At 41.3% G+C, this 114,478-nt stretch overlaps 1 protein-coding gene across 1 annotated transcript; it reads left to right on the forward strand.

Annotated features, from left to right (window-relative positions):
* The first annotated feature begins 9,319 nt into the window (after positions 1-9,319).
* On the forward strand, positions 9,320-73,860 carry igdcc3 (immunoglobulin superfamily, DCC subclass, member 3). Its single transcript, XM_034103409.1, has 14 exons — positions 9,320-9,548; positions 15,575-15,880; positions 42,161-42,305; positions 42,422-42,552; positions 42,763-42,900; positions 50,808-50,966; positions 54,840-55,005; positions 63,887-64,134; positions 65,301-65,465; positions 65,714-65,902; positions 66,229-66,333; positions 66,477-66,612; positions 66,754-66,964; positions 67,924-73,860. The coding sequence occupies exons 1-14, from the start codon at positions 9,482-9,484 to the stop codon at positions 68,047-68,049; spliced, it is 2,292 nt and encodes a 763-aa protein (XP_033959300.1). The 5' UTR covers positions 9,320-9,481; the 3' UTR covers positions 68,050-73,860.
* The last annotated feature ends 40,618 nt before the right edge of the window (positions 73,861-114,478 follow it).

The raw sequence follows: 114,478 nt of genomic DNA on the forward strand, positions 1-114,478 counted from the left end.
CAGCATTTCTTTCTTCTGTTTTTAACTGTCGTGAGCGTTGCATTGGCGCGAGTCTAGCAGCAGTCAGCAGCAGAGTGGATGACGTAGAATGCATTCTATGATTTGACAGCCCAATGACTTTGCAAATAACACCCATTTTGAAGTTTACTTTTAATTTATTTTTCACTGTCCCGAAATAGTCCCAGACAAAATAGATTTGTGTCCCAGTAGGAATTTTTATGGGCATCGGGACATCGTTAATTGCGAGCCCTGCTCCCCATTTTATTTTGAGTTGTGCATTGTTATTTGTGCTTGAGAAACATTCCACTTGAACTTTATATTTTAATGAACTTAGTAGTAAATATTGTCCTATATTTCTTTCCGATTTCACAGCTGCCTGGGCCTAGCAGCAAGAACCTCCACCTGTGCCTGCACCCAGGTCAAGATCTACCGTGGCTCAAGGGCCACCTCGGTACAAAGGCCTCCACCACAGCCATCACGATCAACCCAGCCAGCAAAGAAGTCTCGCCGAGTACACCTCCCTCCCGCCGACACAGCCACCAGCAGCCCATGCACCAGGGCTCTCGACTAACTTTTTTCCCCATCCTCCCGGAACCGTCCCGAAATACAATATAAGCCGTCCCGAAATTAATGTGGACCGTCCCGAATTTAAAATGTTAGTTTTTCTACATTATCATGAGTTAAAATCATTCAAAGTGACCTTTAACATCATACAAATCATTAGATGATAATTCATCAACCTTTTTATTTGAGCAAATCATTCAATCACATAAACAAAGGCCAAATATATTTAAACAAACACACAAATGAGAAAATTACTCATCCAATTAGCAAAAAAAATCAACACTGTGTCCTGAAGACAGAACCCAGAGTAACCACTAACCAGGATGACAGTCTGTAACACAGTCAGGAGACCTTTACAAACCGCCCCCTCGCACACAGACGGGAGAGAGATCTCGCCTGGATTGGAAAGCTCAAAAATACATCATAGACGCATGTTGTAGTCTTATTGCATATTAGAAACGGAGTTGGTGAAACTAAAACTGCGATATAATGTGGATGTAGCAATAATACATATGACTTATATTTTTTAAATGTCTCCAGTACCGATAAAAAGTCAGATAACGTCGGAGCTTAACGTTACCACTGTCTTTAATAATTCCGGCCCGTTTAACACCGGGGCTCGGTACCCATCCCTACATGGGGAGAGGCAGCATATTGCTAAGGACTAAATACGATGGAGGAGGGTTCTCTTCTCAGCCTTATCACCCATAGGGGATGAAGAGGAGTAAGTCAATAAAGAGGCCGGCGCTCCAGGGTCTGGTTCTGCTGTGCGTTTTTGTGATGTAACGGTAAAACATTTCAGAATTCCTCCACGGGATTGTACATCACTCAACCCGCGAACAGAACATAGCTAGACCCGCAAATTTGCGGGCACAGCCAGCTGTAGCTACATGTGTGTATTTCGAGGGTTTCTGAATGTTTTGTGCGTGTGTGTTTATCATGGTGTTTATGTTGACAAGGAGGTTTAATAACTGTGCTACACAAAACGTGCAGTCGGTTTCATTTTCATCGCTGTTTGTAGTAGAGCCAGCAGGGTATTTTTATTTTAACTCGTCCCAAAATTATTTTGTATCCTCCCCGACACTATTTTTCTACGACGGGACGTCCTTATGCTCGAGCCCTGCCATGCACCATCACCCCCATCTACACAGCAGCCAGACCCACTGTCTTGGAAGACAGACAAAGACCCTGTCTTTACATTTATAATGAATAGTTGGTTGAGAAAGTTCTGATATTGTCAGGGTTCGTACGGTCATTAAAAACCTGGAAAAGTCATGGAATGCAATATGCAGCTCTGCACAGCGGACTTGTAGCACTAGCATCAGTGGAGGTGGAGCATCAGAACCTGGAGAATACAACAACAACAAGGATCCATTTGATGATAGGTAAATATTACAGTAAGAGTGTACTTTCATTGTGTGGGTGTAACATAGTTAAATAGAGAGAGGGGAGAAACATTCCACTTGAACTTTATATTTTAATGAACTTAGTAATTATTGTCCTATATGTCTTTCCGATTTCACAGCTGCCTGCGCCTAGCAGCAAGAACCTCCATCTGTGCCTACACCCAGGTCAAGATCTACCGTGGCTCAAGGGCCTTCACCACAGCCATCACCACCAAGGACCAGAGGACCAGCATCACTACAGCAGCCTCCACCTCCATCTGTGCCTGCCACAAGATTAAGATACACCTCGGTACAAAGGCCTCCACCACAGCACAAAGGCCTCCACCACAGCTATCACGATCAACCCAGCCAGCAAAGAAGTCTCGCCTAGCACACTTCCCTCCCTCCGACACAGCCACCAGCAGCACATGCACCATCACCTACACAGCAGCCAGACCCACTGTCTTGGAAGACAGGCAAAGACCATGGCACTGCTCCCCCTGTCTTTACATTTATAATGAATATTGGTTGAGAAAGTTCTGATATTGTCAGGATTCGTACGGTCATTAAAAACCTGGAAAAGTCATGGAATGCAATATTTCCCCCAATGTTTTGGAAAAGTCATGGAAATATAAATAAAGTTGCATCAAATATAATTTATGTTATCTAATCGCCGAAATAGTAATACTATAATGATAATAAATACTGTATCGTATAATGAAACGTAAAATGGCAACTGTGGCAGTATTTCGCTGGTGAGAGGTGTTTACAATCACGCCCTCTAGTCTACAGGAGCTACTATTTGATATAAAGATGCCAGGGAAGTGCAGTTTCAACAATGTATGGCTTCTAAAGAATAAGTACCAATTGTGGTTATCAAAAGACAAGACGTACCCAAGACGTACTAAATGCAAACTCTGTTGTAACATATTCGATATTTAGAATATGGGCGAGGCAGCGCATGCTAGCCACACGAAAGAGTCATTTAAAATCATTGGTGAAAAAGTGTATGAACCCTGTATTGTAAATATTGAGATTTTACAGTTTATTATGTTATCATAAATAGTTGGGTGAAAAAAATAAGTTGTAATGCTCAATTTGTATTTGTACACATTACATGAACCTCAGTATGGAATATGAAGTCATGAATCAGTCCTGATGTAACTTTTCTGTGGTGAAAGTAGAGTGATAGAACTATTTTACTCCAAATTCTAATTTACACATTTTCATTATAGACATGAACAACACATTTATATAGGCCTATAGTGTAATTCATATATTTCACTACTTTTGTGAACCAAAAACGTTGGTAAACCAAATCTGAAACACAAAAAGAAATGGATGACATGATTACATCTGTGTTTTCACAAGTTTTTAAGTTTCCAAAAATCTGATTTCTAAGCTAAGTATCTCATAAGACAGTGCTCTAAAGTGAGTGACATTGCATTTCTAGCAAGACCAGAGACTGAACATTTTGATAGGTTACACCCGGTTACACCATGCCATGTTATAAGAAGTATATTTAAAAGGTGATTTAAGGAGACAAATACCCTTCACTTCAGTAAAATAAGGTACGGCGATTTTATTTTAAAAGACAATGAAGGCAGGTTATATTGATTGATATATTTATTATATTGAAAGCCAAATTAATACATAGTCCCCTGAAGCTGGAATAATGTACAATTTCCAGCCTCACAATGTCAGGAACTTTTCATCTACAGATTGCTTTGGTCTGGTTTTGCTCTTCACTGATTGGTTACTGAGACTTTGAACTCAAACGGACCTCCCAGTTTATAAAACGGACCTCCCCGTTTATAAAACGGACCTCCCCGTTTATTCGCGCGTAGTTTCGCGCGCGAATTGTGGCGCAAAGGGCGTTCCATAGAACTCTGCTCTGTGCACACGGAGTGCACCGACTCTGTGCACACGGAGTGCACAGACAGGGAGCTGTTAACGTCGGTCTGTACAACGGACTTGTGCCAAAACTACGCCAACCGGCTGCGGAGGGAGACTCCCACCCCCTTCACTGGAGAACTGCGCTAAAACAGCTGATCACAACGTTCACACTCTGTGGTCACGAAGTACTCCACTAGCCGCCGCCGCCCCCCCCCCCCCTCTGTCGACTTTCCTGAAGTACTCCCCCGTTGATAGAAATCAACACGTAATGAATTAAGACCCCACGGTTTGATGATTGATAGGTGTGTGGCAGAGGCGGCGCTAGGGGGTGGCTACTTGGGCTCAAGCCCCGGATGTTTTCTGAAAAGCCCCGGATGTTTCACTTAAAAAAAATATTGATTTTTTTTTTTTTTTTTTTTTTAATTGATTTTTTTAAATGTCTCGGGAGTAATGTGCAGTACCGGAGTCCACCAGAGAGGCAGCCGCTGCGGGACATTAGCCTGCGTACTGCGTAGCCTTCCCTGTCCTGTCCTGAAGAAGAAGTGATCCTTCCTAGTGCCTGACGAGTTTTAAGCTAATAGCCTATAAAGTTATGGATATTAGAAAGTTATTTTCATCGAAGCAGGCGCCACAAGCTGCAGCAGCAGCAGCAGCAGCAGTATCAGCAGCTGACAACAATGTCATCACCAGCAGTGAAGAAATGGATGATGTTTCAGGTTTGTGAATCTAATGGTGATATCTGCACTCTGGCTGACTGAGTAAGAAGTGAAAAAGAGTGATGTACTGTAACGTTAATCTTATAGCTAGTAAACATGGAGTAACCAAGGCAAGGCAAGTTTATTTATATAGCACCTTTCAACACAAGGCAATTCAAGGTGCCTTACAAAAATGAAAGACATTCAGACAAAGGCATTTCAAAACAGTAAAAGATAATAAAAGAAACATTAAAAGAAAAAATACATGAATACAAAGTTACAGTGCAGTTTAAGATATGAATAGTTCACACAGAAGTTCCACTTTACTGATGAACACAACGGCTCAGTTTCAATTAAAAGCAGCGACAAAAAGATAAACCACACTAAGTCAATACCCTTATATATTAGTATGTATACAGAACATGACTACAAATTATTCTAAGATGTAACGTTAACCCTTCATACCTCAGTCTACTTTTAAGACACTAAAATAACGTATTCCAATTTTTATTTTGTTTTCTCGCGTGGAATTATACCGGCTCTCGTTTCAGTACACATAACAACGGAACCATAGCAACGGAACTGACAGGCAACGGAACTGACAGGCAACACTCTGAATCCGATTGGCTGTGACTGCATCCACTCAGAGTGCCCGATTCAGAAACGTGACTCTTACACTCTTTACGTCACAAACAAAACATCATGGTGGATGAGAATAGATCTATAAAACGATAAGCAATGCGCAGTGGATCGGAAGAGGACGGTGTGTCGGCGTTGTTCGATAGCAGTGCGGTATGCTCATGGAAACACACGCCAAACATGCTAAATCACATCAGAAGGCATCACCCAGATGTGCCAATCACCGGAGTCCGGCAAAAGACAACAGCAGTTCAACAGCTGATCCCCGCTGTTTTTAAGAAGCCAAGAGACATGAAAGCCGAGAGACCAAAATAAATAACGGAAGCTTTTGGCATATTTTTTCAACGACTTTGCGTTCTTGAAACACTTTCTTATTATTTATGATGTAATATTTTCAAGACATTCTCTTTAGTTTTACAGCTTGATGAAACCTTTTTGTTTGACATCAGCCATTATAGATACTATGGCCATCTGAGTGTGTGTGGTACTGTTTGTGGTTTGTTTTTAACTGTTTAATACAGTTAATTATTCAAAATGTCAGAGTTCCTTATTTTTAAACTGAAACGTGCACTACTGTTCAAAAGTAATTAACAACAAACCTGGAATTATGCATTTGGGACTTTTTTTTGCTTTTTCTTGTTGTACCGAACCGTACCGAACCGTGACCCCCAAACCGAGGTACGAACCGAACCGTGACTTCTGTGAACCGTTACACCCCTAGTCCCCGCTGTTCCAGGGAACTCACCAAGTGTCAGAAAACACAACCCTCTCTCTTTTCCTCCATACCCAAATCTCTAAAAACGGGGCTGCAACGGATCTGATACAGACTGATCTTGAATTATTTTCTACGTCACAGAAGTGGTGCTCCGCTTATTGGTCAATTATCCACCTATCAGGGGAATGTGGGGTTGGGCCACGGCCGGCCATTGCGCTGGAGACGCTGTAGTACATATGCCAGGCCTGTAAGTGGCGCTGTAGTCTGCCACAAAAGCAGCGAAGAAGACTTCCCGCACATGGTTGCCCTTCTGTTTATTCTCCGCTCTGGCTCTTTTTCTCCCTCCCCGAGGCAAGCGTTTGCTCCCGCTGCTGTAATTCAATGCAATCCCTCCCTCGCTGTAATTCTCTCCGGTAGTCCACCAGCAGATGACAAACACCCTCCTCTCCGGCTCTTCCAAGGAACGAGGGGACCGGGCGGCAGAGTTTCAGTTAGATTTTTATTTCGCCGGTCAACATGTCCGTTAAAGTTTAAATCTTCCGGACAAAATTAGAAAAGTCTTCTTTGTGATTTATTGAGCTTTAAAACAAATGAATAACGACTCTATATAATAATATAAGAATAAAACACGGAGGACGGAGATCTGTTTTTCTCCCCCTCTTCTCCCCGCTGCAGCCCAGCAGCTGATCTCAGAGCACGCGCCCCTCTCCTGCAGGGGGGCGTGGTGCAGCTCACAAAATCAGCCCCCTGCAAAAACAGCGCTGGAAAGAGCAAATAGAGCGAAATGAGGCATGGCTAAAATGCAGGATCTGTTTGGTATTTTGAAAGAAAAACTATTTATATACTTTATATAGGTATGGCCCTACAATATATTGTTCAAATATAGCATGATATGTCCCCTTTAAGGTATTATTAAGGTAGGGTTAATGTTGCTCTCAAAGTGCACCAGATTGATGCTTTTAACTTCAATATTTAAAAAAAATCTATCCCCCGGACCCCCCTAGAGGAGGCGACGACCCCCCTAAAGGATGTTTGGTCCACCCCCCACTTGTAAAAAAAAATAGCACTATACCCCTGCACCCCCCCCCCCCCCCCCCCCCCAACAACTCCTGGGCTAAGCCCCGGATCTCCTACAATCCTAAATCCGCCTCTGGTGTGTGGGTTGTCTTTCATTTTGACACGCAGAAAAACGTTATAATAAACATAGATACTGGTATGTTAAATGGATATATCCGCCTTCTTTAATTTATCTTTCAATTCCCACAACAATATACATAAAGAAATGGCATATTTTGGACATAGTTCGAATGGTGATTAATCATGATTAATTAATTTTTAAACTGTGAATAATCTGATTAAAAATGTTAATCGTTTGACAGCCCTAGTTTTTTTTTGCTTGATCCTTTTCACCTGCAATGCTTTGGTAACTGCATGCAAATTAGCGCATTTTAATTAAGCCTAGTTAAAGCCTAATTTGCATTTCAATGTGGCGATTGTGATGACGTTATTAGATACACATTTGACTGTATTCGCTTTAAGTGTCTCCCCTTAAGTACAGTACATTAGCCTGTATCCCCATGATAAATGGTCTTAAAGCTAAACCTTGAGCTATAATTTATCCATTAGCTAGTAGCCATACCATAGTTAACTATATTTGTTATTGTCTTTTAGCTAATTAGCTGTAAACTCGAGGCACTGGCAGTATAGTAATTTGTTCATCACCACTCACCTTCAAAATAAGCCAAGAAAAGCCGGCATAACATGGCACAGCAAAGTGGGAGGTGCTGCTATGTCTGTCTGTCTGAAGTGACTGCCGATGACTGTCCGCACCGCTGTGCAGGAGACGTGAGGAGGGAGGGTAGAGAGAGCATAGGAACTTCAAAGTCTAATCTCCCGACCTGATATTTTAATTTTGCATTCAATCAATATATTTTTGGAAAGGGAAACTGTGCGCAAACAGCAGTAGATATATATTCATTTCTAAAAATTAAAAAAAGGGGGGGGGGGAAGGGCACTTTCTCTGGAGGAAGAAAAAGGGCAGGGGCTCAAGCCCACTTTGATATATGTGTGCACGTGCCTGCTGTACTGGAAAGGCTACTGCATCATAGGTGACAGCGTACTGTAGATGTTTTTGTTGTTTTCTTTTTAAGAGATGAAGTACATGTTTGGTCCACTAGGGAGAGGTCGAGTACAAGTGAACAACCCGAGCTTTGTTATAATTAAGTGTTAGAGACTTCGTTTATTTCTCACGACACGTGCACTTACACCTAACCCCTAACCCCTTGCTTTTAAATAATTTCATTTTAAGATAATCTCATAATGATTTTGTTATTCTTCAATTCAGCGAAAAAAATTAAAAGACATCACATTTTCATCCAGTATGTTCTGGTGTTCTTAACGCTAAATAATGTAATCAAAACAATCAAGAGCGTATTAGTTGATCTTTAAAAACCTTTTTTTGCAACGTAATCACAGTAGCCTGCTCATTAATGATTTTATTTCTGTTGTTTACCTATTTAGTTTGTGGGAGTGTCAATTTGTGTTCTCTCTTGCATTATAAAACAATGGTTCACTAGAAAAGAGGACGTTGGATTATTATTACCGTGCATTACCTCATTTACTGGACTGCAATATCCAAACCGTTTTTGTGTTTTGTTGAGATTCGTCTTCCCACTAGTGGGAGATGAAGTACAGCTAAAACAACCGCTGCTTTGTTGTAACTGAGTGCTCGGGGTCCTCCTTGTTTATTTATCATGTCAACCTTAAAAATAAAACAAATTGACGTCACACAATTTCATAATGTTGTTTTTGTTGTGCTCACGAAATTCTGCCTGCGTTTTAGAAACACACTACTACAGTAGTAACCACGTGTTCAATGTGGACACAAGGTGCATGGTGTTTTTTTGTTATTTGTTGCATCAATTAGGCGACTTTGTTCATATGTATTCAACCAATGATAGAATAAATATGTTTTGTGCCATTCTCTTAATTCATCCGGATTATCGTAGAAACATAATCATTATCCTAATATTACATCATAGTTATTATGGTTATGACGAATATCCCAATGTATGAGTATTGGCCTTCTACTAGCCTATTCGTATTGTGTATTTACTATAAGTAGTAGGCTTGCTTTGCTTACTAGTAGAGAGGTGGTTGTTTTATTGACATGCAGAAATAATGCCGTTTTTGCAGGTTTCTCGTGCTTACAGCGAAACAGTCAGCAGTCGGCTCTTTTGTTTGGAGAGCAGATTCAGCGTGTGTATGTGTGTGTGTGAGAGAGAGAGGGAGAGAGAGAGAGAGGGGTAGAGAAAGAGAGAAAGAGAGAGAGAGAGAGAGAGAGGCAGTCTTTGGGATATAGCAGAGTGAGGAGGAGAGAGAGAGCGGGATGCTGACAGATTCCTGATAGATGGCTAAAATGGCGAAAGCGTGTTCGACCCCAGCGAGCCACCAGACAGTATAGCAGTGTATGTGACCGGAACATGTAGTGCTTGAAGCTGGATATCTCTGTGTTTTTTTTTACCCCCGTCTATTCACCTCACGTTGTCTTCTGCAAGTGCTGGAATATTTTTTCTTTAAGTGCTTAAATGGCATCCACAAGGCGCCGCTGCCTTGTTCCGTGCTTTTTGGGAATACTTCTAAATGCTTTAATTGGTAAGTTGCATTATCTTATTATACCGGTAGAGAGTTTAGTGGTGCAGAGTGGCTTTGCGGAGGTTAACCACTGTTAGTGAGCTTCTCTCCGGAGCCTGGTCCATGCTGCAGGCAGCGATAGTGTGCTGCTGACCAGTAACCCTGAACTTGGCCCCTTTCCGATGACCATTAGCATTTCGGCTGTAAATGCCAATGTGGAGACTGGTCCTGGAGCCATGTGCACTGCGGAATTTGTACCTGCAGGTTACTGAGTGACACGCTGATAATGTTTTTAAAGTTAAATTCCGTGTGCATTCTGCAGAACTTCACACGTTTTCGCAAGCTTATGGTATTGTTTCGGCATGTGACTACTTCTTGTGGGCAATATATTCAAATCTACATCGATAATGAGCATAACAATAACATAAGTATAGCCACTTGCAATGTAGTCAACATGTTTCCGTTGTGTTTCCATGTATATTTTTTGTGGAACATGATTAGAATAATGTTCAAGTGAAACTTGAAGCAGTGAGAAAGTCACATTTTCCCAGTAAAATATCAGTGAATTATGCAGAAAAATGCTTAGTTTTCTACTGTAGTTGTCCTCATGACTGCCCTTTCTATCAGGCGTCCCATAGCAGAGCTGCAGAAGGAGAGCCCCTTACCCAATGTTATTGTTAATCACATGGTCTCAATATTTGAAAGTCAGCACCGAGGGAGGGATGAGGGCTTAAATACTACTAAACGTATTTAAACCAGATGTTGCACTTTTGTATTTTGCTTATAGGCTTTTGAAATACAATGACAATTACCTCCATATCCGAAAAGTGATTTAAAAAAAAATCCTACTACTTAACTCTTCCATCTACATTTGGAAGGTGGCACACTTTCAAAAGTTCATGGAGTTTCTTTTTTGGGACTTGCAAAGTAGATGGAGTTTTTGACTGTAGAGCCGATTGCACACCAACCCCGTGGCAGAGTGAAATGACAGTGGTTATTGCTCTGAGGATAGATTAAAAGACTGTGGTTATTGCCTGCTGGGAGGAATATTTGTACAGATTAAATGTCAAGACTGTCCCTCTTCTTCTTTTAAAATTGTCTTTTTTGCACAGTTTCTCTCTATACAGTATGTGATGCCCCGTAATTCAAAGGCAGGAGAGAGTATTGAGTGTTTGCAAAGCATACCACACAGAGACCCTCAAAGGCCCTGACTGGAATCAAAGGCTAGGACACAGTGGTTCATAACATGTTCAGTCTGGGTCTGGGAACAAAAACTTCAGAAACACAGACTCTGTGATGGATGTATTTCCAAACTAGCCATCACATTAAATAAATGAAGGTCTTTTTAAGTCTGCCTCTGAGATTGGATCCAGTTAAGATAAAGGCACATTTTATGAGATTTTAAGAAGAGATGATAAGAAGCAATAAGAAGAAAAACTGCACTATATCTAATGGCCTGAACAACTCTGAGGCAGTAGATATTCAAAAGATTTGTTGATATGAAAATGATGGTTTATCAAAAAGGCATGAGTTTGCTTTGAAAGAATGGAGTGACTGCGTTAGCTTTGTCTTTCAAGCTTCAGTCAATATGACCGTATCAATGTTAAATTATAGCGTGAAAGAGAAAATACTGAGAGCTTTCATTTCACTTCACAACTTGTTATGTTCCTACCCTATCTACTGTCTGCTGTATAAACCAATTTCATTCAAAGCTACCAGAATGTAGTATATTACTGTTCTAGAAAGAGAGTTCAGGTGAATACTTCTGTGAGAAAAAAGAGTGTACAGTACCCTGAGAGATGATTTTGCAACAGCTGCCTACATCTTCTATCATGCCAACACATGGACTATTTCTCAGAATTGTTTTGCTGCACCAGTGTAACCTATATTACTGTCATTTCTCTGTGATCGTCACTGAGCTGCTGTTATTATAACAAGTGAATGGCTGACTACTTGGAACTACAAGCTTATGAGTGTTCATGAAGCTAAAAAAAGGATATTAATAAATAATGTATCAAGTATAAGCCTATACAAAGGAATACAAGTATTAATGCTTCATGCATTGTATTTTCTCTGCGAGTAGAATGAATATTGCTTTTTAGGCGGACACTGCTTCATAATGAAATCAAGATACTATATGTAGTATTGTATACAGTTGTGACCTGTATTGTTTTATTCATATACATATACTTGATCCTAATGCAAATATATGACTTTTGCTGTCATGCCGAAGGACACCTTTTAAGTCATGCTTATAGGTTTGTAAGTGTATTCCTGTTTAATACTCGTCACCACTCATGTGGAATATAGGAGACGGCGTGACGCACATCATTTTCTTCAAAGTGGAAATGCTGCCTCAGCTTACCATCTACATTTCAGTGAAATTAATGGAGGATAAACTCACAATCATTGTCTAGTTTGCAAAACATTATTCCCCATCTTAAACACACCTAACATAATGGAATCAGTCATAGCACATTAACCTGGATATTTAGAAATATGAGAGAGCTGCAACAGATGGATGCTTAGTTAGGTATTCTTAATATATACGATAATGTTGTGATATGTAGCATTATTACAAAACTAATACTGAATCTAAATCAATTCCAAAACGTATAGGGGAATCATATGATATTGCTGACAGTAAGCAGCCTGTGGTGTGTGTTGGGCTCACTGAGCTCTACCAGTGGTTTGTCTGCTAAGTACATCTCTCTGTCAGTGGCTGGTGTGAGACCCTAACTTTACTGTTGCAGCAGCAGTAAACCTTTGTGCCAGCCAGCCACACTTATCTGTCAATAGTAAGCCAGTGCATGAGCCACACTTAGCCAACACTTGTCTCTGGTCTCAACCGGTAATCCGACATGCTGGTGTCTCTTTCCTCTGCATTAGGATATGTGTGTGTGTGTCCCTCCCCTTATCTAACCATGACAATCCACGCATGTATGGATTCATGTCCGTGAACATGTGTTCCTTTGGAAAGCCGGTGTTCTTGCCACCAGTTTCCACAGCTGTGCTCTCCTCTCTGCACCCCCTCTGGATGCTCAGCATTTACAGATGACTTTAACATAAACCATACAAAGCGCTTCATCCCCTGTTTCTTGAGTCCTCTTATGTATCCTGACTCTCAATCTGTCAGATGATTCAAAACGTTTTTCACTTACCTTTGTCACATTGTTGTTTGTAACCTTCTACCCACCTGGAGCTCAGCAATGCATTAGCCAGTCACTCAGGCAGCATGCTTTATTTATTAGGAAAGCCGGAGCACAACAACTCTTACCTTGTTCTAGCTAATGGAAGAAACGGATTAATTGAAGTAACAAGGAAGAATAAACAACATCATTAAAGCTTTTTAATCAAATCACTGCCATTGCTACACCTGGACACTGCTGTTATCATCCAGTTAGTTGCTGAGAGTGAACACATTGAGTAATGTATTTCTTAGGGCTACCCTCTGCTAGTCTACTAACTATGATTTATTTCTTTGATCAGTCATGCCTTTTTCATACTGAATGATTTAAAGAAACTTATGAGCACATCTCTGGTAATCACAAGATGTAAAGTGGTGTTTTTGCACAATTCTTCGTGACAGATCTGTCCATGAAATTAAGTAAATGATGAGTCCTCAAATAAGTGTCCCCTAAGAAATTCTCAAGTTTAGCACAACCCTAATTTACAGCTTAGGAAGATAAAAGCCTCCAGTATATTTCAGTTGATCTGATGTTTGTTTTTTTCCTCCTCAAATTTGTCCAGAAGCATTTGGCACAGTATATAATGCTTACTTTATTTGAGAGCTATCCATATTTTGATCAAAACATGAAGTGTGACTGACTGGATGTGTGGCTGCAGAATCTTTTTTCTTTGCTGGCTGCTTTCCCGTGTGGAAACATGGGATCTTTGTTGGACCAAAGGAGATGGAGCACTGTGGCCAGCATCATGTTTTGGAGAGCTACAGGGCAGGGGGATCACTGCCTGCCAGCTAAGGGTTAAATATTTCTCCACCACCACCCCCTTGTTTTTCACAAGTGGTAGCACTGATGTCTCTCTGGTCCCATGGCCATTTACGTTCCGTGCTTGTTGAGTGAAAAAAAAAGACGTGGAGTCACATACAAAAAAAGGATACAGAGTAAAAGAGAGGAAGAGGAAATATTTCTTTGCATTATACTCCATATGTGATCTTCATGGAGAAGTGTGTCAATGAATTCCTTGTCTGCACCTAAGGGGAAATATTTCTCGCCTGGAATTTGAGGGATGAAGCCGGAGGTTCTCTGTTTTGACCCTTGTGCTTTGCCCCCCCTCCACTGCCCTCTCCTGGCCCCCTCCCACCAGATTCCAGGGCCCGGGGCAGAGACTGGTAGTGCTTAGTCCATCAGCAGCTGAAACATGATACCGAGAGAGCCCCTGTAAGCTCCTCTTCTATAGTACAGAGTCAGGTCAGGCTGTTTACATCCTTTATTTATTGTTCTCCCACTCCCCCCTCTTTGCCCTCAGAAACCGAAATTTAAAAAAATGGATCTCTTCATGTCATTATGACGTGGAACGCAAAGCCACAAATAGATTTAGTACTGTTAACATATCATATTGTGTTGAGTTAAATAAAAAGAACAGGTATAGCGGTGACAAAGTCCTTGCTGGCACGCATAAAGACATACGTGTGTGTGTGTGTGCGCGTGTGTGTGCGTGTCATTGTGGGTATTGTACAGTAATACACATGCTCATATGGTGCATTCGATCCTATGAATTCCCTTGTGACTGTAGCCTGGAGGTATATTTGCCAAGGCTTCTAATTAATTAGCTGTGTAACGAAGGTAACTTCGTTGCTGTGGACTGACGGCTTCGGGCCTTGTAATATTGCACGCGTGGGTTTGCACTTTATGAAACAACTTCCCTTTTGCTCAGAAATGTCACTCAGCACTTTAGTGAACAGTTTGCACTTTATTAGCGTGATTGCACAGTACAGTTTGGAATTGCATATTTGCACATTTTTACATAATTTATACTAATTATTGAGGTAGTATTTATTAAATGATTAAACCGTATTAATTGGAATGTCGTCTGGCAGATGCTGGTCGGGTCCTCGGCTCCACCTGAAAGATAGGGGGACTTAGCGAGAGCGCCGAAAGTGTTTATGCTGGTGTAAGAATGACAGCGGTTGAGATTAATCAGGGTGCGAATAATATGGTTGAGCGTGTATATGTCATGACGTTAAGTTGCATTAATTCCCGTCTTGTCTGTTACTGGTGATTGTGGTCACCTGGTGCCCTGCGTTGTCTCCTCCCCCCTCACCTGTGTCTTGTTAGTTTGATTAGTCTGTGTGTATTTAGGTTCTGTTTGCTTGTTGCTAGTGTGGGTGTGAGATCCTGGTGGCTGGTGACTGTGTTCAGGGGAGACAGTCATATTGAGGCTGTGTTTTATGTCCCACAGTGATGAATAAATGCCCACACCGGGTTATATTGGAACTCTCTCTCTCTGCCTCCTTGCTTGGTCGGGCCGCTCAATTGTCAGCGTCACAAGCTGTAAGGCCTTGTGTGATGCCATTAGTTATATGACATGAGACACATTCTTGTTTATATTGTGAGAGTTCATGTGAAATGTGTTACTTAGCAACTACCAGTTACAGTACCTCATGACCCTGGGTAGTGGTTAGTAGGTATGGAAAAGGAATTAATGGATGGGTAAACGCATCTTCAGTGTTGTGGTTCATGGTCGACATGTTAATCATTAAATCTTAGGCATCGTCAACTTATTAGCTTTTTCTGGAACTTCCATGGAGTTTAACCATGACCACTGGGTAAACCTAGGAAAACTATAAGTTGAAAAATACATTGAGTTGAAATTGTATTGTTGAAATACTTTACAAGATTAGGACTGAACCTTCAGGCGCAACTATACAGTAATGTGTGTGTGTGTGTGTGTGTGTGTGTGTGTGTGTGTGTGTGTGTGTGTGTGTGTGTGTGTGTGTGTGTGTGTGTGTGTGTGTGTGTGTGTGTGTGTGTGTGTGTGTGTGTGTGTGTGTGTGTGTGTGTGTGTGTGTGTGTGTCTCTCTTCAGGTGTGATGTGCGATGCAGAACTGTCCTTCAGACTGGAGCCCAGGGACATCATCGCGGGACAGGAGCAGCCCCTCATGCTGCACTGCCAGGTCGACGGCATCCCCCCAATAACAATACAGTGGAGGCACTACGGCCTGCTTTTAACTCAGGATCAGCATCACACCACCTTCATCAACGGCTCACTACTGATCGCTCACTTCCAGAAGACCAAATCTGATAAGTCGTCGGACGAGGGCGACTACGAGTGTGTGGCCGAGAATTATTTTGGGCTGGTGGTGAGCCGCAAGGCCCGTATTCAGGCAGCCAGTAAGTCTCCTCTTCTTTCTTATAGTGGTGCACAGTTATTTTGTTTTATTATTTTAGTTTGTATATGTTTTTTTGTTGCCAAGAATTAGATCAGTAGAGATTAATCTTGTCCAATGTTATTAATGTTTGTTCAATATGCAGCCGGTTTGCTTAATGAGAATCAGAATTGCTATTTTTACAGTTTTACAGCAAAAGTGGCATAGCAGGTAAAAAAAGGCATTCAATAATAAGCTAACTTATTAAATATAGATAAGAAAAACACACATTAGTAATAGAATAAAAAGAAAAGAGACGAATAAGTACACAGTCATGGCTAAAAACGAGTAGCAGCAGTTAAAAAAAAAAATATTACGCTGTTAGCTTAGCATTAAGAATGAAAACGGGGGAAAAGCTATCCCAGCTCTGTTAAAAAATGACTAAAACCACCTAGGGTTTCCACTGTCACGCTTATAGAAGTCACTTTACTTTTAAACCTCAATGTACAGTTTTGAAACTTAATTTTTTTAAACAAATTAGGTATTTTCATTCTGTCTTTTATTATCTTTAAATCTGATAGTATTAGCTTAAAAGTAGCAAATTGAGATACCACCTCAATGTTCTGTCTGGGCCTATTTGTTTTGTCATTATGTAAAGTCTCAAGTGACAGACTAATAAATCATGATTGATGCAGATATGACAAGCAGAATCTGCAACATTAGCTGCTTAATTAAGTTGTGATCTGTGTTCCCTACAAATGTAAACATTTGAATTGAAATATCGCAGAGTGATCATATTTCAGTCGAGACCCAGTCATTGGGTATCGCTGTGCTTCAAATGTACTTCATTTCCCTGAGTGAAGAGTCATTTGAATATTTTACTATCATTCTTTGAGTGTAATGATCTTTCTGATGCTCATCTACAGTGCTGATGGGAAATTCAAGCTTGTGAGTTTAGCATTAACAAGCCCTCACGCTGAGAGTCTCCAAGATGCTTTGTAGGAGTGCAATAAGCTCGAAGCTACACAGCTGCCCTCTCACTGGTGGAGGCATTGAGATAAATCTTCCCCAGTTTGACCACAAATCTCTTATATGAAGCCACTCTAGTTCAAATTAAATTGTCGATCTGACTCTCTGCGCTCCTCTCTTCTATTCTCTCTCGAACACACACAGTGCATTTCTCAACTTACTTAAAATCAAAGGCGTCTCTGATGTGCACATTCCTCTGAGGACACGCTGAGATGTTGCCGCAGCTCTTCTAGAGATACTGTACTGTTGCACTCTGCATTGAGTTAAGACTTTTTGAAAGGCTCCGTTATATATACACACTGTAAAACAGAGATGGACAAAGGCTCACAGAAGCCTGTTGATTCCCGAGCCATGTGTAGACAGCACACTGCTGTGCTGTTGTGGCCAATACAGCTTTTCCACTCAGCAGGATAGGGAGGTTAGCAGGGATGCTTTCGCTGGACGAAGGGAAAAGTCACTTCAGCTCAGTGGCTGTCGCTGTCAAACACATGCAACCTTTTAAGGCCTCCGTTGAAGGATTTTCTTCTCAAAGGTCAGATTGGAGCGGCTTTTTTCATCACATTTACTTTGTTTGGCATCAGGAATAATCTTCAGTATAAAAACCCCCTCGTTTTTATTTCAAACAATTCATTTTACATAGTTGTAAATAGCATGTTCATCACCTGAAAAGCATGCAGATAAACATAAAAATAATCTGATGATTTGTATTCAGCAGTGTATTATTTATGGCATCAAGATCTGGTAGAAATTGTTCAATAAACCATTTTGAGTGAGAAAGAGTTTGATTTCCAGATAAATCAACATGTGCTTTGAGATGCAATTTTAAGTGGGTGATCACTCAGAAATGGTTCTGTGTTTGTAAATAATTTAGCAAGTATACTCTAAGTTGGCTTATTAATGTGTCTCTCCAATAATGTGAAGATAGACGAATACTCCAGTGAGAATAGTGTAGTTAAAGCCTTGATAAAAGTGACAATCTATATCAATTAAAGAGTTGTGATGCAGTGGACCATGCAACACTATCCCTCATTAATCTGTTAAATTAGCATCAGCCATTTACATTACAGACATTACATTGCAACACCGTTGCAATGTAATGTCCAATTATGCTTCACAGATCTTTGAATGAAATATCAAGAAAACTCCTGCATTTTTAACTGAAGTATTCATACTGTATATATGAGCATTAAAAATGAAGGATTGTGGAAATGTAGTCTTCCATCACTCATCAGCTTCTGAAAAGCTGTGGATTGAATACTGATTTCATCTTGGTGAATGAACCTGACTTGGATCACACCTTGGACTTGGTGGATCACGTTCAAATGAATTCAGGGTAGAAATATTCTGTTTTGACGGGGCTTTACTCCCCCTGCAGATCTTTTCAGCGCTTCCTTTCGTCTTGTATTGATTGGGAAGGCACTGAAGGATTACTGAACCTCACATCCTGACCTCTGACCCCTGAACTTTGGTGTTGCATGGAGCAGTCTTTGAAGGCGAGGTGCGGAATGAGTAGAGGCTCTGCTATGATTACAGTCTGTCCCTCCTTAATGGAGTCCCACTCCTATCAAGGCAGTAAGAAGCCATCACTGGAAATAATCCTCCGAGACCCTTCAAAAGGACTCGCGAGATAAGAACTTCTGACTGTAAATTGTCCCCATGTTACCAATCATTACTCACTAATGCCTTCTGTATTTTAAGTTATTGCCCCAAAACCGTAATGTTAGTATATAACTGTGGATTTGAACTGGTTTTCAGTTGGTTTTGCAGTGTATGAAAATGCTCTAATTCTTTTAGAATTCATAATAACAAGGCTTTCATTGCACCATTAGTTTTGGTAGTTTACTCCCCACCTAGGGGCTGTTCATAAGCAGGCATAACGGCTTTTTTACCTGCAGTCATTCAGTTCAGGCGTCTTTGGAAAGCTCAATAGAGGATTTTTGTACCGAACATTCAGAATAATGATAATCATTCATCGCCCAGCTTCATTCCACTGCTCTGCCTCCAGGTACCTGCAGGCTCTTGTTTAGTATAGTGTTCCCCTTAAAGCCTCAATTTATCATACTTTTATGTTTTAGGTCTTTAATATAAGGTCTTAAAAGAGTTTAATGTTAGAGGTGAAGTATATTCTAAAGGGATTTGGACAATCACTGGTCTATTTCATACTATAGGTGCCCACCAGAGACATAAATAATTTAGTATAAAGAGTGTTCATTTATTCTATGAAGAGAAATGGCCCAAAACAAGTAAAAGCTCTCCTAACAAAGATCACTAAGTAGTGTTTGTTTTCTTTTTCTGTGTGTTTGTTAATGTTGATGCTCTCTTTTGTGTTTTTGAGGTAATTTGCTGTGTTATAGTCCCTCTTACAACAGAGCTCTGACTTGTACCACTGTGATGCAAAGGGTGGTGTGATTACTGCCGCCTCTTTATAGCCCTCCCAGTGGATAACGCTTCCATCTTACTCTCCACACAACCTCCCTCCATAAATTTCACTTTTTATTTGCTTGACAACCATTTGTGTGAGCTCACGGTCGGGGGCTGTTAGGACTGACTCCCCGTTGCCCCTTTAATTCGGCGGCCGGTCAGGGAAACTCTTTTTTTCCCTCCTAAATGTTATCTCTTTGATAGTCCGGTCCTCTCTCTCTTTCCTCAGTTTCTCTAGGACCTCCTCATTAGCTCACGTTCAGGAAGCTTTTCATCATTTGGTTGAATGACAAGCTTGGTACAGTGGGCCTGGCCACGGCTCCCGCCCCTCCCCCACAGCACACCCGCGTCACCAGGCAACACACCACAAAAGCCCCCCTGTTACAAAATAGCTTTTAGGATCAATTGAAATGACTTGCTTTTGTCTGTTTGTCTGGAATTAATTGTAAAGAGTTGAAGCTTTGTTAAACATTTATTAATTTTTTCCCCCATTCCCATTAATTTGTAGAGACTGCAATTGACCTCAGGGACCATTTGGAAAGCTTTGCAAACACAATATGAAGTGTGCTGAGATACAAAGGCGAAGTCAGTGCAAACATGAAGAAAGTAAAAAGCAAAAATAGTTAAATATGCAATCAATGCAAGCACAATGGGTATTATAAGTGTTAATTATTTGTATTTACTTCTTCAGACAGAGCCTTTGGCTGCTAGATGATAATTCCACCTTGTTTAATTCTGAAATGGTCATGGTTAATAATGGTAGACTCAGAATGAGACTTTAATAAAAAAGAAAAGAAGAACCCAGAGGGCTGTAAAGGATGAAATAGGAGAAGACGCAGGATGCCTGTAAAAGTGTCTCAGTTCATGCCCATGCCACTGTGAATGTAGGTCCTTTCAGGGGTGTAAATGTAAATAGCTGTGATGGTGACTGGCCAGAGTCCATTACAAAGTACACGTGAAGCTGTAGCAGAAGATGAGAAGTTGCAGCATGCAACATTTAAAATCTTCTTGGATGAGTTGCCACAAGCGGCTCCTCAGACTCAGACACCAGTTTGTGAATGTGAAGCTCCTAGTTTATGTGGGAGTATTTGCAAGTTTGCATCGTTTGTGTTTGGAGGGTAGAAAGTGGCTTTCCATCACCTTCCAAGCTTACTGTCCCCTCCCCTTCCATGGCCTCCTGCCTGGGTGAATGCTGTAGCGCTATCCCTACATCTCCTTGCAGCTCCCTTTGTCTGCCAAACCACGCCCTCGACCCCCTCCGCATGCTCTTCTCTGCTCGCTTGCCACGAAGCAAGTAATCTCTCTATCATATAGATTAGCTGACTAAATGCCATATATGCCTATTTTGACATTTGAACATTAAACCTGTTGAATCGGGGGGAAATCAAGATTTGCTCATGCATGCTACTGCCTTTCAATTACATTGTAGCAGTAATACCTTCATTTATCATATTTGTTGTGGAAAAATTATATGGTATTGCTATTTTGTGCCAAAAAGTATATATAGATTAGTCATTGTTCTTACCATTTGCAAGAAGTAGTGCACCTCTCATAGTGCACCTGTCATTGATATTCCTGTCTTGAGAACATCAGATGGCAGTAGGAGTGCATTAGGACATGGCCTATGCCTGCCCTGTTCCTCCCTTCAGGCAGGTGTGAGGACTGATGTTAAACCTGAGAGTTCCCTCCCGCTGTGTGGTCAGCACCCCTCCATCTGTCTGCCACTGTGTCACAAGGATTGAGGAAGAAAAAGCTTTTTTTTCGTTCTATCTTTTTTCTGTACTGATTAGGCAGGCTGAAGGGGTGAGAGCTCTGGCCTCTGCTGTGTAGAATCACTTGAAACAGATTTATTATTGTACACCCACGGTCTAAAAACTCAGATCTAATTGTCTGATTATGCAAGCTCTTTTTGAGTTGATTTAGAATTGGTGGCAATGAATAAGATATTTTATTTCCTGTTTCAGAATAGTGACCAACTCTTCAGAAGTGGTTACAACGTGGGTCCTTTTCCAATGCTCTGCATGGTTGTAATATGATGTAGGTGTGTATCTATTCTCCCATGCCTATAAAGATGTTATTTGTCCACTCTGGGTTGTTATTTTACAGAAAACAGTTGAAACCCTATTGCCAATTATATCTTCAAATGAAGCAGTGCAAAATCACCAAGAGACCCCATACTCTTCATGCCTTGTGTGGGGACAATTCATGAGGGGGGGGAAATGGTTTGATTTCCAAACCAATTCAGAACGTTTTTTTCAAGTTATTATGAATCAAATCTTGAACCACTTTTTACATGTTGTTGTTTTGTTTTTTTGTTGCTTATTTTGCATATATAGAAATAAAAAGGCCAGGCATCTAGAGCTGTAACAGTTAGTTCATCGATATAAAAATACCCCCTATTGTGTATCTATTAATTGTTGAAGTGACTATTTGTATGCAAATATTTCATAAAAGGCTCACCTTGAACTTGAACCTAGGATGGACATTTCTTACTATTTCCTTATATAGACTAAATGATTGATCGATTAATCTAATAAATTAGGCAGATTAATTGATATTGAAAATAAACCTTATTTTCAGTCCTACATGCAACCTGCTTTGTAGTATTACATTTATTTAATCACCTCTGTATCCAAGTGTCAGGAATGAACAGCTGATACAACAAAATCATGAGCTCAATTGTTGCTATTGTGCTTAAATCTTGACTGTGCTGACAGGACTCTCCCTGCAGAGCACAGACATGCATGGAGAGCTATAACAGTCTTCTGTTAGTGCAGAGCTGCCTTGTAATATGAGGGATGAGCTGCTGTGTGAAGCTGACCGGGCACCCATATACACTAAACATATCCTCCTGTGTAAATAACATCACTTGGCAAATAAAGACACTAAACCGGAGAAGGGATACTGTGGTGAGTGGGGAAACAGCTGGGAGATGGGAATATTGAACTGCTCAAAATAGCATTTTGCTCATTCCTCCAGGCGCACCGTCTTCATGTTGAACATGGCTTTAATCCTACTTGTGTCTTTCTTGGGGTGATGTAGTGTTTGTATAGCGCTTTAGAAAAGACAAAGAGATTTGTGCTTTTTATACAAGAATAACTCATCGGCACACAATACACACAATACACACAATACACACAATAGGCTATAGGTGACATAGACAGACACACATAGAATCACAGCCTTCAACATACTTTCATTGTGGAAAGGAAAGGACAGATATTTATGTGTAAACCAACTACCAATTATTTCTAAGATATATCAAACCCACAAAAACTAAATAAAGAAAACAGGAAAGAAAGTAGAGACAGCAACATAATGAGCAACATATTCAAAAGATCTTTGAATGCTAAAGCAAACCTTGACCAGCAGCTGCTCTCATCAGCTGTGTACACTGCAGCTGATCATCCAGATAATGCCCATTCAGATTATGCCTTTTTTATCGAATTGTAACAGAAGGCAATGTTGACTTAAAAAAAAGATTCCCTCAATGCTAACAAGCTAAGAAGTCAACATAGTAATCCTAATGAGTGGAACATGTGTTTTTTTGACAGTGTGATGAATTGAACAAACACATCTTGTATTTACCTGTTTGCTACACAAAGTTCTGCTTCAACTGTAATCAAGTGTTCGATGGACTTCAAGTTCAATGTTGGGATTGTTGTTTAAAGATTGTGTAGCGTCTGTGATGTGTTGATCTAACCGTATCTGTGCTCGTCAAAATGATGGGTCTGTGTGGGTCTCCGGATGTCTCTGGACCACCCTAGCTTTTTTCAAACCAACAAAGGAAAAGGGGGTACCTTGAATTCCTTCTGCCTTTTTTTTCAGGCTCATGGGAGGAATTCCTCAGTAATAGAGGTGAAAGGTGACAGAGAGAGCAGAGGCCGGGCTGAAGGTTGGACAGGTCGGTCCAGAGTCTGGCTTTCCCATCTGCACGTAGCAATTGTGCATTGACTCGTTTAAAGAGTTCGATTTTTTGACTGTTACAAGCACGTGTATATGATTAATCCGGTGGTTTGATGCCTGCATGCGTGTCTTGTCGTCACCTTAACCCATTGCAGTAGTGTGTTCTCTAGGGTCCTCTTCATTAAAACGTTTTTAGTTTGGTCCACACATAATGAAGATCGTATTTAAGGATTGTTCAGATTAAGGATATGGTGTAGGAAAAGGTTAGGCAACAGGTAATCACTTTCATCAACAAAGGGTATGTGTATTGAGTGTGTATGTTGGTGTTCCTATGATCCCAGGCTTCACTAGGGGCTTGGCTAGCTCTCCCTACTGCCCCGTCACCGCGCTTCACTACACTTAACGACGCCTTTATGGCCAGATTGGGCAGTTAAAAGCCTTTACAGGGTCTGCACCATCCACCAATAAAAAAAACTCAAAAACCCCCTCTTCCTGTCTTCTCCTTTGGCAGACATTTAGTTTAACATGTGTGAAAAACAGTCATAACAACAGAGAAAGATGGGAGGTGTGAGAAGAAGAGATAATAGTAAAGGGTTATATTTTGACGTTATCGCCCTTTCAGTTGTTCACACACACACACACACACACACACACACACACACACACACACACACACACACACACACACACACACACACACACACACACACACACACACACACACACACACACACACACACACACACACACACACACACACACACACACACACACACACACACACACACACACACACACACACACACACACAGGGGCCCAGAGTCCAGTTTCCCATTTTGTTTAAGCAGGGATCAGGAAATCTTTCTGCGTTGGCCAATAAGCAGAAGAGTCGGAGACAAAGGCCGGTCAGTGATGGGCAGGCAGTAGCTCTCCTTTGGGCCTCAGCCACCTCTCCCCTCTCCAGCCCGTGTTTGTGTGTGTTGGGGTACCTCTCGGAGCAGAGCAGCACCTATTGTTAGTTGTGAAATGCAGGGCAGTGGAGTGGCTGGGAACAGGCAGAGGCTGTGGAGATGTGCAGCCTCTGGTGGCTCTGCTTTGTGATGGTGGCCTGAGCATTTGTTCTCCAGACCGACTCAGCTAGCTGTGGATGAGGCCCCCTTTAGTCACTGCTGACTCTGGGTGGGTGTGTTTCCCCTTGCACCCGCCCATCCTCCTTCTTCTCCCTCTGTTTCAGCATTGACTCAGAAATAGAGGGATCAGAGGTCATGAGGGGCTGGACGACGAGAGGGGGGTTTATCTGGGAAACGGTGACCTTTTTGTGTGCACTAGGGCAGGATACCCCACCCCTTTTTTTATTCTCCACCCATTACACCTCCCCTCCTCCAACGCTCAGCCTCCTGCTCATTCCCCAGTGGGGACCCATCCCCCTGTCTGCTGGCCCTGGAGCAGTGGCATTGACCTTGGCTTTGGCAGTGAAACAAGGTGGCCCAAACCTGCCGCAGCATAACAAGCCTAACCCTGCCCTCCCAAACAAGCAACGCAGCACCCTGTAAGAACGAGAGCATAATAAGCACATTTCCCCTCACTCAGAATCCCAGAAAGGACATTTATTTGTCTCTGTCATGCGTTTTCTTTTTAACCACCAAGTCTTATCAGTCAGTCGCTGTGAATAAAAGTCAGTTGTATACAACAATGGAGTTCTTAACATCTATTGCTGTTGTTACTTTCATGTCGATGTTGGACTCGGCTTGAGGAAATGAGTGCGATTATTTTAATTGTTTCCTTGTACAATTATATTGATTATTAAGTTTTGTATTAAAGCTATTATTTGTCGAATGTCGTGTAGGAAGACTTATTTCTCACTTGAAGTGGACTCTAACTGGTGTTTGTGTGTGTATGAGAAATAATGAGGCAGAGCGAGTGTGATACTCTAAGAGATTGTGGGAGGAAATGATTGAATGGGTTTAGGATTTGTATTTGTGTGTGCATGCCTTGCAATCATCCTTGCAATCATATTCTGAAATAGGGGTTTTATGTTAAGACAGGAGCTCATTGGGACAACACTGAGAGTTCAACATAATCTTTCCCACTCTTTCTCCATCGTTGCTACACTGGGACAGAACACCTGAAGTGTTTGTGGTTCAATCCTGTCAGGCTGCAGTGTGTGTGGAGTTGTTCACCAGGGATGGAATTAATTCCACAGCAACCAATTATAAGTGGTTTCTGCTGGCATAGGATGAAAGATTCCCGCGATGACCAATTTGCTACTGACAACCTCTCTGCGCTGTCTATAGTTTTGTTAGCATGTGTGACTTCTGGGAATCTGATGCTCAAGAAGCTTATATTTCCGATAATTTTTACAACTTGTTATAACAGTACGTTTTTTAAATGTTTGCTATTTTTAAAAGAGAACATCTGAACAATCCCTTATTTCAGCTTATCAAGTAGTTTCATGTCAAAGTTAACTAGTTATCTTCAGGCTGTTTTAAAACAAGATTTTTAAAGATGCCATCGTGGTCTTTGAACACATGTTATCAGTTTTTTATAGAGCAAGAAGATAATTGATTAATCAGGAAGATAATCATCATTAAAACAACTGCAGCCTAAACACTCAATTTGAGTTGTATTAGATGCCGGAGTACATTTGCACAGCACTTTGGTCTGGAGGTTTTAAAGTGCTATATAAATAAAGTTGGATTGGATTGGAAATGTAATCATGATGTAGAAGTGTAGATGACTTTTCGGCTTTAATTGGAGTGATTAGAGTGGCACAGCAAGTAGGCCGCAGCAGAATAATCATGCAGGGGAAGATAAAAGTGGGGAGTAAAATAGATGGAGCATGTGTCGGTGGTCTCAAATGATCTCTGGGCCCCACGGGCTCTGGAGGCTGGACCTTGAACCAGGAAGGAACATTCCATTCTGATGCTGTGCCGTGACCTCCTGACCCCGGCAGCTTTGTTTCAAGGGCAGCTTTCGACAGGCAGCAGGATGCAAAGCAACAGCGGCGAGTTCGCTTAGCTTGAAGAAGCACGCCTCTGCCGTTAGAACATGCCGGAAAACTGCTCCCCTGACCCCATACTCGTAATTCCTCACTGTAACATGCACATTACCTACTCTTAACATCAAATACATGCACTGACGTGGACATGTGCACAATCTTTCTCAGGCGTATGGTCAGTGACTGTACATACCTGCTGCAAGTTAAACACAATAACTTATGTGCTGTGAGCATTCCTTCGACACATAGACATGACACTAAGGCTAATTCCCCCCCTCCGAATGCCCCATTGAAGCATTAATTTAATTAAATTCCCATCTCAAGTGATGTAGTAGTAATTTTGGCATCCATCGTAAGAGATGTTTCTTTCAGTAGCTGCTCAGAGGATGAGATGTGTTTATTTTAAAATCACATAAATAATCTGTATCATCTCTCCAACTGCAGTCTTTAATCATATTTATGAATGTATCTCAGTTTCTTTCCTTTGCAGAATTGGTTTCATGTCGTGTGTTAGTAAGTCGTAAGCCGGACCATTTCATTGCCTCAGCGTGAAAAGATGAAACATGATACTAGTAGTTTAATAGCCTCTCCATTTGCCAGCATAGGCATTATTTGTGAGTGGGAAGACAGTTTTAGAGGGTTAGCTGGCTGATGGCAGGCTGGAAGAGCCCAGTGATATGTGATTATGTCTGACAGCTTATGGTAGTGCTCCTGCCATCCAATGCGTAGAATAGCATTATAGTCAGAGAGCCACCAGCGCAGTTATTTGTTAACCTCTGTGTTTGAGGACATTATCTTACTTTCAAATCTAAAAGCAGAGCACACAAACATTGATATGTGAGTCAGGGACTTCTTCTAAATATCCCAGGTGTTGTCTTTCAGTCAGAGGAACTCTTATGTAACATATCACAATATTTTTGGGGGGAAATAATGGTTTGACGTAATTGGGAGAAGACATTAAAATCAAATAAGTGTTTTACAGATAATTATTGTGGACATTTATTTGATTATCGATTCGTGTAGAACATTTCCTTGTTCAATTTTTGGGGATATGCTATTATTATTTTCCTTTACATGACATGTAACTGGATATCTTTATGTTGGGGACTGTAAGTCCACAGAATATATATGTACAAAATGTACGTTTTGAGCTGTTAAAACCACAATTAGTCACTTAAAGTAATTTTATCACTAACTCATCATTCTGATTAAATAATAAGAATGGTGTTTGCAGTAGGTACAGAAGACAAAGCCTGTATTGTATTCTATTGTTCACAAGCCCTAGCCATGGGATTTCTTTTTTCATAGAAACAATTTCTCTCAATTTATGTAAATCCAGAGCTGTTCTTTGTTTACTCAAGTCCTGAAAATGGTATTTCATTATCTGATAGAACAGATATGCCATCGTAACAAATACAGTATCTGCACATTCTTTGTTTGCACACACACTGAAGGCAGAGGCAGAGACAAAGGGCTTTCATTTCTCACCCGCTGTCTCGTAACGCTAAGTGGTTATGACAGGGCTTGCACTTGCCTTTCCTCTTCTGCTCTTCTTGCTCTGTGGTTATTTTTCCTGCTGAATTGGTGTGAACTAGACTCCATGCTGTGGGCGTGGCAGAGGAGTCGCACATGTGGTCCAAAAAGAGCTTGGGGTTACTGACTGCATATTAACATGAATTCATCAGGATTAGCCAGTTTTGATGCAAGAGGGGGGGGGACTGGGATCAGCAAGGGGCAGTAATATCCCTGGTGACCGTAGTCAGCTGGCAGCCTGAATGGAGGGAAAGAGGGAGAGAAAAGATTGAAAAGACAATAACAGGCAGACTTAATTTCCAGCTGTCTCAACAAGAGGACAGACTGGTGACAATATCTTGACGTCACAATCCGAGGGGAAAGCAATTCTCCATACATTAATGGCTGATGCTCTCTTTGTCATTATCTTAAATGCTCTGTGCTCTTCTTTAAGGGCTTCTGTCATTGTAGCGGCACTGGAAATATTCAGATTTTATTCCACTGACTCTCTCTTTGCATTTAAAATGTGAGTCTACAGCACACACGATGTATTGCTCTGTTTACATGTTCATGAATGTGAGTCTAATCTGTCATGTGTGCAGTGGTTAGCAGAAGGCTGTCCCACCTATCTTGTTGATCATGATTGATATCACAGCCTCTCTCTTCCCAGTAATTGAGCTCATATTTACAGAATAGAGCATCTGGGCTTTTGATTCTTCCTGTCTTTACCCTCCATTTAGCCCAGTATGAGCTGAGGCCCAGACGTGTACTCAACAAGAGGGCGATGATTTAACAAACCAAACACTTTGTTATGTTTTTTCATGGTCCTTCTCATTCCTTCGTCATCAGTCCGCTTTCTCTGACTTTTTCACAGTGGGTAGCTCCTCCTTTACTATGTTTCAGTCTCATTGCCCCCCCACGAACAAATCTCTGTTTACCACACCCGGGATTGTGATTAATGGCCGCAATTCAGCCTGAAAAATTCCCTTGAGTGAGTGCCAGTTGGCTTACGCAGAGAAGAAACTCATTACTGCTGTCAGTTGAGCTGATGGAGCAGGGAGGGGTGTGAGTGATTGGACGTGTGTCTGTGTGTGTGCGTGCATGTGGGGGAGAGACAGAAACTCATTTTTGTGCATGTCAGTAAGCGCATGCATGTCTCTCCACCTTTGCCATGTATAAGCCATCATGCGTGAATAAGTGTGTGTACGTGTTTTAAGCTGAGTGTAAAAGTGACAGTGTGTCCCAGGGCTGGTTTCCAAGTACCAAGGGATACTTTCTCAGAAATGACTGAGACGCATATCAACAGCACAATGCACACAAGAACATAAACAAGGTTTAATAATAGGTTAATGGATAACCTGTGCGCACCATGCTGCTTTGTGACGACAGACTCCTTTGTTACAAATGTTTGAATCCCTTATTTGTGGAAAGCTAAATATGAATATTAATACTACTTATTAGCCCTATGGTAAAGCTAATTTGTGTATTTAATGAAAAGGTTTTAATTTTCAACACCATAATGCTACTGTTCTCTTAAGATTATGTGGCAGTGAAAATGTAAAGCAAGAATAAAAAAGAAAAGGCAGAAGAGAAGGCGCTGTAAAATGAGCATAGGCCTGCACAACATGGATAAGCAGAGAAGTGCGCAGCCCACAGAGAGATTGCTATCTACATTCATTGTCACCTCAGACGCTTACAAAATGAAGATTTGAGGACATGCAAATATACATGGCACATATGGGAATTAGCGCCCTATGTGAATCAGGCTTTTGCTTTGATAAATGGACCATGGCTATTAGATAAATCTAATTAAATTGGTTGATTCAATTCAATTTATTTTATAGAGCACAATATCGCAAATTACACATTTGCTTTACGGAGCTTTACAATCTATACGGTATACAAGGATCCTTTATTGTCATTCAGAAACACCCTCTGTCCTAAGGTCCTAAGACACCCTATTTAGAAAAACTCCCCAAAATATTTGAACAGGCAGATGAATTGAATAAACCCCAGAAAGAGCAAAAGAGGACGGATCTCTCTTCCAGGACTTATAGATATGCTGCAGTCACATGTGTTCAGAATAGACAATGTAAAATATTAACAGTATGGACAATTATGAGAAATTGTATTTAAAGGCCTCAACAGAGTAACAGGAAGAGGGCATGATAGTAAAAGACCCTGTAACCTGCTGACTGTTTTTTACCCTGGGGACGGACTGGAACCTTGTATTCTGAGAGCATGCAATATGGTTTAAGGAGATCAGAGAGTTTGCAGGAACATGCATATTTACAATTGTGTAAGTCCCTCAAAGCATTTTGAAGTCTGAAAAAGGAGCCAATAAAAGGAAGCTTAACAAACGGCCTGATAATAAAATGTAACAATAATCATGCCGAGTTGAAACAGTGGGCTAAGAAAGGAGCCCTGAGGTACTAAATAGTTCACATCAGATCATGTTGATGTAGGGATGAACACCCTGACTTCAAACTAATAAAAGGAAGGCTGGGGACAGTGAACACAACTGTTTTTATTCAGACCCTGAATCAAGTTGTGGTCTCTTAAGTAGAGGTTTAACCACATCTGATTTTAAGGAGAGGGGACATTGAAATTCGTAAGTGAGCCATCAACAGTTAAGAGGTTTCAAAAATAATGTCTACAAATGTGTACTTAAGGATTCTATCAAGGGCCAAATGACTCATTTACCAGACATCCATACTTTTCTGGTAAGCTGTTTGACACGTTATAATGGATTCAATAGGATATATTAATACATTATTTACATGTGCTGACTTGATCCTTTTGCTTAAGTGTTGTCGCAACACTTAATGGAAAAGTGTACTTGTCATTCTACATTAAGTCATATTTGGTAGTTTTAGTACCCGCAACAGCCTGTAGGTTTATCATTTCCAGTGTGAGCTATGTAATAGCAAAAAAAAGAGGGCAGAATTCAACACAGAATATACAAAAAACATAAATAAAAATAAATGACTGTACATTTGATCAGGATAGCATTTTTGGAAACCAACAGGGACACTGAGACACACATAAATGCCCTATGGGAACCACGCAGCTGAGGGGATCTCCCTCTTACAACTGCCAAAGGCTACTGTGAGTGTGTGAGCGTGTGTGTGTGTGTGTGTGGCATTAAAGGAAGAAGGGGTGACATTTACAGCCATTAGGGAACCCAGTCTTCAGGGTGCTGTGAGATGCAGTGGAGCGCATGGGCCGGTCCCGCCCTGCGTCTTTCAGATGTCCCATGGGAGTGCCAGATGTGGGGTCATCCATCTACCCCTGGTTCAGGCCAGCCCCCCTCAAAATCACTGTCAGATGCATAGTTAACATGGAAGGCTAAGCACTCAGAGAGGAACCAAATTACACATCGAGGAATATACATCTATGGAAATGTCCCTACACTTGTGTTCTTTCCACCAGCGATATATGATCAAGAAACAGCAGCATAAAGGAAAGTCTCTTCGGAAGAGATTCATTCTGGCCTCCTCAGACTGGCCTCCTCAGACTGGCCTGACTAGCCAACAGTTGTCCTCTAATGAGGTGGAAATAATGAGTGTTGGACTGAGGATAATTGTGATGCCAAATGTCCGTCCAGGTTGTTATTCAGAGCCACTGCTGTCAGTGGGCCTCGCTTATTTCTGGCTTCACAAAACAAGAGGCGGAGACGAGCCAAAGAAGAATTTAATGGCATTCCCATTTGAATATAAACGTTATCTTACCCCAGATGTCTCTTAACGCTTGAAAATATCTCAAACTCTCCAACACCATAGAGAAACAAGACAAGACAGGGATAAAGCAGTTGTATGGTTTCGCTTTTGTGCACAGGGCGTACAGTGAATGAGCTGAATAAAAGACAGCACATAATTCATGTGGATATGAGCTCATATATACTGGTTAGATGACGGGAGAGGCATCTCATTTGAATTCTAAAGCAGGCCGTTGCATGCTGAGGTATTGGCGATATTAATTAGATATATGGCCTCTGGGCAAGTAGAGAATGTCACTGTTAAGGAATAGCCTCTTCTCTGCAACAATCAAGTGTGAAAAAGAAAAGTGACAGAATATTCGTTAATGTCCATTACTCTCTGCAAGAAACGCAAGAAAATGTTTTTCTATTAAAGCCTGATGTCAAAAGTGACACGTAATAGGTGTGGTAAATGGCTTCTGTTGGCCAGCCTTACTGACGCTAATAATTGCTTAAGTGTTAGTGAGTGTGTAAAGAGTACATGTGTGAGTAAAGAAGTTGAATTATTCTACTACCAATTGATTTTGAGCACAGTACCTCAAGGAAAGCCTAATGCTATCTGAAATGCTCAAGATTTAAAAAGAAATGACTTAAAGATTTACTCTCCGCTCTGTAACAAGTTAAAGGAGAGAGGAAAGGTAAGACATGAGCAATCTACGGAGAGCCCAAATCCTGACCCACTTACAGGTTATCCTCGGGTATACTTTCAGCTTTCACTTCTCTCAGGCTTTATTTTAGTACTCTTTCTGAAAATTGGTTTTCTGCTCAAGAATTCAATGGATACCTACTGCTGTAACAGGCTGTACAAAGTGCTGTGTGTTACTTACTTCCTAGGAAACAAATGGTGCTAGCTCCCATGCCTCTATGAGCCACACGTGAACTAGCAATACTCATCAGAGATAAGTCAAGGTGTTATAATCGTACAGACCAGCATATTTTTAAACCCTGTCAAGACAAAAACAATGCAGGCTGAAGCTAGAGGAGCAAAGTCTGAAAAAGGTTAATGGGACTTCACCTCTCAGGAGGCATCGCACATGCAGTCTCCTCAGTCGGGTGCTAATTTGGCAGAGGGACAAACTAAAGGGGAGGGAGGGGCAGCAAGTTAAGAGGAGATACAATTATTTGTATTACAGGCCGATGGGAGAGTATGCTCTGTGTGAGTCCTCAGACACTCTTTACCTCTCATTTCTTCTAGTGGGGGGGATGTTATACTAGAGCAGAAGGAGAATTGTGTCCCTAGTTCAGGGCACAGAAATGGAATACGATTAGGCTGCATGTTGTTTTAAGCGAAGCATTTCTGCTTTACATTTAGGTGATAGCTAGGAAGTAAATAAAGTGAAAAGTATGACTTTTGAAACAGATCAATCATCTTCCACATGCCTGAGTCAGGTCTCTCTTCTGCATCCACCTTTTAGGTAATCAGGGGGTTTAACAGTGTTGATGATGCAGCACAGTATAACATAGAAGACAAGATATACTTTTATTGATCCCAGTTTTGGAAATTATTTTGTCACAGCAGCATGTAGACAAGCATTGCACATTAATACAAATACAATCCAAAATAAACATAAACAGCAAATATATATATATATATAAACAGTAAACTATAAACAAATAAACAAAAACAGTACATGTGTACATATCAACGGTGAAAGTTGTATACCTAAAGTATCTCTATTGAATATACAATATGAATACAGATTATCATATAGAATTGTACGCACAGTATACTGAGACTGAACGTACTGGGCCCATGTTTGAGACGTGTGTGTTATAGAGTAAACTAGGTAGTGTGATGTGCTGTGTGGAAAACACACTATCAGAGAGGTATTTGGAGAACTGAAAGGATGCCCTTTTGAGCCCTGTCTCTCATTGTCATGAGGAAATGTTTGAAGTTGTTTAATGAGTACACAGTTTTACGCCCAGTTAGTTACTTTAAATATTACAAAAGGCCCGCTCTTTTTGTTCTCACACATCAGACCCTTCCTTTGTTGTTTGTGAGTCCCTGCATGCACATACACATATTAACTTTTATTAAATTAAAGAAAGGAAACAATATCAACAAGGTTCACAGAAAAAATGTGTGGTGTAAATCAAATGCTTCTTTTCATGGCAGTGGTTTGACTGTTATTTTAACCCTTTATTCTCTGTTGTCCTCCCCCAGCTCGTTCACTCTCTCACTTGTCTCTAATCTTACCCAAGTCCAGACTCGAATCATTTAAATAATCCCTTAATTTCCAGCATCTGTTGTGCTTTAATGGGTCTTTCTTTAATTAGGGCCTGCATGCTGAAGTGAGTGGAGGAGGCTTAGAGTGGAAATGTGGGGCTACAGGGGCAGAGCAGGGGTGCAGGGGCTGGGGGTGATGGAGTGGGAGGAGCAGAGGCCGGAGGGACAATAGGGTGGGGGGTGGAGAGTGGAGGGGGCTCAAGGTGACGCAGGAGTAAGGGGTGTGACAGAGGCACATGCAGGGCACTAGTGGGGCCCAGGCTTTGTCCCTGGGGTGTAGGGTTTAGGAGCGGCAGAGGGAAAACCAACGAGGCAGTGAGCAATGTGTCTTCCAATCATATTCTCTCTGTGTGACAGAAAAGCTTTTATCTTCTTACCTTAATTACTGTTCTACTTAACGCTGACCCAGAGCAAGTGACTTTACACTCATGTTTACACTGTTTAAATATTCAGTTTCAGTGTTTGTTCAGCATCATCAATCTTGGCAAGCAGTAAAACAAAGCATGACAGTATTGAATATAGACAAACCTATAATGCTAATTTGAACCACCAAAGGATTTACAGTAGCAATATTATATAACACAAGGCTGCTATATGTTATTAATAATGATAATAATTTAAATAATGATCAGATGAAACGGGATATAATACACACAATTGATTTTCTGTGTGAAAGAGCTAAAACCCCTCATAATGTTGCAAAAACCAGATTAAGGCTACAATTCATGACTATGTTCATCATCCATGCATCTTATTGAGTAGTTGTTTGTTCCATAAAGTAGTAAAAACGCTTAAAACCCCCGTCACCGTTTCTCAAAATGGCTGAGATCAAAAAGCAATTCAAACCCCAAAGATATTTAGTTGACTATCTAAGAAAGTCTATCAAAGCTGGAATGATTTAGGAGAATAATTTGTAAAATAGTTGCTGAATATTAATGGTTAACTGTCTAATTGGTCCAGGTCTCATTTAAAACAATATAGTTTGAAAAAACATTTAATTGTTTCTGAGCTTTGGAATTTCATCATCAGCAGATTGAGTTTGCTCGGTTATCATTGAGCTGTAATTGTTTAAACGTTCATGTGTGTCTTCACAAAGGTAGTATTAATTACAGGAGTGTCATGTTAGATCGCCCTATATGCAGAGGTCTCTATTTTTCGGGTCACTGTGCATATCATTGCCTCTCATTAACTTTTATTAAACAGAGAAGAAATGTCAAGCATTATTGTGAGTGGTAACTATTGTAGCATCGCTGCTCCCTCAACCTTCGACAGGGAGTCTTAATAGCAGCCATCAATCTTACTATATTTAACTTATTGGACACAGGCTGTGTAGTATTGATCAACACAACAGACTAAGGACAATCACACCACGGGGAAGCTAATGCAAACAACCCTGCAACACAAGCAGAAAAGGCAATTCAGTCCCAGTCAAAACAATTTTGTTATGTGAGAGGGGAAGAAAGAAAATCTGCCATGTTCAGACGTTTGTTGATATATAACCAAATATGAGCCAAAGTCAAGTTAAAGAAAGGTAAGAAAATCTGTGGACAGGCTACAGCGTTCTTTGGTTTACATGTATCTGATCCATGTTTTGAAATGCACAACACGTTGGTGTTTGATTGCATTATACGCTGCGCTTCCGATTCTTTTTTACATTTGGTATGAGCACACCAGTTAGTATTAATACGGTATTTGTAAAACCATAAAGGTGATAATTAAATTGTTGCTTGTTTGTTTGTATTCATACTAGTGGTGTGACTCTGGGGATTGTGGTCAGACGTGCATCACTCTTGTCCAGACTATTGGATGATTACAATTACATTTGGAACAGACATCAATGTTTTCCAACAGACTTATCACTTTGTTGATTCCCTTTCCTCTAATGTCACCTTGAGTTTGTCATTTTGAGTAAATTGTCTTAATTGCTTTTGGTTGCCATGAATTTTGGTATAAACATTCATGGTCCAATCAATATGATCACCTGACATTTCATCTGGCTCCTTTTGTCACGATCTGTCTGTGTTGTGTTTTTGTCTTGTCTAGATCTGTCTTTGGTTTCCTGTCTGTAGAGGCTTCTCAATTCTTAAATTTCTCCTCCTCGACTTCCCTCCTCGACTCCTATCCTCAAGACTTAGTCCCGCCCACAGGAGATGCGAGCGGAGGACTGAGGAGGGGAACCGAGGAGAGAGGAGGGGAAGCAGCAGGCGGTTAGAGAAATGAGAACTCCTCTCCTCTGAGCGGTCATTTTAAAGAGACGTCCATTAATGATGACAGGAGGCACAGCAGCCCTCTGTCTGATGGACAGATGTGTTCATGACGACTTATATATTTACTTTGAATTCAAAAATGTGGTATAATGAGACAATAACAGGCTACAGATGCGGGGACACACACACACAAATATATTTATATAGATATATACAATTTAAAGTATGAGAGCACTCTCATAATAACGTAACACAATCAGAGACTGGATATATCCCCCCCTCTCTCTGGTCGCTGAAATGGGGAATTGAAATTACGGGCCAAAAGTTGTATTTACAAGTATTAAAAGTAAGCAGAGGACACCAAACCAACTGAGACCCATCTGTCCGCCGCATCTGCACTGTACCACACACACACCTACACACTGTACCACACACACCTACACACTGTACCACACACACCTACACACTGTACCACACACACCTACACACTGTACAACACACACCTACACACTGTACCACACACACCTACAGCTCCTAAAGCATAATCAGGCTACAGCCGTTGTGTATTTTATTATGTGAAGCACTAAATGGTCTTAGAAAAATATCGACTCTTTGTTTGTATATATCTACTAAACTACAGCAAATAAAGAGAGTAGGCCTGTTATACTGAGTGATATTTATTTTACACACTGCTCTGCTTTCTGCATGGACCTCACAGCTGTTCTCACTGTAAATATCGCGTTGCGATGAGAGCAGTTTCTAAAATAATATCCAGGGGTTGCATGCAGAGCTGTCATTGGCTGAGATAAGTCCGGCCGTGCGTCACGCCTCCACCGTTCCCGGAAATGCATCCGCGGAGGAGCCGTGGAGGAACCATCAGTGTATCCTCGGTTAAAGCTCCTCCAGAGAGGCTCCTCGACGCTCGATCCTCAGTGTGCATTTAGAGAAATGAGATGTCCTTCAAAATGGCGCGCTGAAATTCATTTCGGGGTCACTACCGGAGGACCGAGGAGTCGAGGAGGGGACATTTGAGTATTGAGAAGCCTCTTGTGTGTTCCCTCCTACCTGATGTCCTGATTGTGTTCACCTTGTGCCCCTGTGTTTTCTCCTCCCTCCTCATCTGTGTCTTGTTTCTTTGATTAGTCCTGTGTGCATTTAGGTTCGTTTTTTCCTGTTAGTCTTTGTGAGATCCTTGTTTGTCTTTGACTGTGTTCACAGGGAAGAGTTTGTTACTATTTAACCTTGAAATAAAGGTATTTTCTGTGAAATCTGCATTTGGGTCCTGCTTCGCTCTACCCTGACACCTTTAAACTTACTTTTTGCTTTTTGTAATAGAAGATTGCAAAAACCAAAGTGAATAGTTAATTGTTAAGTTGCATACAAATAGACCGCCCATGCCTAATACATGTAATTGCAAAGTTTGCACTCAATTACGTGCCATATAGTGCTTAACATGCATACTGGCATGGTCCTGACATATAAGACATATTAAGGGTATATTTGAGTGTGACCAATGTCCAATAAGTCTGGTTTTTCATGGGCATCCTTACTTCTGCCAGTAGAGCGTGAACGGCAGAAATGCAGCTTATCTGATGCTTTTGCTCATGCAGGTACTGACAGGAAGGTGTTGATGAGTCAAATTAATGTGTGCCAGAGACAGCCCACACACGTGCAGCCCTTCCTTTCGTAGGTGATAAGCATCACGCAACGCGAACAAGCAGATTGATCACAGCAGTGCCCAGGCTTTAGGGAGGGTGGGGGAGGGGGGCCTATTGGGGCAGGGAGCCAATAAAATATCACATCTGCATTAAAATGCCATCTCTAGGGTCCCAGCACAGGGCCTGCTATTTCAGGGATGCCTATTTAAAGGCTGCTGAAGTGTGGGCTCTCCATGCTGGAATAGCACCGTACACCAACTCCATCATTTATGGGCCTCATCTCTATTTTACTGGTTTACCGAAGTGGGGGTGGGGTGGGTACGGCAGTCATCACCACTGCTTGAACAACATGCGCCTAATGATGTCACAGGCCTGAGAGGGCTAGTGGGGGTGGGGCGAGGTGTGCGATGAAGAATCGAGAAAACGGTTGAAAATGTGAGGATGGAAGGGGGCGGGGGGCTGGAGGCAAGCGAAGGTGTGAGGGAGGGAAATGACATTTCCAACATGGGAGCTCACTGAAGCCTTGCACCGTAGCTGCAGGTTTGAATGGTGCCGTAGGATGCATGTCCTTCTCTTGGCGTCATTACCTCCGTCATATCAATGAATCATCCCCAGGAAACAAATGGAAGTGTTTCATCAGATTGGTTGATTCGGACATTGCTGCAGGAGTCGTCACAGGAAACCGCACAGTTTGGGCTTTTAATCACGTTCTTAATTATTCTCTGGTGTGCGTGTGTTTAACTGAGCAATAAGAAGATGGATCATTACTTTTGGGCTATTAGGCAAAACATAATGCAGCAAGAGGACATTCACATAATCACCATTTAATCTACATTTCTTCATTAGATAAATCTGAGTTGCTTGGATTGGAAAAGAAAAAAAAATCAACCATCCTAAATATTTAGCACGGTGAAATTGAAGGATTGGGACATTAATCAACATTGACTGCCTTTTAAGCTCCTCATTGGCTCTCGAACCCAATACTCAGCGCTTGGATTTGTATTTCATCCTTCATATGGCTTTGTGCCTTTTCATGATGTGACATTTTGACCTAAATGTTACTAAAACGCATCTTAGCCTGATGATGTTTCCTTCTGGAACTGTTGGTCTTTAATTGAAACAAACGTGCAGGTGTGCTTCTCCCTTGATGGCTATTATTAGATGACCAGAGTTTTGACAAACCCTATTTACTGCTCAGCTATCTGTCAAAATCACCACGCTTCACATGTTGTGTCCGTGACCTTTACTCGTATTACTCCCTCACTCATTATTCTTTTCGTGGTTTTCACAGAGACATGTTGAAGGAGCAATTGCGCACTTGTATGTATGGATTTCTTTTTAGTATTCTCTCCATTATTGCAATAATTAGACCTTCTCAATTGACGCCAGCTGCGTCGCGCTGGTAGTGGACAGTCTTTAATCATGTGTCTGTCAACACTTAGCAAAGGAAGAGCGAAAAACAGTAAAGGAGCTTGTCCGTTAGCGCTAGTGTGTCGGGGTGAGTGAGAGTTCCTCGTGTGTGTCTATCTTCTCCTGCAGCAGAAGGGGGATCGATATGGTTGTTTGTTTCTGTTGAAGCAGCTCTTTGCATATGTTTATATGTCTGTACTGTAGCTGCGCATTATGACTTTAGATTGACTCTGCAACCTCTCCAACAATAAAAAGCCACATGCACAATGTAGATTAGGAACCGCTGTTTTCCTCTGCATCTAGCGCAGATGGTTAACAAGTCTCTCTGCTTCTGTACGTGTTTATCTGAGTATGTAACCCTATTGTGATTTCTCAGATTGTGTCTGATCTACGAGTGTGTCGATAGGCGCAGGGGTGTGGGCCTCTTAGAGAAGCCATGTTTTATGCATGAAGGCCAAGGGTGGGGCCCGTTAGGGGGGTTTAGTCGGTGGACACACAGCAGCCAGATCAGCGGACACCATGACTACTTGGCAGAGATTCACAAGAAAGCTCCCATAGGCGCTGTTCCTCCTTTTTAACTGCTTTGTTCCTAAGCATTCACGTGCAATTGTGTTTCTTTCTCCATATCCCCAGTGTTCCCAGTACACATGGAAAGTAAAAACAGCAGCATGTTTGTATCTCAATTTAAGACTGAATTCCAAGACAGCAAGCGTCTTTGATCAGATCTGTCACTCACTATTATTTTTTGAAGGGTTCCTAGCTGTTTTACTGCTCCTGACCTTTCTGCAGCGACAGTGCCTTCAGGGCTTTGATTCGATGCCTGACTCTGCCAGTCTCTACCCCCGGCTCCGTGTCACGACAAGCCGATACAGAAAGTGTTTCTGATTGCTTTTGTCAGCGAGTCACGAATAGAAGTGAGAACCCATGAAAATATTCTTACGGGGAAATAGACTGTCTTGTGAGATATACAATCATTTGTTTGAAATTATGTTCAGTGTTTTACACATTAAGTGAAATGATTAAAATGCCTAGAGCTTGCAGTTCGCTGTGGTTAAAGAAAACTATTATTATCTAAAGTACATCTCAAAAGCTGCATATGTGCTATAATACTCATTTGGTGATAAAATCTGGTAAATGTTCTCTGTGACTTTTATGCTGTCTAAACTTCACAGTGAGGTTAGCCTAAAATGCTTTATGGCTAGAAGGTTGTGGGTCCCAGGTGGAATAATTCAGTTGGGCCCCTGAGATAGGCACTTAAGCTGAATTACCCCAGTAAGATATACAGCTGTTTAAGTGTGGCCTCGTAGAACAGGGGCCAAAGGAAAAATATGAGCCCCTGTCAGGCTGAGTAACAGTCAGATTTTTTGGGGCGTAAATTATCTTGAGCCAGTGGAAACAAGTGGACGTGCTATCTCTTCTCTCAAAGAGATCTTGTAGCATAGGAAGTGAAGCTGTCACTGCTGGAAAGATACAAAATTATAATGGTTAAATGTTTATATCAAAGCGCCATACATCCAATCAGAGATATAAGGTCAAGTCGTGTTGGAGAATGCCCCACTTCTTATTAGGCTCCTAAATGGAATAATCGAAGTGCTAGACCGCTGTTGCAGACACATGGGTCTAAAGTACTGCCACTCTTTCTAAAGTATCTGTCTGTGGTCCATTAAAACATTTGTTGGTGGTTTGGTTTTATTTCCAATCAGACATTTATTGTGCTTTCTCTTTGTTATCCCCTTTCCAAATACGAATGATAAGTAAGAAGGGATTGAAATCCATTACCAGTATATAATTGTCTGCTGTGAAAAATAAAGACAAGTGGGAACAGAAATATAAATAAGTGAAAAGACAAACAGCCAACAAGCAGCTGTCAGTCAGTCAGAAATAAACTTGTTCTGCAAGTAATGAATTGATGCCGGCTACATGTTAGGAAGAGCATGAGGCTATGAAATAATAAGAGTCTGTCCCTCTTGTTATGCTAACAGTGTTCAGACAAGTCCTCCTGTGTCCTAGTTAATTATGGTTGACGTTTAAATGAGTACACTTGTGTTGAAGAAGGAGGGAGAACTGTGGAAGAAGAGGGCCTCTCTCTAATTGAGTTTGTTGCTGGCTCCACCTTCAATGTTGCTTTTGTTCTGCCGCAAGTAGAAATGTGAAGTGCAGCTGAGTGAGGCCCTCTGTCGGGATATCGATACTGGTTATGCTACATAGCAATGTGTGTGTGTGTGTTTGTTGTCTTTGTTTGTGTTAGTATGCATCTTTAAAAACATGCCAGGTCTACATGCTGAATGTCAACATATGGCAGGAAATCCATACTCCCCGTATCTTACATCTTACATTTATATCGGCATGTATGTAGACATCACCTTGAGCACCTGATGACTCAGATAGAGTTGTACATCAGATGCTCCTATAGCTGGAACATGTTTCTTCTTAAAGGCTCAGAATAACTGTTGCATCACAAATCACTAATTAAATATTCTTTTTGAAAGAAGAAGCTATATTTTTGCATATAGAGAAAATAATCTCTTTTAGTTGTCTTCTGTCGCAAGTTACTTCTGTGTCACCAAATAACTTGCTTGGATTAAAAAAAAAATTACAATGCGATTACTCTCAACCTCCGTGCAAGGGAACAATATTTGCGGATTTAACAAAAACATTTAACATTTTTCTCTATAAAAAGGAAAGAAGAGAATGGCTTCAAAAGAATACTTACTTTACAGCTGGCACTATTTATCCTTCTCATCTTCACCACACTATATAGTCATTTATCTGTTTAGTACTTTGACGAGTAAAGCTAGCAGTATGCACTTTATGTCAAGCGCTGTTAAAAGTTGATGTTGTGTACCTAATTACAGCATTCCTACACTTGTATACTTTTTCAGCTAGTCAGTATTCTGTGAATCATTATCTCTTATCTTGAGCCTGTGAATGTACTTAGTCATTGCCACTTCACACAGCTTGTGAAGCTCTTTTACTTTACCCTTGCAGATATATAGACACGATTGTAAAGGGCAACATTAATGTGTGAAGAAAATACTCTATATATAATATTTTCTTGGTCTATAAAATTTGCAGCGTGTGAAGCTGTGTGTTCTTGCAGAAATAGTGCTTCCCTGTAAGCTGCCAGGCTTGCTGTTGTGATGTTTACGAATTAATATCCCGCTCTCCCTCTCTCTACAGCCATGGCAGACTTCCATGAACAACCGGAGTCAGTTCACGCTGAGGAGGCCGGCGTGGCAAGATTCCAGTGCCAGATCCACGGTCTGCCAGAGCCGCTCATCAGCTGGGAGAAAGACAGCCGTCCGGTGAACACCAAGGACGAGAGGTTGGAGCAGACCACATCACAGCCTGATACTTAGAGATTTTAGATGGCAGCATGTTATCGTCCATTTACCAGGTCTCACCGTATTTGTCTCCTCCTGCCTCTGTTTTCTCTCGTAGGTACACCCTCTTGCCGACAGGTGTTCTGCAGATCACAGGTGTGCGTGACGAGGACAGCGGAAAGTTCTGCTGTGTGGCTCATAACAGTGCAGGAGTGAAACACAGCACCGAGGCACTTCTCACTGTATCAGGTCGGTGCATTTGAATCTTATATTTCACATCTACACACCATGAGCATGCTATCTACCCAGCATATCCCTAGATTTTTCCAAACCTATTGTTCTCCTGCCTCATTCAGGAGATATCGAGCTAATGCACTCTAGAGAAATCCAATTAAAGGATGCCATCCATCATGCTTGGTCCCATCTTATCTCCCCCTCTCCCCCTGTGTTTTTCTCCAGGCTCTCAGTCATCTGTTTACAAAGAGCCTATGATAGTGGTCGGTCCAGAAAACCTCACCCTCACTGTTCACCAAACCGCCATCTTGGAGTGTGTTGCCACCGGATACCCCCGACCCATCGTGTCTTGGAGCAGACTTGGTGAGGAAAAAATCCAGATCAGATCAAAGAAACGACCCCACAAGATGCACATATGGATTTTGAATGTTTTATTCTGTGCAAGTGTGTTTGTGTTTCTGAGGATTCATGTGTCACTGAGCCCTGTATGCGTTTGTGCTTGGGAAATCTGAGAGTGTTGTGTGGGTTGTATGTGCTTGGTGTCCTTGTGTGTTTGTAGTTCTCTGCAGCACAGCTTTGATCCGTCCTGCATTGTGTAATGTACATGAGCGCACAGAATACATTTGATACAATGGAGCATCCATTGCGGTACATAGATGAGGCAATGGGATTCAACATTAGGCCTTGGGGCTAGTGCTGCGTACCGGTACGCCGAACCGGTACTGGACTTGTAAAAAGTTTCGGTTCAAGTCCGGTTAAAACCGGAACGTCGGGAACCGGTACTTGGACTCGCAGAAAAACTAGCACTTACGTATATGCTGGTGTCTGTGGTTATTTAAACATTCCTGATAAACGTTATTCAGCGTCAATAAATGAGTGCTAATCCCAGTGTGCTCAGTGTACAACATCACATGTCATTTCACCTTCGATTCACGGTTTGAAAACGTAGAATTTCGCCACATGCTAATGCTAACCGGAAGTGAAGAATTTTCAGAATAAAAGTACTAAGTTAATAGTGTGAACTTCCAGTTTTTTCAGAATAAAACTGATTTAAATTAAATAGTGTATTTAATTCAAAATTACGCCATATCAACATTGATTTTAATTTCTAACAGTATGTATGTACATCACTATGTATGTAGTATGTACTGTATAATGTCACATGTAGAGTTGTAGAAAATACATGGTGCACAGACAGTACAGTACACTCTGACTGTACAGTCACTACAGTGTAGCCTATACTGTATAGTAGGTGTGTAACAGTGTAATGCGTATAGTCTACTCTACACTCTACCTTTCAGCAAAGCTTTAGGGATGTAGGCTCAGTCAGCTCAGGGACTGTTTGGTTACTTTAGTTTGGTAAATGAAATAAATGTTTGAACTTTGTAGTCGTTCACTGTAGTTGCTGTCATAAGTCATTTGTAGACTAAGTGGCACATTTGTACTTTGTAGAGAAATGTAGACACAAGTTGGAAGGGAACACAATAAACCTGATGAGTTTGAATTTGAGTTGATAATTAGCTCACAATAAGTTCACTTTAGTTACTCACACAACTTGACACAAGCCATGGGTTCAGGTCCGGACTTATAAGTCCGGACCTGAACCTGAACCTGAACCTCTGGACTTGAGTCCGGACCTGAACCTGAATGTGAGTCCAGGTACGCAGCACTACTTGGGGCTAAACATTATGTTCGTCTTTGTGTTGATAAATGCATGATTCATCTCCTCATGAAGTTGAACCTCCTTCGAAGCACCGACGAGCATCTGAGTAATTGCTATGAGGTGCTGAAGCATATACCATCAGTGTTGGGCAAGTTACTTCCAAAATGTAATTTATTACATATGACTTATTACTGTCTTTTGAAAGTAATAAGTTACATTACAATATTACTGTCTCTGAAATGTAATGAGTTACACTACTTTAGTTACTTTTTAGTTACTTTCACCAAAATAACCGCAAAAGAATGGCTAGGTATTTTAAATGCTAAAATGTAGTTTAGTGCAGCTCATTATACCTCCAGTGAAGGGCAATGTGGTATAGCATAACAACTGTGTAGGCCATTAAGGCTACTAACAACTTGTATAACACGGCTTAGTTGAATACTGGATGCTGATTGTAAATTCTTAACATGTGACACGTTGTTAATACAGTACAGACCACTGTCAAGGACTATAATGAAGGTTGCTAAGGAGGATCAAGAAAGAGAAAGGAAAAGAGGTTAAAAGACGGAGCGCTGGACGTCAGATAAATCACCAGAAGAAGGCAGAGAGGAAGTGAATAATAACAGGACACGGAATGGGCTCTGTAGTGTGTTTAGTATATGGCCGTGTACAGGCCCGGGTCCAGAACAAAATGACTTGGGGTGCCTCTGAGGTTACAGGGGGCGCAGCAGTAGTAGGTTTACATGAGCAATAGTGGCCGGCAACAGCAATGAAAAATAGCATTGATGGTCCCCAATGAACAGATTATGGCATTTGTTATGTTTTGAAACCAAGTGAGAACATTTCAAGTAAGTTAAAAGTGCAATCCTGAAATATCTCATATAGTCCAAAGTGGACTATGGAAAATCACAAAAGCTTCAAAACTGTACTGATAAAACAAATGAGAATATATTGTTAATCAAGGCAAATATGATTTTAACCAGCTCATGGTTTGAAATGGCAAACATTGAAAAGCAAAAGTATTATTTAAACCATGTACTACATCATCACCTTGGTCCCATCATTTTCATTTCATTTCCAACCTTTATTTATCCAGATTGGTCCCATTGAGATCATAGATCTCTTTTTCAAGGGAGACCTGCAGCATATAGGTTCCACATGAAACATAAAACAATAAAGGACATTATACATTATATTTACAGGATACATAGTTATAGACATTTACAAGTGCCCATTGTATCAGCAAGCATTTCATTTAGCCTAGCTTTAAAAACATGCAGAGGAATGAGATTGCTCAGTTTCAATTCTTGCTGAAGATTGTTCCAAGCAAGTGGAGCTGCGCACATAAAAGCTGTCTTACCTAAGACAGTCCTTGCTCTTGGCACATCTAACAAGACTACATCATGTGATCTCAGACAATAGCTGCTTGCAACTCTGTGTGTGATCAGAGAGCAGATATAATACGGGAGTTTACCCAACAAAGCTTTATAGATAAACGTGTACCAATGACTGAGCCTCCGTACAGAGAGTGATGGTAAACCTGCCTTGGTATACAGTGTACAGTGATGTGTAAGCGCTTTACAATTTGTGACAAATCTCAGAGCACTGTGATACGCAGCATCCAATTTGCTCAGGTAATTGGCAGGTGCATTCATATACAACAAATCACCATAGTCCAGCACAGGTAAAAAGGTCACAGTGACTAGCCTTTTCCTGGCCTCAAGCGAGAAACAGGACTTGTTTCTGAAAAAGAAACCTAGCCTAACCCTCAGTTTTTTAAGCAGGTTATTGACATGAAGTTTAAAAGAGAGACAATCATCAAGCCAGATACCAAGGTATTTGTAACAGGCAACAACTTCAAGTTTTGTTCCTTGCGTAGTTACAATATCTAAAACAGGCTCTGGTGTCTTTTTTTCTTTTGAAAAGAGCATTACCTTGGTTTTATCCACATTTTAAAAGAAGCTTTAATTCAGAGAGCTGAGTCTGAATAGTGTTAAAAACAGCCTGTAATTTGAGCCTCTTTAATGGAGGGACCTGCACAATACATTACAGTATCATCCGCATAAAAATGTAAAGTAGCTTCATCCACATTATCACCTAAACTGTTGATATATATGGAGAATAAAAGTGGTCCTAAAACAGAACCTTGTGGTACACCATTAGAAATGTTTAACCATTCAGAAGACAGTCCATCAAAATGAACACATTGGGACCTTTCAGAGAGGTAGTTCACAAACCACCCCACTGCAAGGCTGGATATGCCAATACTGAGTAGCCTCTGCTTTAAGATGCGATGATCAACGGTGTCAAACGCTTTGGAAAGGTCAATAAACAGAGCTGCACAACTCTGCTTATTATCTAAAATACTAGTAATGTCATTTACCACTTTCATTGTCGCAGTGATGGTGCTGTGTTTCCTTCTGAAGCCTGACTGATGATTAGACAGGATATCATTTATACATAAAAACTCCTTTACTTGTTCACTCACAAGTCGTTCGAGCACCTTAGCCAGAACTGACAATTTAGAGATTGGCCTATAGTTATTTAAAATAGTTGCCTCCCCTCCTTTCAGTAACGGCAAGACATAAGCAGACTTCCATACTTTTGGAATTGTATTTGTGCTGAGGGAGAGGTTAAAAAGAGAAGTAAGAGGTGGAGCAATAAAATCTGCAGCTATCTTTAAAAAGAAAGGTTCTAAGTTGTCCGGGCCAGCCGGTTTCCTAGGATCTAACTTGGATAATGCTTCATGAACAATACCAATAGTTAAAGGAGTAAAACTGAAAGGGTTTTCCAGACCACATTGTTCAGAGTCAAGGATTGGAGTGTTCACAGGAGCCACACAGCCAAACAGAGAGCCACAAGACACAAAATGCTTATTAAAGCAATTTAGCATAGTAGCCCTGTCCGATATAGAGCCAGATGCTGTGGTAAGGCACGGAGGTAGCTCATTTGGGATATCCCCAGTGGAAATCGATTTTATGGCTTTCCAAAATGTCCTAGGATTATTCAGGTTTTCTGTGGTAACTGACAAATAGTACTTTGATTTAGCACTTTTTATTTGAGATGTGAAGCTATTTCTTAGCTGCCTAAAACGTAGCCATTCTACCTCTGAGCCTGATTTCCTAGCCTTAGCCCAAGCATTATTTCTCTCATGAAGTAGACTGGACAGCTTAGCAGAAAACCAGGGATTGTTTCGTCCCTTCACTCTAAATTTACGCAGAGGTGCATGTCTATCTATCATTTTCATAAAACCAAGATAAAAACAAGACCATGCAGTTTCTACATTAGCACACAAATTGATTCTACCCCAATCAAAATCAAACAGATCATGTAAAAAACCCTGCTCCACAAAGTGTTTTTTGTCTCTCTTTGTGATGACACGTGGTTTAACCTTTTGGACCTTCGTGTCCCTAATTGAGGCAGTGGTTACTCACATCATTAGCAAATACTCCCACAGATGAGTATTTATGTGGAACATTTGTTAAAATTAGATAAATTAAAGAAGATTTATTTGGGGACTTAATATTTGGGCGAGTAGGACTGTCTATAATCTGGGTAAAATTCAAAGAGGTACAGGTTTTTAAAATCCTCTGACACAGAAGTTAACCAGTCCCAATTAAAATCACCAAGCAGCACTATTTCCTTGTAGGAAAGTTGTGATAACATCATCATTATCATATACTCTGGGAAGAGAATATGTACTGTGCTTGAAAACTGGATCACATCATCATGTGAGGTTGACTTTGTGACCTGGAGAACATTTCAGCTGCAACATTAGCTTGTTGATAAGCTTGGGATATGAGATCTTTTTGTAGCCATTCGTGGTGAAGGCATCTGTGCTACTGCTATTGTATGCATTATGTTTGACCCAACATTTCTACAGGCATGGCAGAATATGGCACTATTTTCACATGAATATTCTAGCCCTTGTCTATTTGTATACCACGAGCTGCAAAATGACCGCCTAACCCCACTGTACAGGCGGGTACTTGTTTAGATATACCTGAGCGGGCTCTGTTTTGCCGTGGTATCCTGGCACCTGCGGGCCGCAGAGGGGCGGCGTAGTTTCGGGCGACAAAGACTGCTGCTTCGGGGCGAGTCAGGCGGGAGTAAGCTAGTGTCCACAACGGAGGCTCACGTGATGTCCCCATCTGACCTGTTGCTACGGTCTGCAGTAGATGCAGTGTTGCTGGCGTTTAGTGATGGTTGCTTTAACCATTTTCGTATAAATGATTATCCACAGATGTGTGTCACTGCTGTGGAAGCACTTTGGAAATGATGCACGCGCAGCGGAGCAGGTCACGCGCACCTGACACAATTTGTTGTTTGTATTTTTCGCTCCGTTCTCTTTTTTGAATAGAGGGTGCACAACATTCAACTGCCCCGACGATCCCGACGTGAAGCCTAAAGGGTAAACACACCAGGTTTACTAAACTACCCGCACAATTTGTCTGGTGTCGGAATGTCTCGCTATGTTAGTACATTCTTAAAAAACAAAACACCATTTAATGTCGGGTTAAAATGTGTTGTAACTGCATTACTGAGCATTGTAACGGGTAATATATTACCCACATTTCATTAGTAATGCGTTACATTACTTTGTTACAGCAAAAAGTAATATATTACTGTAACTCCGTTAATTTTGTAACGCGTTACACCCAACACTGTATACCATTAGTTTCCCCCTCCCACATTTTGTCTTTACTATCACTCAAGGTTTGTCGTGACCATTTTTCCAATCAGGTATCTATTTTCTTTACCTATTATGCAATCTGATTTGCTGCTCTAAATGTAAATTGCAGCCCCTCCCAAGCATTTGGGCATAATCAGATTGAGGGTATTGGTTTACACAATGTCACTAGAATGAAATGCTAACACGATGGGATTTGTATGAATTAGATTATGGCAGGGAGGCTGGGACAAGGTGCATAATGAATCTGATAGTTTCACATCAGTCACTCTTAAGGCCAGAGTTTGTTTGCTGCTATTCATTCAACAGCACCACAGCCCACTAGCTTGTGCTCTTTCTCTTCTGACACTAAGTTAATTAGTGCCTTACAGAGAGAAACTGATTGAGGGGGCAAGAGAGAGAGAAAGAAATATAGTAGAAAAAGGTAAGAAAAGAACAAGACGGCTTTTGATGAGACAAAAGCTCTCTGGACTGAGAAGTTAGTGAAAAAATGAAATAATAGCAATTAAACAAATCGTAGTGACAGACGCAGAGCAAAACGGCTCGGCAGGGAAGCTAGAGTGATTTATTGCATTTCAATAATTTGTCATGATTAATTACTAATATTGTTCTCTACATAATCCATCATCACCAGATTACATCTTCATTGGATTACGTTTAATAGATTTGTGTGGATTGTTCACTTCACCTGAAAAGCTGTGAGAGGGACTGTGTGTTTTCTGTGATGCTTTGCAATGTAGGGCCAGTAAATATATCTGATATCTGATTAAAGAGCATGCCACAACTCATATCTTCACATTAGCTGATTTTAATTGCATCATTATTTTCACTGAATTTGTCCAAATTGTCTGTTTTATTGTTGATCTTGTTATTGTTAATCCCTTTATAATCCCTTCATAATCTATATTGTTTTCTATGTTTTGTAATAAACACATGAGTGTTATTTAAAGGAAGACTTAATCACACAGCATAAACTAGAACTGGCTATGCTTTAATCATTTTCATTAAAGGTATAAAAGCGCTGTTTTGTGACCATATGGTTTTTATGGAGTCCAAAATGGTGGCCATCTCCCTGCCTTCCTGACTGGCCATTTAACATGTCAAATCTGGACCATACAGGTTTACAGGCTGCAGATGGAAGTCATAAATAGGATCAGTATGCCCCCTTGGCCCCATAGCTAATATCAGAGGCAGACTAGTGTCATTGTTGGGGTAGAGACTGCAGATAGAAGCACTGGAAAGTGTGAGTTTATCATGTAAGTACAGCAGGAGGAGGCAGCTATGGATTAGGGAGATAGGAGATTAGACGCTGCAGTTAGAGTTCCTGGCCCCCCCGGTGGCGGCTGGAACATCTCCTGCGTAACTGTTTAAAAGCAAAAGTACTTTGTTAGACAAAGGAATAAAGAAAATAAAGTTTCAGCCCAAGTGGGAAAGCTTTTATTACCTGAACACCTACTAAAAAAGCTGCACTAACAATAACAAATGAACAAACAGATGATGAATGTCCTCCGTAGGATGTCACCCTGACAACAAGTTACCTTTAAGACAACTAATTAAAGCATGGACGCCGCTCACACAGCACACAGGAACTCAGTGAGCATCCTTTCTTTATTAAATTTGAGTCTGTTGTATTTTCTGCTTTGTCAAATGACCTTACAATTCTAAGGATGACACACTGGGCTTTAATAGCTGCATCCTTGACCGATAACAGAACGACCATTGCCTCTTTCTGACTTGTAAACGTTGTTTTATTCTTTCTTGCTGGGGATTCAAGCCCACTTTGACACATTTACTTCAATGTAACATGAAAACATACTGTAGATGTGCACACCTGGTCCTTTTCTTCTGCTGCCCTACATACAGTTATTATTTTCCCATCCTTCTCAATTCGTCTCTCTCTCTTTCTTCCCCGGGTAGACGGCCGTCCCATCGGTGTGGAGGGCATCCAGGTACTCGGCACAGGGAACCTGATGATCTCAGATGTGGGTGTGCAGCACTCAGGGGTCTACGTATGTGCTGCTAACAAACCGGGGACCCGCGTTCGCAGGACTGCTCAGGGACGTCTGGTGGTGCAAGGTGAGTTCAGGATTATAGGAAAGTGCTATTTTTCAAAATGTTGTGTAGGAGTCGTGGAGAGAAACACAGAAATACTGCTGGATTCAGGTGATTAGGTAAAGCTTGTGGATTCTGTGGGTGGACCCCTGTGTGCAGGCACTCGGACTGCCATGGGATAACTTCACCGCCTTCCCATCCTCAACACAAAGCATTTCTAACATTGCTTAGCTAGGTAGTAGCTGCTTCGAATAGTGAGATGGGTTAAATGCAAAGGCTATATATCACTTTATGCTTTGGTGTGTATATGTGTGATGATTAAAAGTGTATTTAAATGTCATTTTACCTGACATGTACATGATTCAAATCAGTAAGGTGGATATAATTAATAATGAAAGAAAAACCTACAACATCAAATGAAGCAGTCATTTTTGTAAAACCAACCTTTAAGTACTACTGATATTCTGTACAAACTGTGAAGTCCACTGAGACAAATGTAACATTTGTGATATTGGGCTATTGATTGATTGATTGATTTAAGTCACTAAAATGTTGTTTAAAAAAGCTTTTACCAATGTTGCCCCTTCCACACGGACAAGAAACCATGAGCAGTTTAGTACATTGGAGGCACATGTAATTGCATCTTTTATGGCAAAAACCTTTTTCGAGATTGGGTGAACCGGTGTGTTTTGTGTCCAAAGGGATACTTGTGATCAGAGATAAAAAAGCGTCTGTTAGGAGAAGGTTTATAGACCAAGTTGGCGTGAATTCAAGAAGCATGCTCGAAACAATAATCTAAGCAATTCTTTACACTTATATTTCACAGATAAATCATGTCAATGGTTTGCAGGCATGATTTACTGTGTCTTTGTGTCAAGTATTCTCACTTCACAATCTTTTACCACAGCGTGTTAATCAAGTTCTGCCACAACTTGACACATTCAACTAAAGGACTGTATTTCTCCTGCTTATTTAGTGTGGTAGTTATCAGTCTTTTCCCATAGGGAAAAAAGCAATTTGCGCGTATTGAATTGCAGGTTTTGATTTTTATAACTCCTTTGAGTTTAGTCTCTCAGTCCAACAATATACACAGTATCATCAATACAATGTAACAAGCAGTCTTACTCATATACATTTGCTTTAGGCTATTTTTATTATATGTACAGCACTTTAAATAAATAAAACTTGATTTGATTTGATTTAGAAAGTGCAAACGTCAATCCTATAGTTGTACTCTTGCTTTGCAAAGCCCTGTAGTAACCTGATAAACTCTGTATAAGAGGTGGATGTGTGTAGTAGGGTTACGATCAGATTGTTACCATGCAACAAGGCCAACTTTGTGAGGTCTAATTGTATAGCCACTCTCAATTTCACAACAAAGCACAACTCGAACGAAGGTATATCCAGTCCAGTAAACCTTCAGTATATGAATGTAGGATATTTTTATAACAACACTTTTTTAACAAAACTATAAAATATGTTGTCAATAAATTGTCATTTGTATAAATTATATGTATAGTTAATTTGTTCTACTGTACCATGCAAAACCGGTATTGTCATTTAAGCCTCCGAAGATGCTTTTTATTATTCTACTTTTCTTCTGCTTTATTATTCTCTCTGTGCATTCATCTTCAAACGAGTGACGTAAACTGTACCAGGAAAGTGTTTGATGATAGGCCAGAGAGATGCATGGCTTGACCAATGGGATTAGCCCAGGTGTGGGTGGCCCCCCCGGTGCATTAATTGTCACCAAGCAGGAACATACAGCATCTGCCTCACACTCACATATTGATCAGATGGACCAGGCTTTGATTACTGCCCATGGCAGTATTGATCCTGGTCAATATTTCATTTTATCTGCCTGTCAAGTCAGAGACAAGTGTCACCCCAGTAGGAACAAAGCCATGGATGGTAATCATGTGTCAATGTCTTAGAGTTTGTTATGGATTTGTGGAAAAAACGATGTACTGTTACCTAAAATCAGTGTAGGAGATGCTTATTTCATTATAGGAAAATATAAAGCTTTAGAAACTAAAGGTTGTTGAAGAATTATTATTTTGAAGTACAAATAGTCTAGTGTCTACTTGACACCTCTGTGAATATGAGAGGTTTTAAATGGCTTTCAGTTCAGAAAGAAAGCATAGCGGCCAGTAACTCCAACCAAATGAATGCAGACGAGAGTACTGCTCATTTATGTTCATTTTAAGGTTTTCCTTTGGGATACAAAAATAAATCCAAGCAAAACGAAGACTGGGGAAGGAGTCACAGTGTCACAGTGTCACAGCCCAAAAGGAAGAAAAAGAGTGAGATGTATGGAAGGTGCTGTGATCCAACCAACAGGTGCAGATTATTACTTTCATCGAGGTCCCTTTGACCTTCACCCTTCAAGACGGTCCTGAACGTACACGCTGAGTGAGAGAGGAAGAGAGAACGAATACAGGAAAGAGGACAAGATGAATATATATAAGAACCCTCACACTGTCAGCAGCCATCATGCAAGTGCCTGAGGGCCCCTTAGCTTTTCTAATGGGAAAATCGAAATGCTTACATTGAAAAAGTGTCAGAGAAATGTTTTTCTTTATGGACGGGAACAACAAGGAGGACAAAAGAGCCGGGACAAAAGTCAAACATATTAAAATTGAAGGGAAATAAAGACATTAAACAAAGATATTTGAGTGGCTGGAAATGTTGCTGTTGATGTTACCTGTAAAGCTTTACCTTGAAAAGAACAAAGCTCACAATACATTGATTTTTGCCTAAGACTTATATGTGACATTCTGCCATAGACCTTTGTTTTTGCACAAAATATATTTTTAGTGACATCCCATATACACAGCAGCTACTGTATAGCTCACATGTGCACCAAAAAGGTATTAGTCCGATGCGAAAAATAGTCCCTAATAAATTGCACTACATACTTCTGTTAAAGAAGCTAACTCAAAAGATGACCTGTGTATGTGTGACTTGTTTTTAAGATGTAACGCTGGAGGAATGGGCTTGAAACTAATAAACACTTAAGCTTTGCTCTTTATGAACAACTGTTGCCATTTGAGATTCATGCAGGGGTTTTCTTAGCATTAAAAGTCACTTAACATAATTGAAAATAGTTTTATTGTTAAAGGTGACATTTTACAATTTGCTCTTACCAGGTAATGATGATTTAAATGATCTGTTTTTTATCATCCAATATGATAGTCCTAGTGTTCAAGCTTTCTACCCTCTAGTGATTACTCCGGGATATTATAATTACCATAACATTTTTCTTATTTAATATGGGCATAAATAATTCAGGTTATCAAATCACTGATAATGTCTGGGACAATAACGAGTGCAGAGGAGAGACTCTGTCTGTCAGCACCCAACCAGTAATTAAACTGCAGCGGATAAAACCGTTATTACTGATTCAAAGAAAGAACCTTCTCTGCTACCAGAATCCTTTCATATGAATAAGTTATTACCACTAATTGACCATAGCTGGAAGCCTGTAGCATAGGATGAGAGAGGAAATGATGAAACTATGAACTGTAGCACATTATTTTCATGAAAATGTGTTGCTCTCTTTTAATTCCCTGTATCTTTATTGATCTGGTGTCTCATATAATCCTGCTAATTGACCCTGTGTTATAGATTGTAACGGTATTTATATCATACTACAGTATAATGCAGTACGGTGCTTCTTTATTGTAATTGACAGCTGCCTGCCTTCAGGGTGGGCTGTCCTATTTCTCCTCTCATTCTCGCTTTGTCTTGCCTTTTCTCTTCTTATTAATCATATTGTTTTTTCTTGCTTTGTTTTCTTCTTCTGACACTTGATATAACGTTTGGAACCTGCTAAAATCAACCTCTTTCTTTCTCTGGCACTGATTAATCTGTCTCCCTTTCTCCTTCCTCTTTCAGCTCCGGCAAAGTTTGTTCAAGCACCCCAGTCCATTGCTCGGCCCGTCGGCACCACCGCTATCTTCACCTGCCAGGCACAGGGCGAGCCGGAGCCCCAGCTCACCTGGCTGAAGAACGGGCAGATCCTGGAGCCCGGGGGCCACGTCAAACTCAGGAACAACAACAGGTGAGGACAAACATGTTCCCTGTATTCTTACATATATATAATCATATAGGAATTCCTTCAGAATGTTCTGGGTTCAGAAAACCAGATCTTCTGCTTCCCTCAGCCTCTATGCACCCCCCTTCCGTTTAACCACCATGGGGTCTAGAGCCTTCAGCTGCTCTGCACCCCGCCTCTGGAACTCCCTCCCACCTGACATCCGCAACACTGACTCTCTCCCCATTTTCAAATCACGCCTCAAAACATATCTCTTCACACTCGCATATCCACCCTGATCGTTATCCATCACACATCCTCTGTTTTATTTATTTGATTTGTTATATACTGCATTGTCTTGTTTATGTTTCTTATGCTGGTGTTAGGTATTGTGTATCTTGTTTTTATGTGTTTGTACGGCGACCTTGAGAGGCGCCTATATAAAATAAATGAATTATTATTATTATTATTATTATTATTAAAACAATAACCAAACAAAACTAGAGCTCTGCCTAACATTTACATTTGGTGAAACTTCTCTTTTTCGGCTTGTATTGACATTTTTTTTAAATAAGAGAGGTCTGCTTAGCAAAGTTCTATGGCATCATGTTTTTTAAGACTTTTGCAGTGCTAACATCTGATATACCAATGCATTCTTCATATTTATATTCTACATTCTATTTAAAACAGAATGGATAATTCCTATTAGAAGATAGGTTGGTACCACTTTTAAAAAGTCACCCATATTAAGACTCTTTAAGTCGTATTGATGGGAAATACAAATGGTGATCCAGCCTTATTAACCTCTTTATTAAGGGTGACTTAGGACTCGACATTATAAATGGCCCGCTGGCCCAGAAGCACTATTTAGACACCCCGGGCCAGCATAACGTACTTTCCACTTGCCCGCTCGGGCCACTAAAAATATTGCTTTCAAAAATGTTTCCTGTGGTATTTTGACTAGCAATTTAGTTAAATTGTTTCGTTTATCAACGCTACAACATAGCGTTCCGTGAGTCGGTTGTCGTTGTTGGGGGAAAAGCAAACAGCTGTTTGCTGCGGAGCACAGCGCGAGCAGGCTCCCGTGAGCGGGAGCGCGCTCCTTCACTACAGACTATCGCGCCACCTAACCATTCGACAAAAATGTTTTTAATACCAGCGGTAGCCGGGCAAAAAACAATCTTAAAATAAAAGAAAGTCACCGGAGGAGTTAAAGGAGAGTGAAAGTTTCAGCCAGCTTGATCAATGGTTCTAGTGGTGCAGTGCCGCGTCCTAAAACCCTTTTATAATCTATCGATTAGATTTATAATTCGAAAATTATAAAAGTAGGGTAGACATGTGGAGATTATCCGGCTGAACAAAACGTGCATTTATCAAACAGGTTTGTTTTCCACAGACCTTATTTCCAGCTATTTTCCAAAACCCTGTGGAGAAATCCCATTGCTTTTTGTCGAGGGAAGCAGCTTACTTCATGGTTTTAGGACGAGTCACTGCACCTCTCAATATGATGGCAATATAAACAAGGTCTTCTGTCGGCTCTGTACATCAATGCCGACCTATGCTGACAAGTAAGTGAAGAGTAGACAATACAAATAATAATACAGCAGACATTTTTTAACAATGGCCACAATATCATTATTTTAATAAACCAAATATGAACAATTGAGGGAAATGAGGAAGAACTGATGATTCAAATGTTGTAGTACAAGTAGTAATACATTACTACTACTCCATAAATTAGGCTTCTATTGCAACAAATGTGTTAATTTTCTTCATTATTAGTCGATTTTTTTGTTGTTGGACGAATGCTCCGGGCCAGTGGTTACAATGGTGGGGCCAGTGATAATACAATTCCACACCCCTTGCGTCTTGTTCTTCAACAAGAGGCTCAGGACTCCCTAACAACTTCGTCCTTTGTCTTGCAAAACAAACTAAAGTTTGCACTTATTAGAAAGTGGTTCAGTTATTATTATTATTATTATTATTATTATTTGAATCTGAAAATAGAGCAATGATATAATCCACCACATAATACGAGCTGTCATTAACACATCGCCGATCTCCTCTCAACCGTGACGACAAACTTGGACCGAGCTCGCAGAAGTAACATGGGTGTCAGTATTAATCACTGCTGCCTTGATCTGATCATTGGCATCATCACATTTTCAATTTATCTGCGTAACTGTTGCCTCTATCACGGCAGCTGCTGGAATACACGCTTGCCAAGAAATGAGCCTCAATTTATTTGTGCCTTTGTATGCGAGCAGCGTATTGACTGGATGTTGGAGGCTTTCCCATGGCAGTCCCCAGGAATGTCGTTAGGAGGAGGACCCCGAGACAGGCTCTGCTAGTTATCATTCCCAGTGCCACACACTGTAAAACCTGCATTTAGTGGGTTACAGTACTGTAGGTGGACAGAGATCTATCTTAGAGATAATAGAGGAGCAGTTACACATTGGATCTACTGTTCAGCAGTTGTAGATGCTGCATGTGAGTTTTACAGAGTGATAGCTGATAAGATGTCATGATCAATAGTTTTCCTTCACATGGTTTCAAGCACTTGAGTGTCCAGCCTGTTGCTAGTACTTCTGGGTGTGTGTGGTTTTAAACTGTGACACTCCATCCATTAAAGTAAATTCTGCATTTATGCATTCCTGAATGTGGAAAGTTACATTTCTCCAGTTGACCCTTGCAGCCAACCATCCGTGCATTTTGTTATTATTCATAAAAGAGAGATGTGAAGTGAATATATTGAAGTTGCACCCAAAAAAATCATTACTTGCACTCCGTAGCAGTGAGTGAAGGGAGCGGACACCTCCATCGCTCACACACACTGCTCCACTCCCACTTGCCTCCACCAGTCCATATTAGTCAGAGAGATTGAACGAGGGACTAACAAAGGAGGAAAGAAAAGAGGGGAAGAAATAAATGAAAGGCCGGAATCAGACATAAAAAAAGAGGAGAAAAAATGAACTGGGGGTCAGATGAGAAATGATGAGTCGGCAGGAAGAACAAATTAGAAGAGAGGGAGAAAGATACAGCGGGTTCAGAGAATCACAGCGTTTTCCACTTGCCACCATTAGTGTATGCTTTAGACCTGCTATAATGTGCATGTCATGCATCACAGACTCTGCTCTGTGATTGGTTAAGTAGGCAGGTCTCAGCTTGAGATCTACCATTAGCTAATTATCTCATAAACTCAGCAAGCTGACCAGGAAAAGCAGTCAGCCATATGGAGAGCAGGGCAGCGTGATGTGCATCTTTTTGTATTGTGTAGCTGAGCTGTGAGGAGAACAGAAAGAACACATATCAGTCTGAGTCGTTGTCATTATGTCGTAATCATTTGTTCATAGTTTAATGTGAATATCAGTCCTATCCAGAGTGTTAACCCTGAAATTATAGGGTTATTATTTTGTTTTTGATAATGTTACTATTTCCTGGATTGCGTTCATTCGCAACTAAAAATTATTCTAATCATTGATTAATTGCCGATTTATTTTATTATGAATAAACTTACAAAAAAATTATATTTTTAGAGTTTGGGAAATTTTGACTTGAACATCACAATGTCCCAAACTCTAACCCCAAACAAAAATACTCTTTGTTTATTATTAATAGATTAAAGTAAATCCCAGCAAAGATTCACATTTGCAAACCAGTAGGCTACAGGTGTCATTTTTACTGTTTTGAATACAAAAAGAATATGAAATGTTTTCAATAAATTGGATCTAAATAGAGTAACTGATTTATGGGTTAGGGTTAAAAATGTGATATGTTACCAGTGAAATAATGTTCACACCTAGCGTGGCCTGGGAACAGTTACCAGAATTGTTAAATATAAGCGTTTCCTCTCCCAGAATATAATTTAGTGGAATAGCGTTCCATGGTTAACATTTCATGTGCAGTACACACATTAGAGGAGAAAGGGGTCCAACAACCAACCCCCATGATTAAATCAAATCAAGTCAAGTCAAATTTATTTTTTATACTATTTATTTATCATTGGAGCCGACATGCTCTCCCTGCGAGCTATAACCATCCGCTCAAGTTAAGCTGTTTATGAAATTAAAAAAAATAACTTAAAGCCAAAAAAGCTATGTGGTGTGTTTTTAGTGCAGTGGAGGTCCTGAAAGGAGGGAAATGATGTGGCAAAGGGCACAATTTACCTCGTGAACCAAGGCAAAACAGCAGTAATGATATGCAAATTGTATTCAACAGCTCTGGGCAGCACAACAATTCTGTTCTTATCTATAGATAGATATACATACTCTATCGGATACGGGAAGCTTGCATATAGTGAGTGCAGTGTACCTAGCAGAAATATTTTAATTAGTGTGTGTGTGCACAAACACACAAAAGCACATACACACACATACTGTACACTAAGGTTTCTCCCCTAAGCCATCTCTCATGACGCTGACCTTCAAAAGCAAATCGGACAAGGGAAGGAAGGGGAATCGATTGTACATTTCATTCATACACATGCATGCACACACATTAATCAAAAAGCAAGTGAGCCCTGTATGTGCACACATAGCCCCGTGGTGCATGCCATCATTCGTTTTCTGCACACGCATAATCAAACATGAAAATTCACCAACGTGTTGCACTATCCAGATTCGTCCGCACGCACTCTTTACACACTTTACACAAACAAGGAAGACACAGCGACGTGAAAGGCTCCATAAGATGCGATGATGTCAGAGAAAAGCCGATAAGCTGCTTCTGTAAACAGAACATTATTGGGCCTTGTTCGCCAGGCTCCTGAGAAACATCCTATTGTAGCTATGATGTACTATATAAGGACTTGCCCCACTATAAAGCCACTAAAGCTAACACTTGTTATAATCCAACACGTACAAGCTGTGATCTCACATCAGACAGTGAAATAATCGTTAGGTTGAAATCCAATCTGTGTTTTTTTAAAGTGATACTGTACTGTTGACGAACATTTAGTTCTCTCTTGTGGTGAATGAAGATTTAAAGGAAAGATCCCATAAACATTTGATCAGTTTACTCTCTTTCTGTAAATAATTTAGAATACATATATCCTTTTTGACACTGGTGTAGAGAGAGTTTAAGTTGTATAGTAAGGGAAAGAACATGCTTCAAGTGTGTGTGAGCATCGTGGTGTGTTTTATAATTAATGGCCAACATCTGAAGGAAAAGGCTGCACACAAACCTGGACATTTCGTTGCAGAATCCTTTCAAAGGGCTTTATTTTTTCCCTTTTTCTTCTCTTTCTTTCACCCAGACTTGCCTTTCTTGTTTGCGGCCCCTCTCTGTGCCCCACATCCCCCTTTCCTGCCCCCATTACAGAGAGCTGGGGCCTGGGCATTGGCCTTGAACTCTGACCCAGCCTGTAATCAGTCATATCCCTGGGCCCTTCCCTCCTCTCAGGCCAGAGACAGCTCATCGTTCCTCCCCTCCCCCTTTCCCACCTCTTCCTCCTGTTCTCCCTTTGTCCCCATAGTTTTCTCCCCCTCTCCCTCTTGCTAAATCAACAATGGCCACGCTGGCTTTTGATGGGGTGCTGCTCAGAGACAACGGTGAGTAAACACAGCCGAACAACAGGCCCAAGGCCCCTCTGTCAGCCACTCCCCTGGCCCACGGCCTTATCCATCAATCTGTGAAGTGACCTTGAACTGATGAGTAAATGATGGTGTCAACCTGTCAGGATAGGACAGCTTGGCTCTGGAGATCATGTAAGACAAGCAAAGAGCCCAAATTCAGGCCATCTACCGCCCAGACCTCTTCTTCTGTCTCACTCAGACTTCCCATCCTTCTTTTTTTTTCTCACGCCTTGTAGGGATCTTTGGTGGCCTTGCTGTGTTGTTGAATATTAATGTATTGTACAATTTGGGGCAAAACTATTTATTTAAAAGCTCTTTATTTAAAATCATTATAAGAGAGATTTAAAAAGTCCCTTGAACCTTGTGTGGTATTGTCCTCTCCTTGACTGAGGATGTTTGAAAGAGAAACTGTTTTTATCTTATTATATTATATATTATTATTATTACCTATAGAAGAAAACAGTTGTCCAGACAAAGAACTTAACTTATAAGAATATGTAAAGGTTTTTCTTTTACCTTAATCAACAAAATTGCAATGCAGCCTAAAACAAATTATTCTAAACATCGGGCATCCAACAGGTCTGTCAGGTTTGACGCTATTCTCCTTTGCCAAGTTGTTTCTAGAGTCTCTAAACAAAACAAAGTATTGGTTCACCCCCAAATATGATGCAAAGGTGAAACCAAAACACAGAATCTTTCTTATCTTAGTAAAACATTAAATGAAGTCTTAGCCAACAAAAAACACTATTGATCCCACATTTTATATGGGATATGTGAACAATCTAATTTATAAAAGTTAAAATATACAGTATATCTCCAAATTACTTCTCTGTCTCTTACTCATAAACTTATTTTCGGATACTCCAAATGTTGAAACCACTAAAGCTTTTATCGTTTTGGAATTTGGAAATGAAGTTTGGACATCAGGTGTGGTATTTCATAAGCTAAACGTCAGCAGGATCAGACTGCGCATATTTGGCAATCCATGTATACATGTGTCTGTGTGTTCTTGCATGTGAGTGAGCACACATGCCGGCCGCTACTGAACTTTCTGAAGCGCAATGTCTTGTGAAATGTCCCTGCATTCCCCCGGCCAGGCCCGGTGGCATCGGGGCAGTGTGTCCCCGGGGCCTCTTTGCGGCGTTTGGTCAGGGCTGCCTGTCTGCAAACACTCCATCCATCGCTGATATGAAAGGCTGTCAGAAATGTGATGGTTGAGTAGTGAGCTGAGGCTGGCGACTGCTGCTACCTCAGGGGTCAGAGGTGAGATTGGCTCAGAGTGGGTGAAACACAGAGGGCCTCTCTGACCTGATAATTGTCCAGATTGAATCCACCTGGCAGAGCGGGGAGAATAATAACTCTTCCACCTCTCAGCGTATTCTGACCCAGATTAGAGACGTACAGTAATTGTATCCCAGCCAGCACATCAATTTTGAAAAGCAAATGGAACGATTCTCTTCTCCATCCTGCCTGCTGACCCGGCACAGCACCCCCTCGTCCTTACAAATCCATCCTGACATACCACGCTGAGGCTGGTTGGACTTCAGCGCCGTGTGTCGATAGCTGAAATGCCAATTTCTTCATGTCCAATTTCACAGGTCCACAAGGTGGTCGGTCACAGTCCCCATGCACCGCACACGGCTGATATGTAGTTCTTTCAATAAATGCCATGCTTTCCCTCATGGGGATCAACCTGTCATTTCTTAATACATTTTAATTTAATACAGCAATTATGCTACCTGTCCGTCAAAGAAAGATTAGAATCTGTTCAACAGGTTCTTACAAATTGCAAGTGGCGGATTAGGCGGGATGCTGCAGGGTGTGGTGAACTCCTGCGGCATTCAATCCTACTGTTTCAACTTAACATCAGAACCAGCAGCCAGAGGGGTTTCCTTCTTTCAATTGAAAGGCGCTTCTGATCTCTTAAAATGCCAAAACCAAGGTATTTTAAAGCAGAGAAAATAGATAAAGTCACAATACAAGCCCTTCAACATTGCCACGGTATACATTATGTGAGCGTTTTCAATTTACTCCTCCACATTTTACTCTATAAATACAGACGAAATGGCCATGGTAGGAAAATGGCATGCAGAATTGTTTTTGTGCCACAGCACAGGGTGTCATTTCAATAGTATGTTAAATGTTTTATTTTTGCCTTAGGGCAAATAAGAGGAGTGGAATTATTTATTCTCATCTAATAACACCTACTCAACATGCGCACACACACACACACACACACACACACACACACACACACACACACACACACACACACACACGGCTTATACTTCTCCTATAACAGGAGACAGGCCAGTTGGGAGGGAGGGAAGAAGAAGCAGCAGAGGTACAGTAGAAAGACAAAGAGCAGAGTTGTAGATGTGCGATGTGGGGAGCGTCGGGTGGAAGAAAGGGAATACAGAGTGAAAGCATTGAGCGTGGGAGGATGTGTATGTGTGTATATAGGTATGAGTGATGAGGTGAGTACATTATGTGGGGATGGACAGATGAAAGGTTTCACTGATCTAGTTAAATTACATTTTTTGAAATAGTGAAATAGATTTATCTACTCTGTGAGTTCGAGTCGAAGACGAATCAGTTTGAAAGTGCGCGCTCTGCATGAGTAGTGAGGATCTTCTGCTGCTGTCTGAAGTGTGTGATGTGTGGCTCTTTCTGTAACTCACTCAAACACACACACACACACACACACACACACACACACACACACACACACACACACACACACACACACTTTTGACATGCTGTCACAATGTCACATTCATCTTCTTTGCTCTGTGCAGTCCTTTACATAAAACTATACATTCAAATGTATCTACTAGAAGAAGATATAATAAGTACTTTCTTCAATAAGGAAAACTAGTTAAAAACAGATATCATTGTTATTGTTTGTTTGTGTTCTTTGTAATAATTGTTTCTCTTTGTACATACAATCAGTACAGACCACTGTCTCATTTGTATGCACAGATGTTGCTTTCCATCTCTAAATGACAAACACTGGTTATGCATTGTCGAAACGCATTAAAACGATTTTTGATCAGAAAAACAGATATTAATTCAGTTTTAAAGAAAAGTGTCACAAGGGGATTTTTACAATTGTAGTTATGTAACAACTTTGGTACATAACATCATAAAATGTAATTAAGATTAATTTAAAACAACTATTAACATCATTTTAAAATGAACTTCTTTGGGTTTGAAAATTCAAACATCTTCTCTTTCATATTGATGTCAGAGAAACTAAACATCCCCCTTTTTCTTTTTTATTTCCCACTTTGATTCCTTCCTGTCCCCTCTCTTCTGTCCTGCTCCTCTCACAGCACTCTGACGATTTATGGTGTCAGCCAGGACGACGAGGCGATCTACCAGTGTATCGCTGAGAACAGCGCCGGCTCCACACAGGCCAGCGCCCGCCTCACGGTGCTCGGGGCCAACGGACTGCCCGGTGTGCCCTCCCAGGTGCGGGCCGAGGCCCTCTCCCCCTCCAACATCCAGGTGTCCTGGAGAAAGCCGGAGCAAAACACGCAGGACATCATCGGTTATGTGCTGCACATCCGCAAGACTTCAGGTAGGGCTGCAATGCAGATCTAGATGGCTATATGCAATAAATTACATGAAAATAAGTCACCATTAGATATGATGATGTGATGAAATGCTTATACTGAAGTGATGTTGATAGACATCACTGACACTGAGTGGCTTGGGGAAACAATTGGCGAGCAGGACTAACACACAAATTACAAATGGTGCCAGCATCCCTTAAATAAATGACTGTCACTCTCATCTCTAATGCTAATTAAGGTGTTTCTATGATCACTTAAATATGTCAAAATGAACACACAAGGAAGTGATCTCATGTTTCAAGTTGCATTTTGTTGTTAGAAAATCTGAAAAGGACCCCAAAGAGAAACAACCCAACAGCCCAATAAACAGTCTCAATTACTGATAACAGAAACTCCCAGTGCGGGTACACTTCTATCCAATGCCAACTTACAGTGGCAGTGTAAAATCATAGAATCTAATAAATTACCAAAATTGTGTTTTTGCAACAGTACGAGTTCCTAGCCTCTACTATATACTGGGAAATAATGAGGATAATTAAATAACTAAACTTCATATATTTTGGCCTTGGGATCTATGAGTGTATTGGAATGATACTGTCTGTGTGTGTACATACATGTGCATGCCTGTTTACACACATGCAGTATGTTTGTTACAGCTTTGGGCAAGTATGTGTGTCTTGTGTGTATTTGTGTGGGGTGAGGGTCTCGTAGCGCCAGCTGCTGTTCTCCTCAATAGTTTCATCAGATGGATAATTAAGGGCCCTGGGGGCCAACCAATAGGATCTGCTGTAATTACCCTTGCAAGATGGTATGGCCCAATGGTTTGAGGGCTGGATGTAGATAGTGGTTATGGTTGGTTGTCTCTGGATTGAGAGCAATACAATGCTTTAACACAGCCTTTGAAACTCTCCCTTTTGCCCCCTCAATCTCCTCTCTCCACCCCTGCAATTCAGCCAACCATCATCATTCAGGCTCCCAGGGCCAAACTAGATTAGCTATTACCTAACGGAGCTGTTCTGATAAAACCAGCAAAATGGGCAATAACCATAAAATCATGACAGAAATAGATTGTATTTATTGTTTCCTCTCTTGATCCCATTTCCACCACTTTAACGCCAGCTCCTGATTTGTTTTCCTATTTATGTGTTTTCAACCCATCCTCTTCCTTCAGACCCTGCGGAGATGGAGTATGAGGAGGCCCTCAGTAAGGCGACGCTGCAGCAGATCATCCGAGACCTGGAGGCCTCCACCAGTTACTCTTTCTACGTCAAGGCCTACACATCCCATGGGGCCAGCAAACCATCGGACAGTGTCACGGAGACCACTCACGGGGAGGGTGAGCTGGAGAAAGAAGAACACAAACACACAGCATATCTATCACTAATAATAAACATGCTTGGAGGTTTGCAATATAGATTTGAACTGCTTTCTGAGAGTGGGAAAAATGAAATATTTTGAGCTAGTAGTCACCACTTAACTGTAAATCTTACTAAATACGCGTAGTCACTATTCAAACCACAAAATATAAACTTCGACTATCATATTGTTGCAGCATTTTGATTAAGGGTCTGTGCTGTGTTGCAGTGCCAGCGTGCCCTTCTCTCTTCACCAAGGTGATGAACAGCAGTGTTATACAGACAACGTGGGAACCTTCCTCCAAGATGGGCCAACAACAGGGCTTCAGACTGTACTACAGAAGAGCCCACACTCCGATGTTCACCGGCCCCATCCTCTTCCCTCGCAACGTCACACAGTACAACATCACTCAGCTGGGTGAGATGTGTAGCTCGTTAGGATTTAGCTTCATCAACCGACTGATCTCTATCTTTAAATCGTATTGTTATCTTCATTAAGAAACCTTATTTGAAAATTGTGATCTGGGTGCATAAACAAGCAGCTCATAATCTCTATGTGGAGCTGTGCTGGAGATTAAAGTATGAATCAAAGCACAAACAAGTTATTTATGAATTTCAACAAAGAAAATGAGTGAAAGTGTCACAATTTGATCAATCTTTTAGGTTTAGTTGACTTAATTATTGATTTACCGTGGCTTAAAAGACATATCTGAACATCTCTTTCCGTCTTTTCTTTTTGTGCAGATCCTTCTCTGGTCTATGAGATAAAGCTGTTCGCATACAACCAACACGGAGATGGCAACGCCACCGTCCGATTTGTTTCTCTTCGAGAGGCGTTGGAGAGATCTGGTAATTGTCTGACACATCTTTATGTATTTACACACTGTTCCACATCACATCCAGGTCATCTGATTGTATTGCTTCTTCCTGACTTAGCTTTGTTTACACAAACTTTAATGATTGTTTGACTGAGGTGTGCTGTGTCTCCTCAGTGTTGGATGCCCCATGTGACTGTGTGAAAGATGAACAGAGCAAAACATCCACCACAGGCATCATAATCGGCATACACATCGGAGTCACCTGCATCATCTTCTGTGTGCTTTTCCTTGTCTTCAGCTACCACGGCAGGTCAGTACAAACATCATGTGTAAACCAACAATAGTAGTAACTTAAATAACTTTCCAATAATGGATGTTCCAGGTTAATGTCTGCCTATCATGTGTGTGTGTGTAGCTGAGTTTCATGTGTGTGTGTTCATGTAATCCCCAGGTTAATGATGTGTAAGGCGGTTCAGGCCACCCCCCAGGCGGGACACAGCGCTGTGCTGGAGTCCTCCTCCTCCTCCCAGGGGGCCTCTGGGCTCAACGGGGGTGCCAGGAGAGAGATGGAGGTCAATGGCAGCACAGCTGGGAAGAAAGTGGCCGACAGCAACGAGCTTGAGAGACTTTTCACTCAGCCCACCACACAAGATACATGCATGGTGAGTCCTGGTTACGAGAAATGATATAAACTGAAAGCCATTCTGTTTTAAATGTGACATGATATTACAACCAAAAATGTCCAATGTTAACATCTAGCACAGCTTACAGCCTCATTTCCGGGTTAAAGTTTGACATGCTGCACGTGCTTTAACTGTGCACAGTCACGGTTTTCCTGTTCAGAGATTATTAACAACCTCACAGGAACATCCACTTTTACTTTAACTAGAAAGCTTGTTTTAAAAGCACGATTAAGTATAATCTTTTTATCTCTTGTGTTCTTGGCCACATTCTAATATCTCAGAAGTTACTTTGGTAAATGTAGTGTTTCATTAACTGAAAGCCTTGCCTGGAGCTGCAAAAAATGCAAAAAAAATATCAAGCTGTAATAAAGTGTAGAATTTGTAATCTTTACATCTGTTGTACTTTTATTCTCAGTCATGCCCAATTTATTTCCAAGAAGGCATGTTAAACAGCTCCATATACTTATTTATCTTGATCAGAAAATCCTATTTAGCAATATGTGTGAGAGGCTGAAAATTATGTGTAATGGCTTTAATCCAGGCTTTAAAATATTTACCACCTTTTGAGCAGAAACAAACAACAGTATATGTTTTTTTTACCTCTCCGAAATGTTTCAATCTTTTCCTAAAACCAAAATATGACCTAAAGCATTGTGTCTCTTTGGTTTAGAATAACTGCAGGTTCTAACACTCACTACTTATTGTATTACTACATTTAGGCAAAACCTTAGGAAGAACATTTGGCGTAGGCTAAAGCTACAGTGTTTTATACCAACCTTATTGTGTGATGAAAGCACTCAAAAACAAAGTCGAGGTTAGGAATAATGAGGATAAACAAAAGCCCACAGGCATCGTGGTGGCTGGGAACCTGCCATGTTTCCTGCCTATCTCTACAATGTGCTCTCTATCTAACTCTATTTATAATTCATGTGTTTCAGTCTGACTCCTACGTGCTGAATGACACCCAGCTGTCTACGATACCGCTGGACGAGTTTGGGCTGGAGCGAGAGACGCAGTTCCAGGAGCGTCCTGCAGCCGGAGCGGGTCGGCAGGACCAGGGCTGATCAGGACGAAAGGCCCCTCACACAACACTGTCCACAGTGTCCACTTAGACTCTTCTCTCACTCAGGTTGACAAGTGTTTCCTTTCAAAGTAGTTTTTCCTTTTGTGCAAATTTGGTCTTTTGTTAATTTTCTGGTGTTGGGTAGCACACAGAATAGAGGCCCCAGAATGTCCTTGTTATACAATGATGATTTAATTTTTAAGTTTATAAATATATATATATACGTATATATCTTTATCACCTATATGTCAAAGTGGTTATAAGTTATTGGTCTTATCTCTACTTTTCTGTGGATGTCAAAGACTCCTGCTGCCTGCTCACACTACCAATGATTCCACCTTATCGCTCACAGAAGACCTCAGCCTTCGTCCAGGGACTCGATGTATTCTGTCTCAGGACATTGTTTCAGTGATACCAACATATTAAATGAGGTCTTGGCCTTCATACAGGCTCTAGACTTGACTGTGTGAACCTTACGATTCAACAAAAACCTACCTCAGCCGGAATGAATGTGTTGCGGGAAGCTTTTCGGGACATGACCTTCCCCTGTGCTCACAATTATGTTACATGCGGAGGAACTGATTGGTTCGAAAATTACAAGATCAGGTGCCGCACTACCTCAGATGTCAAGGATCGTCTCTCTTCTCCTGCTTGTTGAAGCAAAACGAACAAAAAACGAGTATCCAACATAAAGCACTTCCAAATGCTGAAGTTAATGTTCTACCTCAAGATAACAATGTTAATATTGTCGCTGTTGTTGTTGTTGTTTGTCTGTTTATTGCATAATGAAAAACCCTCTTTTCTCTCCCCTCTGTGAACTCCTGGTTTCCCTCTGTTGATGAATATGGTGTTTGTAGATACAATGTCAGTATCTCATGCAAGTTGACAGACTGATACCCTGTTGTATGAATTACAGTACGTTAGGTATGAATAATGTTGTTCCATTTTAAGCCTTTTTTTTTTTTTAATGAGAAGAGCGTTAGAGATACACTGCATTGATAATGATGTTTCCAGGGCTCTTTACTGCTCAACGAGTCATATTACATCATGTTCAATTGGACAGCAGGCAAAATGATGTAATATGCAGACATCATACATGTGTGTTGAAATAGCGCTGTGATTGAATTGTCTATTTGTGTGAGTTTGTATGCAGATTTTTTTTTTTTTGGGAATTAATGTTTTCATAGGTAGGCTATATGATTTTTGTAAAACAAGAATATTAAGCACAAATCTTACCCAACACATTATGTCACAGTTGTTGGTGTACTGACTTAAAGAAATTGTTCTGGCAAATACGCTTATTGCTGACAGTCGCATGATACCACTCATGTTTTATCCAAGAAGCTACGGCTGCTAGACGATTAGCCTAGCTTAGCATGTACAGTGCAGCACATCTTCTCCCCTAAAATCACATTTAAATATTTAAATTACTGTTTGAGCACAAATAAAATAAATGAGAAATAACTAAGATATTAGTGAGCTTTAGAGGTTCTAGGTTGTAGATTTGGTTAGAGCAAGGTTGGCTGTTTCCCGTCATTCAAGTCGTTATGCTTAGCTAACACTTCCCTCCCAGCTCTATCTTCATACTTAGATGTTGGGAAATACACACATTTTCTTTATTTGTATATATAAGGCTCAATTAATGTACCTATTAGGGGGGATTATGTGCTGGATTATTTCTTGACTGTGAGCAGTAACTCCAACTAATCATGACATATTTAACGGACAGATGTGAGAGGTGTATTGGTCTTCTCTTACCTGATCAAAACAAACGAGTAAGCGTGTTTCCCAAAACTCAAAACTGTTCCTTTGATTTGAATGGGATGCAGTGTACGTACGTCTAACCTCATTCTGGATATTTTTTTGATATATTTCTTATTATAGTGATGTTATTTTATTGTCACATTCTCTGCCTCCTTTTTTAAACAAAGTAGTAGCCTTTCAGACTTACGGTGCCCAGGAGACATGACAGTTGCTGGTCATGCTTGACTATTGATACTTTCTTCCTCAAAAAACGCAACTGCTGCTCAGCCTCCTCCCTCCTGTCAACACTGACTGGTTTAAGTGCTTCAGGAATACCATGTTAATAATATCGCTGGATGTTGACGATTACAGATGTAGTGTAGAGCAGGGTGAGGGTGACTCTCCAATCACAGGGCTCCTTTCCCGGCTCTCTGTTTCTCAGTCGTCACATACTGTACAGGACTTGCTCTGATGCATCATGGTTACCTACCTCAACCCTGTTTTTGGCCTTTCTCTCAGGTCTTAATGAAGGAAAGACACAGAGTATGAACAAAGGATTAGAAGAATACACACATACTTATATAAAAATGTACATATATATATATATATTACAATGGTCGCCACATGCTGGTCAGACAGGAAAAGGGTATACAGTAAAGGAGGGAGAACTTTTTCCGGACTTTTATCTCGTGCACTTAGGCTATTAAAAAAACGGTTCAATTTCATGCTTAGTTTCAAGAGGATGTGAATGTGTAATTTGGTTCATTTTTTTTCATATCACAAGCCTTCAAGGTGTTTGACTATATATTCTCTGTTGAAGGTTGATCACTGAATAAGTAAACTGGAAAACATAGAGAGGGTGGCACTTACAACTCCAACACTTACAACTCAAATTAATTCATTCCGTTCTTGCTCCTTAACCTCAGGTTAATTGGTTATTACCTAAACCATGCTACATTTACGGTAAAAATATTGGGAATTTCTGACAGGTGCCACATTTTCCACTTAGCAAAAACAAGCACAGAAGTATAAAAGTTTGGCAAATTAGTCATTTGTTTTAATGTTTGCAGTGTTGACCTAAATGGTTCTGTTGCCTCACTTCAGTGCAAAGCTAACATTGAGTTGCACTTTACAAAGACAACTACACTTTACCTTTATCTACATTGTTGGTGTTTAATCCAAAAAATGTTGTTTGGTGTAAGCTGGTCAGCTCACTTGGTAGCTATTTTTCTGCCAGCTTTCCCCACTTTGCGTTTGCAAAAATAACAACTCTCTGCTATACTGACAAGCAGCAGAGCTAGCAAGGCTAGCATTTGGTGGTTTTACAGTTTTACCAATATTGAAGCTGTTAAGTAAATGAAGCATAATGAGCAATGAAAATGTAGGAAATTGGAAAATTAAGAATTGACATTCACCTTGACAGTTGTTTCTGTCCCCACAGAGAATCACCTGCCACCCTCGTGTATTTTTCAAACCTGCATTAGACACAGTTTATATTGTAGTGATCACCATCGGTACTGTAATGTTATGCCTTATGAATTTCTTTGTCTATGCTTATTTGTTTGCAGATGTTTTCCCTGCATTCATTTATTGTATATAATTGTACGCTCTGGTGTTAATATTATGTTACAAGTGTTGGAAAAACAATAGTGGTACTTCAAGATAGCAGAAACAAATGCTTGAGCCTAAATGTCTCCTGCTTGTATATTTGTATACCTACCAACGTGATTATGTAATCTCCAGGGCTGCTGCAGCCTTAATCAGTGTATTTACTGTTGAGAGTAATTTCACTGGGGAAACAAGTGGTGTGCTTTTCTCTCTTCCTTCCTTCCTCTGTCCCTCGGTGTAATTTAGGGTTAATATCCTGCAGGAAATTGCCCACATCTCACCCGTGGATGTGACAGATTTTAGTGCCATACTGTTTAACCTGATTCACTGGGGATGTGGTGCAGTGACGATCATGTTTACGTGATAAGACTTTGATAGGTCAGGTTGTCATTTTACTGTTTAATATTAGAACGTGTGTGATTTACCGGAGACTGACTGGCTGCTGTAACTCCATCAGCAGAAGGAACATGATTCCTTTGCTGACACAGAGATAAAAGGGCCTTTGTCTTGTATATTTTGCAGCCTTGGGAAGTGCTATATCACCAACTAAGCTCCTGTCAGTAAGCCAGCCTCTGTTTCTCTATTAAGGAATCCTGAACTTTGGACAGGGAGAGTGTATGCTCAGGGACTCTCTGATCCTTAGCGGGCCGCACTTGGCCTTCTGGAATTGACAGCATTTCCCTCTTTAAATTCTGCTAATGCCCAGTTAAGGGATGCCTTTTTTGTTGGTCATTTTACATAAATAAAAGAAATAGTTGGCAGGATGATAAACATGTCCTCTTTTTGGCTGCTGTGCTAGAAACAGATAGGGACAATATATCAGAAAATAGTTCAAATGCCATCTTAGTTTCCCAGAGTGTGATTAAAAATGTGGATGTAGGGATTAGACATAAACACAAAGTAACAACTTCTGCGAATATATAATATGTGACAACTTCAGGGAAATCACATTCACAAGGACACTTCAGTTTTTCTTTAGATCTCAGTCGAAGATTACTGTAAAAGCCTATAAATCCTCCAAAAGGCCGCCTGGATTACCCTAGAAGTGATCGTCTTCTGTGGTAATGCTTCTCGCTGCGTAAAACCTAAATGACTAAAAACCTTCTGTAGTTCTCTCTTTAGTGTTGATATTCATTCTAATGCTGTAACTATTCACTCAATACATCTATAAATAAATCGGCATAACAATTTATTAACCATTTAACACATTTCTCAAGCACTAAATGAGGGTAAACTGAATATTTTTGGGTTTTAGACAAAAAGTATTAAATAATTTATCTTGAGCTTCAGGCAAATCAATTGTTTGGGACATTTTACAGTAATGTTTTAACTGTTAACTGAGACAATAGTTTACTGAAATAAATAAAGGTATTACATAAGTATTAAAATACATTTAAAAAACATTAGTTGCAGCTGCATTTTATTCATACTTCTTCTCAGGTTCTCACAAAAAAGGCATCCTGGGCTGGGCATGTGCAGGATTTGTTTTGCATTGCCAGTATATGTCTCTAACTGTGTTGACTATACATGTGTCTGTGCAATTCTCTGTCTTATGCATTTACTGAACCCAGGTAACCAGATCAGAATGACCATATTCGACTGGTTAGACTGACATTGTCTCTGTATAATGTCTGTCATGGATGTAAAAATACAATGCTGTCAATGGTTGATCTCAAGGGCAAGTATGTTTTGGGTAACCTGAAATATTTTCTCTTTGGTTTCTCTGAAAGTCCAAAGCCTCTGCTTGAAATACATTACCTTTATCTGATATGGTATTGATCATTGTGGCACCAAATGATCACCCGATATGATTGTGAATTGATTACATTTCCGATGCATTTATCTCTATGTCGTTCTGCTCTGAGACCCCGATGACTGTACATGTCAAATAATGCTGAGTTTAAAGATTTGGAGATGGTGATTTAATGTAAATGTACTTTAATGTTTGAGATCAGTATTATATTTTATATACCTCTGTCAGAGAGAACCCTACAGTAGATCTGCATGAGAAATTAAAAGCTAAAGTGTTATTTAAGCTGAAATGAAGTGTTGGTTAGCATTATTGGACTTGTGATGGTAGCTGATATTTAGACAAATAATGACAGAATAATGTTGTGAGCTCAATATGGTGCTATTGATGGTCAATCTGTTTTGATGGTGTGTATTAATGAAAATAGGTTGAGTGACTTTTTTTCCGTTGATAAATCTGTCTTGCTCTCGCTGATGTCTGATTATCACCTCATCTTCATCCTGTTCCCACCAGTCATCCTCACGAGTGACTCGGGGTGAGATCCTGTCAGTCCTGTTACCTTTTAAACTGACAAGCTGTTTTGATTTTCCTTCGCAAACCCTCTTTGCTTAAGGACAATGTCTGTTCTGTATTGATGTTGTCAACCCTCTCTAAAGCCGCTGGGTGATCCCTAATTTGGCCCCAGAAATAAGAACAAAGCTCCTGGGTCAGATCTACTGTGCATGCAGGTGATAGACCCCCCCCCCCCCCACCCCACCCCTTAAAACCTGCCCTTTGAGGTTAGCGTCAAACATGAAGGTGAATAACAGCTTGTCAGTAAAAAACATCTTTGTTTAAGCTTTCAGAGACATGCACTGTAAAATCAATTTACCACATTCACGTTTGTGATTCTCAGTCTAAGCTTTGATCCTGCAGCACTGCAGGCAAAATAGTTTTATTTAGTCTCAAGATAAAATTATGCCAATATCTTGTTGCCATATTTAACCATGTAGGCATAAGAATATCTGACCTGCTCTTGCCCAATGTTGCTGGTTTGTATCCAGAATTGTACTCATATGCATAAAATAGATGAACTGAGGTGAAACTATTTGTAATTGTTTATATTGTTAAAGATTAGTTCAATCCTGATTGGTGCACAGTTACCACCAGTTTTTTTACTTTATTGGCATTGTCAACCAGGACACGACCAATGAAAGCATGGCTGTTATTTATGTTCACCATCTCTTCTGGATAGATTGATATATTAACAGTATATAAGCTGTCCTGGTTGAGATGATATAGGACAGGAATCTTATCACACACAAAACTAGTTATGTTAGGTTTTTGGAATTAAAAAAATGTATGTCTTTTTTCAATCAGTCTTTTATGTATATGCATTCACAGAAAGAATTGTTGTCTTCACCTTCAGTAGAACATGTGACAGCAACAAAGGGCAAGAGAAGGCAAACGCTGTCAGCCGTTTTATTCTAGCTTCAGTTTATTTTATTGATACAACTAAATATGTTTGTGTCTATGCAGTTTAATTCCTACAGGGTTCAAATGTGGTGCCAACCTGAAACCAAAAACCATATGCATTTACCAGCTGTGTAAACTACTTGTTTATGTCACAAAACAAGCCTCATCCATTGTGTTGCCTGCGTTCAATGAACAGATCGACCAGTTGGAACAACGGAGCACAGATCTGTAAAGCCAGCCTATGATCACACATCTGTCTGTCTGCAGAGGTCACTGCCTCTGTCTGTCTTACTGTTTCTCCCACAGTTTAATTCAGGTCAATATGAGATGATTTAAAAAGCGTTCTCAGAGCATTGTCAGGGATCACTTCTGTATGTTTCTACACTCTCTAGAGTCTAGAACAAGGTGTTGAAGTTAACTCTGTATACATATCCACATACAAAGTGTGTGCTGTATGTGTGTATGTATGTATGCGTGTAAAAACATAGAAAATGTTTAGTGGTTTATATTGTTTAAGGGTTCATTGTGCAAAACTGAATAAAAAACAATAACAGTGATAATAAACTAGCTCTAGAAATAAAAAGTCCAGAGATTGTCTTTATTTGAGTGTGTGTGTGTGCGTGCGTGCGTGTGTGTGTGTGTGTGTGTGTGTGTGTGTGTGTGTGTGTGTGTGTGTACATGTGTGTGTGTGCGTACATGTGTGTGTACCTAAGACTTGAGCTTGGTGGATAAAGAAGCGTAATTTACAGCACAGATGTGTTTGCTTGCTTCCTGCGGTCCTCTGAGATGCAGCAGATCAATCTGGTGCAGTCTCCCTACTTTACCTTCCTGCTGTACTGTTCAGCACATTAACTCGTGGCCTGCTGGACAGACAAAGAGTATTGAGCATGAGGCCCAGAGCTCCTGGTCGATACAGGTTGGTGCCGGACCTCTAATCACTGTGAATCCCAATGCGTGATTGAACTTGGAGACAAAGGGGAAGTCAGCTATAGATCAACCTCCTCTTTCTGGTCTCTGCTTTCAATCCAAAGACAATTCCAGTTTGTTTTTATAGTGTTATCCTTACCATCGTTGATGAACTGGGAATACAACAATAATAATTATAAATAAGTCCAGCGGTGCAGGAAAAACAACTGTCAGATGACCTTTTAAACAAGCCCAACTAATTCAGAAAAGGAAATGAAGGTTAATGGTAAAATTATCAAACAAAACAATCTCACTTCAAGGTCCATTGAGGAGCTGTTCTGCAGCGTTGGATCGTATCACACAGTGGCCCTCAGATGTTACACAGATGTTGAAACCTTCATTTTTCTGAGCACTTAAAGAACTTCCCATCGAGATTGCTCTTGATCTTGGTTAAATTATTGCCCAAACCATCAATCATCCATCCAGTTTACTCACTGATTTCCCAGTTTCCTTTAGTCCTTTGACCTATTGTACTTGTAGTCTAATTCAGTGGTTTGCACAATATGTCTTAAATATTGTATACTATCTTGAATATCTCACTTTGCAGATGCGGGCAAATTCACAGATCACAGATCTCAGTGCATTTACCCTGCAGAGTGTTCTCTTATAGTAATCAATAAACCCTGGCAAAGCTATGAAACATTAGTATCTGTGCAATTCCCAAGACACACTCTCAGTTTGTGTTCAGGACAGTGCTTCTGTAAAGTTATGATAGCGAGTAAAACTGCAAATTATTTTGTACTTTCCGTAATATCACTGATTCACTATATGATTTTGCAAATACTTCAGCAACTGTAGCATCCTGTGCAACATCCACCCTGTGTGCACAAACTGTCATGTGTAAATACATGTGTTCTGCACTGTGGCAGAGTGAAGGGGATTGTGATCATTACAGTAAGTTTCTTCTTTATTTGTAGTTTAAATATAGAGACAACAGCATCCCATTTATTTCCCCTTTTTACCAACACACACACACACACACACACACACACACACACACACACACACACACACACACACACGCACGCGCGCACACACACACACACACACACACACACACACACACACACACACACACACACACAAAGCAGTCCAGACTGGCCATGTAAAGCAGTGAAACTCTATCCCCGGCTGGACCACCTCAACTGGGCCCCGGCTCCTCCTGACCCCACAGCTTTTAAAGTGAGTTGGGAAAGGGGACCTCAGTTTCCCAGAGAGGGCCCAGAGGAGGAGAGGGGGGGTGCAGCTGTCTTCTGGCTTCTCACACCGCACGCCTTTTAGCGGCTCAAAGGGAGCAGCCAAGAGGGAGGGAGGCCAGAGGTCACACCAGCGAACTCTCATACCCGCCTACCTCTGATGTTCCCTGTTTTTTCCCCTGTTTTTATTCTTTTTATTTTTTTACTGTTTCCAGATTTCCCAGCCGTAACACACTTCCCAGGTGACTTCCCTCCTCTCACGTCGCAAATAATCAGAACCGTCTTGTCAGCTCCTGTTTCTTTTTTAAGTGCGGTGTGTGTGTGTGTGTGTGTGTGTGTGTGTGTGTGTGTGTGTGTGTGTGTGTGTGTGTGTGTGTGTGTGTGTGTGTGTGTGTGTGTGCGCGTGTGTGTGTGTGTGCGTGCGTGCGTGCGTGCGTGCGTGCGTGCGCGCGCGTGTGTGTGTGTGTGTGTGTGTGTGTGTGTGTGTGTGTGTGTGTGTGTGTGTGTGTGTGTGTGTGTGTATTATGGGCAGGCTTAACATAGTATTACCACAATGTCAAATAACTTACTTATGAGTAAACATTTCAAAGTCACCTTTAAGTATAATCCTTTTCATTGCGTCAAATTGTTTAAAATGTGGTCTATGGTCTGAATTTGTTTTAGCTGTTGCTGTTCATATAACATCTGTTTTCTTTAGTCTTCTCTTTAAAACAACCTGACTCAATGTTTCCTCTCTGCCAACAAGTTGTTTTGCTCCACTGTAAACACTAGACAGTCGACGGACGCCCTCTCTTCACTTGCAGAGTTTCCACTCATGGTGTGTTTGCTGCCGAGAACAGATGTCATTTTAGTCACGATTAATTAAAATGCTCTGGTCTTTACCACCTCAGGTGTTGCGCGTCAAGTGTGAACAACGATTAATTGATATTGACTCACTTCTCACTTCAGGTTCTTAACATTTTGACATATGACCCCTTATTTGATATTGATATCACACATTTGTTAGCAAACAGTTTCTTATTTAGACGTCCAGAGACATTTTTCTTTGGACTCATGGTTCTGGGGGAAACTTAAGTCCAATTATCCATTCTCTTTTTTCTCTCTTTTTTTCTCTCCACTAACTCACTTTATATGTTTGTAAAAATAGGGTTGAAAAGTATGTATACAAAATAAGGATGCAGCCCATATTTAACAAGATGTTTGATGTAAAATTGGCAAATAGACTACTTAACTTAATAGCTTAGCTGAATTATAGCCTGTTATGTAATACTGTGCACATAAGTGACTGTGTTCTTCTGGGTGCGTTTGTGTGAAGGCCTGCGTGGTTTGATAAATAGTCTATCATTTCTGCCACTTCTCTCTTCCCTGTGCCGTTGCCTGTGGCTCCGGTTTAAGATGGAGTGTCATGTGGTGGAGGGTGACTGATGGAGAATGTGGGCATTAACATGCTGAGGCCACAGGAGACGTGGCACTGAAAGCATTAATGGAGTGGCTGTTTCTGAGAAAAGGAGGGCTGATGTGATTGCAATGGGTGCCGGGGGAATGGTTCTGCAGGAGCCGACCATGCAGGCTGCATCGATGCCCTTATAACACATATGTATTTGAGAGATAAATTGGGTGGCCTTTTCAATGGCAGGGTGTGTAGGGCTCACATGCCGAGATATGCAGTTATCATCTTTGACAGAGCACCCCCCCCTCCTCATCCAACCATCAAGTTTCTCTTCATTTGTCACTTAAACACACATGCACGCACATACTTGCGACCTCTCATGCTTAACATCTACAACGCACCCACGCGCCCTCAAGAAAAAAAGGTGGGAGGAGGGTATTGTGTGGGGGAGGGGGAGTGGCAGAGATATCGCATCCCCTGTGCGCACGGAGGAAGTGATGTGTGGAGCAGGACAAAGAAAATAGGGAGGGTGGGACAAAGGGAGCAAGGGATGGAGATGTGGGGTGGCTTCGAGGAGAGGGAGGATCGAAGGATGGTGGAGGTACGAACGAACGGAAAAAAGTGGGAGGGAGGGAAATATGGTGTGTGCTTACAAAAAGGAAAACATACTGACTTACCTCTGTGGTATCCAGCCTGGCCTTCTCATACATCATTTTAACATTAGATGTAGATATTAAGGTGAGATTTCTGCGGAGGTGACAGAAGGTTGTGTGTGTTTGCTCCACCATTAGGTTATACACACAATGAACTGTGGGATATTCCCTCAAGAAAGCTTGCTGGAAAGTGTGTAGAAATGGCTCAAAAAGGCCACCGTTTCGAAGTCTATTCATGTGTAGAAAGACATTTGAATGAAAACTGTTCTGTGATAAGCTGTATTTGAGTAAAAGGTCACAACTAATATAATATGTACTTCCATGAAGTCTGGTTTAGACATTCATGAGCCCCAGAGGATGAATTGGAATAACTTTGACAATCCCATACATTTTCTTCAAGCATCATCAGGTCAAAGTAGACTAATATTTTAGTAATTCACAGTAACTGCAAAACTAATCACACGCCTCAGCTGCACTTTGTGTTGAATGCTGATTCAAATGTACACCCAACTAAGATGCTTAGTATTGTAAACAAAGCTTACATGCTCTTGAAGTAATGTTGGCATGCCAATATTAGCATTTAACTTAAAGCACAGCCTCATAAATGCCAGCGTGGCTGAAGACTGTTTAAACGATATGTTGCCATTCCTGGAACACCACAAAAACAATGATGTTTATGGCGTTCTGAGGTGGAGTCAGAAATCTCTGTACAGCTACATGTACAGTATAGATACCACTCAAACTGAGCACAATGTAAGGGATTCTCTCGTGATTAGGATCAATTGATTTGAGAAAGAAAGAGATGGAGGTGGGAGGTGAGGCATCTTCACCATCACTACAGCAGTTTCATTATTTAAGCACTATTCTCTTCTCCTCAGCTTTTTCTTCCTCTCCTGGTCTTCATTTCATCTTGCTGCTTGTTGCCCCAGGCCTGTCCCTGCCCATTACCCCCAGCCCTCACCTGTCTCTAATCCATACTCAGGAAGAATCCCCCTAGGGGAATAGCGGTCTGCAAACAGGGCTTTGTTCCAACACTTGTATCTGGCCTTGAGGAAGCGTTGTTTCATAGCGAATGACATGAACAAAATATGGTATTCATTGTCTCTTTGATTGACTCAAACATTTTACGTATTGATTTCTCAGGGTCTAATCAGTGCTTTGTGCCATGGGTGGCTTCCTGTTTCACTGCCCTAAACGGAGTACAGTTGTAGCGGGAACAGGGAAACAGCTAATGCAGCAATATATTCTTATCCATCAGTGAAGAAAACATGGAAGAGTAGACCCCGCCTGTACCCCCACCCCTTTCTCTCCCCTCCTCTCTCTATCTGTTTAATCACACAGAGCCATATGGATGCACAGTGTGTTGTATTAATTAGACCCCAGGGCGTGGCCACACACTGGGGACTGGAGTGACTAGCAGTTGCTATGCTGGGAGCCGAAATCTACCTTCCAGCATCAACTGGCAGGATGGAGATAAAGTAGCTGAGGATAGGTCACAGGCAGCACATGATGTTCCTGGTACTAGCACTGCTACGGAGGAGACCTGTGTTTTGAAAGAGCAACAGATCTGGCCTCAGATCAGCCCCTGTTGGCACGCTGGTTGTGTCTGTCTGCTGGCAGGGCAGCCGAGCAGAACGCTCACAAGGGAGGAATACAACTAACGTTGAACTGAATGTAAAATGATTCAAGGTAGCCAGGAGGAATATCAACAGATATGAATGATATCAAGTCTGAATATGCAAGTTGATGAATTAAGCAAAGTGCATAATTGAATCCACATCCATTTGTTTTTCGTATGACTGCCCAGTAACATGGTTATCTCACATTCAGCTAATCACATAATCTCACTGAGAATATTCTACTTTTATTGAGTTATTATTTCCTCTGGTGCAAAATGAAACCATTGTATTGATTGTGAGAACATGTTTTGTTTGTATCTGATTGTTTATAGATAGCTTCTATATGTAAGATCAAAACTAAGATGTGATAAAATAGCACCACCCCTCTATTTGAAAGGTTTGTGGTTTAATGGATTCAATAATCAGTAGCACTTTGTTTTATCCAGGGGTCTAATAAGAAATAGAAAAGCATTCAATCCGTACACTTTCTTTCTACAATTCATTGGTAATAATTGCCTTTTCATTCTGTGTGAAGCAAGACCGTGCAGTCTGCACAATCTACAGTTTTCCAACAAACCAAGGGTCGAAGGATAAGGGAGTCTTGTGTTACACAGATTGTGAAGCTATTTTTAGCAAGCGTGTGATTTTTCATTTAGGATGCATAAACACACATTACATGACTTGATTTCATACAATCATTATGATTTGAGAAGTATATTCTGAACTCATCCACGTCCTTTTACAAATGATGTAAAGTAACCATTAAATAACTCATTGTCCCTTATAATGCCTTATACGTCTTTTAACTATAATACTATAAAATTACAGGACCAGAAAGCATCGCTCACACTTGACGTTTTTGGTTAATAAATGTGTTAATATAAAACGTGTTTGTGTGAGGAATTATATTTGTTCACTACTATTTACATTAAGCAAACGGAGCAACTTGTTCTGTACACAAAGCTGTCATTCTCCATAAGGTTGCTCAAACTCACTGAGATGACAGGTTCTTTGCACACATGCAGGGGCGCCGTAAGGGGGTGAAAAGTTAGGACGATTCTAAGGGCCCGTGACTGACAGGGGCCCCAAAATGTTCAGAACATTAAGAAAAAAAATGTAAGTAACCTTTCATCAATCCTCAATAATTAACATTAATAGAACGTTATATTGATAAACTACTCACTAAACTTACGATTCATTTAACTTATTTTTTTCCAAAAGTTAATTACTCATGCCTCTGTACACCCCCTTCTATTTACATGTAATGGTTTGGTCCTGCCTCCAACCGCGGTGCGGCACCGGCACTTGCAGAGAGTGAAAGCATATGAGGAGGGATGCTAGTACTTAGCCTACATAGTGTGTTGTACCATGTTTCAACGACCAACAAAGTCAGGCTCTAAGAAAAGAAGAGAAAGGAGAGAAAGACAAGAGAGAGGGACTAAAGGGCGACAGTATGTCACACAGTTTTTCACAAGAAAAGGTGGGTGTGGTCCATGAGTGGTGGAAATTAGTCTGTTAGCTAATGTTTTTTTGTTTACTAAGCTGACATTAAGTACTGTTAATATCTTTACAGAAAATGCATAGGTCTTTAATTTCACTGCTCTTTTAGCTGACATTTAAAGGTATGGTAGCTAATTCACTTCAGATACACTTGTCGTTATATTCCATGGAATGCTCTTAACATCCGATAGCAATGAATATATTAAATGCTTTGACAATAAATACGTACAAAAATGTCATCTGTGGAAGCCGTGGCGCTGTAAAAAGCACGACCAATCATCTGAGCCGGCCGGCTAAAATAACTGGATGGCCTACCTGCCTGTCAGCCTTCCATCTGTGCACAAGTTTATCTCGTGCCCTCCTTGGTCATGTGCGCGTTCGTGTGTGTTGGAGGAGGGGCTCTGTAAGGAACTCTGAAGGAAGGGGCAGATTTTTTTCGGTTGTGTACTTTCAAATTCTAGCGCTTCGAGCTGGTTTCTCCATTCTTACCTACAGTACCTACCTACCTTTAATAAATGCAGGCACATTTTTAGCGCCTATTACTAAATCAGTTGTCCCTCCCCCTGGTGCCAGGTCCAACAGATCCATCTTTAGTCTCAGCAGCCCTGTCCCCCCATAAGCCTGAACCTGAACCAGCTTTTCTCTAAACTGAAGGAGGTGAGCAGCATTGTGTTGAATGCCACATAACATATCTGAAGGGAGACTGGAATACAAAAAATATATATATAACAAAAAGCTAACATCTAATTTAAATTATGCATTTCAAACACAGTATTTTCCCACATAGCCAATGATCTATATAAAACAAAAAACTGCTTTTAGTCTATTTAGGATGATGGACAGTTTGAAGCATTTAGTGATCAGTCTGAAAACAAAATGTTAATCACCGACATTTTGGCTATGATATTAATACTAATGTTATTATATTAAAGCAGGGGTGGGGAACCTCCGGTCCCCGGGCCGTATACGGACCGCTAGACCATTTGGTACGGCCCTCGAGGTAATTTATAAACAAAGTGGCCTGTGCCTGGTGGTGGGGCCCAATATGATATATTTTCAGGGGGCCCAAAATCCCTGGCGGCGCCCCTGCACACATGTATACCTCATCTGCATGTATTTCTTAATACAATCAAGTACTCTACAAAAATGCTGAAAGAATAAAAAGCTCCTGAAGAGTATTTTTTGTTTTGTAAGAATGACGGTTGAGGTTATAACTGTACAAACATAAGATTGTACTTTGCAGATTATATAAGCCTGGCTGTCTGAGCCCTGGAAGGGTTAAGGAGTGCATTCACTGGGGAATAAACGAGGCGAGAAATGTTGTCTTGGTGTGTGTGTGTGTGTGTGTGTGTGTGTGTGTGTGTGTGTGTGTGTGTGTGTGTGTGTGTGTGTGTGTGTGTGTGTGTGTGTGTGTGTGTGTGTGTGTGTGTGTGTGTGTGTGTGTGTGTGTGTGTGTGTGTGTGTGTGTGTGTGTGTGTGTGTGTGTGTGTGTGTGTCTATGTTTAAAACAAAGAACAAGAGAAAAAGAAGATGCCTATGTTCAAGTTAAGCTTCATCTGTCAGCAGGCAACTGCAGAAAATAGCCGATAAAACAAGAAATACAAGTTTAGATAGTGCCTCTAAGTGCCTGAGAGGGGGGGGAAAAAAGAGAAAGAAAGAAAGAAAAGTTGGCAGCAGAGGCTGCTACGCTGGTTTTGTCTAAGGAGGCTGACCCTGTTGCTTCTGTGGAGCGACCTTCTGTATTTGCCCAAACTCTTAAGTGTTGTGAATTCCTGAGTCTCATACGTCGCTCCCGCAGAGGGACCGCAGCCCTGGGTGGGCATCAGGTCCAGTTGCTTGGCTGGCGAGGTGGGATGCTTGAACTAAGGGGCCAGCACAGGGAGAAGAGGGGCCTAAAGGGGGAGCCGGTGGGGGGGAGGTCAGCTTAAAGGGTCATGGAAAAAGAGTCAGATACGGGTCAGTGTTTGCCCAGCTGTCCCCCGGAGATTTGAGAAGGAAGTTACTGGATAGAGATGGTTGGGGGGAGATAGGTGTGACGTTTGAAATTGTGTTTATTATAACATGTCTTACAGTATCATGTCCCTAACCTGTTTGTTGGCCACTTGGAGGCAGCAGAAGAAAGCTCTAAACTCAACATTGACAAATAATTTCCTCTTACTGTATGTTGATCATTTGGAGACGTGATTCTGGCAACTTGTTAAATGAATCCAAGATATTGGACCTAAACTCTTGTCTCAGAGCTTGAAACTTTTTTTAAACTCTGTTTTTGTTCTCAGCCAACTCCTGATGGATATATTTGGCTCTTAAACTGCTCAATTTCACCATGAAAATAAGCTAGTTGCTAACTCTGTTTTTTTTTTTCATCTGTCTCGAGAAGCTCTACTGAGTGTTTTAGCGTCTTTCAGCTGTTAAACTTTAAAATACCCAAAAGTTTAAAGTAATAAATACATTGAGCATAAGAGTTTATCCTTGACCTTTGTGAAGATTTAATATCCCATTTGTTGGTAACTTAAGGTCAAGGTTCCACTTAATAGCTTTTGATTTTTCATTGGAAATCTGTGAATGAGGACCATGAGATGTGTTAGGAGAGCTTTAAAAGCTAATAAGGGGACCAGTGTATTTTATTTGAACTTCGTCCCCTCTGGTTCACCTTGAAGCTGCCGTTCATGTCCTGTAGGTAATTGTCTGAATGTGTATCAACAATGTATGGACGTCTTAGCTTGTGGTAATGCAGTCTGAAAGAGCCGGCAGTTATTTCATATTTCTTGACTCAATATGTGGTCAGTCACTTATATTCGCTGCTCTGATATTCTTCTTTTTCCAAACCTCTGCGGTCAGGATAATCCTCTCAAAGTTACCCTCCATTATTCCGCTGCCCTCTCAGGGGTCCCGGGAGAATTCACTTCCACTGATTCATCTGCTTTACCAAATCCTGTGAGACAAGCCTGTAACGTACAGATCCTTAATCCTCTATCAAACTCAACCACATTTATTAGATTTTTTTTTTGCAAACTGAAATTGTGTCTTAGAGGCAATAGAAAAAACAGTGAAAAAACTCAATTAATAACTTTAAATGACTAAATCATGTATCTGTACAGTATCTTCTAGCAGGGTACATTATCAGAATGTTTTAATGTTGAATCCACCTTCCTAGAGGCTCAGCCCTGAAGTTTTGTTTTCATGTATACAAGGTATTTGATTGAAGCTTTAGGAGCACAAACATACAAATATGAAGCTGCTGAGCTTGTTTTATTGACAACAGAAACATATAAAAATGAGTACTGGCCTGAGGGTCCACTTTAATCCCATGATTGTACTCCAAGATTGGATCATGTGGAATGATTGCATTGCTCTTAAATTGCATCATCACCCGCAGGATGAAGGGTAGTCCGCCTAATGGATGGACCTATATTTTTGTGCTGAAACACAGGGCCAATTTCCAAGCTCTGTGTGATAAAGAGTCAAAGACATGGAGATATGGGTGGATGGTGAGGTCCCAGATGGAGGTCAACGTGGTTTCTGGTTTGTCTTATCGAATCAGTGGGTTGGTGTGGAGGCGAGGTGAAGGTCAGGATGGTCACTGCAGCTACCCCAACCCCCCGTCAACCAGCATCACCATGTTCCTCTGGTCCTTCTTAACCATTGACAGCTCACTCAATAACCATTACTCTCAACTGGACATTAAGTGGGTGGACCCCGCTGGGCCGCTAATCGCACGATCAATAAGTGACCATAAAATACCAGAGGGATCTATTAGTATAAAGAGTGTACTGCTGACTGAATCTCACAGCACATAATGATATCAAGGGGGCAGAGAGTACAATCATTCACAATTGACAATCGGCTTATATTCTGTATACTTCACGGTCATCTTCACAAAGTTCAAGTTCTAAATTGCATTTCTGGTAAAAATCATTTAACTGGCTCCATGTTATGATTCATTAGACCTGACTGGCCTTTGTCCATCTTTGCATCCATTACAGAGCCTCTTTGCTGTGGGCCTTCTCTTTGTTGTCTCATCCTATGGCACGATGTTATTGGTCTGCATGCTTGGTAATGACGAAACACACACACACACACACACACACACACACACACACACACACACACACACACACACATACACACACACACACAAACACAAAACATTTTGGAAAAGAAAATGAAATGCTCTCAGTGAACAGGAAAGAAAAGCATTGCCCCCTGATGGCCAGATGTAATCACTACAGGCAGAGTTCACCTCAACTCTTTCCCATGAAGCAAACTTTTATATGTACTTTTAGTATACTTTTATACTTTTGGTATATCCAATTATTTGACATAAATATAATGTAGAAGATTAGATAAGAAGACACGCTAATTTCAAGTTAAGTGGTAATCATTTTAATTGTCTTGATCTTCTTTCAATAGTTTAAACACAATAACTTAGACTTGTTCTAATAATTTTTCTAGTTATTTCCTTCAAACTATGTATATATATTTAAAATCCTTGACATTGAAATAACTTGTTGGGAAACAAAAATAACCTTTGATCATATGTAGCCTAACAATGCCTCATCATTATTCATCTATTCCGTCAGCAGCAGGTATATCTTGCAGCCAGCATCTCCAAGTGCTCCATTCTGCTCATCCAGCTAGGTGATAACTGTTTCCTGTTTGCTACTGAACACTTGAAGGGACCATGAATATAGAGATATTCCTTTTAAAATAAAGGTAAAATAATACTATTATTACTATTATTATTATTATTATTATTATTATTATGTTGACACCTAAAGAAGAGAGGTCCTACTAGATACTATACTCAGACAATGAGGAATTATATTGCCATTCTCAACATGTCACAAGGGTTGTGCGTGCTCGTGTGTGTGTCTAAACCCCAGAGGGAGGGAGGAGCGTGCGAGTCGTCAGGGCGGTGATTGAATGTCTTGCTGAGTATTGCTGACCGGTGTGCAGTTTCTTTACCATGTCAATACAAACAGACCTCTATCTCACTGACTAGCTGAACAGCACACACACATACACACACACACACACACACACACACACACACACACACACACACACACACACACACACACACACACACACACACACACACACACACACACACACACACACACACACACACAGGGTCCAATTGCAACAACCATAAACCCTTGCAGGGCAATCTTTCATTCAGTGCTGCATATGGCTGCATACAGTAAACCAAGCAGCAATAAGGCTGTCAGAGAGACACACACTTTCTCTTCACAGAACATATGTCTTTGTCACAACATACCCCTCCAGCTTCCTCTTCTGCAGTTTACAGTGAGCTTTGAGGGGATCAGTTTGGACGTATGTGTCCAGAAGCTACTGCATCCAATCAATATCTGGGGATTTGTCAACAATCCCAGGAGAAGCTGCTTCACATCCCCCTGCCCCCATTCTGCATCCACCGACTTAACCCCCTATACCTGTAACCTGTGGACGCCTCTTTTGAGCTACCACATAAACCAATTCCGTGTTGCTATCGATCTTGTGCTATTGTGGTTAGAGCAATACTGTATTGGTTTGGTCAGCCACATCAGTGGTTTTCGGATGCTGGACTGACCAAAACTTCATCACCGTGCTATATGAGTCTGTTTATTGGATTTCATGTGAATTCAGCAGCACTTTTTTTCAGTTTTCCACTGGATCCAAATGTGAAGCGAGAGAAACTGAGGAGGGTTATTTGTTTTTTCGTTGTTTTTTGAAGAAGAAGCTCCATCTGACAGTGGATGATACTATTACTTTATAGGAGTGTTTGTTTTATTTTATTTGTGAATGTCATTTCATGCATTTGGGCATTTGATGAATGACAGGCATTCAGATTTGCCCTTTTGTCTACCTTTAAGTATCTTACATGCTGTTGAAATGATATTACTCTACAATGTCTGACAGTATCATGCGTCATACCTTCTGTACCATCCTGTTCCAGCTTGCCATTGGAGCTGAAATGACATTTACATGGAGAATACTCAATCAAACATTCAAGGATCATTTATGTCATAATGCAACACAGGGCTGCGCAACAAATGTGATTGCAGCTTAATCCAAATGCAAATAGATTGTAGCTACACAAGAAAAACATGATTGAACTGAACAAAAACAAAAGTGCATTCCTGTAATCCTGATAATTGTATTACTGTAAAGGTCGATCAGGAAGCATGTAAACATAAACAACAAACAACAAAACCAGATATGCAAATGTTTGTGCTTGGTTAAATATAAAATAACTAAGTAAAAATACAACAGAAATTAATAATGGGAGTCAGACAAAACAAGAACAAAACAAAAAGCCTCTTTAAACTGAGACTGGAGCCGATATTTGAGTATGGACTTGTGGAGTAGTAGAAACATTTCAATGGAGAAATATAATTGTCTCTAAGTTCATGCAGTGCTTTATGTAATAGACATGATTTGCATTTTATTCTGAATTTTACAGGTTTCGAATTTAGATAATATGAGGACAATGGCTAGTTCTAGTCAATAACCTGGCAGGTGCTTTTTAAACCAAATGTAAGCGTTTTAGAGCAGCTCGACTGAGGCAAATGTGAAGGTGATCACTACGGTTGAAGTACTGGTGGTTTGTATTGTCTCCACTCAGTCCGATCTTCTGATGATCCGCCCCCCATCTCTCACTGTGGGGTACGTCACTGTAAGGTCAATATTGGTGTCACAGTATACCAAGAAAAGCTTTTTCCACATGCACATATTCGCATTCTCTCCCTCTCTCTGCCTCCATCACACACATCAGTTAGGCAACGCAAACACACAAGATGCTACTGTTGCTTAATGTTTGCACTGAAATGTCATATATCTCAAAAGATATTAAGCATACAGTGGACTTGAGTATATGAGTATATGAATATGTTGAGTTGCGCTACAAAGGGCAATTGTCCCTCCCCTCACATCAGTTACAATCACATAAAAGGTCCTCCACCTTTATTCAAATCAAATCATAACTATCTCCTGTAATTTACATACACACACACCTTGAATAATTCATTATGCATTACACTGGCGGAACTGTTCATATGGAGATGGTGATTCAAAGCCTCCTCACTCCACTCTGATTGTTAATTCTCAGCACGCATAATTGCATATGCTTCTCCAGCGCAGAACAAAGAGCACCAGGTCCTGCATCCACATCCAAATGCCTAAACGAATTAGATTTTCCACCCAAAATGTTGAATTTGAGAACAAATAGTGTGACAGAAACTGTACAGGTAATCACTGTGTTCTCATTTAGAACTATGTGAAAATGTGTTTGCCACCACATGTTTTAGAAAAGATTAATTATTCTCCGAAAGACTGTTTGTCCCTCAAATCTCACGCTCTCTCTTCCTTCCTCAGATCTCATCATCTCTATGTTTGCCCTTCCTTTCCTCTCCATCCCTTTAAGTTCTGCTGCTTCTTGTTTGACATCCCATCGTTTCCTTGTCATCAGAAGCAATTATGGAAATGTGTGGACAGTTTTGGTGAAATTGGATTGAATGTACTAGAGATGTGGATTTGTGTTCACCTGATTTAGATAACATTGCTATTCTTCAGGGCCAAGCACAGTATGGTACCTACGATATCACTCAGTCCTCCAGCCTCCCAGCTTTAATATGGTATGAAGAAATATGCTGATGTTTGCCACCCCTTTAGTGTTTTTCAAATTAGCATTTCAATAGCTGAAGGGGCCGCATGTAGTTTTAGGAGAGATAATGCCTGTCAAGCACATGGCAATAACGCTGAACGTGTAAGTCTTTCCTCTCCTGGTTTTACACCCAGATTGTGAATTGAGACACTTAACTGTCGGAGTCAATTCCACAGCTGGAGAGGAATCCAGGTATTGTCAGCCGCTGCTGCTCAGTATGTATGAGCATTTATAATTACCAAGTCTTCAATTAAGCAATAATGCTTCACGGTCGAGCATTGATTTAAGTATGCCTGTGTGTGTGTGTGTGTGTGTGTGTGTGTGTGTGTGTGTGTGTGTGTGTGTGTGTGTGTGTGTGTGTGTGTGTGTGTGTGTGTGTGTGTGTGTGTGTGTGTGTGTGTGTGTGTGTGTGTGTGTGTGTGTGTGTGTGTGTGTGTGTGTGTGTGTGTGTGTGTGTTTGTGTGTGTCTGTCTGTGTGTCTGTCTGTCTGTCTGTCTGTCTGTCTGTCTGTCTGTCTGTCTGTCTGTCTGTCTGTCTGTCTGTCTGTCTGTCTGTCTGTCTGTCTGTCTGTCTGTCTGTCCTCTTTCAAAAGCTGTGATCCTGCCAGAGAATATTGTTCCACGCCTCTTTGTTCATTATCTCCATCAATGATTGTCTCTCAATAAATAACAGAAATGTTGTCATTAGGGTTGTTGGTCAGTCTTCTTTTCAGTACAAGAAGTGCTAGCTTTGTTTTTCTATGGATGTTTGTATCCTGAGTCCTGTGTGTTGACATTTTGGCAACAAATGCTTTGGTCAAGTTTAGTTAAAAATGGTTGTTATGATGAATTTTACAAAGGTAAACATGTCATTTGTCGTGCTTCATCTTCAATGTCTCAGATTAATACTAATGTTCTTTGAGCGTCTAAAATAAAATGGGATGGTAAAAGGTTATTTAGGGAATACGAACACTGGTAGATGGGGTTGTTACAGTTTCCCCCTGTTTCCCTTTGTTTGTTTTTTAAAGATTTGTGGGGCCAAATTAGCCTTTATTGGACAAATAAATTGTTGAAGGGGGAACACATATGGGATGAAATTAGTAAATGGTCCCAGGCCAGATTTTAATCTGGGTCCTCCTCGGCACAGGGATTGAGTCCCATTGGCTGTCAGCTCAAACAGGTGAGCTTTACTGCGGCCCTTATTTCCAGTCTTTATGCTAAGCTAAGGTAACTGGAAGCTGAATTAGCTTCATATTTACCACACAGACATAAGAGTGGTACTTTCTCCTCTAACTCTCAGCTAGGAAAACTAGCTAGGAAACCAAACCAAAAACCATTTTCCCAAATGACAAACTTCCCTTACATATTTCTTAATAATGTGAATAAACTTGTGCAGTTTAGTAGAATATAAATGTTATTTCTAGGAGACAGAGACAGCCTTCAAATGAAGAAAAAGGGTTCTGTATTTGTGCACTCTACTCTCAACTGGTCACAGCCGTAATTGAAAATGATAATTGCTTGTGTGAACAGAAGATGTGAGGAGAGTGCACAACATTGGAGGAGCAGAGGGAGGCGTGGCAGTCCGGTTAGTATTGTCTGTCGAAGGTCTGCTGAAGGTCAAAGCAAACCCTTTTACTCCCCTCCCCCGCCTCAGAGTAATGTCGTTCAGTCCCGTGCGTCTCTGCCGTCGGACTGGCTGTCCCCTCCTGACTCGCATCAAATGGCTGAGCTCTGCCTCTGAACAGGACACCGCTCGGATCAATTCACCTCCTTCCCTTCATCTGAACAACTCAGGCACTAATCAAAGAAGAGGAGGAGCCTTTCCATCGAGCAGCGTACAGAATCTGATGCAGAGACCCCCAAATGTCATTTATCAAATATATACATTGGAGAATTAAATGTGACTTTTCAGAATGTGAAACGCAAATATTACTGATTTAATGAGGTGTCCGTGATATTCTTCAATGTATAGTGCTTTTATGCTGCACATGGGACCAATTATTCTGTCACTGTCACATCCCATCAATCACTCATCATTTTACAGTCACTTCGAACCACTCCTACTCTCAGAGGGGTCTTGATACAAATTACGATCAGTGTCAATTTACAAGCCCATTCTTTATAAAACTAAATCTTCTCAGGAATAAAACTGATAACATATTTTATCTCCCATATGAAACACTCGCTGTTGTGTGTGTGTAGTGTAAAGAATCTTTATTCCTAATGGTATCGCAAGGCCAGCAAAGGTCATTCTATCAGTCTCTAAGGTAATAAAGGAGGATCTTACAAACTGTGGCCTCTGACAATTGGAAATCCATTATGATTAATTGATCAATACAGTCCAGGGAATATGACCTTGTCGTAGAATCAATTGGCCCAGACCAGGGATGGACGGAAATTGACCGAACTAATTCTGGCCCCTTCGACTGCTGAGGTGCAAAGTCTACTTAAAATCAATTACAAACATTACAAGGCACAGACACAAAAAAAACGAAGCCAAACAGATTAATTGTGTTCTCAGTTTCCATAACTGTCTGTAATGGCAGGTCAGACAGGATCCTCGTTTAGTGATCAAGCTGCGTGATAACCTGACACATGCACCCGATGATGGACCCATTTGTCCACCTACACAGCCGGGAGGAATAGTCCCATTATGTTCCTCCTGAAAGGAGGATTTATCTGAGGTGCCCTGCTGATGGATGGACAGATGGTCCGATAAACTGGGGCAAATATGAAGAGGAGAGACAGAAGACAAAAGGAAGGGAAGAAAAAAGCTAAGAGAAAGCAAACAATAGAAAATAAAATAAGAGAAAATAAAAGGCAAAGTCAATTGCATGGTAGGAAAAGGGAAGGAAAAACATAAAAGAAAGTAAAAAGAAAGGAGGAAAGGAAAGGGAATGACAGAAAACGCAATGTAAGGAGAGAAAATAAACAGAAAACGACATGTAAGAGCAAGACATGAAAGAAGAAAGGAGAATTGAGCAGGACTTGAAAAGGTAAAGTGATTCTGTAGTAAAGTGTTACTGAAAAGATATTACAGCAAATTCCCAAAGTCCAAAGATCCACTGCTGATCTCCTCACAGCTGACGGCCAGTTTAATGAAGAAACATTGTGCTTGTTGACGCCGATGGTTGACAGTGTAAAGACCTTCCTCAGAACAAGGTGAGGTTGAGGTGGGAAATAATAAGAGAATTACAGTTAAGTGAGGCAAGGCATATTTCATTATAGGTAACGTTAAAGGTGGGGTAGGTAAGTTTGAGAAACCGGCTCGAGATACACTTTTTGTTATATTCCATGGAATGCTCTTAACATCCCGATAGCAATGAATATCTGAAGTGCTTTGACAAAAGATCCATAACAAAATTTCATCTGTGGAAGCCGTAGCGCTGTAAAAAGCACGACCAATCATCTGAGCCGGCCCGGCTAAAATGACTGGATGGCCTACCTGCCTGTCAGCCTTCCATCTGTGCACAGACTTATCTCGTGCCCTCATTGGTCATGACCATAGACTGTATATATAAAGGTCATGACTCATGTGGGCGTTCGTGTGTGTTGGAGGAGGGGCTCTGTAAGGAAGTGGCAGATTTTTTCCAGCTGTGTATTTTCAAATTCTAGCGCACTCGAGCTGGTTTCTCCAAAATGACCTACCCCACTTTTAATGTGCTTTACATTAAGAATTATACAGTGACATTTGCAAATATTAAATAAGAAGAACTGAATTAACTGTTATGGAAAATAATTAGCACAGTAAAAGTTACCATGAAAGAATATGAATATGACATTAAATGACTATAAAATGCATCATTAACTGTCCTACTGAAACAGATATAATTTCCTTGTACCATTTATTGACCTGTACTTTAGTCTTTGACCCAGCCCTACAATTTGATCACCTATGCTGGATTTCGTTGCTTCCTTTGCCTCTAATGAAACCAATTTGAACAACTATCCCTGTTGAATAAAAAGGAGAAACGTATCTCATGATAAGGGTACCTGCTTCATTTAAAAGAGAGTTCAACTTCAGACAGAGAAAAACAGAGACTACGAGTCTAAAGGGCAGTGACACCGTGAGCAGGTGAACATGGGGAAGAAGGAGACAAGGAAAAGAAGTGGAGGGAATGGAGGTCATAGAGGTCAGAGTGAATGAGAATTTGAGGCTGTGGCTGGTTAAGGCCGATGTCCACGCTGCATTCAGGTCAGTGTTGTAGCTGCAGGGTACTCAATCAGTCCTTAAAGTGCATGGCTGATCCACAGGCACACGGACAAAATGAAGAGCTTTGAAAGTAATCTCCAAGATAATGGACTCCTGCTCTATCCAGAGGTGGATCAATGTCGGGCCGGACCGTGCAGGCCAGAAGAGAGACGTTTTCCTTCTTCATCTGCAAGAGATGGGGCCACTTGTGTGTTAACCTCGTCCATTATGATGGCGGAGGGCAGGGCAGCGTAGTCCAAAGGCTTCAATCTCTGTCTCCATGATATAACTGCAAGTCTGTACTTCATCTTTTCTCACTACCGCACTCTGTTGCACAGCAAATATTGATGGAAAGTGCTTGAAGAGGGTCACCCACTCCCTTATGAGAGTGCATTATCTTCCACACTGAGGGAGGAAGGGACACAGAGAGCCGTTCGCAGCAGGATGCCTCTCCGATGGGGACATTTCGCCAAGAGGGGCAGGATGGATACTGGTACTAAAAAATTCAGGTCAAGAGTGTCAGACACAAAACACAACACAGCATTCAAAGCAGGCAGACACCCTCACAGTGCCAGAGAGGAAAGAGAAGTGTACTTTATTGTACTGGCAACTGTTCCACTGTTATGGAAATGCACGTTTAAAAAGGTGAATGTGAGCTTTGTTTTCCTCCCTGACACACACTTAAACTAAGCAGGAGCAAAGCTGACCCGTGTGTGTGTGTGTGTGTGTGTGTGTGTGTGTGTGTGTGTGTGTGTGTGTGTGTGTGTGTGTGTGTGTGTGTGTGTGTGTGTGTGTGTGTGTGTGTGTGTGTGTGTGTGTGTGTGTGTGTGTGTGTGTGTGTGTGTGTGTGTGTGTGTGTGTTACAGCATGGGTATCTGTTAGGAGCTTGTGTGTCGGTTGTGAATGTGCACAGACCGCTGTTTGTCCGCTATCGGTATGCTGCCAATTGTCAGACTCTTTCAAATCAGCAACAAAAGGCTCTTTCCCAAATGTTCGCTCTCTACAGATACACTGCTTTCCTCTTGAATGAAGCAAAGCCAGTCGTGCAAAGACAAAGCGTGAATAAACGCAAGGACACAAAAAAGGATTTATCAACTCATGTAAGCACAGCTATCTCAAGAGGTGTGAAGAAAGAGTGAGATCCAGAGAGAGGATGGAGGGGGGTGTACGGAAAGAAAGAACACCACTGTAAGTAGAGAGGGGAAACGTTCCCATAGCCACTGTCGTTTTTTCTTCCCACCCGGACGGTTATTATGGTGGGAGAGGAGTTCTGGCTGCGTCCCGTGTGGTCGCTGCTACAGTGTGACCCAGTCCAGATGGCCTGCTCTCTGTCTCCTCGACAACACACTGCTTGGACTGTGACAGACGCACCACATAGCTAACGGCCCACAGGGAGAATAGAAAGACAGACAGACATGCAGACAGACAGACAGGCAGACAGACAGACAGACAGACAGACAGACAGGCAGACAGACAGGCAGACAGACAGACAGACAGGCAGACAGACAGGCAGACAGACAGACAGACAGACAGACAGACAGACAGGCAGACAGACAGACAGACAGACAGGCAGGCAGACAGGCAGACAGACAGACAGACAGACAGACAGACAGACAGGCAGACAGACAGGCAGGCAGACAGACAGACAGACAGACAGACAGACAGACAAACAGACAGACAGACAGACAGACAGACAGACAGACAGACAGACAGGCAGACAGACAGACAGGCAGACAGACAGACAGACAGACAGACAGACAGACAGACAGACAGACAGACAGACAGACAGACAGGCAGGCAGACAGACAGACAGACAGGCAGGCAGACATACAGACAGACAGACAGACAGGCAGACAGACAGACAGGCAGACAGGCAGACAGACAGACAGACAGGCAGGCAGACAGACAGACAGACAGACAGACAGACAGACAGACAGACAGACAGACAGACAGGCAGACAGACAGACAGGCAGGCAGACAGACAGGCAGGCAGACAGACAGGCAGACAGACAGACAGACAGACAGACAGACAGGCAGAGGACATGTTTCAAACCAGCAAAATGAGAGGACAAAAATAACAAATGCCAATGCTGGCACAGGTCGCGTGATATAAATCTAATGGTGTGGCCTCGGAGTCATTACCATTTAAATATACCGCACAGTGTGTTCATCACTGCTCATACCAGCACCAGTGTAGGTGCTGATCCCATGTCTTCAGTTTAGTATAAGTTTCAGTCAGTTGCACTGCCTTAAGAGTATATAGCTCAGCAGCTGCATTTATGAAACAAACAACTTGTTTTTCAGTAACCTTTTAACCAAATGCACACCTCCGCTGACAGTGACGATATCTGTGACGATATCTGTCACCAGCAAGAGAAGCAATGCTGAAATCCACTGATTGGTCCATGTTCAAATGTGATTCAGTATAGTTCAGTACTGTGCTTGTGCTTCATATTAAGGAGCACAAAACCCACCTTGCCCTAACAAATGTAATCATACAGTGCCTGGCTGAAAAAAACATTGGGAAGAGAAAGCGACAAAATAAACAATTCTGTATGTTTGTGCCGTAGTATTGCTGTAGAATATTTAAAACAACTAAACAAAAACATTGTATTAACCAGTGGTTTAAACACTTTCTGTCAGCTCAAAGTCTAAAACAAGACGTCAATATGTAAGTGAGGGGACCATTACTGGATGCATTTTTACAGATATGATTTTTGCAAATAACAGATTTAAAACACAATTGGACTGTCTTCTGCCAGTGTTGCAGAAGGCTCTGTTGTAGCCTTTTGCAACACTTTATGTCGGATTTCCCTTTAATTTGCACCCACAGCTTCTTCAGCGACGGTACACCTGTCCTCACTGTTGTTTATAAGAATGCCACCTACATCTTGTCAACCATGAAATGCTCGAACTGACATGGAGAGCTTCATCATTACAGCCTCTGACCGCCTGACCGTGAACCGTGGTACGCCAGCTGCTCCTCTCCTCACACTCCTCTCAGATGCACAGGTGCGTCATCCAGTCTGAACCCCGAACACTTTGGCCCTCCTGCAGAACCCCCCCCCGTCCTGTAGGTCTCAGCTCATCCATTATCACTGACAGACAGGCGCCACACTTCACTCCTCAGCTGGTCCTAACAACATGTGGGATTTCCCCGCTCCCTCAGACACTCTTCTGCTTTGTTGTCACCTTTATATGTGAGCTTTATTACAGATGTACTTTCTATATCACTGATATATATTTTTCCATTTACTTTATCAGCAAGCTTTACTGTTCACTCTCCATTTACTTATTTCCTCTGAAGAATTCCCTTCTTCACTTAACCACTTGAACACCTCACACATTTCACATGTATTGTTGTTATTTGTAGTAGTGTACAATGTTTACTTTCCACAGGGTTTTAAATACAATTAAAGTAATCGATTTGTAGCTGACTGCTTGAACTCTGAGAGATGAAGAATAACACTTCCATCTGTAATCTTCACGTGTGGTGTCCGCCCATCTTTGTGTTTGTGCCACTAACATAGGACTATCCAGCCTGTGTATGGTTTTACACTTTATCTATTGGCAAGGGTCAATAAACGAGTAAACGACTTGTGTTTTAGTTTTATCTTCTAGTAGCATGCCTTAGAAAACTCCTGTTGACAGAGTTTGGAGTGAGACAGTCTTTGGGAGTGGCATGCTTGTTGAGAGGTAAGTTGACACCAGGAATGTACAGGAAGTACAAAATAACATTGCTGGAAATTGCATTTGAGCGTGATGGTAAGAACAAAGCATATGTTTTCATTTGAACAATACCTGTTTCTTTAAAAACATTGACATTGAATTTCTTTTTCTCAAAATGTGAGCAGTGTGCAGCTTCTTTTGCTTTCAGTGAGATTTGTAGTGAGTTTGAGGTCATTGTTTGGCTGTCCAACCTGCAACTTTACTGTTTTTTTCACTCACTGCTCCCATAACGTCTTTTTCAGTAAACAAACTCTAAAATCAGGTTCAGTTGTTCATTTAATTTCTTTCTTGTTCATATTTTACATTTAGGTTTTTTAAAGGCTTATCTAGGGACTTTCATTGCAACTAACTTTGGCAGTAAATACTGCAGTCAGAATGAATTAAAACAAAAACAAAAATACTTATCTCCTGTCAATATTACCAAATACTGCTTAACAATTGTTTACTCCAACTAGATGCAGACTCCCTAGCCCAGGGAAAGGTTAAATACATGTTTATATATAGCTACTTGAGTTTTTGTCAACATCAATTTAGAAAAAGCTTAATTTTACCTATTGTTGGCATGTGGTTTGCTTATTGTGCTCCTCTCTATTCTTGTTCCCGTGCTGTAAACACCGCAGGACATTACTGCTGAAAGGACCTCATACTGTCAAGATAAAACCGAAGAGAATGAGGAAAAACAAATCTGCCCTATAAGCTTTAATTGGGTAATCAGGAAAAGCAAGATGAGACATTAAAGTGTCCCTGCTGGGTGGAGAATTGCCCATTAGCCGGTGATTTTCTCGAACATGACTATTACTTATAGTATGTAAAGACTTTATGCTGCAGTGACCAGTTAATTACACCCATTACCCAGGACTGGAAGTTAACACCTGGAGAAACACCCACATACGATTACGTTTTCTCTCACATGCATACAGCTACATGTGTTTGCACCTGCAAGGGTTGGTTTCTGTTGCTTCTTATTTCACTGGTCTGCACACAATGATTGTTTCAGCCATTTTTAGAAAGGAATGATTGATTCCATGAACTGCCAGAGTAAAATGTTGAATGTTTAAGGAAATGATGACATTTCTTCCTCTTAAAACATTTCCACCCATAGGTTATGCCAGTTTTGACCTTTAAGTCATGTGGCCATGGTGCTAACCTTTAAAACCATCATGTTTTAATGTGAATCCGGTCTCTGACTGTAACTGAACAGCTGGCTGGCTGTGTGGATTCACTCAATGCAACCTTTAGTTTCTCCACAGCTCTGTATTTGAGCTCTGCTGGCAGACATTTCTATTTTTGCTTGACTGATGGATGTGTATGGACTCTCGTTTGTCATTTAGAAGTGTCAGGGTGATTGTGTGGGAGGAAATCTACTGCAGAACAGTGACCTCTTATGGCCAAAATCATTTGAAATGTTGTTTCAGGGATAACAAAGACACTTTCCTCACAAAAGAAAGTGTCAGTTGTTTATCTCAACGCTTGAAGAAACATGAACAACATTGTTGTTTTACATTGCAAAAAACTAAAGCACCAAGCATCTATCTGTTACGTAATCAAATAATTTTTTTAAGAGTATTGAATGTATTGCTACATGGTTCTACCTCATACAATACCAAAAACATCCTGTGATCCACTTGCTACTTATATTGTGATGATGGTTCATTTGTTACATTTCGAACTAAAGAAAAAAACCCAATCTGGTCACACCAAAATCAGACTTCATTTACAATCCATTAAATATGTTGTACTTCACATGCAGAAAGTGTCATGTCTAGGAAACTAATAGTGAAAGTTTATTCTATATGTTAGTTTTGTCATGTCCCTTTGCCCTGTGCTTTGTTTATTCCCTTAATTAATCATCCCTCTCATTTCAGGCCTCCACGCTCCCCGCCCCCTTCTGTCTCCTGCGTCCTTGATTGTTTTCCCCGCCCTGATTGTTTCCACCTGTGTCCCCTTTACCTGTGTATATATTGTGGTAGCTTCCTCCTGTTCATTGTCAGTTCGTTGTCTTACTATGACCCACGTTCCTGATTACCTCACGTCCCCTCAAGTGCCTTTTTTGTGGTCTCCTCAGGCTGAGGAGGCTTTTTCTCGGCTTAAAGGAATGTTCACCTCTGCTCCCATACTTACCTTGCCGGACACCACTCGTCAGTTTGTGGTAGAAGTGGATGCCTCCAACGAAGGGGTGGGAGCGGTCCTCTCCCAGCGACTACAGAAGGACAACAAGCTTCACCCCTGCGCTTTCCTGTCCAGGAAGCTCTCCCCAGCAGAGAGAAATTACGACGTGGGAAACCGTGAGTTGCTGGCCGTGAAGCTGGCACTGGAAGAGTGGAGGCATTGGTTGGAGGGAGCCGAGCATCCTTTCGTGGTTTGGACCGATCACAAAAACTTGGAGTATATAAGAAAGGCCAAAAGACTGAACTCCCGCCAGGCTAGGTGGACCTTGTTTTTCAATCGTTTTGACTTTGTTCTTTCCTTCAGGCCGGGGTCTCAGAATGTCAAGCCTGACGCTCTGTCCCGTCTGTTTGATCCTGTGCCTGCAGTCAAGGAGCCGGAACCCATCATCCAATTAAACCGGGTGGTAGGGGCGCTGACTTGGTCAGTAGAGAAGGAGGTCATACGAGCCAATGCTGGAGCTCCTGCACCAAGGGGTTGCCCGCCTAACCGGCTTTTCGTTCAGGAGGCCGAGCGACCACAGGTGATCCACTGGGCTCACACTTCGCTGCTCACCTGTCACCCTGGAGTCAAGAGAACTATGTTCATCATAAAACAACGTTTCTGGTGGACATCCATGGAGAAGGAGGTGAAGGAGTATGTGGAGGCGTGCCCTGTCTGCGCTCGAAACAAGACCTCTTCCAGGGTGCGAATAGGACTATTACAACCACTCCCTATTCCCAACAGACCCTGGTCAGAGATCTCCATGGACTTCGTCACTGGCCTGCCCCTCTCTAGAGGTAAAACCACAGTTCTTACGGTAGTGGACCGTTTTTCGAAAATGACACATTTCATTGCTCTGCCCAAGATGCCCTCAGCGAAGGAAACGGCTGAGGTCATGATGCATAATGTGTTTCGGCTTCATGGTTTCCCAAAGGATATTGTCTCCGACCGGGGCCCCCAGTTTGTGTCACGCTTCTGGAAGGAGTTCTGCTGCCTCATCGGTGCCACGGTCAGTCTCTCGTCAGGATACCATCCGGAGTCTAACGGCCAGACAGAGCGCCTAAATCAAGAACTGGAGACCTGTTTGCGCTGCTTGGTGTCCCAGAATCCATCCTCCTGGAGCGAGCACCTCACCTGGGTTGAGTATGCGCACAACATCCTCCCTACTTCTGCCACGGGCCTGTCCCCATTTCACTGTGTTTATGGCTACCAGCCGCCACTGTTCCCAGCCACGGAGAGGGAGGTCACGGTCCCGTCTGCCCACGCGCTGGTCAGGCGTTGTCGGCGCGTGTGGGCTGCGGCTAGGAAGATCCTCTGCAGGAATTCACAACTGGTGAAAAGAGCAGCAGACCGAAAACGCCGACCAGCTCCTGTATATCAGCCAGGCCAAAAAGTCTGGCTTTCTACACGAGACCTTCCCCTCCACGTACTCTCCCGTAAATTGGCTCCCCGGTTTGTGGGTCCTTTTCCCGTCACCAAGGTCATCAACCCGGTTTCAGTGAGACTACGGCTTCCCAGGTCCATGAAGGTACATCCCACCTTCCATGTAGGGAAACTAAAACCCTTGAAGGAGAGCGCTATGGTTCCCACCGCCAAACCCCCCCCGCCCCCCCGGATGATTGATGGAGGTCCGGTTTACACCGTCAAGAAGATATTGGCTAGTCGGAAAAGGGGTAGAGGGCGACAGCTACTGGTTGACTGGAAGGGTTATGGTCCTGAGGAGCGGATATGGATTCCTTCCCGCTTCGTCATAGATAAAAGCCTCATTGAGGATTTTGACCGCCTCAACTCAGAGGAGCCTGGACCGTCAGGAGCCGTCCCTAGAAGGGGGGGTACTGTCATGTCTAGGAAACTAATAGTGAAAGTTTATTCTTTATGTTAGTTTTGTCATGTCCCTTTGCCCTGTGCTTTGTTTATTCCCTTAATTAATCATCCCTCTCATTTCAGGCCTCCACGCTCCCCGCCCCCTTCTGTCTCCTGCGTCCTTGATTGTTTTCCCCGCCCTGATTGTTTCCACCTGTGTCCCCTTTACCTGTGTATATATTGTGGTAGCTTCCTCCTGTTCATTGTCAGTTCGTTGTCTTACTATGACCCACGTTCCTGATTACCTCACGGACTTCCCACGGATCTACCTCATTGATCACTTACTGGTTTTCCTCGAAAGAGTATATTTGTTTTCCTTGTTTTGATTACTGTGCTAAATTCCAGTAAAGTCTTTATTTTTGAAAACACTATCTGAGTCGTGCAATTGAGTTCATGCCTCAGAGTCTCTCCTTGACAGAAAGTTTGTAAATTGTATGTATTCAAAATACTTACCTTTTCAAAAGGTGTACATCTTTCTCTGTGACCTAAAAAAAATGACAGAATTGTTTTATCTGTACATTTACTAGCAGTCACGGTAGCTGACAAATTCCTAAGTAAATATATAAATGTCATCATTACATGTTTGACTAATACCTGAACACATCCAGATGTTTTTTGGTTGGAGATCAAAACAAGGTCGCCACTAGAGAGCAGCAGTGCCATTCGCTCCCTCAATGCAAACCAGAGTTTGAACTCTGGAAAAAATATGAAATGAGATTATGTATTTGTTGTAACCTATAAATGTAATCACAGCAGGTGTGCTGCAGATTACAACCTGCGGAAAAAGGAAAGAATACAAAGTAGTAAAACAAAGTAAAAAGAGATACAAAGAGATTAAATATGTGATCATGACTTATTCTCATTTGATAATGAATATGTGAAGTGTGTGCTTGTGTGTGTTGGAGCATTTTGGCCTGATGTCTTTTCCAGCCTCAGGACTTCCTGTCTGCTTCGTATGAATGAATGTAAGGGGAAGCTTTCTTTTTGCGTTCGGCTCTACACAGGAAGGTCACATACTTTTTAATAAATGATGTGCTGTTAAAATGAAAAGCAAAACATAGAGAATTATTTACTAATATTACAGCACGGACATAGATCAATCCTTGATACACACTGACAATAATGTAAACATTGGTGAATTTGTTTAATGATCTTTAAAACATCTAATTCAGAGTGATTTGGGGGAAGAAGAAAACACATTCATTATTAACATTATCCCAGACTGAATATAAGAAGTGGCCTAATGAATGATGAACAGAAAGAGCACAATTGATAAAAGATGACTGCAGGTTCAGTGTTTTTCTTTTGGCTTGTTGATATACAGTTGGAAAATCGATCATGTGAAAGAGTTGAGAAAACAGGCCAAAGAATGAAGCCACTTCCTCTCATCTCAGAGTTTATAATGTTCCTCTACATGCCAAACTACAGTACTACAACTGAAAGGTTTTCAAACACAGGCAGATGTTGGGTTGCTTATTCAATAAACATCTATTGCACATCTGTCCATCTTGGGACACTTTTTCCTTATCTGCTCTGAGGACAGAGGACCTCATACGCTGCACAGATCGTGAAGCAAAGTTGTAATTTGTGATATTGGAAATATACATTCAATTGAAAAAACATTAAAAACATACAAACATACTTGAGTTACTAGGTTTGATTGAAGAAAACGTTTTCTCATATTGCTTTTCCTTTCATAAAATTCCAGACATGACATGTATCCAATGATAAAACTCCCAAATAGAACGGCTTTTTTCAGAAACTTTTATTTGTCTGAATTTAAAACCACCCACTTTCCATTAGCCAAGATTGTTGGTCAGATTGCAAACATATGTTGATTCAAAGAGGACGTGATAGACTTTAACTCTGCATGATGTTTTCTCATTGGAGGTTAGCACTGTGTTACACTATAGGAAACACTATATGTTGTGTACGTTCATGCAGATCATCATAACAATATTATAGCCTAAAATCTCCTATAATACCAATTTATCAAAGCAGTGATTAAAAGCAGAAAATTGTGTGACATTTCGTCAGAGAACAATGTCCTCACTTCCACAGATGAAAGCCAAGCGCCAGACTTAATGATAACCAGATCCGAAAACATTGGGAAACTGGAGCACCTAAGATTGAGTTCTTGTTTGTGTTAGGAGAGTGAGAGTCCTGCTGGGAATATCAGATTTCCTCTGTGTCTGGTTTGATAAGTAACAAGTGTGATGAGGGGAAGAGGTCCGAGACATTTCATTAAAACATTCATTGGAGGAGATTGCACAACCTTGTTCCCCCTGCGGTCGCTGGCAGCGTTTGTGGCATACTGACATCTGATTCTGCTGTGTTCCACCGATGAGGTCCGGTTGTGATGTTTTTATAATGCAATACAGTAATGAAGAACTGGCTTCATGTGATCAATAATGTATTATTATATCATATGTCCATCAAGTTACAGTAAACTAAAGTCGTTTTCATGTTATATCATTACTTTGAATCACCTTTTAAGTTATTGAGCTCTGACATTTATAGGAACTGAAGTTAGACTAATTTCCCTGAAGCAGATTTTGAGTTGTGTTTGAGTTAGGTCAGATATCTGACAATTGTGCTTCTTTGACAAGGGTTTCTCTTTGTCAAAAAAAGGTTTCTTTCTCAATCACCTTTAAAAACTGTTTATGTGTCTGATTTGTGATTTAATCTATTTTTCTTTGCAAAAATATGATGCATAACATCTTTTAGCATTGTGATGTTTTTGAAACATGGAAACATGGAATTGGTGAGTGGGTTTGATTGGGATCAATGGTCCAAGTACACTTAAGAGCATTATTTAACTCCAGACAGTCATAACTCTAGATATGTACAAAGCTCTGGCTCAGACCGGCTTCTTCCTGTTAGTCTTGGCTGGATCTCTTTTTTCCCTCTGTTTTACAACCTGCAACAGTTTTCCTCATTATATATCACTGAGTTCCTGCAGAGAATAGTTATTCTGCTTTCATGCAATCATGATGATCATTTCTGTGACTCCTGTGCTTATGTTGTTCTCTCCCCACACTATCTCCCTGAATTTCCCCACAGGGATTAATAAAGATCCATCTCATGTCTTACTGGTCTGTCAGATACTGTCGATCGACAAGGAGCTCAGACCTGTTAATTAAATGTTTGACCATTTGCCTGTTCAACAGAGAAACTGGCAGAGAAGTGACATTAAGTTGTCACGAAAGTAAAATATAAAACATACTTGATGCTAACATGTTACAAGAATTAAATATATCTTGAATTAACACAATCTTTATGATACATTATGTTCATATGTACACACAGTCTAGCCTTCTTCAGTATATTTCAGACTCCTTATTTTCTACCATCTACTGAATGGAAAATACATATGTGAAAATATGGTGCCATCCATACATTATATTTCCATGTGTCAGGATAAAGAGTCCACAGCGATGCTACTGCTTTGGGCTAAATGCTACCCTCAGCATGCCTACATGCTTGTGTAATGTTTACTGTCTTTAGCATGATAGGATGCTAACACTTGCTGATAAACATAAACCACAATGTAATGCTAACTGTGCTTAGTGTAGCTGACATTATTAATATCAACAAACAACATAAAGATCAGCTATCATCCAGCTTTGGAGAGAATATGTTTTTGCCATCATTCGTTTCCTGATCCTCTTCCTACAGTCAGCAACAGGGTGTTAGGGCTGTACAAGGGCGTGGAATCAAATGCACGATGCAGAGACAAACAAAGTATCAAAATAATGTGTTTTAATGTAGACAGGTCATAACACACTGAATACATATAGCAACAAAACAAAAACTACTAATACACTAATCTAACTCTATGGACGATAACTCTATGGACAATGACAAAATGATCTTACGCTGGAAGGCTTGGAACACACAAGACAATCTGGCAACGAGATAGGGGAAGACGAGAACTATAGACAGACAACACCAGGTGAAGACAATTAGACAATCACAACAGCGGGAAAACAGACAAGGCAGGAAACGTACTTTAGACACATGAGGGTAGACAAGACTATCAAAATAAAACAGGAACCTATCTAAACACATAACATGAAACCTAAACTAGGGAACAATCTTAGCAGAGCCGTCTACGCACAACAGTACCCTCCCCTCTAGGGACGACACCTGACGGCCCTGGGACCTCCGTATGACACCTGTAGTAGTCCTCGATTAAGTCTTTGCCCACGATAAAACTGGATGGGACCCAGGACCGTACTTCAGGACCGTAGCCCTCCCAATCAACCAGAAATTGACGACCTCTGCCTCGATTTCTCACTGACAGGAGACGTTTGACAGAGTACACCGGACCGCCATCAACAACACGGGTTTGGAGGGTGGAACCAGGGGACTGTCCAGAACCGGCTTGATTCGGCTGACGTGGAATGTTGGATGAACCCGTAGTGACCTGGGCAGACGGAGACGGACAGATACAGGATTGATTAATTTAGTGACAGGAAATGGACCCACAAACCTTGGAGCGAGCTTCTTTGACAAGACCCTGAGTGGCAGATCCTTTGTGGACAACCACACCCGCTGCCCCGGTCTGTATGTAGGTGCCGCCCGCCGCCGTTGATCCGCCACCGTCTTCATCCGAGCCGAATTCCTCAGGAGGACCCGACGAGCTGCAGCCCAGACACGGTGACATCTTCTGACTAAGGCGTGAGCAGTTGGCACCATCACCTCCTTCTCAGTTTCTGAGAATAGAGGAGGCTGATAGCCAAAGACACAGTGAAAGGGAGACAGACCGGTAGCAGAGGTGGGCAAAGAGTTGTGTGCATACTCCACCCATGTCAGATGCTCGCTCCAGGTTGCAGGGTTCTGAGAAACCAGGCAGCGCAGGCACGTCTCCAGCTCCTGATTCAGCCGTTCCGTCTGTCCGTTGGACTGGGGATGATAACCTGAGGTGAGGCTGACGGATGCTCCCAGGAGGGTGCAAAACTCCTTCCAGAACCTGGAGGAAAACTGAGGACCTCGATCCGACACAATGTCTCTGGGAATACTGTACCATGAATACGGACAACATGTAAGGGATAATGTGCTGCGACGCGGTCATTATGGGGAAAAGAACACCGACAGGCTGATCAGGAGCCCGACGCGGAGAAATCTAGGTGTAGTCATGGACTCTGACCTGAGTTTCAACAGTCACATTAAAACAGTTACTAAATCAGCCTACTATCACCTAAAGAATATATCTAGGATTAAAAGACTAATGTCACAGCAGGATTTGGAAAAACTTGTCCATGCCTTTATCTTCAGTAGACTACTGCAATGGTGTCTTCACAGGTCTCACTAAAAAATCTATTAGAAAGCTGCAGCTGATTCAGCACGCCGCTGCTCGAGTCCTCACTAACACTAAGAAAGTGGATCACATCACTCCTGTTCTGAAGTCTTTACACTGGCTTCCTGTGTGTCAAAGAATAGATTTCAAAATATTGCTGCTGGTTTATAAAGCACTGAATGGTTTAGGCCCAAAATACATTACTGACCTCCTGCTAAATGATGAACCATCCAGATCTCTCAGGTCTTCAGGGACTGGTCAGCTTTCTGTCCCCAGAGTCAGAACTAAACATGGTAAAGCAGCGTTCAGTTATTATGCTCCAAACATCTGGAACAAACTCCCAGAAACCTGCAGGTCCGCTGCAACTCTGACTACTTTTAAATCCAGACTGAAGACTTTTCTTTTTGTCGCTGCTTTTAATTGAACTTTTCATATCTTAAACTGCACTGTAACTTTTATCCATGTACTTTTTCTAAACGTAATTAAACTCCATGACATTTATGAGAGGGACTGCTCGAAAGCAGAGATATTTGGAATATCTGGCATCGACGGATGAAAAATAGTGTTTTGGTAACACGGAGTGTTTTGGTAACACTTTAAAGACTTTGTTATGGAAGCAAAGCAGGGGAGGGGGTGTGTACAGCCTCCTGAGGGTCCGATTGTGGATGTCATGCGAGCAAAATATGGTGAAGAAAGTCTGTCTAAATTAAATCATATTTTAGACTGCACTGTAACTTTTATCCATGTATTTTTCCTTAATGTTTATTTTATTAGCACTGTAACTTTTATCCATGTACTTTTTCTTGTAATGTTTAATTGAACTATTCATATTTTAGACTGCACTGTAACTTTTTTTGTATTTTTCCTTAATGTTTATTTTATTAGCTTTTCTTTTTTAATGCTTAATGTCTTTCATTTCTTTTTTGTAAAGCACTTTGAATTACCCTGCGTCGAAAAGTGCTATATAAATAAACTTGCCTTGCCTTGCCTTCTTTTCCCCATAATGACCAAGTCGCTGCACATTATCCCGCTTATTACATGGCCACATTCTCAACAAAGTAACGTTATGACTCCCAATATTAATTGAAATGCTTTTATGGATTTAGAAAATGATTTTATTGATTTAAAAAAATAGTTGTATGTATTGATTTAAATTGACATGCATCCGCGAAGAAAAATAGTCCGTTGTTACTGTTTGAACTAACGTAGCAACGGCAGGAACTGCTTCGATAGCGTTTTTGAGGAGCTTTCTGATTACAGATTTGAAAACATCGCTGCTTGCTTTAAAAGTAGCACAATTCATGATGTCAAACCTTGGAAAGTATCTCGATATCCCTGCCCTGATGCCAAAGTAACTGCACACTGTATGTTTTGCCGTTTGATTTATATGTCTGGACCGCTGCGTAAAAAGGAGGGTTTCTGCCCGTTACTTCTCCGCTGTTTTCTTGTCCCTCTTGTCTTTTTCTTTTCTTCACTGGGGACTCATCAGCCACTAACCATTACTCCAAATTACTGTGCTCTCCAAATATATTAAAATGAATGTTAAAATCCTCCATGTTGCTATCACACGACAGCGGAAAACTAAAGACAATCAGACAGTTTGCTTGCTTTTCAAACTGTTACATTTGAAAAACAGTTAGAGCGTCTCTTGTCAGTTTGAAAAGCCAACGGTAGGACCTGCTTGCGTTTTTGAGGAGCTTTTTGATTACAGATTTGAAAACATCGCTCCTTGCTTTAAAAGTAGCACAATTCATGATGTCAAACCTTGGAAAGTATCTAGATATCCCTGTCCTAATGACAAAGTAACTGGCAAGTGAATATGTGTCGCCGTTTGATGTCTATGTCTGGACCGCTGCCTAAAAAGGAGGGTTTCTGCCCCGTTACTTCTCCTCAGTTTTTCTTGTCCCAGTTCCAAAAGCAAACTGCATGCAGTTTGCTTTTCGGCCCAACTGTATACAGTTCAATCGACCGGACTTCTTTCTGAAGATGTGAGCGTCCTTAACAACGGTCAATAAGTCCTTGACAGTGGTCTGTCTGTTCGGTATTAACAACGTGTCACGTGTTCTGAATTGACCAATCAGAATCGAGTATTCAACTAAGCCATGTAATAAGAGTCAATAACGCCTGAGCAGTCTCTTAAGCTGACGGCAACTTTGGCATGGCAATAAAAAGGACCATCTTAGAGAACCTGTCCATTACAGTGAGGACAGTGGTGTTACCCTTGGATGGAGGAAGACCCGTGACAAAATCCAACAAAATGTCAGACCAGGGCCTGCTGGGAACGGGGAGAGGCTGCAGCAGTCCCATCTGTGATTTTGATGACGTCTTGTTCCTGGCACAAACTACACAGGCAGCCACATATTCGGAGACATCCTTAACCAAGGAAGGCCACCAAAACCTCTGTCGAACGACGAATACGGTCCACTTGACCCCTGGATGACAAGTGAGCAGTAATGTGTGAGACCAATGAATAACCTGTGACCGCATGGATTCAGGCACGAATAGCCTGCCCAATGGACAGCCACTAGGTTTCGGCCCCTCACCATTGACACGTTTCACCTGATCTACTATAGGCCATGTCAACACCCCAACCACACGGGAGAGTGGAAGGATTGGCTCTGGATCATTGGCCATGGGCTCTGGGTCATGGAGGCGTGAGAGGACGTCAGGTTTGCTATTCTTGGACGCAGGTCTGAAAGACAATGTAAAGTCAAAACGGTTGAAAAAAAGTTGCCATCGGGTATGGCGTGAGTTCAACCTCTTAGGTTTGCGGATGTATTGAAGGTTCTTGTGGTCGGTCCAAACCAAGAACGGCTGTGGAGCCCCCTCAAGCCAGTGCCTCCACTCCTCCAGAGCCATCTTGACTGCCAACAGCTCTCGGTTTCGGACGTCGTAGTTTCTCTCTGCGGGAGATAGTTTGCGAGACAAAAAGGCACAAGGATGCATCTTATGATCCCCAGCCACTCTCTGTGAGAGAATGGCCCACACCCCATCATTGGAGGCATCCACCTCCACAACAAACTGTCGTTGACGATCAGGAACAGTCAGTATGGGAGCTGTGGTAAACCTTCTCTTTAACTCATTAAAAGCCTCCTCGGCCCTGAGGCCCCACACAAAGTTAACCCCTGGTGAGGTCAGTGCACGAAGGGGAGCAGCAACAGAGCTAAAGTTCCTAATAAATCGTCTGTAGAAGTTAGCAAACCCCAAAAACTGCTGTACCTTCTTCCTATTGGTGGGGGTGGCCCAGTCTGCCACTGCACTCCAGGATTTGTCCAGGAGAAATGATGAACCCCAGGAATGAGACAGTTGATGCATGGAACTCACACTTCTCTGCTTTTACGAACAGGTGATTATCCAGTAGGCGCTGTAGTACTTGGTGGACATGTTGCACATGAGTCTCCTTATCAGGAGAGAAGATTAAAATGTCATCCAAATACACAAAGACAAACACGTTCAAAAACTCCCTGAGTACATCATTGACCAGTGCCTGGAAAACTGCTGGGGCGTTAGTTAACCCGAAAGGCATTACGAGGTACTCGTAATGTCCTGTCGGGGTATTAAATCCAGTTTTCCACTCATCCCCCTCCCTTATTCGTACCAGATGATAAGCGTTGCATAAATCCAGTTTTGTGAACACTTTAGCATCCTGCAACAGGTCAAAAGCAGAGTCAATGAGAGGGAAGGGGTATCTGTTTTTTACCGTGATGTCATTCAGTGGACTGTAATCGATGCAGGGACGGAGAGAACCATCTTTTTTCTTCACAAAGAAGAAGCCCGCTCCGGCAGGAGAGGAAGACGGTCAGACGAGTCCTGCCTTGAGTGAGGTGTCGATGTAATCCTTCATGGACCCCTTTTCTGGAGCTGACAGGGAGTACAGACGGCCTTTCGGAATCGTGGATCCTGGCAACAAGTCTATAGCACAATCATAAGGCCGATGGGGTGGTAGTGCACTCGCCCTAGCTTTACTAAAGACTTCCTTAGATCATGATAACATGTGGGGACCTTTGATAAATCAGGGTAATCAGAAAAATAGTCAGAAAGAGGTTCGTTGTGACAGTCTGCTTTAGAAGTGGAGATTTTCCTCAGTATCAACTTACTCTGTCCATGTACACACTTCTGTTTACACAACATTCCCCAATCTTGTACTTTCCCTGACCGCCAATCAATGACAGGATTGTGCAAAAGTAACCAAGGATAACCTAAAATGATCGGGTGTTGAGCTGATTTAAACACATGAGTGTCATTGATTGTCATTCTTACAGGTGTGGTGCAATGAGTCACTGTGAATAGTAGGCACCCATCTAACGCGTTCGCTTTTAACGGCGAAGGTAATGGCGTCAACGTCAGGTTAAGAGCTAGCTCTTTATCCAAAAAACTCTCATCGGCTCCAGAATCTACAAGTGCCCCCTGTTCAATAACCTGATTACCTTCACATAGCATAACTTGAGTTAATGTGCGTGGAGGGAAGTCAAAAAAGTCAGATTGGCTCACCAGTGTCTTCCCTTTCACCGGCGAGCCTGTTCTTTTTCTGGACACATGGCTTGTTGATGACCCTGTTGACCGCAGTAGAAACATCTTGCCTCCACTAGGCGGCAAGATGTTCCTCCGGTGAGATTCTGGCCCTGCCGAGCTGCATCGGCTCCTCCGAGTCAATGGGGGGCGCTGTGGCCTCTGAAGCAGGTGACGAGCCGAATGATGTCCTCCGGACAGGATGAACAGCTGTTGAAAACCCTCTGGTTCCGCTGGACGAAACGACAGTCTTCTTTCTTTCTCTATCTCTCTCACAGATGCGATTGTCAATCTTAATAGCAGCCGCTACCATACTTTCCAAGTCTGTGGGAGGATCCATAAGCAATAAATGATCCTTAATTTTCTCTGATAGTCCGTTCCGAAATATGTCCCTTAACGCTGAATCATTCCAATCGCAATCAATAGCCATAGTGCGGAACTCAATTGCATAATCCGCTACTCGGCGTTGATTTTGCTGAATGTATGTCAAATTCTGTGCGCTCTCTACAGCTGGTGTGTGATATGCAAACACTCTTTTAAACGAGTGGATAAACTGAGAGACAGAGTTGCAAGTTGCAGAATTGTTCTCCCACTCCGCCGTAGCCCATGCAGCCGCACAGATGAGAAATGATAAATGCAATCTGAGCATAATCAGAGCTATATATGTAGGGCATAGAGAACCGCAGTGACGCGTCGTAAAACCCGGAAGTACACTTCTTCTGGTTCCTTCGTGAAAAACGCAATGCAAATTCTCCATAGGATTTTGGAAAATAGCTCGAAATAAGGTCTGTGGTTGACACACATTTAAGAGAGGGATCAAGTTTTGTTCAGCCGAATAATCTCCACATGTCTATCCTACTTTTATAATTTTTGAATCATAAATCTAGTCGCCAAAAGCGAAATGCTAACGTTATGCTATAAACGAACTACAAGCCAGTACAGCAGCAGGGTCGCACGACTTCAACGTCACGCCAACTTAAGATCGTTTCACTGAAACTGCACTTTGAACACTTTAAATATATTAACATTTTAAACTGTATACCCCGTTTATCTAGGCCCTTTTTATTTTGTTTTATGTATACATGTCACACTGTGGGAAACGATATTTCTGGATGTAAAACACAGAAATACAATAAAGCTGACATTGACTTCTGCGTGCTTGCATATTTTAACAAAGCTTTTCATTTTAGCCACACTGAATTTAACTAGAAGTCATGGCTGTGTCAATTACCAGTCTGATATCGTTTTACAAAGATGACAAGAAGAGTGTAGATAGAGGAGAGAACCACTACAAGTCAGGACACGTAAAACAGTGCAGCCTAGATGAAGGTGTGCTTACCGGTGTTGTCAGGGCTAGCATGAGGGACAAGGTTTATAGAGTGTCGGTGAGTAGTGATAGCAAGAGTACCGTTAACCTAGAGTTAATTTATTCCCATTAATTCCCATCAACAAATCCATTTTATGTGTAACATGAAATCTTTATTAGGCAAGGCAAGTTTATTTATATAGCACTTTTCAACACAAGGCAATTCAAAGTGCTTTACAAAAAATGAAAGACATTAAGAAAATGGCATTTAAAATTAGTCATTAAAAAGAAAAGCTAATAAAATAAACATTAAAAGAAAAAATACATGGCTAAAAGATACAGTGCAGTCTTAAGATATGAATAGTTCAATTAAAAGCAGCGACAAAAAGAAAAGTCTACAGCCTGGATTTGAAAGTAGTAAGAGTTGCAGCGGACCTGCAGGTTTCTGGGAGTTTGTTCCAGATATTTGGAGCATAATAACTGAACGCTGCTTCTCCATGTTTAGTTCTGACTCTGGGGACAGAAAGCTGACCAGTCCCTGAAGACCTGAGAGATCTGAAATGTAATTTGGGCCTAAACCATTCAGTGCTTTATAAACCAGCAGCAGTATTTTGAAATCTATTCTTTGACACACAGGAAGCCAGTGTAAAGACTTCAGAACAGGAGTGATGTGATCCACTTTCTTAGTGTTAGTGAGGACTCGAGCAGCGGCGTTCTGAATCAGCTGCAGCTTTCTAATAGATTTTTTAGTGAGACCTGTGAAGACACCATTGCAGTAGTCCAGTCTACTGAAGATAAAAGCATGGACAAGTTTTTCCAAATCCTGCTGTGACATTAGTCTTTTAATCCTAGATATATTCTTTAGGTGATAGTAGGCTGATTTAGTAACTGTTTTAATGTGACTGTTGAAACTCAGGTCAGAGTCCATGACTACACCTAGATTTCTGGCTTTATCTGTTGTTTTGAACATTGCACACTGAAGCTCAGCGCTAACTTTTATACGTTCTGCCTTGGCTCCAAAAACCATTACCTCAGTTTTATCTTTGTTTAATTGGAGAAAGTCCTGGCACATCCAGTCATTGATTTGTGCAATGCACTTACTCAGTGTTTGAATTGGAGCATAGTCTCCTGGTGAAATGGTTACGTAAATGTGTGTGTCATCTGCATAGCTATGGTAACTTATTTTGTTGTTCTTCATTATCTGAGCCAGTGGTAGCATGTAGACGTTAAAGAGAAGAGGCCCCAAGATTACAAATATTACACCCCAGAAAACACAGAAATATCCATGAAATAAACATACAGTAGGCTATAAACAATTAAAGGGATAATTGGGATAATTAAATAATAAAACAATCCCACCACCACAGGTATCTACAGGAGAAGAGGGAATTCTCTCCACAGAATGTGAATGCCCACGTAGAGAATGGAAATGCAGTCATGCGGCTGCATTAGCCATCTTTGCCATCCACAATTTCAGCTGCACTGACACCCCCTGTCAGTGCCAGTGGAAGAAGCCAAAGGCAGCTAAACGTACGCATTCAGTGGAGGAGCTGTTTCCTCCAACCAATAACTCATTCAACCCGCTGACAAGAGAGCCCACCTCCGAAGATCGTGACTGGCTAAGGGACAGACTCGGGGGCAGGTTCTCAGGAATATCTTGGCTTCTCTCCCCGAGCCAGAAGAGGAACACTTCAGCTTGGAAACACTTACTGTTCCTGAAATTCTCAAATATGTTGGGCATCAGGGACCTGAGGCAATTGTGGCAAGCATGGCATTGTCTGAGGAGCAACAGAGGGCAATTCAGGTGGCTACCACTGGTCAGCGAACCAACCCAAACTGGCCTTTGTTCAGGAAAGG

This window comes from Pseudochaenichthys georgianus, chromosome 3 (genome assembly GCF_902827115.2).
Source record: "Pseudochaenichthys georgianus chromosome 3, fPseGeo1.2, whole genome shotgun sequence".
In the NCBI taxonomy this organism is placed as follows: domain Eukaryota; kingdom Metazoa; phylum Chordata; class Actinopteri; order Perciformes; family Channichthyidae; genus Pseudochaenichthys; species Pseudochaenichthys georgianus.

Coding starts and splice junctions, on each gene's coding strand:
- igdcc3 (XM_034103409.1), top strand. CDS start 9,482: ATGGCATCCACAAGGCGCCGCTGCCTTGTTCCGTGCTTTTTGGGAATA. Junction 9,549..15,574: donor ACTTCTAAATGCTTTAATTG/GTAAGTTGCATT, acceptor GTCTCTCTTCAG/GTGTGATGTGCGATGCAGAA. Junction 42,901..50,807: donor CGTGTCTTGGAGCAGACTTG/GTGAGGAAAAAA, acceptor TTCCCCGGGTAG/ACGGCCGTCCCATCGGTGTG.